Genomic DNA, 144,179 nt, shown 5'->3' on the forward strand with positions numbered 1-144,179 from the left:
TCATTTCCAACAAAAGACCAACCAGAGAAACCCAAATATGTGCCCAACCCAATCTCACAGGTTACCCAGCTTTGAAGGATCCTCCCTGCAGTTTCCCTGTGCCCCCAGTCTCCAATCAGGACATACCCAAAGCCTTCTTTGTTTCCCACTAAAATGCTTTCCCACTCCCGTGCCTGTCTTTGAGTCTCTGTAGAAACACAGCTGATGGCGGAGGATTCTTTTGCAGTCTCAGGTTCAGCAAAAACAACCTTTGCGCTCCTCATTTGGTTGATTTCTGTTTATTTCCACAGATCTTGGAATCAAAGAATCTTAGTTCTAATCCCGGATCTGCCACTCATTTCATATGTGACATTGGTCTCACCACTTAAAAAAAAAAAAAAAAATTAAAGAGGCAGTGTCCCTACCCACAGTTAGTTTATAGGCTACAAACGCTTTAAGAGTGAGATCATTTCATACTGAAACTAGGCGCAAAGGACAGAGGTAGCCCTGAAGAAGGAGTGACAGGTTGTATCTGGGTCATATACCTAGTAATTGCCTGGTATTGATTAATTGATAATCATTGGTATCTTTGGCTACTATCAGTAGTCATTGAGAAAATATCTTTCCCCTAAATTCACAAATTTCTTCCTGTCCAAGCAAACCTGAAAGTCCCTCATTTCAAAATATGGTGCAGTCATTTGTTTGAAAATCCAATTTCACAAATGGCTCATCTGTTAAAGTAGTATTTTAATGGATCTTGATTCAAACCTTACTCAAACCTTCTTTTCTAAGCTTTTCATTAGTGGAGTCAGTTGAGTTTATCCAAAGCACTGTCGGTTTGCTTCATGGGTGCCTAGAAATTTCCACAAATAATACACTTCTGAATATTTTAGATGTTTTTATTCTTTTGCAGAATACTTACTTGGTTTATGGTGTGCAAAACAAAAGACCAATTGTACAGAACTTTCACTAAGATATCACCAAGTGCCTTAGGTGATAATATCATGATTTTATTGTCCATGAGCATTCTATAAATGTCCTTAGATAAGTCCCAAAATAAACTTATAAAGCCACAGTTTCTATTAGTTAAAAAAGCAATATATGACTATTTATTTGGATTTTTTAGCTTTAGCCCAAATGTTATATGACATATAAGCAAAGTTCATCTTGGAAGTTCTGTAATATCCCAGATTCTCCTACTATATGCAAATTGAAAAGTACCCGGGACAGTATGGGGAGTCCTGGCATCCAGTCTGTAATCTACCCCTGACTAAAATCCAGACAATAATGTCACAGCTTTGGATCCCTATTTCCTCTCTTGTAGGCTATCACTGAGGTTCATTTCAAGACTAAAAGCTATCATCAGTGAGCTCCATGAATTTTAAGAAACAGTAGTAGAAAATGACATTTTCCAGATGCTCAACAGAATGACGTCCATCTGGAGGAGGCTTAACTTCATGAAATTTTAACAATGTTCACCTCAAGGAGCACCGGGGTCAAAGTGGAATCTAGGATGACTTCTCTCCAGGTAGTGTTCCCGGACAGAACAATCTTTAGTTAGCATCATCGGCACGATGATTGAAAAGTCCAATGAGGGAAGGCCTTGACTCGGCCACACATGGAGCAAGAGCTGAGCTAAATGCTGGGGATTTGGGAGTAAGACACTGCCCATCCAGATGCCACAGCAGGTGAGGAGAGAAGTGGTTTGCAAATGAATAGAGACCATTCACTTGGCTCTGATTTCACTGTATGACCCATTTGGTAAAGAAATGGATGATTCTTGTTATCTCCAGGTAGTGTGGTAGTTATCAGCAATACGTCTGGAACCAGGCTTCCAGGGTTCAAACCCCATTTTGCTACTGACCAGCTGTCCTCTGCCTCAGGCTTTTCCTCATCTAAAAGGCATACACAATCTGAACATAATGATGTACTATGTCACGTTGGCTAATTGAATTTTTTTTAAAAAGGCATGCATAATAGTCATATCTACCTTGTGGAATTTTCTGAGAATTAATTAGTAAATATATATAAAACACTTTGTATGATACCTAGCAAACTGGAAGCACTCTGCAAACACTGATAACTTCTAGTTCCTGTTTATTGAGCATTGTTGAAATAGTGTACATGCATGATGATGTTTAGTCCTAAGGTAGGTTCTGCTCTTCTCATTTTGTAAAGAAAATGAGGCTAAAACAATTTAGGTGGGACCGTGATTCAAGCTGGTCTGTCTGACTCTAGCACTTTATAATTTGGGGGAGGGGTGGAAAGGATGTCCACCCTCTGCCATAACCTGCTTTAACCTCCATGCAGGTTGCTATTTCATGTTAGAATCCAAAGTACCACACATCTTAAGGCATAGTTATTAGAGAACTGTAGCTTCAAAAATGCAAGTGATGCAAATATTTTTTATTTCCCCCAAGAGCGCCAACAAAACACTGTGAGGTTCATCTGATAATGTACAACAATGTAAATTAATAATGATGAAACAAAACAAGCTGCCATTTATATTTAACAAGTATGAATAGCGCATGTGAAAAACCACAACCAACAGACTGCCCCAATGATACATAATAACTAATTGTCCTTCCAGAATATAGTGGGAATGTCAGCCTGCATGCAGCCATCCATGGGAGCTTTTTTTTTGTTTTAGGACTTTATGTATTCATTTGAGAGAGAGAGATAGCACAAGTGAGGGAAGGGGGCCAGTGCAGAGGGAGGTAGATAAGCAGACTCTGCACTGAGCAGGGAGCCCTACTTGGCACTTGATTCCAGGACCCCGAGATCATGACCTGAGCCAAAAGCAGACACTTAACCAACTGAGCCACCCAGGTGTCCCCATTCATGGGAGCTTTTTGAGGCTGCCTGACTTCTCACTGAGCACCAATTTCAGCCTTCCACAAACTCCAGTAGTACTTAATTTCAGTTGCTAAATATAAAGTTTAATATCCCTTAATGAATCATGTAAAGTGTAGAAGCGTGTGGCATCTGGAAAAGAAATGAAAGAAGAGGAGGGAAGAAGGAAGGAATGCAGGAGGGAGGAAGGGTAAGAAAAGCTCTGGAATCTTGCATCATCTACCAATAAGAACCAGAGAAAAGGATATCCTCATTTGTAAACACTTTTCTTCCCAAAGTCCAGTGCGCAGTCTGGACTGTGTATACATTTTCTTTTCACTGGAGCTCAGAAACTCTATGAGGTCCTGGTCAACCCAAACGGAGAAATCCTGTATGGCTTCGTCTTACAGCCCTGTCACTTCCACTTCACCGACCAATTAACAATTCATAATTAGGTCCAGAGTTGAAATTCCTTAGTCACTGCCCCCTATGAGGGGAAGTTGTCAGTAAAACAAAACAAAAATATGCCACACTTTTCCACTTGCAGACAAATTTTGCTGCAGTTAGCTGGGGAGGTGATGTGAGCCCCCATGACTACAGTATCCTAACTCTGAGCACTTTGTGATCTGGGCAAGAGAGACATCTGGCCACTTCCTTCAGAGACCCACAGGGCTTTTATTACACCTCTAAGGATGGCACTTCTGTGCATCTATATCTGTACCTGCATCCTCTTCTCTGCTGGCTTGTTTCCCCTCTCGTGCCCTGATTTCCCCAAATATCTCTATGAGTTTTATTAATTCAAATTACCCTCCTCACATAATAGGTATATGGCTTCATTTTAGCATGCACCAATACTGAATTCCAGCCCAAGTCTTGGTGACTCTAAATATCACATCTACTGCCTTTTGTCATTAGTTTCTTTTTTTCTCATAATCTGCCCATTTGTATAGAGGTTTGGAGACATAATTCATCTCCCTTAAAACTGTTCTTTCCTGGGGCGCCTGGGTGGCTCAGTGGGTTGGGCCGCTGCCTTCGGCTCAGGTCATGATCTCAGAGTCCTGGGATCGAGTCCCACATCGGGATCTCTGCTCAGCAGGGAGCCTGCTTCCCTCTCTCTCTCTCTCTGCCTACTTGTGATCTCTCTCTCGCTGTCAAATAAATAAATAAAATCTTTAAAAAAAAAAAAAAAACTGTTCTTTCCTCTAAGTCCCCAGACACAGTCTGCATCTCCATTCTTCTTTTGAAATCATATTTATTATCACCCAGAGCAATTATTTCCATGACTATTTCTGCCTTCCTATCTGTATGAGTTTCCTAGAGCTGCCTTATCAAAGTCCCAGAAGCCTGGCAGCTTAAAATGACAGAAATGTATTGTCTTATAGTTCTGGAGGATAGAAGTCTACTGTGTTGGTTCTTTCACACCACCTCTGAGGGACAATCCTCCCTGTGCCCTCTCCTGGCTTCTGGTAGTTGCCAGCAAACCCTGGTGTTCCTTGGCATGTACAAGCATCACTCCAACCTCTGTCTTCACATAGCCTTCTTCTAAAGACACCAATCATTGGAATTAGGGAAACCCTAACTCAGTCTGATTAATTACATTTCCAAAGATCCTATTGCCAAATAAAGCCATTCACAGGGACCAGGGTGGCTCAGTGGGTTAAGCCTCTGCCTTCGGCTCAGGTCATGATCCCAGGGTCCTGGGATCTAGCCCCGCATTGGGCTCTCTGCTCAGCAGGGAGCCTGCTTCCCCCACTCTCTCTCTCTCTCTCTGCCTGTCTCTCTACCTACTTCTGATCTGTCAAATAAATAAATGAATAAAATCTTTAAAAAAAAAAAAGACTTCAACATACCTTTTTGAGGAGACATGATTCGACTGAGAACACCATTCCTGTTCACTTTAGATCCTTGTGCTTCGGTCAAGTGGACTTTAGGACAGATAACCTGTTCTTTAACCTCAGGGATGGAACCAGCTCAAGGGGCCATCTCCATCTCCTCCCAAGCTCAGAATGCCAATTCCATGATGCAACCCATGGACACAGCCAGCCATGCTCCTCACAAAACTGCCACTCCCTTCCAAGATAGAAATATCTATCAGAAAAAAATAATGAAACCCTGCCTATGTTTCCACCATCCTGAAAACTCTCCCTGCTGGTGCTGTTTTTCCACACCTACTTAGGGGTAGCTGATAATAAGGCACAGCAGGCCCTTGGCCACAACCCAAACATACCCATCATGAAGACAACCGGGTTCCATTTTGGTCTGACTGGGTGGTAAAGAATGAAGTCTCTTATCAAATAGACCTGGATGTAGATAAATCCTGGCTTTGCCCTTTACCACCTACGTGACCAGAAACAAGATACCTCACCTATTTTGCCTCAGATTTTATATCTGAAAATGAAGTTATTAATAGTACTAGTCATGGAATTATTATAAACATTACAAACGAGTATGTAAAGTGTTTGGCTTGATGTCTGTGATGGGCTGAATTGCATCCCTCCAAAATTCGTATATTGAAGCCTTAATCCCCAGTACCCCAGAATGTGAGTGTATCTGGAGACAGGGCCTTTAAAGGGATGACTAAGTAAAATGAGGCTGTTAGGGTGGACTCTGATCCAATCTGACTGGTGTTATAAAAAGGAATTCAGAGGCACAGAGAGACACCAAAGATGCCTGAACTCAGAGAAAAGCCCTGTGAGGCCACAGCACAAGACGTGCATCTATAAACCAGAACCAAGCCTGCCCACAACTCGGTCTTGGACCTCCAGCCCCCAGACCAGTGAGATAATATATATTTCTGTTGTTTAAGCCACCCAGTCTGTGGTATTCTTTTTTTTTTTTTTTCATTCCAGCTTTCTTGAGGTAAACTTGACAAATAAAATTGAATGTATTTCAAGTGTACACTGTGGTGTTTTGATGTAAGTATGCATTGAGAAACAATTACCACAATCGAGCTAATTAGTGTAGCCATCACCTCACATAGTTACCATCTTTCTTGTGTGGTGGGAACACTTAAGATCTACTCTCAGCAAATTTCATGTGTTCAAGACAGTATTGTTAACTACAGTCATGATACTGCATCACAGATCTCCAGAACTTATGCATCTTGTATAACTGAAACTTTATACCCTTTGATCAACATCTCCCGTTTCCCTTTCCTCCCAAAGACTGGAAACCACCATTCTATTCTCTGCTGTTATGAGTCCAGCATTTTTTAATTCCACATATGAGTGAGGTCATGGACTATTTGTATCTCTGTGTCTGGCTTATTTTACTTAGCATAACGTCCTCCAGGTTCATCTACATTGATACAAATGACAAGATTTCCTTCTGTTTTTCAGTGAATAATATTGCATTGTAGCTATACACCGCATTTTTCTTCTCCATTCATCCATCAACAAACACTTAGGTTGTTCCTGTATCTTGGCTATTGCAAACAATACTGCACTGAATATGGGGATGCAGACATTGAGATGCTGATTTCGTTTCTTTTATATAGATATGCCTAGAAGTGAGACCACTTCTTAATTTTTTGATGAACCTCCCTACTGTTTTCCATGGTGCTCTACTAATTAACACTTCACCAACAGTGTACACGGGTTCCAATTTCTCCATATGCTCACCAGCATCTATTATCTTCTGTCTTTTTGATAATGACCATTGTAACAGGTAAGGCGCTATGTCATTGTAGTTTTAAATTGCCCTTCCGTGATGACTAGTGATGTTGCACACCTTTTTATATACATGCTGGCCATTTGTAAGTCTTGTCTGGGAGAATGTCTATTGGATCCCTTGTCCATTTTGTAAATCAAGTATATTGCTTTTCTTAAGCTGCTAGGTTGTTTGAGTTTCTTATACATTTTCAATATTAACCTCATGTAGGATACATGGCTTCCTGGGCTTGCCTTCCTCCTCCTTTGTTCAAAATCCAAATGTCTTTCAAACTTTGGCTAAAATGCTGCCTCCTTGATAAAAGCTTCCACTGGGAATCATCTGCCCTTTCTCTGCCACATCCCAGAGGCCGGGAAACAGAGTCTGGATCCACCTCCGCTTGCCTTCCCTGCGTTGCTGAGCACAAGTCCCCACAGATAAATTCTGTTTGAAATAAGGGAAAGTAAACATAAAGATGCAGCCTGGAGTAGAGATGAGGAGTGCCAGGACATTGTCTACTTAGGAAACAGCTTTATGTTAGCAACTTTGGTAAAATTCAAAACAGGAAGCCCTCCCAACTTGAATTCCAAATCCAATGGCATTCATAAGGAAGGAATTCCACCGACCCCTCCAAGAAACATGAATCTGCCAGACACAGTGAGGGACTAGCTATCTTGTCCAACACCTCAGATTCTCAGCGTCTCCTGAGTAAAGACAAAATGAGTTCTCAAGGGAACAACAGAGGTGGCTACTGTCCCAATGGTGTCTGCAAGGCTGAAGGCGTACGTGTCTTTCAAGCATAATTTAAATGAACCTGAAGAAAGTCTAAGTGTTGCCAGTGACAAGTTGCAAAAGGTAAAAACCTCATTGTGCACTGCCCACAACACACACCAAGACAGGCTGGCCAGCAATGGGCATCGGAGACAAGAACTGGACCTCATAGCCACATGGCTATGTTTAATGATAGTGTAACTTTGGACAAACCACTTAACCTTTCTGGGCCTCAGGTTTCACCTATCCAAAAAGAGAGCCATAGAAGTTAATGTTAAGTTCTTACTACACCCTAGACACTCTGCCAATTGCTGTCCATGCCTTATGTAACCAGATTGAATGAGTTCACGTGTTTAAAGCTCCTGGTTCAGAATGCAGCACAGGATAAACATTGAAAACAATAAATGATGGTTCTTGTTACTGTGAAGAAAGATGTTATCCCTACAGCCCAGTCAGATGGACTGACAGATTTTTCGTTTCTCACAGTCCAAGCACTGATTTTGTCCCCCCACCCCCACCCCACCCCTCAACCCTCCACCCCTCCCCCCACTGGATGGGGGCTTGGTTGCACTTCTTTTTCTTATTTTATTTATTTGACAGAGAGAAATCACAACTAGGCAGAGAGGCAGGCAGAGAGAGAGGAGGAAGCAGGCTCCCTGTGGAGCAGAGAGCCCGATGTGGGGCTCGATCCCAGGACCCTGGGATCATGACCTGAGCCTTGGTTGCACTTCTAAAGTTTCTCAGCCTCCCTGTCTGTGATCTTCCAAATGTGCATAACAGTCCCTGCTTCACAAGGTCGTTGGGACCAGACACCCAGGTGGGATGTGGAGCTGAAAGGCCTTGAAACGTAATGTATTCTGTGCATGAATAAGAGTATTCTGATTATTCCCCCCACCACTGTGTTATCTTCTGCTCCTGTTCCCACAGTAAATGACCATGACTGAATGCTTAAGGGAAGAGAAGATGTCTATCAAGCCTCCCCATGGGCAAGTACAGAGGACAAGCTGTAACTCCATGCTATGCCATCCCAGAGGTCTAAGCCTTGTACCCTTCAAATTTAGAGGCCACTAATAAGCCACACCCTGGTAAGGTCAACAGAGCAATAAATGGGTCAATGCGTTTGACCAATCTCTCTGTCCTCCCCACACCTGTCGCAGCACTCTGGCTGCAAGGAGAGCTGGTCTACTTAGAAGGTAGTTGCAATGACAATGAATGGCATGGGTGGGGTGGAAGAGGGGTGATTAGAAAGGAAATCATGGATTTTGGAGAGATACAAGAAATGTTTACTTCTAGCCCCTGCTTAGGTGTGCTTCCCCTGGAATGTTTCTTGACCACGCTGTCTGAAATATCCCACCTTTCCTCATGACTTTCTAATTCTGTGCCTCAGTTCCCCTTTATAATATGAAGATAACAATTATACCTCTTTTAGGATGATGATATGGATTAAACACATTATACAGGTAAATGTTTACAACAGGTATGGTGCATGGGGTTTCATAAATGTTAGCTTTCATCAAGAGTCTTAGTATTACTATTTCCATCTAATCGCTATTTTACTCTAGCAGGTATGATATTCTGAAAGCATTATCTTGGCTTCTGACTTCTTTTATGTGGTTGTTACCTGACTTCCCCTCTAGGTCTCAACCTTTGTAAGAAGGAGCCTAGACTCTCTCTGCACTAAATGCTTAATAAATATCAGTAGGTTGGATAAATGAATGATTTAATGAGTCAATGAATGAATAGGCAACCCCCACACTCATAGGACTCATCTCTCAAATCCCAACAACATATTTGTAGAACACAGTTTCTTTTTTTTTTTTTTAAGATTTTATTTATTTGACACAGAGAAAGGGCTTGAGAGAGAGAGAGAGAGCACAGTAGGGGGAAGGACAGAGGGAGAAGCAGGCTTCCCACTGGTCAAGGAGCCCCTGCAGGGCCCAACCCAGGACCTTGGGATCAAGACCTTAGTGGAAGGCAGATGCCCAACTGATTGAGCCACTCAGGTGCCCCTAGAACATAGTTTCTATATTTCTTATATAAAGTTTAGACATTAAGAAATAGGGACACTGAAAGATGGACTATCCACATAGGAATGTGGGTGAGCAGTAGGCTGGCTCTATGCCAGGCACCATGCAAAGCCCTATTGATTGATTATGGATTGATTTAACCATCCTCGTGGTTGTCTAATCCACAAATATATGTTAAGTTCCTGTCCTGGACCATGCACTGGGCTCCCCAGCCCTATTCACGAGGTAGGCTGTCTTTAATCCTGGACTGCACCATACTGCTGGACTCGCAGTTATACACACAGGAAAGCAAGACTGGGGCAGGCCTCACAGTGAAGTGGGGAGGCCGGGGGCCACAGACCCCACAGCACTCTTCCTGAAACATCTGAAGCACAATTGAGTCTCTTCTTCATGTGACACCTGATTTCCTCATAGATGACTGTCACAGCCAGAGCTACATTGTCCCAAGGACAAGGCCATCTGGGTCTAGTTTCGTGAGCCTGCAAGTGCAGCTTTGTTTGTTCCGGTGAGGGTTGGGGGGAGGATGTTGATAAGCATCACCATGATCCATGACTTACCATTCATTTCCTAATCAGTCATCACATTTTGTTCAAGCTTAATGCTGACCTATCGTATTTAACGCCACATTCCACAGCAAAAAGCTACTGCTGAGATTACTGAGGGAAACCCGCCAGCTCTTGGCCTTGCTGCTGCAGCAAGCAAAAGAAACTTGGATTTTCAGGATATTTTCCCTCTTGTTATCTAGGGGTTTTCACTTTGTTCAAAGACTGTGTCCACCTCCTCTTCCCTTTTTCCCTCTATGGTGCTGAGACAACACGAATTACTTACAGCAGAGCCATGTTTGGCAACTACCTCGACCTTCTCTCCCAGCTCCAACCCCCTCCCAGTAGTTGCACACACACGCATGTGCATACACGCACACATGTTATGAGCCAACACAACTCTGAGACCTTCGGCCAATCACCTCCCTCTCAGCCTACATTTCTTCAACTCTAAAATGGGGAGATTGGACTAGGTCATCCTTTTCTGTTCTGAAATGACACCATTCCAGTTTCGCATGATTCTCAAATGATGGCGTTCGAGTCCTAAATTATCTGAAATGGAAGACAGGTGTCAAAATAATCCAAGATGCCATCCTCCATCTTCCAACCGTTTTTCCACATCTCCATACCAACTATCCTATTATTTACTCAATTATTTTCCTTTAAGTTGACTTTTTTGCTTAAAGGCCTGTATTTTAAAGGGACAACGTATCACTACCATAAACAGAAAATCATAATCTCTTGTCATGAACAGAATCATAACTAAAGGAAAATAAAGCCAACAGAGAAAATTCTTTCTGGGTACTATCACCCACCCAAAGACGCTAGCCGGCTGCTTGCACCTCTGTTTCGAAACGGCAGCATAGCTAGTGTGGAAAGGTGGCTAGAGTCATGCTTCCACAAAAGGAGATTTCTCCTGGCCTACTCAGCATTGACAAGGGCCACAGTTCTCTCCCCAATGCGTGCTGGTGTTATTGATCAGAAAGGCTGGACGCCATGCCACCCAAGTTCACTCTCACATCCTTCTCTTTGTGTAAAACATCTTCACTGTTGTTCTTTGTTCACTATGATACAGTGTTGGAAAGCGTCCCTGTCTGCATTTGTGACCATCTCCTTCACCTCCGGGACAGGGAAGCAGGAATACTCAAACATACCCTTACACACAAGTACAAAATGCCCCCAACAGCTTAAAAAACAAACAAACAAACAAACAAACAAAAACAGCATATGCCTTCCCTGGCTCTTCCCCAAGTCCACAGCTCTGGGACTCTCTGACCTTGGGCAGTTCAATGTTGCTGCCTTTTTGAAAGGAATCACTGCCAGTGTACAACCAAGAACGGCTTCCCCTGAACATCTGAGGAGCCTCTGGGCAGTTTGTCCTTTTCCCTTTCCTCTTTTCAGAGACACCAAGAGGAGAAGGAAGAGCGGGACAGAGACTAGAGGGGTAGAGGCAGGAAAGAGCACAGGGGAGGCGCTGCCTTAGTTTATTTAGCACGGTGTAGGGAAAAAACACTTCGGTGTCTCCTCCTTGGATGCAGTCTGGCACCTACTTCCAATTCTATCATTTTGCAGCAACATAAACTTGGGTGAGTTGCTCATCCTCTCAGAGCTATCATCTCGTCCTCTGCAAAATGGCTCCTGTTGTGAAGATGTCCGAAGTCCCATCAGGTACAAAGCCAGCCAGGCAAGAGAAGAACACTCCCCAGAGATACCTTCTCTACCTCTTTTAGCTTTTCTTAACTTTGGCATCATTCATGGAGGTTCAAAATCTGCCCTCTTCATATTTGTTTATTTGTTTGTTTTGCATCCCAAATCCTGGGTCTCATCTGCAGAGTAAAACAAAGAGAGAGAAAGAGAGAGACAGAGAGAGAGCATGTGCTGTGAATTTTCATAATTTAAGGGTTTCTCCTACGATCTGATTATGGAAAGTGATGTATGGCGTGGAATGACAAGGGAGCAAAGAATAGGGAAAAGACTTTAACCAGCAAGCCCAATAATCAGTCCCTTTTGAATAATCATTAGCAGCCTACTGGAAGCTCCAAGTGCCCCAAAAGGTTTTCGGGATGAGAAAGTAACACCATGAATCTAGAAAATGTGGTACATTTTGTGCATAGATTTTAATTAGAATTCTTGGTTGATTTTGCATCTGAAGTTGGGGAGGTAGGCGAAGGCACAAAGAAAAACAGAGAAACACTTCCCCCTGCTGGCGAGAAGGTAAATAGCAGCATAGATGTAAAAAATTTCCATGAACGTGGATGTAAAAAATTTCCACTCATGCCCTAAATGTTTGCAAAGGATTCACTACGTGCATTTGAATTTAAATTTTATGGAATCCATTTTCCCATCTGAAGCTACCTTCAAAGGTTGTAGAAGTGATCAAAGAACAGGGGCCTGTTTTCCAATGATTCTGTTCTTCACTGGACATTGTTGCTTCTTTTCTTCAACAGGAAATACATTAATATGATTTTAAAATCGAAACAATATACAAATGATATATTGAAAAATGTCACCCCTGTTTCTGCCTTCTTTGCCCATACGTCAGATGCTTTTATTAGATTTTTTATATAAATATAAACAAATATGGCTATATAATCTTTTTCCCTTCTTTCTCATACAATAGGTAGCTACTCAACACTGTTCTGTATATTGTTTTTGTCACCGACCACCCTGTCTCAGAGATGTTTCCATTTCAGGACACTGTAAGCTTCCTCATTCTTTCTTCACCGAGCATTTTAAATACAGAAGGAAAAAAAAAATACACTGCCAGTTGGAAAACCATATACATTGGTTGACTTAATTGCAAAATGTGAATGATTTAAAATTTTTAGCATAGAAATGACCTTCAGCCCACATGACCCACAGACAAGCACCGTCCATGACCCTTTGTAATAAACTTGTCTCCTGCTTAGATTTTTGTTCCGGTCCTCCTGTGAATTAGCATCTCTGCCGTGGTACCCACCGCGTTCCGTGCCAGAACAGAGCTTTGTCACCACTGAACTTTACAAGCTGGCGCTCAGAACTAAAACAGCTTCATGCCACCGAGATTTCTATTTAAAACCCAGGGTGAAGAAAAAAGCCTTTCGCTTCAGCTGAAATGCTCTCGTAAAGGGCAAGACGGAAAATACAAACACCGCTGCCTTTTTACTGGTTGGTTACCACAGCCATCAGCACCTCCCAAGCGTGGCAGTGGGAGCCAGGTTTGGCTTATTTGAAACAGTTAGAAAATGGTGCTTCCAGTGCAGACAGTAAGTCAGTGAGATTGTCAAGGTCAAAGAAAAACCCAATTATCTATAACAAACACTGACCATATAATTAAATTATACCAGTCAGAAAAACGTTTGATCCTCTACAACTGGTTTTTCCAGAAAATTCATCCTCAAAGCAGTCTGCACCATTGGTCAGCATCCAGCTGACCAATTTCCTTTTGTCAGCCAACATCCTGCAACATGCCACTAGTCAATATGTCAGTGCCCACTCACGTTTTTGGGGTCCACCCTAGCAGTCACCTACAGCATCAGTGCGAGCACACAGATATCGTACCATCAAGGAATTGCTTCTCTCTACCCAAGGGCTTTTCTGGCTACAGAAGTACACTCTGGACAGTCCAGGCATGCAAGGCGGGACAGAAGTGCCAGGACATGAAGTTCCCCATGGAGCAATACGGGATGAAACTGGTAGATACATACCATAAATAGTCAGCCTCCTTGCCTCTTGCTGGAGTGATGCTGAAGGGTGTGGTACCCAGACTCTTGGAGGACACAAGTGCAAATGAGCCCCAAATGCTCACAGTAGTGAGCCACTCATTGACACGTTCTATGTTGGCTTTTTTCCTTTTCCACTCTCTTATATTCTTCCTGGGATCACCTCCTATGACAATCTGGGTCCAATCAGGAGGCAGAAAATACACAATAACCCACACAAAGCACGTTGAGTACAAAGTACCATTAACTTGCTAGAGGAACCATAAGATACAAAGAGACTCTGTAAGGCACCCTATGGCTTCAGATGAGTACCCATGGAAGAACCAGCCTTGGGAGGAATCCAGACATCTTTGGAGAAGGTGAGGCTCTGCCCACCAGGGAGCAGAGAAGTCTGCTGCTATGGCCAGACTGGGGCTGGTCCAGAGGTGCTTGTGAGGCCACACTCCAAAGAGCAAGTGAGAAAGCAGACAACTAGAAACTGTCTTAGGGTGTAGAGTCAGGGAGTCCTTCAGAGACTCTGTCTGTGCTGCAGCCTCTGGTTTCCATGTTGAAGGAGCTACACGAAAGTTATGACCACCTTTGCAGAGACTGCAAAGTTGCCAAAGGGCCATGTTTTGGCCTGTGACTGAGGGAGGCCCCACTGGTGCTCTCACACCCTTAGCTGAGCTTCTTCTGGTCCAGAAACGGCAGGAGACCTTCCTCTTTGGCAATATCCCTCCAGCGCCCTGTATCGAGAAGCTTGACATCGTGCTCAGTTTAAAGGAGAAATATTTAAAGGAATTTCTTTATCATGGGCATATATTGAAAGGTGCATCAGAACTGAGAAGCAATAAATTAATAACATAAACTCCTTCCAAATAAACTACTCGCATCGGCATCCTTATCCCGGGGTCTGCTTTTGAAAGAACCCAAATCAGACTTGATTTCAGTCTTGGCTCTGTGACCTCAAGGAAGGAACTTAGCAGCTTTGAGTCCTCACTTTCTGATTTGGAAGATGGAGGTAATAATAAATAATATCCACTGCCCAGGATGTTGAGAGAATGAAGAAAACAGATCACGTACAACTCATCTGGTACAAAACAAGTGCTCAAAAACGTCATCATCAGAATGAGCCCTGGGTGTTACATGCAACTGATGAACCATTAAATTCTACCTCTGAAACTAATGACACACTATATGTTAATTAAACTGAATTTAAATTAAAAACATTTTTTAAACATCATCTTCTGTCTTCCCCCTTTTCAACCTAAGGTTTCTTCTTAGTATCAGGATACACTGAACTACTCAGCCTAAGACATTTTGTCCTTGACTGTGGCTCAGGAAAGCTTTGGTGGGGAAGGGTTTAGAAGGACACTTGGCCCTAGGAAAGGATTGTTTAAAGCATTGGAAACAACAGATAAAGCTAAACTTGTGCTTTTCTGCAGAGAAAAGTTCAAAGGAAGAATTTCCCCAGCAATGTGATGCACCAATTTCTGTGGGCACTTAAATAAATGAAACTTAAAGGGGTATAATAACAGCTACCATGTACTGAGATCTTGCTATGTGCCAGGGATTTGTATTCATGATCTTGCTTAATCCTCCCAGCAAGTCATTAAGGTAAATGTTATTTTTCATCTCAACTTCACAAATGATGAAACAAAAGCTCAGAAAGATTAATCAATTTGCCTAAAATCAGAGCTAGGATTTGAACCCAAGTCTACTTGATTCAATGAGCCAGCTCCAAGTGCAATTATGGACAGAATCTTCATTCAGACCAAGGAGTCAGGAAATTGTGGCTCATGCTTAAATGTATGATTCCAGGGGAAGCGCTCCCTTTCTCAAGATTTCCCCATCCATAGAATGAGTGTGTTGAATTAGAACTGTGGTCCTCATGGAGGAAGTACCAAGGATATTTTGGAAATATGGGGGAATCATTGGCACTGTGATAAGAGGGGACTCACTGGCATTTCATGGTTGAGGACCACGAAGAAAATCCTGATCAATGAAGAATATGTGTCATGCCACATATATCCCACAGAACATTCCAGTAGTTGAAGAAGTTATTTGAACCTAGACCCCAACTCCATTTTATAATAAAGAAAGAAAGCGTCCTTACACAGTTTTTACAATGAATTTTCCAGAACCAATTAAGGGAAGATTATACCTTCTTTTATTAGAAATATTACCAAGAGTTGATTATCACCTGGAAAATCATATCACCAACAACAGTGCAATTTAACACAAAAGCTGCAAGACCTATGAGACCTTTCTCACCTCACTCCGCATTTGGTATGGACCACAGGTAGTGTTGCAGGTATCCGTGTGTCTCATTGTGTCTTCGGATGCAGTCATCACCAGGCATTTGTATATTGGAATCCTCATTACCTTACTATAAATTACTTTCTTTAATTTTTCCTTTGTAGAATAGTTAGAACACTATATTGATTAAAAAGAAAGTAAACAAGGGGCCATGTTTTGGGCTGTGGCTGAGGGAGGCCCCACTGGTGTTCTCACACCCTTAGCTGAGCTTCGTCTGGTCCAGAAATGACAGGAGACCTTCCTCTTTATTATTACTAATAACAATAATAATAATTTTATTATAATAAAAGACAGAGTCTCTGAAGGACTCCCTGACTCTACACCCTAGGATCAGTTTCTAGTTGTCTGCTTTCTCACTTGCTCTTTGGAGTGTGGCCTCACAAGCACCTCTGGACCAGCCCCAGTCTGGCCATAGCAGCAGACTTCTCTGCTCCCTGGTGGGCAGAGCCTCACCTTCTCCAAAGATGTCTGGATTCCTCCCAAGGCTGGTTCTTCCATGGGTACTCATCTGAAGCCATAGGGTGCCTTACAGAGTCTCTTTGTATCTTATGGTTCCTCTAGCAAGTTAATGGTACTTTGTACTCAACGTGCTTTGTGTGGGTTATTGTGTATTTTCTGCCTCCTGATTGGACCCAGATTGTCATAGGAGGTGATCCCAGGTTTACTGTAGACAGGTTGGAACATCTGTGAACTTCATTTCCAGATATTTAAAGAGGCTTTATAAAATATTTTTTTAATAAAAGGGGGAGGGGCTGGTTGGCTCCATTAGTTCAACATCCAACTCTTGATTTGGATTCAGGTCATGATCTCAGGGTCTTGAGAAAGAGCCCTACCTCAGATTCCATGCTCAGCGGGGAGTCTGCTTAAGATTTTCTCTCTCCCCCCTCTCTCTTTCCGTCTCCCCTCCTTGCTCACATTCTCACTCTCTCTCTCTCTCTCAAATAAAATAAATAAATCTTAAAACATTTGTTTTAAAAGGGGTGCTCTGGGCACAGGGAGAGAGATTCTAACCTCTGTTCACTGAAACATGACAGCCCCAATACAAAGCTGAAAACCAAAACTGATAATATGCAAATATTTTCATATACTCACAAACAGCTCATTAGCACTGAGCCTGAGCCAGGAGCTGCTGTGGGTGCTGAGGATGAGCATAGGTGGAGACCTAAGCCCCTGACTCTTTGGAGCTTCCCCTGGAAAAGGAAAACGCTCATATCTACTGAAGTTAAATACTCACCAAACCTGTGGTGTAGTAATTCCACTAGTAGATATAGACTGAAAAGGATAAGAGTACATATTCACCCAAAGATACTACAAGAATGTTGACAGCAGCTTTACTCACAATAAGCAAAAATAGCAAATAATCCAAATGTCCCCCAAGAAGAGATTAGATAAATAAATTGTGATGTATTCATAATAATGGATAAAAAAGACAAAGTACTAGTATGACATGATTAATCTCACAGATATTATGTTGAGCAAAGAAGGAAGACTCAAAAGCAAAATTACTATAAAATGCCATTCTTGTGAAGTTAAAGAACAGTGAAAATTAATCATTGAGGCTAAGTGTCAGAACAGTAGTTATCTCTAGGTGTAGAGGTTACTGACTGAGGGAACCTTCTAGAAAGGTGACAAAGTTCTGTATCTTAATCTCACTGATAGTTATACAGGTGTATTCAAATTACCCAGGTATATTTAAAAAGTCCAGAAGCTGAACACTTAAAATTAGTGCACTTTGACAAACCTTGAAGTTCTTAATTTTACCTCATTTTTTTAAAGGACTTTATTTGAACAGGTTAAAAAATTAGTAACTGCAAATAAAAGGCCTTTGGAATCAGAGTTCTGGGTTCAAGTCTCATTTCCACCACTTCCTACCTTGTGAGAACTTGAGAAATCTACTTAGCCTGTCTGAGCATCAATTTCCTCATTTACAGAATGAGCATAATAACTCAGTTGTCTCCAGTCTGCAGAGAGTATTCTACACATAACACGTGAAAAAGCACCTAATACCTACCAACTATTGTGTTCAATCGCTCTTCATTCCTTCTCCAGGAATTTCACAGTCCCTTAACTTTGACTTCCCCAAAGCAGGGTTTGTGTCTGTGATGGCAAACGTGGGATGGGCTCATCCCCCACTGTCCATTCCCACACCTGAGGATAGGTTAATCAGTGGTGCTCCTCTTCCTTGCTGACCCCTAAAGCCATCTCCACGAGGTGCTCCCTGAAGCTGCACATTCCAGGAGGGCTGGCACATGAAATAAAACCTACGTACCATCCTGACCCAGGTTATATTCATCTTTGCCTTGTCTGTAGCGTCTGGTACAAAGACTTGTCGAGGTTGTGAAAAATGATAAAAGAACTGATATTTATTTAGCATCTAAAGCTCAACAAACTCAGGCCAGGGTTATATATATAGAGATAGTACCTCTTAAATCTTCACAAAAATCTTGTGAAAGAAGCATAATTCTTGTTGAGTAGTCAAAGAAAATGATGTTCAGTCTTACTAAAGTCAGAAGCACCAATTCACAGATCACAGGTGGCTAAGGCAGGTATAAATCCAGGTCAGTCTGTCCCAATACCCAAGGTCTGTCCACCATGACATGCCACACTTCATCAACTATGGAAAACGAATGCATGCCTAACATTAGACAACAGACAATTATGGATGAATCATTCAGAATCGAGAATAAGGAAAATAGACATGCATGATGCCATTAAGAGTGAATTAAAAAGAGAACATAGGAAACAATTTCATGCCAAGAAGTAAATAAAAATAAGTGAGCCCTGATGGTTACAAAGGAGCAACACAGAATCACCAGTCTGCCACAGTAATAATTTATTGGCTGCTAATTCTGCAGATTTGCTTTTTCAAACATGAGCACATGAGGTATTCTGCCAGTGGAGCAGAGAGCGCCTTGGTTAATCCCAGCTGAAGGTCAGCTTCACAATCTCTGCAGAGCCCTGCCTATTTTTCTTGCTTTCAGTTTAGTCTGCTTTCCTGCCATTCCATGTACCTCATCAGAGATCAGATATGGGAAAACAGAGCTGGCCTCTGACAAAACAGAGCTCTTTGTTGGGGAAGACTGAGAAGACCCAGTGTGCACAGGCCCTGTGCCGTTTTGAATCTGGAAATACATATTGTAATGCCTTCTCTCCTGGGGAAGCAGAGGAAACAGGAGAAAAGACAGGGTGGGGTAAGAATGCCAGACTGTTAGAGCCATGAGGACCTGCAGATGCCATTTTGCCCATTTCTCCAAATGCCAGTCATGACTACCATATTCCTATGCCATCTGTACTATTATTTTCTTTTTTTTTTTAAGATTTTTTTTTTTTTTTTTTTTTTTTTGACAGAGAGAGATCACAAGTAGGCAGAGAGGCAGGCAGAGAGCCCGATGTGGGGCTGGATCCCAGGACCCTGAGATCATGACCTGAGCCGAAGGCAGAGGCTTAACCACCGAGCCACCCAGGCGCCCCTGTACTATTATTTTCTTATTCTCTTCCTTTAAATAAGTCCACTTACTTGACTGTATTGACCCTCATCCTAGGATACAGATCAGTGAAATTATACGTTTGATATGCTAGCTGTAGTTTTCCTTACAGATATTAAAATAAATATGATACTTATGAAAGTTAAAAATGTTCATCCAAAATCATGATGAGATATCACCTCACACATGTCAGAATGACTAAATCGAAAACACCAGAAACAACAAGTGTTGGTGAGGATGTGGAGAAAAGGAACCCTTATGCACTGTTGGTGGGAATGTAAATTGGTACAGCCACTGCGGGAAAAGTACGAAGCCTTCCTCAAAAAATTAAAAATAGTAAGAGGACACTTATCATGATAAGCACTAAGTAACATATTGAATTATTGAATAATTATGTTGTACAACTGAAACTCATGTAACACTGTATGTTAAGTATACCTCAATAAAAAAGAAATGAAAAAATTAAATATAGAACTATAATATTATCCAGCAATTCCACTTCCGGGCATTTAGGAATCAAAACCCTATTTCAACAAAATATTTGTCCCCTCACATTCATTACATTATTACTTATAAGAGCCAAGACATGGAAACAACCCAAGTGTCCACTGATGGCTGAAGGAATAGAGAAAATGTGGTCTATATGTAAAATAGAATATTATTCATCATGAAAAAGAACAAAATCCTGCCAATTGTGATAATATGGATGAATCTTCAAGACAGTATGCTAAGTGAAATAAGTAAGACAAAGAATGAATACTTACATGTGGTATCTAAAAACTCTAAACCCATAGATACAGAAATTATATTGGTGGTTACTAGAAGCAGAGTATGAAGGACGGGAGAAAATAGTTATAAAATAAATAAGTCCAGGGGATATAATGTACAGCATAGTGACTATAGTTGATGCTATACTATAGATTTGAAAACTGCTGAGAAAATAGATCTTAAAAAGCTCTCATCATCAGAAAACAAAAATTGAAACTATTGTGGTGATGGATGGTAACTAGATTTATTGTGGTGATCATTTTGTTATATATAAGATATCCAATCATTATGTTGTCACCTGAAATTCATGTCAGGTTATAGGTCAACTGTATTTCAAGAAAAAAAAAAATCATTCAGCCATCTAACATGTAAAATCAACAATGCAACCCCCTAGTGGGACATGTACCATTAACATGTTGACAAAATATTGCTAAAGGTTGTTGGATTCTAGCCTTTCTTTTTTTTCATTACTAGCAGAAATTCAGTGGTACAGGCACCTGGCTGCCTCAGTCAGTAGAGCATTTGACTCTTGAACTCAGAGTCATGAGTTCAAGCCCCACATTGGATATAGAGATTACTAAAAATAAATAAAATAACTTTTTTCCAAAGTGTCCATTTCTAGGGGCACCTGGCTGGCTCAGTTGGTACAGCAGTGACTCTGGATCTCGGGATTGTGAGTTCAAGCCCCACACTGGGCGTAGAACTCACAAAAAATAATTAAAGAAAAATCAGAAGTTTAAAAAAAAAATTTAGTGGTCCTAGGAGATTTTTAAGGAAACCCAGCCTGCCCAGTCCACAGCACAGTGACTCTGATGAAAGAGTAGGGTGGCCAGGAACCCCAACCCTTTAGCATCCACACTGCTGCCACCCCATCCTGAACCTTTGGCTGCCCCTTGTAGATCACATAAAGTGCAAAGAGCAGTACTGGGGACACTTCCTTGAGGAGGAAACTGAGGCACAGAGAAGAGAGCTGATGAGCAAAGACTGAATGTGGAAGTGATTACAGGAAAGATCTTGAGTCTGAGGCCTCTGACATACATCTCGAGATACCTGTATTACCCTGGTGCCTTGCAAAAGCTTCCACACTGGGCCAAGGAGATGGCCCATGGTCTCCCTCCTCCTCTGGCTTCCTCCACACCTCTGGTCTGGAACAACCCTTGAAGCGTGAGAAGAGGCAATCTGAGCCAGGAAGGAAGGTAGAATAGTGGGTTTGGACGACGATGGCTGGAGTGCTACTGTTCCAAACGCTCTTTGCACCAAGAATATACAACCGATGCATGACAGCTTCAGGGAAATAGACACAATTCAAATGCTTCCGGACCATTTGGGCCCCTTGTTCTCCCCTAACAGACACTGAAGCATCTAGAAAAGCACCCACCAGCAAACCCAAATCCTACTCCACAAAGATCCAAGAATAATTGGAGACAACTTCCACATCTCGGTCTCTTTCCTCAACTCCTCCCTTTTCTCCTCACCCTATCCCTCTCCAGCCATGCCTCTCTGGCATCCCTTTCTCAGGATCTTTCTCTCTCAGGGCATCCAGTATCTCTTCACCTGGAGAGCACGCCAGCCTCTGCAGCTCTCCCCACCCACTGTGCTGTTCCACACAACACCAGCAGGGCAGCCCACCCTGCTGGTGAAGGAGTCTTCCTCGTCTGAAGCCTGGAGGTGGGATCATAAACAGCAAAACTCAAACCGTCTTTTTCTGTCCACCAGATTTTAGCTCAATATAAGCAATCATTTTCCAGAGCAAGAAGGAGAGAAATAACACAGGGCCCACAGCCTCCCTTTCAGTGAAGAGCCCCATCACTCTAGCTAATGTGACTCCTCCCAATGGTGATCCTGTATTGGTTAGGGGTCAGGACCACTACACGGACAACTGCATGGGGTGGGGTGTGTGTGTGTGTGTGTAAGAGGAGAGAAGATGACTCAATCGTGGGGTACTCGTTGTCTGGAGTGGCAATTCTGATTAGATGCTGATTAGAATAACTAATTAGTAACAGACATAATAATAAAACATTACAAGTTGCTCATTCCATCTCTTGTTTATTATTCTCAACCACCCTGCGAGGTTGCCATTCATATCAACCCCATTTATGTGGACCAGGTTGCCCAGAAGAGACTGAATTCTAAAATTGGTTGATACTAAGGAAACTACCATCTTGAGTATTTTGTGTGGTTTCTCATGTGAAAAACTTGATCCTACTTTTGGGGCAAGTGGTCCTTTGTCTTGGAAATCACCATTTCAGAAATCCCTCTGGGTTACACATATGCAAAGTAAGTTCATTCCTACCCACAGACTTTGGGAAAGGGGCTGTTTTAGTGGAGAGGGTGCTTGGGAAAAGCTCGTGTTTAGAAGAGAGAGGCTGATTAAGTGGAGTGATAATGGATCTTCTCTCATATATTTTCTTAAAATTTGATTCTTTTTTTTAACATTTTTAAATCTGTATAAATCTACATAGTGGGCCAAGAAGGCTTATGGGAGAAGAGGATTTGGTGTTTACCTACTAATTACATTATTAAGAACACATCCAATGGACAAGGGTGGACACATATGAGGCCAGATAATGGGAAGAAAAAGAAGGATCTCCAAGAGGAAATTCATCAAGAGGGAGGAGTATGGATGACACGTTGTTGGAGCACAGTGCTGGTTCTGAGTCATGAGTGGATGATGCTGTAACTCACAACACTGCTCTCCAGGTACCAGGACATGCCTTAGGAAATAAGATTGCTCTGTGGTGAAGTGGAAGGGCTGGCATCTGATGGGCCATGGACCTGCAATCCAAGCCAGTCAGAGAGTATTCCTAGTCAAAGGTAAGCCAAGAGAAGGACCATCATGCATTGTTCTGAGGGACCATTTCTGCTGACCACAGGGACAGCTCAGCTTCAGCATGGGGACAAGGTTGCCAGGTACTGTTTGATATAGGAAAAGACATTAGAGTTCAAAGCCAACGGCCAAGAAAGAATTCTTGAGACATCTTTGAGGCAAAAAGGTGGTTTTACTAAAGAACAGAGACAGTGTGTAAATCTGGAGACTCACAAACCTGTACCCCTGGGGCTAATAATATATGTTAATAAAAATTAAAAAAACAAAAACAAAAAAAACCAGAGTCAGGACCGGTGGGCAGAAAGAGCTGCACTGGGGTCATGAGGAGTGGCCCATTATATGCTTTCAAGTTGGAAGGGGGTTACGGTAGCCTAAATCTGTAAGAAATTTTGGAAGCAAGGTTTCCAGGACCTTGAGTGGGCTCCTTGTTGTTGGGAAAAGGTCATTTATTACTGTCTAATAAAACCCTAGTCATGAGACCCTTCAAATGCTTGGTCATGCTTGGAGGATGATGACCAACATGCATCTTGAGGGATAAAGGAAATTTCCAAAGCAATTTTTATATGTTAAAGTAGAGTTACAGGATTCTGGGGATTGGGCTAAGATTACCTGTTGCCCTTAGCAAAATATTAGCTGAGTCCCTAGAAGAAGGTCACTCTGCCTGTTTCAAGGACTTGTCAATGAGCTATAGGTGTAGGGAAATTTAGTAATTTTTCTTCTGCCTTTGTTTCCTGCATTACTGTTCTTCTCCCCCAGCAGAACCTCAGTGGGGATTCTTGGGCATCTCATGAAAGGCCCCTGAAGACAAGGGGTGGAACAGGGGAAGAGACAGCACTTCCCGCTAATCTGAGCAGGAGGACTGCAGGTACAAATGGACTGTTAGCAAAGGGAATCATGTTGTATTTCTATGAGCTGTTGAGGTCCAGGGATTTTCAGGTTATGAGCATATGAGCCAACTGAGGCTTAGAGAGGCTTAATAAGAGGATCTCAGCAATTCTTAACCCTCACAACTCACAGAACTACCCAGGGAGCTTCTCAGACAAACTGATGCTGTGTTTGAAACCTAGTCCAACTGAATCAGTCCTCTGGAGTGGAGCCAAGGAATCAACAATTTTTGAAAAGCTCCCTAGGTGAATCTAATGTGTGGCCAGGTTGTGAAGTACAGGACTAATTCAAGATAGAGGAGTAGATGAGAGAAAGTGAGAGAGAGATGCTGCCATTTTATGGATTAGGAAGCTGGGAGCTAGAAATTCAAAGGAGCAGCCCCAGTTCATTCTGTCAATAGCAAAGTCATAGGTCACATCTAGGTCTGTCTGATTGCTGCCCCACATTGATTGTATTCTATCATGTTGCTTTCACAGCTGGAGAATGAGAAAAAGGGAACCAAGACAGACAAAACAACAGAAACACCCTCCAAGACTTCAGCTTCCTACCTGTTAAAAATATCCTTGCAGGAAGTAAAAGGATTTTACGATACTCCTGCATAGCAAGGAAAAGCCACTCAGGCCAGATCAACATATTTCAAGAAAGGCTTCTTTCTCCCCACTTCTTTGTAGCTGGAAATGTCAGGCCAACGCACTGAAGGTATGGAGGACGGAGCTGCATGAAAGGGAGAGAGAACGCAGCTGGTGTGGCTTGGACTCCGAGGGAATCACAGGCACGCCTGCGCTCCCAACCACAAAGAGCTCAGACAGAGACTGCCACCTTGTGGGAGAAATAGTGCAAGACAGGCTGGTCCCAGAGCCTCAGACGTCGCCAGAGATGTGGGACCTCTGGGCACTAGCACTTTCCTCGGAGTGTCTGTGAATACGCAGTGAATTTCAATTAGAGCTTCCCTTAGAATTTCAATCAGAGCTATCATTTATTGAAATCTTACAATGCACCATGTTCTCTAAGCAAGGCCGTTCAAGGGGGCCCTCCAAAAGTCACCCCCACCAACACCAAACACACACAAACCATGGGTTTGGCGGTATTCTCTTCATGACAGCAATGAGGAGACAGACCTAGAGATGTAGATAACTGACTAGCTCAAGTCACAGAGCAAGTAGTGATGAGTCGGGATTCAACCTTGGGCTCAGGATGGGGGGGTGCGGGATGATATGACCCTCATTTGCTATTAGGAATGTGGGGTCCATCTGACTCCAGAACTTTTGGCAGAGTATGTGATGGGGGAAAATGCAGGCAGGAAAATGAATGCCAGCCAAAAACCTGTCCTGGAAACTGTCCCACTCACTGTCTTTTTATGCCCTCTCCTTGGTCTGTAACTGGGCAGAAAACAAGGGTGAACCTGAGGGTCACTTGAGTGATGTACTGGTAAGTATTTTAAAACTGGCTTTGTTGGGGGAACCCTCATTTGTGGCATTTTTCAATGTCTGTGGTATAAATATTCCCACTGTGGCCGATTTCAAGCTACCAACTTGGCATCAACTCCTTCACAAATTTCCTGAAAATTTAACACAAGCTTGTTGTCTGAACTGGCTCCAATATACCTGTGGAATTGATTTGGTCAAAGAAAATAATACTGGGCAGTTAGAAGTAGGGACCACCCCATCCCCCCATCACTCCAAATAACCCAGAGTGTTTTAGCACCCTTCAGTGATCTCATTCAGGTTTCTTCTCACAAGGGCTAATGTGTAATTTACTTCATTTTGGCAGACCCACACAACCGGGTTGTGCGACTGGCATTGTGCACAGAACACTAATGAATGAAAGCTCTGGGTTCCACAGGCTGAAAATCCAAGGGAGTGACATTCCAGACCAGAGGAATAGGTTTCATGAATCAAACTGGAGAAAAGATCCATCCAAGTCAAGACTGGGTTCAATGGATGAAGGAACAAATTAGAACCCCTAAAAATGAAAAAGCAGAGTGAGAGTGGAGATGAACTACATATATATGTGTATATATGCATATACTCTCTCTATATGACTCTCCCACTGGGGGAGAGAAGGTCACAATGAATATTCATCTTTGAAAATCAATATAAACCTAAACAGATAATATTGGGATTTCTATAAAAGAAAAAGGAGTACAGTAAGGGGTACCTGGTGGCTTAGTCAGTTGAGCAAGCAACTCTTGGTTTCAGCTCAGGTCATGATCCTGGGGTCATGAGATCAAGCCCCACATGGGACTCCGCACTCTGTGCATAGTCTGCTTGAGATTCTTTCTCCCTCTTCCTCTGCCCCTCCCCCTGCTCATCCTCGCTCACTCTTTCTCTCTCTCTCTCTCTAAAATAAATAAAAAATAAATAAATAAAAAGGAAGGAAGGAAGGAAGGAGTAAAGAAAGGAAGAAAGGAAGGAAGGGGAGGGAGGAAGGGAGGGAGACAGCAGACCATGGTAACCGGGGATCATGCTTTCCTTTGGATTCAGATTCACTTTGCTGCTTCTTAGAACACTGGGTTAAGTTTGGTCTTCCTGGGAGGAAACAGTGGAGTACCTACCTGCACAGGCTTTGGGGTGACAGCCTGTGGCACTGATCAACTCACGTGACATTTACAAGCCTCAGATTCCTTGTCTGTGGAATGGTGGTATTGATGATACCTTCAAACCCACTTCTCAGGTAAATCGAGTGTGAACATTTATCCACATTTTATTTCAAATTGTCGGCAAGAGAAACTAGTTCAAGAACACTAGTTCAAGAGGTTTTCTTTGAGGAAGAAAGATTTAATAAACACTACTTGACTGGAGGTTTAAAGATGAATGTGTGGTTTACAGATTATTAGAATAGCATCAGGCTTAAAAAAGCATTGTACCTTTGAATATCTGGTTAAAAGTTATTGCATGTATCTAAAGAACAAGAGTTAGCAGAATGGAGTCAATCTAACTTCCCAGAAGGACTCTAAATCACATTAAACTCCATCAGAAAAAAAACACCAGCACTTTATCAGGAAGGCTGGAGCCTTCCCAAAGGGGCTAAAAATCACATCAGCCCACAAAGTTCTGCCCCAGATCAGATTTGGAGTGATTTTCTTTCGTGGTAACCATCACACTGGGCTGCTATGAGGATTAAATGAAGTGCTAACAGCAGTTAACTTCTACTAAATGTGTGTCCTGTGCCAGGACCAGTGGTGAGAACTTGACATCCATTACAAAATAATGTCATTCACTAGTTTAAAATTCTCCAGGGGCTTTTCCTTGCACTTAAGACAAAACACATCTCCTATCCTTGATATCAAAGCCCTACATGGTCTGATTCCATCTGCTACCCCTTTACCCCTTGCCCAATATCCTCCAGCTGCAACGACCTTATTTCTGCTCCTCAAACATGATAAAGCTGAATCCTACCCCAGGACCTTCACACTAGCTGCTCTCCCTGCCAGGGCTGCTTCTCTTCATTTTCTCATAGCTGGCTTCCCTAGGACCTTCAGATTCAGTTCGAGAAAGACCATCCCTAACCTGAAGGCTGCTAGTCCCTCACCCTCGATCATATGGCTCTACTTAATCTTCTGTAGGACACTTATCTCTGTCTGAAATGTTATTTTTGCATTTATTTGATGACCAACTAATTCCACTGGGACAGAAGCACTGTTCTGACAAAGGTTTGTCTGTCTGGCTTACCTGCTTTCCCTCTGACATCTAGAACATTTCCTGAGAGAGCATCTGGGTGGCTCAGTCAGTTAAGCTTCTGCCTTTGGCTCAGGTCATGATCACAGGGTCCTGGGATGGAGTTCCACATTGGGCTCTCTGCTCAGTGGGGAGTCTACTTCGCCCACTCACTCTCCCTTTGTACTTTCTTTCTCTCTCTCTAATAAATAAATAAGATCTTTAAAAAAAAAAAAAAAAGAGCATTTCCTGACATGTAGTAGGAGCCCAAAACATACTTGTGGAATGAATGAATGATATCAATCGTATCTTCTCCTAAACCATGTGGTTGCTCTATTATTCTTTGCATTAAACAAATAAGAAAACAGCACAGAGAGATGTGGAACAATTTGCCCAGTCATACTGCTAGAAACCAGCAAAGCTAAAAATTCAAACCCAGTTGTTGCTCCAAAGCCCTCAGGCTCTACCCCTTCATAGTCATGCCTGTAAAAACAAGCTTCTTCACTCATATAATCTATTTTAGATATTACACATTTAGTCTAGGAAATTGATATAAATCTGCCCGTGCTTTAGACTTTAATCTGTTCTTCTGCATTCATTAGTCAAAGAGCTATGTACTGTTTTATGTTAATCAAAATTAAGAAACATGCTCACTTCAGGAGTGAACATGCCCATATTTGTATGACTATATTTTTCCTATGTCTAACCTTGAAAATAAAGCTTACTAACTTACTTACTCATGCCTTCCACACCCCCTGCCTACCCACTGTCTATCATTTCTTTTAAAACCAGGTTCAAGGCTGTCTTCCTACAGAGTGCTTGCTTCACCTCTGAACTCAGCTTACCCCAGCACCCTTCCACATATGTACACGTTCATTTTTTTCCCATGTTGTCCTCATTTTTTACATGATCTGCACTGCATTTACTTTACTTCAAATATATATTATAATTTAAATTGAAGCTTAAAAAGTAGGTATTGTTTCTACCTGCCAAGCATGTTTTGTCTTTACAGTGAGCACTCTGGCTCCTTGAGAATGGGCCCATGCCCACGGGGCTTCCTGTATTAGGCAAATGTACATGAGACCAACAAGATAGTGGAGAACATCTCTTCAGTTGCCTATTAACAGAAAATGTGAATATATAAATAAAAATGCACCTTCTTCTCTCTTCCTTCCTTGTTGAAATGTCTAGATTTGGGGAACAACACAGATGTTTTCTTTATTGCAAAACTCACTGTTTAACCACGACTGTAACTTGTTCAACATATTTACCACATCAAAGTATGTATTTCAGATCACCTAAAATAGTGGAAATTCAAGTTTACATTCAAGCTAAATGAATCTTGACAGCTAGTCAGGCTTTTTATTTTTTTTTCTTTTTCTTTGAGAAATGTGGTTGGGGAGGCACAGAGGGAGAGGGAGACAATCTTAAGCAGACTGCATGCTCAGCACAGAGCCCAATATAGGGCTGGATCCCATGACCCTGAGATCAAGACCTGAGCTGCAATCAAGTCAGAGACACTCAACCAACTGAGCCACCAAGGTGCCCCAGCTACTCAGGCTTTTATTATCATTTTTTTAAATGGTTACCTGAATCTCACCTGTTAATTATGATCTCACTCTTTTTCACAGAGTATGCAAAACATTTGAATAAGTTCCTAACTTAAATCCAGAGAAGCGCAACCAGTGGTTTAGTATTCATTGCCAAAAATAATGACTGATGACAATTTTATTGTTTTCTTTGAAGAAGTGAGCATTTGTCTTGTCTTTCTCTAACTTTCTCTAACTTTGATATCTCTTGAGGCGTATGGTTCAACTCCATGGAAATCATTCTCTAGGGACACCTGGGTGGCTCAGACAGTTAAGCATCTGCCTTTGGCTCAAGTCATGATCCCAGGGTCCTGGGATCCAGTTCTGCTTCCCCCTCTGCCTGCAACCCTGTATGCATGCTCTCTCACTCTCTCTCTAATAAATAAATTAGAAAGATCATGATCCCAGGGCCCTGGGATCCAGTCTGCTTCTTCCTCTGCCTGCCACTCCCCCCGCTTGTGTGCATCCTCTCCTGCTCTCTCTAACAAATAAATTAATAAAATCTTTAAAAAAAGAAAAAGAAAGAAAGAAAGAAATCCTTCTCAAGTCAAATCTTTGTAGTGAGAAAGTTCCTGCATTTTAAGAGTTGTCCCCACCCAACCCATGGCCTCTCTGAATAACTGAGGCACTAATATGGAAAGAACAATTCATCTGCCTTGAAGAATATCACATCTGCATTGACACTGTGATGCACACCCGCATCGATTAGGAGGAAGTATTGAGGTCAAGGTGGTTTACAAAGGGGTAAACACTGATGAACGTTGGTGTTCATTAGGCTCCTGCACACCTGACACCACTTTTCAGCATCCCTTCCCATCTCTCCCATGACCATAACAAAGCACATTCCATATTAAATCATCAGTTAGGATGATTTTTGCAATTTGTTTCACATAATCAAATGATGACTAGGACAAGTAACTGGGTTGCAGGGATATGGGGAATGCAGGCAGAGCCTTCACTGCCAATCTCTCATCTGTGCTTCACTCGGTGGGTTCACAGATTTTTTCTTTTTTTCTCTCTCACAGACTGACTCAGTCTATGTGGAACAGGACCTAGTAGTTGACTACTCCAGATATGTGTTTACAGCGTGGCCACCAGAGAGGGACACCAGTTACCTTCAAACATCACAAGTTCTAATTTGCACAGCTCAGATCAAGGGCTTAACCCTAGATTGTTAACTGTTGTCTATAAACATCTTTATTTTCCTCATTGTCTACAAAGAACATGAGTCAGTGCCACTTGAATTTAAAGCCAATAAAACTGGCCAATAAAATTGGATGTGACCTGAGATAGCCTAGCTGGCCACCCACACTGCTCCCCATGGCAATGGCTCAATTGGTTCACTATAGTGTGGGCCCACCCTTCAGTCTTGCAAGGCCAGAAGGTGAATATCAGGACATGAAGAATGGATCTGAATCCAGGTAGTTTCACAATTAACCAAGCTCTTTGAGCTTTGTACATTAAAATAACTCCAGGGACTAGAATTAGGCTAAAAAATTAAAATCATTCATGGGGAGAGGTATTTCCACCCAGTGGAGAGATTACTTTGAATCTCTCCAGGTGTTGAACAGCATCTTTTCTTCCTATAATAAACTCCTTTTTTTTTTTTTTAAGATTTTATTTCTTTATTTGACAGAGAGACAGCACAAGAAGGGGGAGCAGCAGGCAGAGGGAAAGGGGGAAGCAGGCTCCCTGCTGAGCAGAGAGCCCAATGTGGGACTCAATCCCAGGACTCTGGAATCATGACTTGATTCCATGATTTGATTCCAAGGCAGACGCTCAACCAACTGAGCCACCCAGGCACCACCCCCCTCCCCTTCTAGTAAAATCCAAATGCAAAGCCAAATATGTCCCAAATGTTACCTAATGATCACAGAGTCACAAGAGGAACAACTAAGATCATCTAATTTAACTTAATAGCTTCCACCTAATAGCTGAAGGGGTTCAGAACAAGTGTTTCCAAAATATGCCACTTTGGCATGAGGATTATTTTGAACTAAAGGTAGTCAAGACCCAGCAGATTCAGGAAAAGCTCTTTACCTCCTCCTCAGCTGCCTAAGCTTACACAGGAAAGGGAGTCTGAAACACAAAGGAAAACTATTACCAGAAGACACTTTTTTTTTGAAAGAATTCAGCTTTTTATTGGACATGTTACAAAAGAGGTTTAGTCAAAAAGACCGAAGTCCCCGTCATCATCAGACTCCTCAGATTCTTCTTTCCTTACTTCCATTTCTTCTCCTCAGATGGGACAGCAGGGTTGAAAGGGGCAGGAGCTCCTACTAGTGCCAGCTGATGGGGCAGGTCTACTAGTGCCTACACTGCAGCTGTGCTGACATCGGCCAAGGTCACTGCAAACAAGCCTGGCCAGAAAGCTTCAACATTTACACCCACTGCTTTACAGCGGGCATTGATCTTATCTTCTGTGACTCTCACCTCATCATCCAGCAGAGTGGATGCAGGTGAGCTCCAAGGGGAGGCCAGATGGGCTGGATGGGCACTGCCAGGCACCATGCTAATCACTGATGAAGGAAGACCTCACTGATGAAGGAGGACCTCACCCCAACATACCCTCACCTTCCTTTGAACAGATGAACACCTTAGTGGCAGCTGAAGAAAGGGGTTAGAGATCCCTTCTTTCCTAAGAAACATACCTGCAGAGCAGGGCAAGCTTTGTTTTCCAAACATCTCTCACCTTTCCACGAATAGCCTTCCTTCCCTTCATATACCCAGACCTCTACCGCTTTCTTCAACTAGGACATTATACAAGCTTCTGTTACCTGGCTGCCCTTCAGGTCTCATATGTTCATAGGGTTCCTGTATGTACAGAATGACATCTGTTTTTCTCCTGTTAAATCTGTCTCATATCCATTTAGTTGTGTGACCAGCCAAATAACCCAGCGGGGAAGAAGGGATAATTCTTCTGACCCTACATACCAAACATATCCTCTCCATAGACAATGCCAATTCTAGACACTTTGGATTCCTTCCTTTCACAGATGCCTGTCAGCCATCTCCCCTCTGAAAATATTCCTTACTCTGAGGTCAAATACTCTTATTACTTAAGTATGCAATTTCTTGCTTATAATCACTATTTTCTCCTCCTCAGAATTTCTACCTAGAATTTCTACCTAGATTCCACCTAGACCTGAGTTGGATTTAAGGTATTCAGATAATATCACATAATTTCTACAGATCTTGCTTTCATTTCTACTTGCCCTAATTTCCTTCCAGGAGGTGTGACTTTTAGTTTTCAGGGCACCACCTATCATCTAGAATATTCAAGAAACATATATATACACTAAAGCTATTTTTAAGATAAAAACAATCGGGTGCCTGGGTAGCTCAGTTGGTTAATCTGCCTTGGGCTCATGTCATGATCCCAGGGGTCCTGAGAGCGAGTCCCACATTAGGCTCCCTGCTCAGCAGGGAATCTGCTTCTCCCTCTGCCCCTCCACCCTGCATCCTCTCTCTCTCTCTCTCACACACACAAAAATAAATAAAATAAAGACAACCATCATGAAGCCTAATTCTTATTACTGAAAAGCTCCTTTCCATCTTTCTAAGCACATAGAGTATCTTTTATTTAAGCCATCTGCTATAATGTCACCTCAATTGTCAAAATAGCCAGCAACTCAGTAACATTAATAGATACTGGCTCCTTAACTTCATAATAAATCTTACTTTTGTTAATCTGATCACTATCATTACCAGTTTAAATCTTAAAAGCTGAGAAATATGAAAAAAGTGATGTCATCTGTGTTAAAGGAGTCTCTTCTTATGAAAAAAAAAAAAAAGTGTTCTCACCAGAAAGCATGGAACAAAAATATGACAAAAAGACTCATTTAAGGGAAAGATAAATGGCCATCAGAGTTTCCCAAACATAGATAAGAAAATTCATATTTTAAAATTCTATCTTGGTATACCCACCATCTCCTTCCCCCAAGACTAAGAGCAATTTTTTCACAAAGTAGCAAATCTGCATGTATCTTAATGGACAGTTTAATGTTAACTGATGGGCTACATCACAGAATATTTCTAACAGAAATGAAATAAACATCCCATAATAAATTAACATCTATTATGCACATAGTATATACCCAGTACCATACTAAAGACCTGGTTTTCTACCTTGATTATATTCTCATTTATGGCACACTCTGACCCTTTTCCTTTATACCCTGACCTCTGCTCAACATGCAGAGCTTCCCCCTTTCTCTCTGTCCAAATTCCACCCGTTCTATTGGGGGGGGGGGTGGTAGCAGGGAGGCAGAGGAGAAAATCTCAGATGCCAGGCTTGATCTCACAACCCTGAGATCATGACCTGAGCTGAAATCAAGAGTCAGAGGCCTAGGGGCTCTTGGGTGGCTCAGTTGGTTGAGTGCCTACCTTCGGCTTAAGTCATGACTCCAGATTCCTGGAATTGAGCCCCAGGTCAGGTTCCCTGCTCAGAGGGGAGCCTGCAGTTCCCCGAGCTTGTGTGTGTTCTCTCTCATGAATAAATATCTTTACAAAAGAGAGATGCTTAACCAACTGAGCCACAGAGGCGTCCCACAACTCCAACCATTCTTAGTGATTTACTTCATCTGGGATGCATATTACAAACCACCAACATTTATATGACTTGGCTACCCTGTGAATTAAACATTATTTCCTCTGTTCAGAGAAGTAACTTGTCATCTAGTGAATGGCACTTCTTCAATACAGACTTCCCAACTGGAAGGTCTCACAACCACACCTTTTGCTATGTCCTTCCAGCCCAGGGATTAGCAAACTTTTCCTATAGATGGCCATATGGTAACTCGTCTCACCTTTGCCAACCAGTCTCCATCTCAACTGTAGCCTTGCAGCCAAGGAAGCCAGACAATTGAAACCAAGCAAACCCAACAGGTGTGGCTATGTTCCAAATTAATCTTTATAAAGACAGGTAAACAGGATTAGGTCTGTGGCTTGTCTAGTCTGATGTTTCTCAGATGGTGATCCCTCAGCATTTGCTGAAAAGTGAATCTTGGGTCCTGACCCACACCTACCAGATTAGACTCTGGGCATGGGGCTGGCACTGTGTGTTGACCAGCCCTCCAGATTTATGAGGCATGCTAAAGTTTGAGAGCCACTGCTAATGTTCCAGATTACCCACACAGGACTCTCCTATCACATAAAGTATGAATAACTAAGGTGACAGATATGTCCCACGTCACCAGAAAGTGTCCATTCCCTGCATCCCACTCCTCCTGACTTCTCTCCTTCTCTGGATTTCCTGCCCCAATATCCCAGGGGCTTATGTAGCCTAGTCCTGGTTCTCTGCAGCCATTCCCACTATCTTGCTGTCCCAGTTCCATCATCCATTCTCCTACCAGCTAGGTCTCAACTGCCTTCTTGAATTCTGCAGCTCTTCCAGGTAACATATGCTCACACAGCCCCCATTTCCAAAGCACCCCTACTCTTGAGCACTCCTAGAATGGCAAGGAATGAGGTTTCCAGTGTCTGCGAAATGTTGCCCAGGAACCACCCATCCCACTTTCTAGCTTATCATCCCCCTGCACTGCCCCACCTCCATGTTCTGACCCCGGAGCATGAAGGCAATTCTTTCAAGCTCCTTCAAGACAAAAAGCAATCCCCCTTTCACATTCACATTTTTTTTTTATTTCTTTTCAGCGTAATAGTATTCATTGCTTTTGCACCACACCCAGTGCTCCATGCAATAGTGCTCTCCCTAACACCCACCACCTTGTTCCCCCAACCTCCCACCCCACCCCCACCCCCGCCCCTTCAAGACCCTCAGGTTGTTTTTCAGAGTCCACAGTCTCTCATGGTTCACCTCCCCTTCCAATTTCCCTCAACTCCCTTATCCTCTCCATCTCCCCATGTCCTCCATTTTATTTGTTATGCTCCACAAATAAGTGAAACCATATGATAACTGACTCTCTCTGCTTAACTTATTTTTCACTCAGCATAATCTCTTCCAGTCCATCCATGTTGATACGAAAGTTGGGTATTCATCCTTTCTGATAGAGACATAGTACTCCATAGTATATATGGATGACATCTTCTTTATCCATTCATCCGTTGAAGGGCATCTTGGTTCTTTCCACAGTTTGGTGACTGTGGCCATTGCTGCTATAAACATTGGGGTACAGATGGCCCTTCTTTTCACTACATCTGTATCTTTGGGGTAAATACCCAGTAGTGCAATTACAGGGTCATAGGGAGGCTCTATTTTTAATTTCTTGAGGAATCTCCACACTGTTCTCTAAAGTGGCTGCACCAACTTGCATTCCCACCAACAGTGTAAGAGGGTTCCCCTTTCTCCACATCTTCTCCAACACATGTTGTTTCCTGTCTTGCTAATTTTGGCCATTCTAACTGGTGTAAGGTGGTATCTCAATGTGGTTTTAATGTGAATCTCCCTGATGGCTAGTGATGATGAGCATTTTTTCATGTGTCTGATAGCCATTTGTATGTCTTCATTGGAGAAGTGTCTGTTCATATCTTCTTCCCATTTTTTGATATGATTATCTGTTTTGTTGAGTTTGAGGAGTTCTTTATAGATCCTGGAAAAATCTGTGATCACCAAGACAGCATGGTACTGGCATAAAAACAGACACATAGACCAGTGGAACAGAGTGGAGAGCCCAGATATGGACCCTCAACTCTATGGTCAAATAATCTTCGACAAAACAGGAAAAAATATTCAATGGAAAAAAGACAGTCTCTTCAATAAATGGTGCTGGGAAAACTGGACAGCTATATGTAGAAGAATGAAACTCGACCATTCTCTTACACCATACACAAAGATAAACTCAAAATGGATAAAAAGACCTCAATGTGAGACAGGAATCCATCAGAATCCTAGAGGAGAACATAGGCAGTAACCTCTTTGATATCAGCCACAGCAACTTCTTTCAAGATATGTCTCCAAAGGCCAAGGAAACAAAAGCGAAAATGAACTTTTGGGACTTCATCAAGATCAAAAGCTTCTGCACAGCAAAGGAAACAGTCAACAAAACAAAAAGGCAACCCACGGAATGGGAGAAGATATTTGCAAATGACAGTACAGACAAAAGGTTGATATCACATTCACATCTGATAACGCTCTGCCCAACTATTATCTCCACCTGTACTGGTGATTTTACACTGCAGCAGAAATAGAGGGATAGCTGTGAGCTTGGAGTTTGCTATGGAAAGGCAAATAATACTTGTCCTCTTCCATACAACCTTAAAAAAACTGTCACAAGAACTTAATGGAAGCTTGAACCCCACCTAAAAACATGTTCTATTGTCATTGAAAACATGAACTTTTGAGGTTTCAACTGGGATCAGTGTTGATGGAGGGTCATTTAGGAAATGATATTGGTCAGTCTTTTGATTATGAAAGGCAAGGCCTAGGGCCTGATTTGGAGTGGGGAAGCCCTGGGGAGGGGAGGGAAAGGAACCAATCCTGCCCAGTAGGCCAATGGGCTTCATTGGGGGTTAGGAGATAGTCATAAACCACTGATCTTCACTGGATTAACCCTCAGAGACAGAGTTTAGAGGATGGGGTAGAGGTGAGTGGTTAGGCAGGCTTGTCTGTAGAAGAGGGGGAAATCACAGGGCCCCCTAAGGGCCTATTTAGCCAGAGCGATTCCACCCGGTTAAACAGTGATTTCGTTGTTTATACAGTAGAACTTAAACTGTCCCTGTCCCCCTCCCCCCCCCCAGGTGACTTACTTAAAAACAAGTCCTAGAAACCAGTCCCAGGTAACAAAGCCCAAATACAAGGGTGGGTCAGGCCAGGTGGAGGTATCCAATCAGTGGGGGCACATACTGTCTCCCTAGCTACCAAGGAGTATGGGCCCCACCCTTTGGGTGCTTTTTGGGCACCAATTCTGACCAAGGTGATAGGCTAGTTCAAATATCTACTACAGGGTAAATTGTAATTCGATTGGTCACTTATGTATGACCTAGCATGACTGTGTAGCTTTCTCTGTGTATTACAATCTCATTGGCCACCTGTGCGTGGCCAGTCCCAACCACATGGCCTTTGCCCTTAAAAGCTAGTCTGTAAGGCAGAGAGAGGTTGCCTCTTTGTAAGAGATGGCCCCGACCAGTTGGTTTGACGGTCTGTTTGATTCTGGATGCTTGGTGTGAAATAAAGCTTTGCTTCACCTTTGCTTTATATCAGTCTTGCTCCTTTGATTACGGACCCAATAGCCCAAACACCTGGCAGGAGTATGGTGTCCAAGGATACAAATGGCTACCAGTAAGTTGCTGCCATAATAAATAATATATATTTAGCAAAATATTATATCATTCCCCTCATTCTCAAAGTACTCACAAAAGTCGTTAACCATCATCTTAGCATCAGATTTAGGAAACAAAATCTCAATCATGTTCTTTGAGAAAAGCATTTGATCCTTATCAGAATGTTCCAAATTCAGACACAATAGGGTAGGGAACAATGGCAATTTTTTTTGAAGACCTCACACTCTCACTATTGTCAAAAATTATATAGGCAATTATATTGTCACAAGAGATATCAAAGCAAAGAGGTCATGGTAAGAAATGATGACTGCTTAAAACAGATTAAAAAAAAAAAGATTTAAATATATGCCATTTCCCCTCCAGGTATTCACAATACTCATCTCTAGGACCTGTCTTCATGAGTAAAGCACCTTTGAACAGCCAAAGCAATGAGGATTAGTGACCCTCGCTCTTTTCAATGTAACTAATAGACAAGGCTGCAAAATTGTTCAAGTTACATTGTATCTAGTATGTGTGTAACCAGTGTAACTTGAACCCATGGATAACAATAATTAATAATTATAATATATGTAATAATAATTATAAATATAAATATAATTATAAAGAAATAACAAACAGTTATTTAAGATTCAATGTGTATTATTAAGTAAAACAGTTAACACACATTTTATAAAATTGATTGTGAATCATCTATTTAGATTATAATCAGTTCTCACCTTATTACATTTTAGAAAATATTGAGGATTTTCTATGTTACTCACAAAACAACAAAAAAAATTAAGATTTTATTTATTTATTTGAGAGAGAGAGAGAAAGCACACACAAGTAGTGTGGAGGGGCAGAGGGAGAGGGAGAAGCCACTACCCACTGAACCAATTTATTTTTGCCAGCAAATGCCTTACTGTTTCATTATATTTTTAAATCCTAGATCATTATGCCTAATTAAATTTATGGAGTTTTGCTGAATGTTTATGGATGATTCTTAGTTATTCCCCAAAAGCTGAATAAATTTGATACATGCACCTATATATACCAAACAAATGCCATGCCTTTTATCATACTATACACTTAGTAAATAACACATATTTAACACCATATTGTATTGCATTGTTGACAATTAAGGGAAACATCATGTTTGCATTTTATTTTCTCTCATTTTAAAAATGGATAAAACAATTATATCTTACACAATTTTAATTTTCATTGCTTCTAGTAATCTTTTAGGATTCATTCCATGACTTTTTCTCTCTGCAGTCTTCATTGTGATCCTCAAAAAGCATGACACTTTATTTGAATTGAAACAATGAAGCCAAACTGTTTCTCACAGAAAGTGAATCCGATTTGGCTACTTTTATGTTGAAAACAGGCTCTGTTAATTAGGGTATATGACACACTTTCCATGCTTGACAAAGTTTCAACCTGAATGAGCTGTATCATTAGCTGCAAAGTTTTGATCAAAACAAAACTGAAGTATAGGATAACAAAACAAAATTTAAAAAAGCATTTTATCTGAAACCATTTATGAAAATGAACAATGTCTAGATTTCCCCAAACTTTGGAATATATCAGGTTAAACAAGGTACATCTCATTGAAAAAAAGTCTCATTTATAGTCATTTGATCGTTGATTAAATAGTCATTTAAAGTCTATTTGGTTTATTTCCCAAAAACTGAAAAAGTGAACAAGGACTAGATAAACAAATCCTTTGGCAAGTCAGGTGGTTTTCAATTCTTTTGCTTTGAAGGAAGGCTGAACTGAACAATGAACTCCTAAGTCATCGAATCTAATTTTTTGATACCAAGAATCGAATGGCATTGCTACAATAAAAGTCCATTCCCGGATATAGTACTTGTTTATACGAATAGGGTTTTTCAGGGCATACAGATGTAAAAATTAGAAATAAGAATAAAAGCTTAAAAAAAGAAAAAACAGAAGTGATGCTTAGCTTTCCAGACACGAGACATATTCAACCACACATATGAATTTGTAAAAGCAAAATATCCACTTCACCAAGAAAAGTATTTTCCAATAAACTTTACATTCCATTAAATAATTAGGAAAAATACTTATTCTACTTTGACTACGTACAACAGTAATTAAAAAACAAAAAAAAAAAAACAAAAAAACACCTCGGTCCAGAATCACCCGATTTGCCTGCTGTCTGTATAACCTTGGGCATTTTACTTAATGTCGCAGTTTTCTGATTTTGCAAACTGAGGACAGTACTTACTAAGACGTAGCTCTGTGTTGTTCTAAAGACTGAACGAATTAATGCATATAGGAAGCGCTTAGCGCCATGCCGGGCACATAGTTCGAGCTTTATAAGCGTTACCTGTTACTACTATTAATCGATAGCAAACCCTCCACACTAAAAGCTTGTGGATTTGTCTTCACCGGCGGGCAGATGCTGGAGGGATGGACCATGGGCACCCTCGAAGAGTAAGAGGGGGATGCCCACGGGAAAACAGGACGGAGAGGGTAAGAGAGACAGGAGGCCCCTGGAGCTCCCTGCTTGGAAGAGAACGGGAGCGGGTCACAGGCTGAGAGCGCAGACGGGTAGAAGAGTTTAGATAAGCAGTTCCACCTGCGGTTCGCATTATGCCTGCGGAACGCGACTGCTCCATGAAACAGGAGCAAGAGCGTCGGGCCTAAATGCCACCGGCACCCGGCCAGGTCCGCACCGGCGCCCCCTCGGCCCCCGGCCCGGGGAGTCGCTTTGCTCACGCGCCGGACAGCCCCCGATTCCGATACTGACCTTTGGCCCAGACCTCGCGGCTGGCTCAGCTTTGTCGCCGCTACTTCCGCCGCAGCCCGGCCTCGCGAGGGCGCCCGCGGGCAGCCGGAACTGACCCCTCGCGGCCCCCGTCGTCGCACCTTCCTTGTTATTGTCACCGCCTTTTCCCCCCCTCTTCCCCTGGTTCCCTTTCACTTCCGGGGTTGCTCTGGATCCGCTGGTCCCGTAACAACATCCCGTTGGCTTCCCTCAGGCGGCGGGACCGGTGCAGCCGCCGCCTCCCAGGAGCGCCCGCCCGCCTGGGCCTGCGCCTTCCCTGGCCCAGGCCTCCATGGCCACCAACCCGCAGCCGCAGCCGCCTCCTCCGGCGCCGCCGCCTCCCCCGCCGCAGCCGCAGCCACCGCCACCGCCGCCGGGCCCCGGGGCTGGCCCGGGTGCGGCGGGCGGCGCGGGGGCCGGTGCAGGTGCCGGAGACCCGCAGCTCGTGGCCATGATCGTGAACCACCTCAAGAGCCAAGGGCTCTTCGACCAGTTCCGCAGGGACTGCCTGGCCGACGTAGACACCAAGGTTCGGGCGCGCGGGGGCTGCGGGGGAAGGGGAGGACCCCAAGGGCCGTCTTCTCCGGCACTCACTCTCATTCGTCCATAGGCAGGCTGCGCTTTGACTTCTTCAGCTGGGGCTCCTCCTGAGCTCTCCCCAGGCTCACTGTGCCGCTGCTTCCTCTTTGAGCGGCTGCCAAGCACCAGGCACTGTGCAAGTCTCGGTGCGTTCATTCATTCGCCGAGCCTTTCGTTCATTTAACCGACTAGTGTTAATAGCCTACTACGTGCAGGCACTGCTTAAGTGCGTGGAATATAGTGGTGAGCAACACTAAGTCATTGTTCTCAGGGAGACTCGTCTGAAACACTAACGCTAATCGGGCTTTCATCTCGGATCCCCCCCACCCCCCCGCGCGCGCGGCTCACTTTGTATCCAAGTTATTTTTGCGTCCTCTTTTAAAGATTTCTGGGCGGTAAGAGTCTTGTCTTTGTCCTTTGGGAAAATATTTAAGTGATACAGAATCAACTTAACTTGCAGTGTGCCTTGCTGTACACTGTGGGGATGCAAAGGTAAGGAGGCAGACGTAGACTGAAACGTGGCTTAGGGAGATCGGGACTCTTGTTTCCACCAATGACTGCCTGATTAAGGTAGGTTAGGTCAGGTGGCAAGGGGTTGGGGATAAGGTGAAGGGTTGGAGGAGAGGTGACAGCAGGTATTGAAGGGGGAAAAGGACAGGGAAGAGGAGTGAGTTCTGGAGAATAATGGGAAGAGGGGGAATGGTCAGCAAAGTGCTTTGTGTATAGAAAGAGTTCGGGGCTAGAAGGGGAAGGATTTTATACCAAATATCAGAGTGAAAGGGGTGGTAGCAGAAATGGGTACACTGAGCTGGTTCTGCAAAAACTGAGCAGAGAACACCAGGAGAGAGCAGTCAGTGAGACAGATGGAAAAGGGAGTCTGGAATTCTGGAAACTCTTGAAAGAAACAAATAGAAAATTGGCGATTTGGTCTTGTATTTGGTTGGGTCCATCAGACTGTAGTTTTGATGGAGTGAGGGTTTTCTCAGCAAATTCAGCTTTTCTGAGGAACCTCATTTCTTTGAGAAAGGGGTGTTTGCAGCTTCCACAGATGCTTCCTTGTGACTCAGAGTTCACCAGGATTTGATGAGAACAGCACACAACTCTGCTGTCTCCCGTGGGAAAACCCTTCGGACAGTCTGGGGATATCTTCTCTTATAAGGGCTCTGGTCCACCTTGTAGACCAGGAATAGAATTCACTTATTTACAGTGTTGGGGTCTTTACATCACAGAGAATTCAGTATACTTGTGGATGTTTTTCTATGTAGGAAGTATATAGTTTTCTCACTTTGTTGTAGGGAATGTGCACAGCCATCATTTTGAAAATAATCCCTATTGCTCCTTTATTTTTCCAATGGGAGATTAGACAAGTTCAGGTAGATGTACCCAAATAAAGCTGGTTATTTGTATCCATCAAGTAGAGATCTCAGTTTGCTGTTCCCAGAAACTTAAAAGATCTGTATGTTATCCTTGTGTACCCACATTGGAAATTTAAATATGCTGAAAGGGGTGCTACATTATCTAAGACTCAATTTTTTTTTTTTTTTTTTAGGATTTTATTTATTTATTTGACACACAGAGAGAGATCAGAAGTAGGCAGAGAGGCGGGCAGAGAGAGAGAGGGAGAAGCAGGCTCCCTGCTGAGCAGAGAGCCCAATGTGGGCCTTGATCCCAGAACCCTGAGTTCATGACCTGAGCTGAAGGCAGAGGCTTTAACGCACTGAGCCACCCAGGCACCCTAAGGCTCAACTTCTTCTTTCCCTCTAAATGTTATTATTTCATGTCAATAATGTCCCTGCCAGATCCTCTCAAAGTGGAGTTTGAAGACCTTTATTGGGGGGAAGGAAGGAAGTACTGTTGTCTTAATGATCTAATGAAGCTAGGACCTTCTCCCAAGAAAAATGCACATACATATTAAAATACAGTTTTTGGAATTTAGAAATGGTCAACTCTAGAAAATTACATGTGGCTCAAACTAATACATAGTTTCAAGGAGTTCAGTGGCCACAGAATAAGGTCTCTTGTTTTAATATTTGAAACTAGGGAAGAGTAGAACCGAAATGATACCCTTCCCTGGCAGAAGAGTTTGCCTGGGTATGGTGGAAATTCTTCAGCCCTCATGTCCTTTCTTTTTATTCCTGATACCTGCCCCCCTCTTCTTCTCTTTGTCTTTCTACCTCTCTGCCTGCTCTTTCTGGTTATCTTGCTTCTCTCCCCCGTGACTGTCTCCCTCTTCCTTTTCCTTAGCTTTACAAACAATTATGTCGATTTTAATTTAATTTAGGGTATTTCTTCTTATTTTATAGCATCTTGTACTCCCTTTTCTTATTAAAAAAAAAAAAAGGTCTTAAGTTGAAAGTCTCAAAAAACATACAGAAGGGGCACCTGGGTGGCTCAGTCGGTTAAAGCCTCTGCCTTGGGCTCAGGTTATGATCTCAGAGTCCTGGGATCAAGCCCCGCATGGCATCGGGCTCTCTGCTCAGCAGGGAGCCTGCTTCCTCCTCTCTCTCTCTCTGCCTGCCTCTCTGTCTACGTGTCATCTCTGTCAAATAAATAAATAAAATCTTAAAAAAAAAAATGCAGACGCCAAAGTTTTCTTTGGTATGAGCTTAACATCTTCCCAGTGTGCTGAGTGGACCAGGGTAGGCCTGAGATGCCTCATGCAGAAGAGCATCACTAATAGAACTGTTGAGTCTCAGCTGTAAGAACACCTTACAATTGAGACCTCTTGTGGTATGGTGCTTTTGGTCACTGAACCTAGAAGACTGACCTGCTTTGTGTCAAACTCTAACCTACAGTATATACTCTATAGGGTTGTAGTAATAACTGAAGTGTCAGTCACATGCATATTTAAGAATCAAGACATTTGATACCTATCAGGTGCTTTCCAAGAGCCGAACTGTCATCCAGCCCAGTGTGTTTAAAGCAAGGCGAGAAGTACCAAAGTCTGCCTCCATTCCAGAAGACCGTAAAACCTTCCAAACTGTCCTGGGGTCCTTAGCCAACCAAGAGAGGGATCTGACCATAGCAGACCAAATCAGCCCTCCTACCCAAAGAATTGGAACCTTGGATATCCTAACTAATGCTAAGGCTCCTGTGCTATAGATTACAAGCTGCCAGATCCCTGGAGCAAACCGAGAGGTTACAAAGCTATTCTGACCTTTTGCTCTGAGGTCACACTGGAGAGTATGAAGAGGGAAGATCAAGAGAGGCCCATCATTCTATCCCAGGCAGGGAGCTCACCAACCAAATAAATGTAGCACCTTTCTCCCCAGGTAATAAAGGTCAATTTTGGATACTTTCTCAGTTACAAGTGTCTCCTACTCACTGTGATTATTGCCTGTCTTTTTCCTTTTAAATTTGAAAGGAGTATCAAAGAGCATATAAATTTATTCACCCAACAAATATTTGTTATGTACCAGCACTGTGTTAGGTGACAGGATACAGCATCCCTGCTGTTACGGAGCTTGCATCCCAGCAGAGAGAAACACAGGAAATAATGTGTAATAGGTTCTGTGGAAGAAATAAAGCAGGGTGAAGGTGGAAAGGGATGCTGATTTGTTTTCAGTAAGTTGTCCGGGGAAGATTTCAGTAAGATGATACTTGAGCCATCACTGAAGGAACTGAAGAAGCCATCTAGCTGTATGGGGCTGAGCATTCTAAGCAGAGACCACAGGAGAGGGGGAAAGTGATAGAAGGTGAGATAGAAGTGGCCCTCCTGTCCTCCCTTCACAGATCTGACAGGCCCTGGAAGCTATCATAAGAGTTGGGCTTTTACTAGAGCAGAGAAGCCACTGGCAAGTTTTGAGCCTAAGGGCATGATCCAACTTCTCTGTTAGTAGATGGATTGGTTTTAGGTAATTATTAGTAGTCCTGATATGGTTTGGATAATGAATTATATGATGACCCTAATTTTAGAAGATTTACCTAACTGCTGTATGAAAAATAGACTTCGTTGATCAGGAGTAGAAAGAAGCCAGGAGATCAGTGACAAATCTAGACAAGAGATGAGTGCCTTGGACGAGAGTGGTAGAAGGGAGTGGGTCTGGCCAGATTCAGACTGTATTTTAATGCTAATGCTGACAATTTGCCAGAGGTGTGAAGCTGGGGAGAGTCAGGGATGACTCCAGGTCTTTTTTTTTTTTTTTTAATTTGTTTATTTACAGCATAACAGTGTTCATTGTTTTGGCATCACACCCAGTGCTCCATGCAGTACATGCCCTCCCTATTACCCACCACCTGGTTCCTCAACCTCCCACCCCCCCACCCCGCCCCTTCAAAACCCTCTGGTTGTTTTTCAGAGTCCATAGTCTCTCATGGTTCATCTCCCCTTCCAGTTTCCCTCAACTCCCTCTCCTCTCCATCTCCCCATGTCCTCCATGTTATTTGTTATGCTCCACAAATAAGTGAGACCATATGATACTTGACTCTCTCTGCTTGACTTATTTTGCTCAGAGCACTGGCAAAGAAAGAAAAGAGAGATCATCTCAGAGGAAGGTTGGAATCCAAGATACTACTGGAGTCACTAGGCTTTTTATTGAAAGGAGAGTGTGGCAACAGGGAGAATTACCTGTGGTCCTTCAAATTGGAACTTGCTATGGAACCACTATAGGGCTAAATACACTGTGATGTTTGAGTCCAGTGGGAAGGATTATGTTTTAGAATCACTGGGCGAAAAGAATTAGTTTTAGTTCACATTGATGTTGGATAAATGGAGGGGGGGGTGTGAGAAATGATCATGAGTGTTTCTTGTAGGATAGAAAATAGGTATCAGCAAAAGTCTGGAACTTGGGGAGGGATAAGCTGAAATCACAAAGGGATGAAACCTTACCATCTGTGCTGAAGATAGTTATCTAGCCATCTCCTCTAACAACTGTGTTTTAATTGCTTATCTGCCAAGCAGTGCTGTAAACTATGTGAAAGCAAAGATTAAGGGAGTGGGAGGAGGAGGCTTCCATTCAGTGGAGAGATGAATGCCGGCCCCAACCACCTACAGTGCAAGAGTTGTTGGAAAGATGGTATATATAGAAGGAACATGGGGGAAGGCTAGGGGAGCCTAGTATGGGTGTCGGGATGACATCACAGAGCTTACCCTTGAGCTCTGAAGGTGAGAAGTTTGCCAGATGGAAAACAGGGAGTGGTAAGTATAGAAGATTAAAAGGCATGAGAATTTATCACAGGAGTATAAGCTTTGAAGGGTAAAGAGAGCAGCAAATGGCAGAAGATGAAGCTGTAGTGTTGCTGAAAGTCGTTCAGAGATGCTCAAACTCATCTACATTAAAAGCCACATGAAAGATAGAACATGAGTTGGGGGGGCAGCCTCTAAGAATGGAGTGTGCAGCCCTTCTGGGGTCGGCAAACATTCCTTCTAGGCAGTGTCCTTTTAAGAAGTGACACAATATGGGGCACCTGCCTGGCTCAGTCTGTTAAGCATCTGTCTTTGGCTTAGGTCATGATCCCAGGGTCCTGGGATCGAGCCCCGCATTTTGCTCCCTGCTCGGCAGGAAGCCCGCTTCTCCTTCTCCTGTTTCCCCTCCTTGTGTTCGATCTCTCTCTCTCTCTTTCTCTGTCAAGTAAATAAATAAAATCTTTAAAAGAAAAAAAGAAGTGACATAATCTGTGTCCTCTCTCCTGATTCCCTTACCTTTGGGGTTCTCAGCCTCAGCACTGTTGACATTTTGGGCTAGATAATTCTTCGTTGTTCTGGGTTCCCTTCTGCACGGGGCACCTGGGTGGCTCAGTGGGTTAAGCCGCTGCCTTCGGCTCGGGTCATGATCTCAGGGTCCTGGGATCGAGTCCCACATCGGGCTCTCTGCTCAGCGGAGAGCCTGCTTCCCTTCCTCTCTCTCTGCCTGCCTCTCTGTGATTTCTCTCTGTCAAATAAAAAAAAAAAAAATCTTTAAAGATATTCAGCAGCATCCCTACCCTCTATCCACAGAATGCCAGTAGCAGCTTCCTAAGCTGTGACAACCAAAAATGTCTCTAGACATCATCCAATGTCCCCTGGGGTGGAAGTGGAGGGCAAAATTGCTCCCAGTTGAGAACCACTACCTTACATCAAATTTAATGCCCAGTTCTAGTGTTGCCCCTTTGTAACTTCTCTTGGTTCCATGCCTTTCAGCCCATTTCTACCACCCCAGTACAGACCTTCATCACTGGAGTTACTGCATCCTTTCCTATGTATATTTTATGTCTCTTTACTCTCTCATTGTTGGAAGATTAATCATCAGAAAACTCAGCTGTCACATATCACTCTGCTCATATGGAGTCAGTTTCAACTCCATAATTCTAGACTTCTTTCTTTTTTTCTTTTAAGATTTTATTTATTCATTTGACAGACAGAGATCACAAGTAGGCAGAGAGAGGAGGAAGCAGGCTCCCCACCGAGCAGAGAGCCCGATTCGGGGCTCGATCCCAGGACCTTGGGATCACAACCCAAGCTGAAGGCAGAGGCTTTAACCCACTGAGCCACCGAGGTGCCCCAATACCAGACTTATTATATGGGTACCCAAAGTGCTCCAGCCCCCAGCCCCAACGTGTTTCCAACCTCCTATCTCTGCCCTTTTATTTTCTCTTATGCAGACAAATTGGATGCCCCCAAATGCTCCTGACCCCACATTTTCTCATTCAGTTGCTCTTTGCTTCTATTGTTGGCTGTTTGTTGAAGGCCCACCTTTCCAATTGCCAGCTGTGTTGGGGAACCTTGAAGGTCCAACTCAGATGCCACATTATCAGCAAAGACTTCTTCTTTTGCTCCTCTCCCTTTCTTTGTTCCAAATCATCTAACATTAATATTTATTTGTGTCTTATTTTCTAGTCCCTTGTCTACAAATAAGACATGTCTTTCTTCTTTGTGTTCTTCCCATCTCCAAACATCTTGTCTTAGGCAAAGTAAGCAGTATTTGAATGTCTGCGTTATCCTAAAGCAGCATAGGCATAAGCTGAGAAACTTAGTTGCCACTAAGTTTGATATGGTAATCTAAAACACATTAACACTGTTAAAAATCCTAAGGCTATAAATACTGATATTGTATAACATTGGAGATTTTAACATTTGTGTTTTTTTTCCCCTCTCTAGCCTGCCTATCAGAACCTGAGGCAGCGAGTTGACAACTTTGTTGCGAACCACTTGGCAACTCATACATGGAGTCCCCACCTCAATAAGAACCAGCTAAGAAACAATATTAGGCAGCAAGTGCTCAAGTAAGTCTCAGAAGGGCCCAGCCCCTGGGCAGGCTTGACAATGTCCGTCTATTCTGTGGAAGGCAGGGATGTTACATGGAAGTCTGATGTTATTTTGTCAAGTTTGATTGGCCATTGCATATGTGATGCTGTGTAATTTTAGAGCGAGCTGTCTTACCACTTCACATTCCCCATAAATTTTAGCAGTCTGGTTTCTTCTGTAGACCTGGGGAACTAACTAAAGGAAGAAGATGACAATGTGACTTAAAAAAAAAAAAAAAAAAACCTAGCATAGAATATTAATAGATGGTAAGTGCCAGAATATTGTTATACCATTCATTCACAACTATTTTCTTGACCCTAAAAGATCAGGCTTTTTTATTCCTCTTTGACAAATAAAAAGATATTCTAGATCATTATAATTAAAATAATTGCCTCTGACTTGAGGTTGTGTCTTGTATCTTCTAATACAGTACCCTCAGCCCACCCCCCTTTTTTTTGCACTTTACTATGACATTTAACTCTGTTTTTAGTGATGATATGCCCAATAAAAGAAGGAAAGTGTGTTTGGACCTGTCAGAGCCACTTTTGGGTAAACATAAGATAAAGAGAATGAAAAGAACTGGAATGTTTAGAGGGACCTAAAAAAAAAAAAGTATTCCCAAAAAAGCAGATTTACAATACTGTCTTGTTCTTGAATATAAATATTTGACAAGACAAGAAGACCTCGACCCTGTATCTTTGTTTCACCACGCCTACAGCCTGCTCAAGGGGTTACTAAGTTATTTAAAGAGTACCATGTCGTCCTCTCTTGACAAATATTTACATTCAAGCTCATCTTTTAGAATGAAATGTGACTTCCAAACCGTTAAATCCATTTTTTACCTGCTACCTTTTCATACCCTCTCGTCCTGTAGAAACCTCCCTAACCTAATAGTGTGCATACTCCATTGATAGTTCTACCTGCAAGAAACCCCACAGAACTTCCCACTCTGACTCAAAGACCTATTTAGGTCCAGGTAATACGAGAAACCAGGAGCCTGGGGCTCTTACTATCTCCTACCACAGAAGAGAGGAGGGAAATAGAACAATCATTTTGTTGTCTACATTTTATAGGAAGTTTAAGGAATCTATAAAAGAGCCTAGGAGAGATCAAAAGATGCCAAGGAGGGCTGTACAGTAAGATCTGATGAGAGAAGCCAAAGGCTTTCCTGAAAATCTGAGGCAGCAGTGGTTTGCTGGGGGCGGGGTGGGGGGGGGTACTTATTTCCAGGCTTTCAAGAAAACAGTAGAGGGAAGGGGGAGAAGCATACTGACTGTTTCTACAGAGTACTCCTGATTACTGAGGGCTCTCACCCTTTTCACAATGATTACATAGCTTTACAAACAGAGTTTTTCATGGGTTGGAAGGGGAGGTGCTTTCTTTTTTTCATATATTGAGAGACTAAAGTGGAAGGCAGATTACCTTATATAGCATTTACTCCTTAGCATACAAAACCTAGAAAGGATGGAAGCTGTCAGTTATTCTTTTCTTGCTCCTGTAAAATCAAGCACTTAAAACTCTTAGGGCACCAATATAAGACATTTTCACAGACTCTTGTTTGGTGAGGGGTTGCTGTACTCCATCAGTAAGGGGTTCTCATGACTACTAATAGTTACTGTTGTAGTGTGACTGGCTTCTAGAGACATTTTAGAACAAGGGAAACAGCTGTGTCTTGGATAGCTTACTCATTGCTCTTCTTGGGACATTTGTTAATTTTCTTCTAACCATGTTATTTATTTTTAAATAAAATATTCTCTTATTTAAATTCCATTAGTAAAGTCATATGTTACTGATTATAACATTTTCAGGCTTTCTTAAAGAGTTGTATCCAACTACTGTTGTAGGGAGAGACTAGTCCCTATAAATAGAATTTTGAAGAGTTTTTCATACAAAGACATTGAGAAATACTCAGTTGACCATTAGTTTGAACCATCTACAGTTGCCATTTTGTAGGACAAAAACCATCTAATTTCAGCAATTTCAAATAGTTGAACTTAATCATTGCTATTCTGACTCAGTAGTATTCTTTTTATGCATTCATTTGAACAACAGACTCTAAAATGCTAGTTAGCTCAAAGTAATGATCTTAACTGAGCATTTTAAAAGGAAGACAATGAAGTGGCTTCAATCCGGAAAAATACCACCTGCTGGCATTTTGGCCTTGCCCTTGGATGGATACAGGGTTGTGGCTTCTCAGGTGAGGCAGATGTGACCACACTGCACTTGAGTGAGCCCACTAAGGGCCCACAATGCTCTTAGTGGGTTTACTTGAGCACAGTGTGGTCACAGGACTGGCCTCCACTTTAAGATCAGAGCTGACCATGGTGGAAGACTAGACTGAAGTAGAAGAGGACCTGGAATATAAGCAGAGAAAGAGGCTGCAGCAGCAATTTTAGGGCGGTGGGTTTTATTTTTTATGTAATGCCTTTGTATTATGCCTTAAAACATTTTTAAGATTGCTTGTCCTTTTCTTTTCCACCTGCTACATTTTGAAGGCACCTCTAAGATGTAACAGTGTTTGCAGGACTTGGCTTTTTTTTTTTTTTTTTTTTTAATCTTAGAACTTTAAAAAGCAGGTTACCTACTTTATATTGTGTTGACTCATTTTTCTCTATGGCCCACATAAGTAGAATTATAGTATCACAAGACTGCAAGGTGCTTCAGGAAATGGAAATCAAATCCATCCTCTACTCCAGACTGAGCTGCACTCAAAAATAGCATTGTAATGTAAAAGAAGAAACACCTCCTCCATTCTGCTGAGAGAGCCTGAGGCCTAGAGGCTGGAGGGACCAACACCCTGATCTTGCAGCACTCTCCAGGGAACTTTGGCTCTTTGGGTGGTTTGTTTTCTTTTGTCTTAAGGAAGTAACACGTTTTAGGTACATTTCTTAAAATCCTTGTCCTCTTCTCTTTCACACGCGCTCTCTCTCTCTCAAAAAAAAAAGTAGGGGGGAGGGAGGAAGAAAATGCTTGTCCTCTTACTTTACTCAGGGTTTTGTGATTTTCTACACATTTCAGACTTCATTGCTCCCTTTGCTCCCGTATCTCTAGTATATATTTCTCTGAGCTCTTTCTTCCTCTTCTGTGGAAATCAAGGCTCAGTGCGAATGTCTTCTCTTTGTGACATATTCCCACCCAAATGTTCTTAAATATATCTAATAATTCTTTATTCCACTCTTTCCTTACAGTAGATGGTGTGTTGTAGTGCCTATCTGGTATTTTGTTTGTTTCTATTTCTCCTGCCAGCTGGGGACCAGGTCTGATTTGTAGTGGACAGTGACTAGCATAGTGACATTCATAACATAATTGTTGAATGAATAAATCACCAGTTTTTATAGAGGAAGATAATAAAAAGAAAGCCAGAAATCTTAAGTTTTGTTTTTGTTTTTCTGAAGTTTTTTCTTTTTTTGTAAGTTTTAATGAAATTACACTTTGTGTGTTCTTCAGTTTTCCTAAAGATCCTAATACTTATAAAAGTCTTACATTTTTCCTGTTAAAAAACAAAAAGTTGTGGAGTACATAGGTTTATTTTATACCCAGAATTCAGCTTTAGTGAACATTTATTACCATATGCCCTGCCAGGGTTGGAGTAAGATAGGCATCACCTGTTAGGTGTGGACTCTAAATAGTCTATTGTGTCTAGTTTTCTTTTCTTTTCTTTTTTTTTTTAAGAGTTTTTTTATTTATTTGACAGAGAGACAGCAAGAGAGGGAACACAAGCAAGAGAGTGGGAGAGGGAGAAGCAGGCCTCCAGCCAAGCAGGGAGCCTGATGCAGGGCTCAATCCCAGGACCCTGGGATCATGACCTGAGCCAAATGCAGATGCTTAAAGACTGAGTCACCCAGGTGCCCCTCCTGTGTCTAGTTTTTAAGGGTTTGTTTTTTGTTTTGTCTGCTTTAGTATTTCCACTAGTGATACCAATGATAAAAGCATACCGACTTTCTTGTAGTGTGGTATATTTCCCACCACCTATTCTTTCCATATATTAAGATGAGTGGATCAGGGCAATTTAAGGTTGTGCATATATGTAATAGATACAGTTTACTTAAAAGTAATTAATGCAAATAATTTGAAATTGTTTTTTACCTTTCTGTAAAAATTTTCTTGTGTTTCAGATCAGGAATGTTGGAGTCTGGTATTGACCGAATTATTTCTCAGGTTGTGGATCCAAAGATCAACCACACATTCAGACCTCAAGTAGAGAAAGCTGTGCATGAGTTTTTGGCCACACTAAATCACAAAGAGGAAGCAAGTGGCAGCACAGCCCCCGACGATGAGAAACCAGACTCTTCCATCATTACACAAGGTGCCTTGCTTTTCCTCTTGGTCAGTTCCATTGCTTTGCTTCTTGAACCGAGTATAAAGTTAGGGATATGCAGTTCCTTAAAACATCTGTCTCCATGGCAATGCTAGTGAAATTATATTTATTTTAAATATCACCTATATTCCTTAACTGACAGGACATTTCTTTTTTAGATTAACACAAAATAATAGACATTTTACTATTGTATTGAGAGAGTGTGTGTGTGTATGTGTGTGTTTATGTGTGTTTCAGTAGAGGGAATAATTAACTAAAGAGAATTAAGACTATTCTCAGTATGGTGGCTTTCCTGTGATTCAGTATTAGAACAGTAGAGAATTTAGAATGTACTAGGTATCCCAAAGTCTAAAGAAATATGAATGGTGTGTATAGCATATGTGTCTTATAAGGATGGCAATGGCTTGTAGTGTTAATTCAGCAGATTTTTAATTCAGAAAAAATAAATTTTTTCTTTCTCTTTTTTTAAAGGATTTATTTATTTTAGAGAGAGTGTGCAGGTGCACAAGCACAGGGAGGGACAGAGGGACAGGGAGAGAATCCTCAAGCAGACTCTGCTGGGTGCAGAGCCCCACACAGGGTTCAATCCCACGACCCTGAGATTGGGACCTGAGCCAAAATCAAGAGTTGGGCATTCAACCAAATGAGCCACCCAGGCACCTCTGCATAATTTTTTTTTTTTAAACACTTGTCTTTTCCTCAAAGGTGTCCCAGTTCCTGGACCCAGCGCTAATGTAGCCAATGATGCCCTGTCAATCTTGGAAACCATAACTTCTCTTAACCAAGAAGCCAGTGCGGCCAGGGCTTCAACAGAAACGTCAAATGCCAAGACCAGTGAGAGAGTATCCAAAAAACTCCCTTCTCAGCCAAGCATTGACACTAGTACTGAAAAGGAGAAAACTTCTGAGGACATAGCTGATAAAGAAAAGCCTACACCTGATTCTGCAGGGGAAGGACAGGAGACAGCTCCCAAGCCTGAAGAATTTACTGATCTCCCTTGTCCAATTGAAGAAATTAAAAATCACACAAAAGAGAGCAATAATTCAGTTCTGCTGAATAAGGATGTTCAACAGGAAAGCAGTGACCAAAAGAACAAATCAACAGACAAAGGTGAAAAGAAGCCAGAGAGCAATGACAAAGGAGAGAGAAAGAAGGAAAAGAAGGAAAAGACTGAAAAGAAATTTGATCACTCCAAAAGGAATGAGGACCTACAAAAAGTAAAAGAGGAAAAACAAATAAAGGAAAAAGAAATAGAATGTCCAAAACTCCCTTTAGAAAAGAACAGTAATAAACCTAAAACCATTGAAGGGACAAAAGAAGGTATATAAAAACTTGCAAAAATCTACAACTGTTTACACATCAGAAAGTGTCCATCAGGGGCAAGGTGTCAAATTTGCCTTCAGATTTTAGTAACTATTTCAACTGTTTCAAAAGCCTAAAAAGTCATATCCCCTTTGCTAAAAAATAAAGAATAAACATTTGTATATTTTCCATGCCAATGTACCAACTCACAAAGTAAATGAAAAGAAAAGGGCTAAATCTTACAATTTAACTTATAATTTATGCACATACATTATTCCAGGCAACTTAATTCATAGTTATATATCCTAATCTTTAAAATATTAGTAAATAATTCACTTTCTTAATATTTGCTTTTGTATATGTCATTTACATCATAAATTAGTAGTTATTTTTACAGAATACTAGTTTGCCTTTGTATTTTCTCAAAACAGCTCTGCCTTGATACTGGTTACAAATGATGAGAGATTTCTATTTCTTTTTATTTTTTTCTTTCTTTTTTTTGAGAGATTTTTATTTCTAAAGTTAAAGATCTTTGACATGTATTTAATGCAGGAATTATAGATGTAATTTAGGAATTGGGTGCTGAATATGTTTTTGTAACAACATGATTTATCTTCATGTTTTGTTTCCTTCTTGAAGATTGCTCTTTGATAGATTCTGATGTGGATGGACTTACAGACATCACAGTTAGCTCTGTCCATACCAGTGACCTCTCTTCTTTTGAAGAAGATACTGAGGAAGAAGTTTTAATGTCTGATAGCATGGAAGAAGGAGAGATTACATCAGATGGTAAAGCATTTTACTTAATAATGCCTCTATGAAGCTTCCCGTGGAGCATTATTTGTATATTCAGATGGCTGTTTCATGAAAGACAGTGTGGTATAGTGGCAAGAGCATGGGACTTTGTAGTTGGAAGATTTGTTTCTGAGTCCCAGCTCCGAGGTTGTCTGTCTGAACAAGCTTGGTAAGTTACTCAACAAGCCTTGGTACTCCATCTTTTAACTCCATTCCTCAGGTTTATTAGAAGGTGTAGCTGAGACAGTGTACATGAAGATGCTGTATGTGTGAGTATATGTGTCTGGGTTTGTACAGGCGATGTTGAGGGAGCATAGTCCACAAGATTTTCCTTACTTCTGACACCAGTTGCAAATTTGGGATCCCCAAGCCCACCCTTAGGTTTGATAATTCTCTTGAAGGACTCACTGAAAGCTTTAAAATTTATGGTTATGGTTTGTTACAGCTGAGGGACACACATTAAAATCAGCCAAGGAACAGGCATATAGGTCAGAATCCAAGAAAGTTCCAAACATTGAGCTTCCTGTTGGCCTTTTCCTGTATAATTATGGAGAGCATTACTTTCCTGCCATTGATGTCAGACAATATGTATGGTTAATCGCTGACTAGGGAAACTCACATAAGCCTTGATGTCCAAAGTTTTTGTTGGGGCTCCATCATGTAGACATAGTGTCTGATCTTAGTCCCCAGCTTCTGAAAGTCAGGCTGATATCTCATGGCCCAAATCTTCCAACCCAGATCATACTGTGATATGATTTAATTTGACCCAAGAGCCCCAAGCAAACAGAAACACCTGTCAGACACGACATTCCAGAGACTCAGAGATCACCTCCCAGAAACTAGACCACAGTCATGCCTTGTCCCAGGACACGACCATACTTCTCTTTACAGTTTGTTTTTCAGCTAACCCTTATTAAGCACTTACTGTATGCTAGTCATTGTGTTAACTTCTCACATTCCTGTGTGTACTAGCTTCTATAATCCTCACAACAGCCCTGGGAAGTAGGTCCAAGTGAGGAAACAAAGTTACCAAGAGAAGGGTTCATGTCCAGGGTCACGCAGCTGTTGAGCTCCAGGGCCAGGTTCACACCTGAGTCTGGGCTTCTAACCAACATTTTGTGCGGCTCTGTATCACATGATTAAGTTCTGCTTATGACCTTTTTAAAAAATCAAATATTTGCAACTATTTGTAAGTAGCATCTTGTAAATTTGCTGTTGGCTTTTGGATAAAACACTGTAAAGAGAAAATCTTAGAGGAGAAAAAGTAGATGCTTTTAATTCCACAGATGTATTTTTCAATCTCTCATTTTGCATTCGTAGTAGCCCTAGTATGACCAGCTCAAAAAGCAACATCAGTATTCAGGCACTTTTCATACCCGTTCATGAGGTCAGTTCTGTAGGCTTTATGTAGGATGATGAATGCTACTCATCCTGTATGCACCCCACTTTCTGAAGCTGACTAAAATTCTCATTTTGGGTGCTTTTGTGGGGGCTCTTCAAGTTTTTTCGTAGACAGGACTCCTGGTTTTCTATGTATGAGATCCAAAAAGTAAGAAGATGTTTATTTTTAAAGTACTAAGTGGTAGGAAATGAAAACCTTGTTTACAAGTGTTCTACTTGACTGTGTCATGGGGCAACATACCCACCTTCCTAGGGTAGAGGTGTTTTATTAATTTTTTTTTAATTTTTGATTTATTGTTTTGTTTATTGATTTGAGAGAAAGAGCATAAACAGGGGGAGGAGCAAAGGGAGAGGGAGAAGCAGACTCCATACTGAGCAGGGAGCCCAACTCCAGGCTTAATCACAGGACCCTGAGATCATGACCTAAAGTCAGATACTTAACCAACTGAGCTACCCAGGCGCCCCAAGGTAGAGGAGTTTTAATGTATACTTTGTGTAGGGCCTCTTGTGTAGGGACTCTTAATCTCAAATTAATCTAATCTCAAATCTAATCCCAAATTAGGGGCGCCTGGGTGGCTCAGTGGTTTAAGACGCTGCCTTCGGCTCGAGTCATGATCTCAGGGTCCTGGGATCAAGTCCCGCATTGGACTCTCTGCTCAGCAGGGAGCCTGCTTCCCTCTCACTCTCCCTGCCTGCCTCTCTGCCCACTTGTGATCTCTCTTTGTCAAATGAATAAATAAAATCTTAAAAAAAAAAAAGTCAAATTAAAAAAAAGAATTTCAAGCCCACTTTAAATTGTGGCTTCAAGTAAATTTATTCAGTTTTACGGTGGTAAAATATTCATACCAGATCCACTGACCTACAAATGAGAATTAGCTATTTGTCAAGGGACCGTAAATAGCAATAAGGTCTGATTTTTCTTTGCTTTCTTTATGTGTGAGAAGTTAATTGTAAGAAATAAATTAAGATTTGGATTACAGCCATTAAAATGTTTATTTCTGATTTTTTGCATACTGATATTTCCTGTTGGACCTCAGATGTGCATGAACTACACGGGTACTGTTTTGCCACTTGATGCTGATCAAGCATAGTGTTAATTTTATTGGTCATTCACAGAAGCATTCCTTTTTCTGTTGGCTTTCTTCCAGATGAAGAGAAGAACAAGCAGAACAAAACAAAAACTCAAACCAGTGATCCCAGTGAAGGAAAGGCAAAAAGTGTACGGCACGCTTATGTTCACAAACCGTATCTTTACTCAAAGTATTACAGTGATTCCGATGATGAGCTTACTGTAGAACAACGGCGCCAGTCTATTGTAAGTTCAGACCTGATCTGTTGCTATTTTAACCTATTTGACGGGTCTGTGGCTGGGCAGCACACCAAACTGACATGTTGGTTCTGCCTTCAGGAACCTGTCATTTAATGAGGCAGTACAGACATAAACATGGAATATGGGTCTTTGTGTCTTTATCAATAGTGAGAACTTGGTAACAGTGCTTCACAGTATGGGTATGTTCGAGTCCAGTGTGGATCGAGCCATACAAAGAGGATGGGTAGCCATCAGTATAATATGAAGAGGGAGTACAGTCTGCATATTTTCTAGTTAAAGATGGGTGCTTGGATTATTAACAGCTTCTTAAAGAAAAAGATTGCCACTTCATCATATGTGTACATCTGTTTTAAGATGACTTAACAGTTTTAGAAACATTAAAATACAGAATTACACATTTTAGAATAAGGAAATATTGCCCAGGAAAATTATTTGAAAGAAGTAGGAATGCTAATAATGGCTTATCTCTTGAGAACTGGCTTCATCAGGATTTATGCCTATACCTAGGATTTTTGGCACTTTGAGACTTTGAGTTCTGAGTGGGAATGGGGTGGTGGGAGTAACCCACAATAACTGGATTCTTGGCTTTTTTAAGTAGAAAAGCAGAAAGTCCCACATTTAAAACCTGGGTTCCAAGAACATAACCAGCCAGTTGTATTTGTTGTAGGACTAGCCTGTCTGTTAAATCTGCACAACTTTCTCCTTTAGAATAATTTAAAAATTATGATATATTTGCCTATGTATACTTGATGTTCATACATAATTTCCAGCTTTTTTTTTTTTGGAGAGAGAGTGAGCAGTGGGGCAGGGGCAGAGGGAGACACAGAGAGAGAATCTTAAGTAGGCTCCATGCCCCAGCATAGAGCCTCACATGGGGCTCAGTCTCACAATCCTGAGATTATGAGCTGAGCTAAAATCCGGAGTTGAATGCTTAACTGACTGAGATACCCAGTGGCCCGTAATAGCCCTCCTTTTAGTTAAACTAACTGGTTTATTAAATCACCATTTCCTAAAATGATACCTTTCCCATTCTTTAAACTAATGGCAATCTGAAAGAGTAATAAAAAATTTTCACATCTGTCTCTTGTTCTTCTGGTGGTATAATGAATAGGCAGCATTGCAAAGCCCCTTATTTTGTAAGAACATGTGAAGGGCAAACATATTTTTTTTTCAGTGTTTTTGCTTGTTCCTCATAGTCAGGATAATTTTGACTATTTTGTGGTTTTAGGCTAAAGAAAAAGAAGAGAGGCTTTTAAGAAGGCAAATTAATAGAGAGAAACTTGAAGAAAAACGAAAGCAGAAAGCTGAAAAGACAAAGTCTTCAAAAGCTAAGAATCAAGGTACAGGAAGTGTTAACTTTAATATTTTAAATGTCTTATATACTTCATTAATTTTAGATATATTACTTATGAGATGATTATAAAATATAATGATCTAAGTTACATCTCAAAAAACTGTGTTAAAAAACTAATCTATTTTCAGATACGGGAGATTTCCTTTATAATCTGATGTGTTGAATAACTTTTTAAATTATATTTCTGTGTCTAAACATTCTGTCGGGTGCCAGCTCATACAACTCACATTTTAGCAATTTACTTTCCTGTGACTGTGGAATGAATTATCTCTGGAAAATGAATTGTTAACCTATGAGTAATCAAGCCTTGATGGTGATATCAGTAGAATTAATCAACGCTTTATGTTATCTAAAGTGTCAGACATTTATCTGGAATATTTTATTGACCCAAACTGAACTTACTCTGGGCAGTGATCCTGTATAATATACAAAAACATATATGTATATATATATATATTTGCAATTAAAAAGGTAAGGCTCCTCCATCTAAAATATTTTTTTTTATCCCAGCACAACTTAAGGATATTAAAGCTATCTAGCATTTTTAAAATAATTAGAAAATCTTAATGAAAAAGAAATACTAATGTTGTTTATAAACTCTGTTCTGAAATACAGTTTATTGATTGTTTCTTTCCTAGGCAAAAATAGTGTGGATTTAGAAGAATCATCAGCAAAGAGTGTGGAACTTAAAACCCCCAGAATTAAAGAAGTCCTTAAAGAACGGAAAGTTTTAGAAAAAAAAGTAGCCTTAAGCAAAAAAAGAAAAAAAGATTCGAGGTACATATTTTATCTGGCAGCATTCCTATGGTAACATTCCCCCAGCATGCTTTCAGAAGAGAGGCATTGACAGGGTTAATAAAAAGCCTTACCTTGAATGTGTGTGTCATTATCACATGTTTATGAAAACCATAGGGTTTTACTTCTTGTCGCTTAATTCATTGTGTTAATATCTATATTTCAAAATAGTGTTTCTTAATCATTTTTAGAGGGTGGATCCCCCAAAAAACGCACATGCATAAACAGTTGTTTCTAGAATTTCAGAGTTCATAGTCCCTCTAGAATCTCAGGAAATATCTCCACTGTGGACATTCAATAACCTCTTATTTACATTGACTGCATGCATTTTCCAGGCTTGCTAGGCATTCTCTTCAGTGGTGTTCATGCATCTCCCCATAATCCAGAGGGCTGAACCAAATTCTTACTTATCATTGTGTTATCATAGTTAATTCTATAAGAATTAGGAAGCTGAAGAGACTCTGAAAGTGACTCTGAAGTCCTTGGAGCCATAAGCTATGACCAGGTTGCAATTATGGACATTTATCACAGACTTCAAGGTAGCAGAATCAATAATCTGCAGAACTCAGAGGAGTCTGCTCTCAGTTTTCTTATTGTACCTCATTACTATTGGTCTGAGTAAATATGACTACCATATTTTCTCAAAAGAAGGTAAGACATTTGAAATCTAATTATAGCCAATAAAGTATTCATTTTCAAGCAACAAATTAGGAATTTTTTTTCAAGTATACTTTCCTTTAGTGCCAAGAGTAAATCACACTGGGGATTATGTTTGCTTCTGTTGACTAAGATACAAATTAAACTGAAATGTAAGGAGGGTTCATTTATGGATCAAGTGTTTATAATAAAGAAAAACGAAGCTTTTTTTTTTTTTTTAACCTTCCTGAGAAACACTTACATTTGATTCAAATCAAGTTAATGTATGACTCTTCCCTCCCACTTAGGAATATTGAAGAGAATTCTAAAAAGAAACAACAGTCTGAAGAAGATTTGAAAGAATCTCTCAAGACAAGTGAGGTGTGTCTTAATTAATAAAACCTATTTCAAATTCTCTTTTGTTAGATATAGGCCATTCAGTCCTTTGGAGTAAAACTTAGAAATTCAATTTGCTCTTTTCCAAGTTAAATAAAAAATCCCTCATCTTTAGCATTCTTGAACGCCCATTCTATTATGGCCTGAATTCCTCATTTTAACTAGTTGATTCATGTAATCTTTTATTTAGTTAACAGCTACTTTTTCCTACTTTCCTTTCCCTCACCCCCTAACGCCCCACCCCTATTTCTTATATTGACAATAACAAAATTACCAGTAATGATAATAAGAAAAAAGGGGGGTGCTGGCGCCTGGGTGACTCCGTAGGTTAAACGTCTACCTTCCACCCAGGTCATGATCTGAGTCCCAATATCAGCCCCACATTGGGAGACATGCTAAGTGGGGAGTCTATTCTCCCTCTACTCCTCCCTCTACTCATGCTCCCTCTCTCTTGCTCACTCTCTCTTTCTCAAATAAATAAGTAAAATCTTTAAAAAAAAAAAAAAAGAAAGAAAGGGGAGGGCTCTAAAATCCCTCCACCATAGCGGACCATCCATTTCATTCTAATACACTCTTCATCCGTAAATATATGTAATTTTGTAGAGTGGATATAATCTTGCAAAATGATTTTAATATTCCTTCTTACTCATCTCATGTTACTTTGTAAGCTTCTAATTATTATATTTAATGATTGCATAGTGTTTTATTGAATAGACATACTATGATTTAAGCATTTCCTTAGAGTTGAGCATTTAGATTACTTACAAGATCTGATCAATTGAAATAGTAAAAATTATGTTCAATGAATGTTTGGATTATTTTCTTGGGGTAAACTTTTACTTTCACTGGATTTAAATCCTTATTTACCCTGCCACATTTATAATTCTGAAGCCAAAATTTTTTCTTTTTTGTGAGTAAGCTCCACACCCAACCTGGGGCTCAGACTCATGACCCTGAAATCAAGAGTTACATGCTCTACCAACTGAGCCAGCCAGGTGCCCCTATACCCTAACTATGTTAGGGAAAACTAATAATTTAAAGATTATTTGTTTGTAGCCAATAAATAATCTTCATTTCTTTATTTAGAAATTATAGGTATATTTATGAGTATATCCTGATGTTTTAATGGCGTATTTTAAAATATTTAGCTTCATTTTGTGATAAATTTCTTTGAAAAAGTATCTCATAAAATTTTATTCATGTTAGTTGGTTGGAACTACTATAAAATTAGGTTGATAAAATCCCTGTTCTTTCTTTGATGAATTTTAAAGTGTTTTTTTAAGATTTCACTATGCCCTACTCCCTGAGTTAGTAAATTTCATTAATTTTTGTGTTAAATGCTGAGACAGTACAGTGATAAACTGACCCAGAGACAGAAATCTTTCTGAGAACTTCACCCCATTATTTGAATACGAATAATTACAGGTAGTAGTGAGACTGTACTAAAGTATATTTCATTCATTAATACTAATAATCTCCTCAGTGCCATACCTTGGGGCTGGGAGGAAGGTCAGATGTGCTCGTCCATCAGTGTCTTCCTTTGGTTACATAAACATACACATGCTTTATATGTGATATGGTTAGTGTTACAGTGAGTTATCATGTACATTTGAAACTTCCTAAGTAAAATGACCTACAAGTAGCCTGGATTCATGAGGTTTCCATAAATAATTCAATCTCCTAAATTAAAATGTTAGGAAACCTTTATTTATTTCAGTATAAAATTTTTAATTATCTTCATTGTCAGCTATGCTTTGGGACTAAAAAGAATATCGGACTGTCATTTGTGCAGCTTATATTTTTTAATGGGTATTAGTGAACTTTAATAATTTGACGTTAAAGGCCTCCCAAATGCATGGACAGATCTTAGGGGAAATAACTAATTGTGCACAGATGTCTGTGATGTAGTGGGAAGAGTCCTCAACTGAGAATGAAATCCTCTCAGCTTGTTGCCTGGGTATCAAGTTATGGAGCCACTCTGACCTTCGGTTTCCTGGTGCATAAAATGAGGTCACCCATACCTACCACAGGCTGGCTGAAATTAAGTGATATGTCACACCTGACAACATTCAGCATATCCAGTGTACCCAAATGTTAAGTCTAAATATAAAAGTCGATTTTAGTATTGCTCATATTTTAACTTTTATTTTCTTACAGCATTGTGAAAAGGAAAAGGTGTCTTCTTCAAAGGATCTGAAGCATGTTCATGCAAAAAGTGAACCAAGTAAACCTGCCCGGAGACTTTCAGAATCTTTGCATTCAGCTGATGAAAACAAAAATGAATCCAAAATAGAAAGAGAACATAAAAGACGCACGTCTACCCCTGTTGTGGTGGAAGGGGCACAGGAAGAACCTGATACAAGAGATGGGAAAAGGCAAGCAGAACGGTCAGAAATTGGCACAGAAGAGCCCCAGAAACAGAAAAGCACACTTAAAAATGAAAAGCATCTAAAAAAAGATGATTCTGAAGCAGCACATGTGAAAAGCCTACCTAAGAAAGAGACAAAATCTTCCAAGGAAAAGCCTGAAAAAGACAAGACTCTGTCAGAAGACAAATTATCTACAAAACATAAATATAAAGGTGACTGTATGCATAAAACAGGTGATGACACTGAGCTTCATTCTTCAGAGAAAGGTTTAAAAATGGATGAAAATATTCAAAAGCAAAATCAACAAACAAAACTTTCTTCAGATGAAAAAACTGAACGAAAAAGTAAACATAAGAATGAAAGGAAGTTATCAATTTTAGGCAAAGATGGAAAGCCAGTTTCTGAATATATTATAAAAACAGATGAGAATGTTCGTAAAGAAAACAACAAAAAAGAGAGGCACATATCAGCTGAGAAGACTAAGGCAGAGCACAAATCAAGAAGATCAAGTGATTCTAAAATTCAGAAAGATCCTCTGAGTTCTAAGCAACATGGAATCGCATTACAGAGAAGAAGTGAAAGTTATTCAGAGGATAAGTGTGATACAGACTCAACTAATTTAGATAGTAATTCAAAACCAGAAGAGGTGGTTCACAAGGAAAAGCGAAGAACAAAGAGCTTACTAGAAGAGAAACTTATGTTAAAGTCTAAACCAAAAAGTCAAGGCAAACAGTTAAAAGGAGTTGAAACGGAATTACAAGAAAGCGTCACAAAACAGGTGGCCACTCCAAAACCAGATAAGGAGAAGAACACAGAGGAAATCGACCCAGATAGACAGCGGAAGTCTAAAGTTGAAGACAAACCTTCTGAGGAAATTGGTGTCGAAGTTGTATTGGACAGTGCCGCTTGCTCAGCACATGGTACACAGAAGGATTCTAGTCACAGAACCAAGTTACCATTAGCAAAGGAGAAATACAAGGCTGATAAGGATTCAGGCTCCTCCAGACCTGAGAGAAAGTTATCAGATGGGCACAAAAGCAGAACCTTAAAGCATGGTAGTAAGGAAATGAAAAGGAAGGAAGAAAACAAATCAGATGACAAGGATGGTAAAGAAGTTGACAGTAACCATGAAAAGGCCAGATGGAATAGTTCAGTTTCGGAAAAGAAATTAAGTAGAAGGTTGTGTGAAAACCGAAGAGGAAGCTTATCCCAAGAAATGACCAAAGGAGAAGAAAAACCAGCAGCAAACTCCTTGAGCACTGTCAATAGTCCCTCTGTTCAGAAACCAAAAAAGTGCAGTGATACCACAGTAGTGTCTGAACAAGAGCCAATGGAAATTGATTCTGAGCCATCTGTTGAAAATGTATTTGAAGTATCTAAAACCCAAGATGGCAGCAGTAATAGTTCTCAGCAAGGCAGTGACTCTGAAAATGTTATGAAACAAAAAACCAATATCGTTTTAAAGGATGAATTAAGAACTTCCACAGTAGATTCAAAAACAGCAGCTCCAGCCTGTAAATCAGGACGTGGAACAGGAGTTGTTGGTAATTCTGAAAAGCACGCTGACCATAAAGGCACACTTACCAAGAAAGTACATATCCAAAGCACTGTGTCCAAACTGAACTCTGGGGAAAAAGAGCCCATTCAACAGGGAACTCATGAAACAAATACAGACTCTGAAACTAGTCATAGACTGTTGTCACGAGCCCCATCAGAAAATGATAGAACACAGAAGAATTTGAAAAACACAACCAGACTCACTGAAGAACATGTTGCTCAAGGAAATGCTGGTCATGAGCATTCCCCAAATTTAGATCCTTCACCGTCCTTAAATTTAGTAACTGTGATCCCTCAGAAAGAATCTTGTGATGCAGATGTAAGTCCTTTGATTGACAAAAGGACTGTTTTAGAAGGTGGCACAGCCAGCACTTCCCTTGTAGAGCACTCTGACATTCCTAACCAAAGTTTGACTCTTAGGGAATCAGAAGTCCCTAGGACAAGTGACAGCAAAGAAAGTGGGGCAGTTTCCACAGTAGATACACTGGCAAAAGCAAGCATGGATAGCAGAAGACACATTCCAGAAGGTTTCCAGCCTGCTGGGCTGCACACTAAACAAGGAAAAGTAATTGTGCCTGTTGGTAGCAAGTTAATAGATGTGAATACAGAAAATGAGAATGCTCACAAAGAAGGCAGCTTTGTGGACATGGCCAGGAAAGAAAGTGACTTCAACACAGAGCCCAGTTCAAAGCAGACAACAAGAGCGGTACTAGAAAATGGTAAAAAGTCTGGCATCACTGTTGACCCTGTAGTAGGCATGAGAACAGAAAAAGATGCTGAGACCATCAAACTTAAGTGTAGTAGTGGCCCAGGTGAAATGGAAAACAAATCAGTTGTGGTTGAAGGAAGGACTGAAAGTAGTGAGGTCGACACCAGTGCTGGAAGTAACGCTGCTTCCTCAGTTTTACAGCAGAGGAATGGAGAAACTGCTGATGGCACAACCGGGTCTGGCAGAGCAGAAAAGACTTCTTTTGCCACTAGCACTGCAAGGAAGGACGAAGGTGTTCCCCTAAATACAGTAAAGGCAGGGGATGCCACGACCACTTCCTCAGAAACAGGAGAGGGTGAGGTGGCTGTGCCCTGCACAAGCATTGAGGCAGATGAAGGCTTCATAACAGGTGCATGCTCTAAAAACAATCCTCTTCACACTGGGGTAGAAGCCAGTGAATGCACAGTTTTTGCTGCCGCGGAAGAAAGCGGAGGCATTGTCACAGAAGGATTTGCCGAAAGTGAAACCTTCCTCACAAGCACCAAGGAGGGAGAAAGTGGAGAGTGTGCTATGGCTGAATCTGAAGAGAGGGCAGTGGGCCCTGTGACTGCTCATGAAGTCACGGTTGAAGATGATGTCAACAGTGGTGTGACAGAAGAGAAGGATGATGCTGTCACCAGTGCTGGCTCAGAAGAAAAATGTGATGGTTCTTCACATACAGACTTGGAAATGGCTGAAGGAACTGTTAGCTTTATTAGTGAGGTTGAAAGTGATGGCGCGGTGACAAGTGCTGGGACAGAAATAAGGGAGGGCTCCTTAAGCAGTGAAGAGGTGGATGGATTCCAGAGAAATCTCACAAGAATGGGCCCCAAAAAAGAAACTGAAGGAACTGTGACATGCACCAGAGCAGAAAGGAGAAGTGCTACCTCTATTATGTGCCCAGTAACAGGCGCCAAACGACAGGAAGAGCATGTGGTTACAGGCGCAGCTGTGACCCTCGTCAGTAATGACACACCACCAGGAACCAGTGCCCCCCAAGAAGGGAATGCTTCTGCGAATGACGGGGCAGAAGGTGAAAGTGCCGTCACCAGCACAGGGATAACAGAAGAAGATGGAGAGGGGCTGGGGAGCTGCACAGGTTCAGAAGAAGGCAGTGAGGGCTTTCCTCTAAGTTCTGAATCAGAAGATAACGGAGAGAGTGCAATGGACAGCACAGTAGCTAAAGAAGCCACTAACGTACCATCCGTCGCTGCTGGGCCATGTGATGATGAAGGAATTGTAACCAGCACTGGTGCAAAAGAGGAGGATGAGGAAGGTGAAGGGGTGGTGACCAGTACTGGAAGGGGAAATGAAATTGGGCATGCATCCACTTGCACTGGGACAGAGGAGGAGAGTGAAGGGGCATCAATTTGTGGAAGTGCCGAAGAAGGTGACAGTCAGATTGGTACCGCAGCAGGGCGTGTAGGAGCAGAGGCTGGAGCCACCATCACCAATGCCAACGAGAGCAATGTTGACAGCATGAGTGGTGCAGAGAAAGGTGTGAAACATAGGGAGATCTGCTTCAGTGCAAAAGGGATTGTAGAAAGCAGTGTAACCAGCGTGGCTTCAGGGAAGGGTGAAGTGGCACCAGTTCCCGAGGGTGGTGAGGATCCCATGACTAGTGCAGCTTCAGGTCAGAATGACAATTTGCTCACCAGAAAAGAAAAAATTGATGATACCACAATTTCCACCGGCCTGGTGGGGGGCAGCTACAAGGTACTTGCATCCAGGGCAGTCCCAGAATGTGAAGCTGGTCACACATCACCCAGTGGAAAAGAAGACGAAGGTACCATCACCTCGGTGGACAATGAAGAATGTGATGGCCTTATGGCTAGTACAGCCAGTGACAGTGTTCCCAACCAAACTTGCTTAGCTGGGGGTAAAAGTCCAGGCAAAGGCTTGATGATTTCTACCAGCACCACGCATGACTACAGCACTCAGTTAAGCACAGTTACAGGCGTGGAAGAAGGTCATTCAAGTGCTCTGAGAACCGGAGAAAATAAGGAAGGCACCAGAATAAACATGGAGGAATTTGAGGCCCCCATGCCCAGTGCAGTGTCAGGAGATGAAAGCCAGCTCCCTGCTATGAGAAATGAAGAGAAAGATGAGTGTGCCATGATTTCCACGAGCATAGGGGAGGAGTTCGAAGTGCCCATTTCCAGTGCCACAACCATCACGTGTGCAGAAAGTCAGCAGCCAGTGGCCACCATGGAAGAAAGCGCTCAGGACCCCCGCCTAGTGAGCACCGATGACTTTGAGGGGCCCATGCCCAGTGCGGCCACAGCGGTTGAGAGCCCTCTTGCCTCAACCAGCAAGGAGGAGAAAGACGAGTGCGCGCTCATCTCCACCAGCATAGCAGAGGAATGCGAGGCTTCTATTTCTGGTGACCTCGCCGAAAGCGAAAAGGTGCGACCCACCACTGTGGGTCTGGAAGAGAAAGACGGGAGCGCCATCATCTCCACCAGCTCCGGAGAAGACTGCGAGGGCCCCGTGTCTAGCGCCGCCCCTCAGGAGGATGTCCAGCCCTCTGTCACCCGAGCAGAGGAGATCAGCGACACCACCATGATTTCCACAAGCACCTCCGAAGGCCGAGAAGCAGTCATGATGGGCGCTCTCCCGCAGGACGACGAGCCACCTGGCGCGGCAAGGATGGAGGATTTGAGTGACGCCGCCATCATCTCCACCAGCACGGCTGAGGTGCCCGCCGGCCTTGACAGGCTGGATGAGAACCCGCGGACTTCGAGTAGCGTGGATGGGAAAGCGCCACCGTCAGCTCACAGGATGAGCAAGGGCGAGGCCCCGAGGCCCAGCCTGATGTGCACAAACAGCTGTCCGCACCCTGGGCCGCCGGCAGGGGGCAGAGCCGTGGACACTGAGGAGGGGCGCCGCAGCGTGGCAGTCCATGAGCCCTCTGCTGCGGGCGGCCCGCCAGGGCCTACACAAGCATCGGAGGAGGGGTACAGGTGGGATAGTTCCTGCGAGGTGCCACTAGTGGGGAAGGAACAGAGTGAGAGCAATTTGGGCCTCATAAATGCGGCAGAGGGGAGTGTGTGGCTGAGCTCTGTTCAGAGAAGACGGGGGAGCCAGGAGGCGGCTACCGCAGGCCATACCACCTGTTGGGCAGGAAGGGATCTGCAGAGGCGAGTGGACTCACCTGAGGATCTGCCGGGACCAGAGCAAAGGGCAGGGCCAACGGCTGAGGACCCCTCCCTCGGGATCCGCTGCTTGCCAGCAGTAAGTCCTGTTGCTAAAAACACCGATTATGTGCTACCTGCCAGAGGCACTGCAGTGGAGCCGTCCTCCCCTGAGCAGTCCTGGCCCACGGCCCCCGGGAACACTACCACTGAATGTATTAATGGCCAAGAATCAGAAATTGGCCCTTCCCACATGCTAGTCCTTCCAGCTGCATACAGTGTAGCTCTGTCTGCTCCAAACTATGAGCACGACTTGACTGTAAAGGGTGATCACAATGGCAAACAGCTGGTTCAAGAGTCCAATGAGAAAACAGGAGATGGTAATGGCATGAGGAAATCATCCCAGGAGGAGGCAGACCTCAAGGTTCATCCTGAAGAAAATTTGCATGACATAGGTGAGAATCGCTGTAATTGTACATTTTAACATCTTACAAAGATGATTGCATGTAGAGTACATTTTAAACCAAAAGAGGATTTTGGTTCCAGAATGTCACAGAATAACTTAACAAATGGGAAAATTGAGCTTAGAAACGGGTTTAAAAACTGAAAACCTTAGACCCATTTCTCCTGTGGAGAGCAGAGGCAGGAAGCTGGGGGAGGGAAAGTCAGCCAGCCATGTGCAAGTTGCTAAACCTTTGACCCTCGGGTTTCTTATGAGTCAAAATGAACACTACCTTATAACAGCCCTGCGAAATGAGTATTTTTTTTATCACCCTCATTTTACAAATGAGGAAATGGATTCTGGTTGTTTAAATAACTTGCATAGTCCTTGGGGCCTGTTAGAAAAAAATTACCTCTAAGCCTCAGTTTTCTGTTGTGTTAAGATGGGGACAATAGTCAGTAACAAACACCATTCCAGCCTTCATGTGATGTCCTATTGTCTTGTGGTATGTGTCAGTTCAGTTTGGCTGGCTACTTAAAATCAGGGAAGCACTTTTTTTTTTTAACTGAGTTTTATGTTCCAGTAAAATGAGTTTCTGATTTGAAATTTGAAAGAAAAGAAAAATGTTTCCTCCTGACAGGCTTCAGAGAGTGTCAGTCTTGCTAGACATACTTGATAACTTTCCCAAAAATGTAAGCTTTCGGGCTCATTCACTATGCCATACAACTTGGGACACTCTGTGCCAGCTACTACTGTGCTAGGCTCTGGGAATGCAAAGGTAACTCTTCAAAATGGGGAACACCTGTGAATCCAGCCTTGTATTTTAAGTAGGCAGTGACACTCTGGTGGCAGGTGCTTAGAATTTTTGAGAACTCAGAGGGACATCATGGTCTAGACTTGAAGGGTCAGGGATGTTGACTTTTCTACTCTGGCTGTATAAATTTTGGTATCCTGGACTTTTAAACTGGAACAGACCTTGAATGCCATCAAATACAGCCTCAGGAAGCTGAGGCCAGTATATTGAATCCTGTTCATTATAGGGACTTGAGAAAGGAGCCGTGAAGAAGTGTTCCAAGGGTTGAAATAGCTTGAAATTTTCCCATTGAATTTAGCCTGGGTAAATTGAATGCTTTGCAGGTTTTTATGACTTAACCATTGCTACAGTCTGTTACTCCTTCCCCTTCCCACCTTTGTTTCCCTGAAGGAGCAAAAAACCAAAGAGGTTTTACCAAGGAAAAGCCTGCAGCCTCTTAGAGAAAGGAAGGATTTTCTCTGGAGGCTTCTGTGTGGGTGGGTGAAAGAACTGGAAACCACAGTCACAGGGGGACAAGGGAGAGAGAAAGAAAGGACTACAACAGGGATAGGATTGAGTCTCCACCAGAGAAAATGCCATTTTCCTTTTGTCTGCCTCATGGCTTCCTAATTCGATTTTTAGCTTTGCTGTGTCAGAGTGAAGCAACAAAGTGAGTCTGTTCATAAACATTTTCTTCGTTGAGAATATATATCAGTGGCCCAGAATATTTTCTTTTAGGCCCAAACTTGATACAGAACACTGTAGAAAAATATTTGGAAATGTGATGTCTCCAGAAATAATCTTTTGTTATTCTTTCTGGGCAGCCGTCTTAACAGCCAGAAACAGTTTCACTCCCCAAAATGGGTAAATGACCCCTGCCTTTCATCCAAGATTTTTCATCCATATTCCTTTTATTGTTTTCTACTGATGGCAAAATAAAACAGCAGAGGAAGGGGTCATGGCATGCTAGATAATAGCATCCTGTTACCTTTTGATTCAGCGTGTATTTTTTAAGCAAATTCTTTAATTGGTTTAATGGTCTGAATTTCATTAGGCAATGAAGAGTCTCCACCGAATGTTCTGGGAGGACGGGCACTGAAAGGCACCTTGAAAACTGAGGTATGGCTGATAGTCCAATTATGCTGAGCCATAGGTGATATGAGTGCCATTTGACTGCACACAGATGTATGTGTCCTTAAGCATCATGTGGCTCCTGTTGCCAGTGTACTTAAGACACTTACACATTGTTTCTGTCATATCCTGAGGCGGGAAAGCTAAGAACCTCAACAATCTCAATAAATAGTGCCATCATAGTTCCATTTCCTCAAACCGGACAGCAGGAGTCACCTTCAGTCTCTTCTTTTCACCCCATATTTAACCCATTGCCAGTTTTTGCCCAATCTATTTCCAAAATATAACTTGAATCTCCACACCCCCTTTGCAGCCTGACCTCATGGCACCCTCTTGAGTATATGAGAGACAAGATAGCAGTAAACCCTGGGACTATGTACATGCAGAGGAGACTCCACTTACTAGCAGGAGCCATGGGTACACAGACAGGAGGGTTTTCAAGGAAGATATTGGAGTGGAGTTTTACAAGTAGAGCAGAAGTTTACCAGAGGAGAAAGAAACAAAAAGAGCCTTGTAGGCAAAGATGCATGTTCTAGACACAGAGCAGGAAGACCAGTTGTGAGCCACGGGCACTACAGTGATAACAGGGCATTCTGTGGACAAATTTAGACCTGACGAAGGAAGGGACATGATCAATGAGGGTCATGTGTGTCATTACTGATTTGGAGTTTAACTTTTAAAGCAATGGGAGAACCATTGATGGATGAAATGTGAGATTAGATTGATTTTGGTTTTTGTTTTCGGAAGTTGGCACGTATTCCATTTTCAATTTTGCACAGTATTGAAAGTAGTCTCTTATGTTGTTAAAATATTCTAGATGTTTTAATTATGTTTAGGTTAGTCATGACTTCTTGTTCTAAAAACCCTCAGTTAACTTAGTTTTTTTGGTGCTTTGGACTTTTTAGACATTTGTACAGTCGGAAGAAGAGAAAAACCATGAAATTCTAACAGCACCAGCAAGTCCATGTGGGAGAAAGCCAAGTGGAGTAGGTAAGCTCCTTTCCACGGTGACTCACATTATTTTCCTGGCCTATGGTTTTATCTTTCGTTACAGCTTAAAATCAGTAGCTGAGAGGTGCCTGGGTAGCACAGTCAGTGAAGCATCTGCCTGTGGCTCAGGTCATGTTCTCAGGGTCCTGAGATCAAATCCTCCATCAGACTCCCTGCTCAGTGGGGAGTCTGCTTCTCCTTCTCCCTGTGCCCCTCTTCTCCACTCATGTTCTCTCTCACTCACTCTGTTCTCTCTCAAATAAATGAATCTTAAAAAAAAAATTAAATCAAAATAATAGCTGATTCATAATAAAATACTGACAGGCTATGTGAATTTGTCTCTCACTTTTTAAAATAGGTTGGAGAGGATTCTTTACTATTTCTTTTTAGCATATACTTTTTCTCATCAGTTATCAGTCAATTTTATGTAAGGTAATGTGTAAATCTCTTATTTCCAAATAAGTACAGCAGAAGGCAAGTTACTTTGAAGCAGACTCTTGCTCTTTCCCCAAAATGTGTCTCCATGCGCCTTCCTGCCCTTCCAGGTGCTGTCACAACTCCTTTCCAAAAGCTAGCTTATAGCCCATGCACCCACTCACACCTCTAGAGGCCTGTTGGCCCTTGGACTCTAGCTGGGCCCCAGTGACCACTAATGCTGCTGCCAGTTTGTATAGGCTCTTCCCAGTCTCTGTGCACTGTCTTCAGGTTCTACTTCATGTTTTGTAGGAGAGAGCCTCTTAAGGCAGCAGCTCCCAAACTCAGGACCACTTTATACTCCTAAAAATTATTGAGGATCCTAGAGAACTTTCGTTATATGGAATATACCTGTTGACATTTACCAAATAACAAACTAAAACTGAGAAGGTTATAATATACATATCCATCCAATATAATTAACTTACTGTAGGTTAACATAAATAACACTGTTTTTCGTGAAAAATAACAGATTTTCCCAAGTGACAAAATGGAGTAAGTAAAGCGACATGGTTTTGCATTTTCGCATATCTCTTTAAATCTAGCATAATAGAAAGCAGCTGGTTACTCGTGCTGTTTCTATATTCAATATGTTGCTGTTGTTGTCTTGGTTGAAGTATATGAAGGAAATTCAGCATCACACTTAACATGGTTGATTTTAATAGCCTTTTCAGATAATTCTGGGAACATCACATGGCCTCTGGAAAATTGCATTGTGTACTCATGAATTTAAAAGGTGAATAACATCTTAGTATTTTGACAGTAGTGTGGACCTCTTGGAGTCCTTGAACGACAATTTCAGGAGCCCCAGGGGTCTTTGGACTGCACTTTGAGAACCACTGGGTTAGGGAAATAGAAATGAGAATTGTGACAATGGACAATTATTTCTGGTTTGTATTCTAGTCATTACCGTATTGTCTCTTCTGATCTGCATATTAACTAGGGGGGAAAGTAAAAGCAACTTTAGAGCCTGTCACCAAATTTATGCTATTTCTTTTTTTTTTTTTTTCCATGTTAAAATGTCCATGCATGCTGCATAGAGCAGTCAGGGTGATTTTAGTTGCAAGTCACAAAAAAACCTACAGATGTTTATAGGAAATGTATTAGCTCACCATCTTAGGCAGTTTAGGCTGTTAGAACAGAATTCCATAGACTGAGTGCTTAAGCACCAAATACTTATTTCCCTGGGTTCTGGAGGCTGGAGGTCCAAGTTCAGAGTGCCAGCATGGTCAGATTCTTGGTAAGGAATCTCTTTTTGGTTATATTTTCGCATGTATGCATGCAGAGAAAGAGTTCTCTCTCTTCTTATTTCCATAAAGACACTAAACCCAGCACAGTATTCCATCTTCATGATACTTAAATCATCCCAAAGGCTCCACCTCCAAGTACTATCACACTAGGAACCTAGGGTTTCAATATATGAATTTTGGGGGGACTCAAACATCCAGTTCATAATAGTATTCACAAAATTGCAAAGTTCAGGCAGAGCATGATCCAAGAGCATGGTGATGTCCCCAAAGACCCATCTTGCAAAGACCCAATTTCTTCCCTTTCCCTTAGCCCCCAGTAGAGGTAATTGCTTTCTCATTTGTAAGTCTCTAGAGAAATATCTTTGTCCTCTCATTCCTGGCCAAAATCCCAAGACTTACTCTGATTCAGCTTAGGTACCTTTATCCATCCCAAACTAATTACTTTGTCCAGATGAACATACTTGCTGGTTGATTAAAATTAATCAAGTGCTCTGTTCCTGGGGTGAGAGTAGAGCTGGTATTCTTGGAAACACATTGTGCCCCAGACCACAATCCAAGCTCTTGGGGAAGGTGCTAGGAGAGCAACTATATGTTTACAATGTGATGACCTTGGCTCTTTAAATTATTCCCCCAACAAACATTGGTAAGCAAGGTAAGGGAAATTGAGGTAGAGAATGAAGTCCTTGTCTGCGCTCAGGGAAATAACATACTAGGAGAAAGGTGCTCTCTGTAATAAAGATATATTCGTGTCTGGTGGGGTCAGCTTTGCTGGGGAGGGCTTTGGGGAGGGCAAGGGTCTAAACTGAACCAATCTCTCTCTCCTCTTTAATTATAGAAAGTAAGACACATAGAAGCGCATAATCGTTTTCCCACTTCTCATGATACCCTCCTTAAATACAATCCTATATTTAAACAAAAATGTAATCATAGTATTTGTAGTGTTTTCTAATTTCTTTTTTTTTTTTTTACTTAGTGTATACAGATTGACTTCATTTGTTTTAACAGCTGAAAGTAGTCTGTAACCTTTTCCCACTTGTTAGATCTTCAGTGGTCTCCAGTTTTATAGTATTTACTATTATAAATAAAGCTGCAGTGAACTTTCATATATGTGTAGTTACGTGTTTCCCTAAGTATTTCCATAAAAAAGGATTGAAGGCTCAAAGAATATGTAAGTTTTGAATTTTCATAACACCCGTCACTCCCCCTAAGTTGGAGCCAGATATGGAGGCATGAATAGGTTTGCATTAGGTGGACACAGCAAAGGGAAGGGCACTGTGTAAGGAGTAGTATGTATAAATCCTCACCCAGGACTATCTGGGGTGATCAGAGCAGGGACCTTCTAAGGCAAAACCATTTGAAGGGGTGACCTTCCAAGTATGTATCTCAAAAGCCTTATAAACAGAAGTATCAGGCAGTCCTGAAAGACTACCCCAAGGCCCGAGAAACCATTCATGCTGATGCGTTAAAACCGTAATGATGACAGATTTATTCAAAACCTAGATGTAACTATATACAAGTTAAAACTTGTATATATGTGTTAAAGTACAAATAATTGAGCACCTAGGTGGCTCAGTTGAGCATCTGCCTTCGGCTCAGGTCACGATGCCAGGGTCCTGCGATGGAGCCCCACATCCAGCTTCTTACTCAGCAGGGAGTCTGCTTCTCCCTCTGTCCCCCCCCCATGCTCTCAAATAAATAAATAAAATCTTTATTTAAAAAGGTACAAATAATTAATAATCCCATTTGTTAATTGTCAAGAAGGTAACGTTTTTGGATTCTGAAGTCCTTTGTTCCCACAGTTTATTCCAGATGACTTCACTGTGTTTAGGTACGATTCAATAAGGGATCTACTTACGTAAAAGGAAGTTGTTTAAAAGAAAAATGTGTGTTCTGTCATTGTTGAGTAGAAACAGTAGACCTCGTACTTCAAGTTTCCAGAGAGTATAAATAGACTATTGCTGTTTGAAGGAATAGTCTAACTTTTCACTTGATGGCATTATTTTTAAATGAACCAGTGTCACTTGGCTATTGAACAGTTACAGCAAAGGTCTACCTTTCTCCTAAGCTTCAGATGACCAACATAGTTAAATAGGTGCAGGTATTTAATGGACCACTGCCATCATTATAAAAATGCAGGCAACATTAATTTCTCTTGTTTTTCTGGAACAATGGCAGGCACAGTTTGTAGAAAATAATAGGTCAGAATTTAATAGTTCACAAGGCAGATAGGCAATAGTGACATAGTCCTGCTTTACCTTAAAAAATTCTAAGTTTATTCTCTGTGGTTCAGAAACAATATTCAGTTTCCTTATTTCTCATTTTTGTTTTTCAGCAGCCGAACTACAGAGGGAAACTTTCTTGGTGAATGAATCACTTAATAATGTAAGTCACCATAATGGTTTGGGTTTTGTTATGGGGCTTGGTGTTTTGAGAGCAAATATAAAAGGGACATCTAGCAAGGGGGTAGTCTGTGCATTCTTTAGGAGACAGGAGGCTATTTGTGGTGTACTCTCCACTCACGTGCAACATACCAGCTGAGATACTCATGCTAGTGTACGATTGTATTCACTGATGTTAGGAATTTTAGTTGTTTTTCCCAGGAAAAAAGATCTCTCTGAATTCAGCAGCACTGCATTCTAGTGGCTTCTTAGGCCAGTATCTTGAAACATTTAAGGAAGCAGAAGAATGCCCAGATACCTCAGACTAGGAAACTCACCTCAGAATTATTAATGAAGTCCTTCAAAGAACCATGAACTTTCTATTTTTTATTATTGTAACAAGTTTGATAATTGGATTACAGCATCTGAAATTACCCTGGTGCTATAAACAAAACATTTTATTTTGAGAACTAAAGTTCTTTTTGCATTTCTGGAAAGCCTTTATGAAGATACTACTCTCTAATTGCCACGCATACATATTCTTTCCCAGCTGTGGCTGTCATAAAGTCTTTGGTGCTTGAAAGAAATTTTATGTCTTTCTTAATGCACAGGGGACCTGATACAAGGAGAGAACATTCTGTAAAATGCCTGAAAATTGCAAAGAGACACATTATTTCCAGTATCCCAAGAGAACTCCGGGGAGCTCTGTGCACTGCCAGACACCAGAGGGCTATCTTCACCCCTTGAAACATCCTGCTTTATGGCTAGAAACTCATATACAGTCAGCTGAGTAAGAGGAAAGAGAAAAGCCCACTTGGTTTGGTTCAGATTTACTCTCCAACAGGATTCCAAATGTGGAGCCAGTGCTCCTCCTCACCTCATTTCCCTGAGGACCCCGGCAGCTGCCTTTCCCCAATCTGAGAATATCACTGGCCTTCCCAACTATGCATGAAATTCTGCAATTTAGAATGTTGTAGGAAATTCTAAGACTTCCCCTCAGTTAAAAAAATAAAAGTACAGTTGATGAGATTTGCCAGAGAGATGATGACAAAATGACAGAATCCTTTAGCATTTTTAAATAAAGATAAAAGTCATGAGGATATGGGATGGGAAGAAAATTCATAGAATTCAGAATTTATTTATTTATTTTTTTTAATTTCTTACACTTTTGTTATAACTGTTTTAAAGACAAGGAGAATAAAACATAGTAGGATGATAATTTGTTAAATTGGAACTTCTTCAAAAGGAAGATGCTCTGTGCTCTGCCTCTTGTGGATGAAATTTAAAAGAGCATATATTCCAGCCCATTTCCACATTTCCCACAACCAGGTTATGTCAGTTCTCTTACTTGTTTTTTCTGCCTTTAAGACTTTGGTGATATTATCCGTAAGTAACCTTTTCTGTCGTATGTTTAGGCCAAAAATATAGGCTCAAGAGCAAATGAAGAACTTCGTAGCAAATCTCCTAACAAAGAAGGTAAGTTAATGAATTTTGTAATATTAATGTTGGTTTTAATTGTAGTTCCCATTTGTTGAATGCTTTCTATATGCCAAGTCCTGTGCTAATTACTTCACAAATTTTCTCTTACTTAATTCATATCATTTGGTAGGTATTAACAGCATTACTTCTGTAGCTGGGGAACCAAGGGTGTGAGGGGTCCACTGCCTTGTTCAAGGTCCTGCAGCTGTTAAGTGGTGCCTTGACATAAATAGCTACTAGAACTTTCTCAGTAACTTCACTGTGGACTTAATCCAATGTGAATATAAAATGTGTAGCTGCCTGAGGTTTGTACTGTAGAAGTTCTGTGTTTACTTCTGACAGGTAGTCTCTGTTTGGTAGATCAAGGGTATCGCATTTATGTCAGTCTTCTCCTAGGAGTCAGGCCTCATTTCATGAAACCTGTGGAGGCTACCAACTCCAGAGGAATACTTCTCCTCTCAAAAAGAACATAGAATGTTGTTAATACCTTATTCCAAGAGTGGGGAAAGAAGTATTTTTATAATAATATACCATATTTCAAACCAAAGTAAAGCAGTAATAAGTATAAACAGTCATATCCTTATCACCTAGTTTTGTCATATCTTTAAAAATGTAGTATATTTACTTCAGATGCTTTTTAAAAAAATATTACAGATATAGTTGAAATCACATATGCCTCACTGATCCCAATCTCTCTTATCTCGCTCAAAAGGGAGCCACTGTTCTGCAATTGCTATATATATTTCCATAAAACATATGTAGCCTGATGTTGCATAGTTTAGGAAGAGGGGATCACATTAGAGAAACTGTCTCCACCTTGTTTTTTCATTTGGCATTATGCTCCGAAATTGTGTCATGTTGATATGTATAACTCTAATTACTTTATTTCAGTTGCTCTTTGGTATTCCATTGTGTGAATATACCACTGTAATTCTCTTTTGCTTTTGTTGGTGGACATTTGGGTCTTTTGCAACTTTTCCCAATTGCAGAGTGCTACTGCGCATGATCTTGTACCTGTCTCCCAATGCATAGGTCATGTACCTGGAACTTAAGTGTGGAATTGCTGAGTTGGTGGGCACCTCTTCAGCTTTACTGGATGTGCCAAATTGTCCCCGGGTGGTGTACCAATTATAACTCCACACCTTGTCCTTTTTTGGTTTCACCAGACTGGTGAATGTTTGCTAATCTGATAGCTATGAAATAATACCTAGTTGTTTTCCTTGAATACATCTTCACGTTGTGTTGCTCCATGAGCTGGAGGAAACTGGCTGTGAAGTCACTATGCAGAGTCCAGTGACCTCATCCCTCCATAAACCCATTTATTTACGTTCTGCTAATGGGAATCACAGAGCTTACGTGGTTGCCATGAGGACCCCGTCACAATGACTTATAAAGTGTCCTTCCCGCTGCCATGCACACCCTAAAATAAGTATTGGAATGAATAAATACTTAACTTTTTTTTCTCTTTTTTGTTTTTATTAATCAGAGATATCCAGCAGCAGAAAAGACAGTACAGAAGCCTTAAGAGATCACGGTGTTGAAGCAAATCCTAAAGAGGTGGGTTTGCATAAGAAACTCAAGTATTCATGTTTTGTATGTAGTGCTTTTGTACAAAGGCCTTAGTTCTTTGTATGTATTAAAAATTAAGTGGATCTCCATATCACTTTTATCTGTTTATACTCTTGTGTAGGTAGTTATTGGTAACTATGTCCACATTGTCATCAGAAAGGCTAAATGTTATTTCTTACACTGTCTTTCCTCAGTTCTTTGCTAGGCCGCTGAAAGAGGAGAACACTACCAATTAATTTAAGACATGCCACTGATTGTAAGACATATCTTGATTTCAGAGATGGGAAAAGAAGAAGCGTGTTTTGTTTTGTTTTTAAATATATTTTAGAATGGTTGGAATACAGTGACTAACCAGAAATAGGTTCTAATGTTTTATATGGATTTACATTCAAATACAATACAAAAAAAAAAAAAAAAAAGACTCAACCTTACAAAATAAATGTCATCCAAATCTAGATGCCGAAAGTGTTATTCTAGATTTTTAAAAAACTTATTTCAAAGACTAAAGCTAAAAAATGTACTGTCATTTCAGTAGATTTGGTTCCAAATTCTGTTGACTTTAATATATAGTCATTCTTGATTCCAGGTTGAAGAGGAAGAAAGGCAGATACCTAAAAGAAAAAGAAAGAAGCATTATCCCTCTTCAGAAGATGAACTGGGTAACATATTTAGACCATATATATTCCTTTTTCAGACATCTTGGAAGATCATATTATTTTTACATCCAAAATATTGGGCCAATATCAAAAATTTTTGAGAGGAGTAATTGCTTACTTTTACAGCTCTGGAGTCAGTTTGTATCCAGACTGGCTTGGCATCTCCAGGGCTTTTTCTGAAGTTGATTTAGAAACTACATTTTTATCTGCAGAAGACCCAAACCCTGGAACTCAAACAGACCCACACTCCTTCTGTAACCTGTGCCTGGGACCCAGCCAGGTGCCATCTGACTCCTTATTTTATATCATCAACAGATGCCCCACAGAGCTAGTGAAGTACGTTAATAAAAGTTCATGTAATAGCCCTTGTGTGCTTCATACTGTTGATTTTCCCACGGTCTATAACAGTGCTATCCCACAGAACTTGCCACAATGATGGAAATGTTCTTTTGTCTAGTACAGTAGCCACTAGCCACATGTGACTATTGAGCAATTAAATGTGGTTGGTGTGAATGAAAGACTGGATTTATAATTGCATTCAATTTTAATTACTCAAATTTCAACAGCCACATATAGCTAATGGCTACCATATCAGATAGTACAGAGACTTATACATTGATACCTGGCATGAGGTACAAATGTAACAAATATTTATTAAGTAATATGTGAGAAAGAAAGGGTAAATACTTTCCCTTTTTGGTTAGGAGCATATAATTATTTTTTAATTCTTGAGTTCATATTTTAGGTACTATTCATGTTATTTTATACACATTCATAAAAACTGTGAATTAGGCATTATTACCATTTTATAAATAAAGAAATTAAGATTTGGCAAGATTGTGACTTTATTCCCACCAAGTAAATCTGATTCCTAAACCCATGGTCTCAATCACTATGCTGTACCTCCAAATGTGGTAACACATTTGGGAAGTTAAACATATCTCTGGGAACTTTGTATGCCCTAAGCCCTTACCATAGAGTCTTCTAGCATATTGGTATCAGCTAAGCATTTGTGGATTTTTTATTTTATTTTTTATATTTTACTTTTTTGGTTTTGCAGCGGCCACAGTCAGTGTTCAGTGCTTAAATCACATGACATAAATACATTTATGATAACTTTTTTCTTCACTGTATCACAAGACTAAAAAAGAAGTCTTAAACTGTCTTAAAATAGAACTGTGCATTTCATTTTTCATTTAGCTTTTATTCCTTTGTGATTCTATCCAAACTGATTTACAGATGATAATCCAGATGTCCTAGATTCCAAAATAGAAACAGCACAGAGGCAGTGTTCTGAAACTGAACCGCAAGATATAAAGGTATTCTTTCCACGTATTAATTTTAAGTTTTGGGGTAACCTAATTTCATCACTGTGAACACTTATTAAAATATTCTTTTCCATTCTAGTATTCTTTTTACTTTACATATCTCTAATATTCATTATATTATAAAATGTATATTTTTTAGGGTCCTGCAGGAAAAAAAAACACTACACTTTATTATTTTATACTGTAAGAGTGTATTCATTTCACAGTTTGTATATAACCGTTGCTTAGGTTTCTGTTCAGTGATGTCATTGACTTCAGGCTTCTAAGGTGCTTCCTTCCAAAGTGTCAGATGCTTTACCACAGATGTGCTTGTACCAAAACAGTGAAATACAGTGATACATATTATGTTAAAGTTTTAATAACCTGCCTTCTCTCTACTTTACTTCCTGCCTCTAAAATATAAGTAGTCCAAGGATTGGCCTCACTCATTGCCTTTTTTTCATATGGTCTTATTTTCATCTGATGACTCAGGGAAGTGGCTCACAAATTTTATTTCTGTTCCTGCTCTCTAGGCCCAGATTTCTCCATTTCCTGCTAGATAGCTCTTCTTAGGCATGCTTCCATTTTTGAGACTCGGTGCTGCTCATTGTCTATTCCAAACTAGTTCCATCTCCTTTCTCTGTCTTTCCCTAATTTATTTTTTTCCACCATGTTCCAAAAGTGTTTAAGTCAGCTTATAGAAATATATGCAGTTGAATTCTAGCTTACTAAAATCAGTTCAGAGTCTCTGGCTTCTGCCAGTGACTGATGAACTAATTAAAAAGTAGTGAAAGAATTTTAACAACCAAGCAGAAAGTCATGTGTCGTCATGAATTTCAATTGGTTATGGTGAAGGAAAGAAACAGGATTTTAACCCCATCCTTCCGCCTGCCCTATCTAGAACAAGAATCCTGAGACAGTACTCCTTAATTTGGAGAGAGGCAGGAATATTGAAGGGGTCTTTTTTTATTTTCCCTTCAATATCATGAAAGTTTTTTAATGTAGAATTTAACTAAAATATAACAACCATTTCACTAAGAAATCACATCTAGATAATGTTTTCAATGTTTATAAGACAAACGTTTATAAGACAATTCTAATTTTATATTTTAATTTGTGTGGGTTGGGTTTGTTTTGTTTTATACATACTATAGCAGTATTACAGTACAACATTTTGGTATTTCATGCTGAAAACTGTTGTGCAACTAAGAGTGAATGATTCAACTGTTGAGAGACCATTGCTCTAAATCAGCCTACCCTGATACTCTGAAATTCTCATAGGAGCTTTCCCTCTTTATCCCTTCCCCCTAGTCCCCTCCTCCAACACCCAATAAAGAAAAGAAATCTGTTGCAAATTCCTATCAGTTCCTTCTTTGAGTTTCTCTCAGAAAGATAAAATACAGGATGAGGGAGGAAAATAGTGCCCTTGTTGCTTTATGGTTGACTTTTATCTCATTCTGTTCTGCCTTCAGAATTTGTATCTCTTTGTATAGTCTCACTGGCTGCAAGAAAGAGTTACTTTTTAAAATTCTGCGACAAACTTATTAAAAAACACCTAGAAATTTGCTTTTGAGATAAAAAGGAAAACCTTGGGGAGGACAAGTGAGGCAGGGTTAAGAAGCTTCTTGTATTGTTTAACTTCTCCACAGGAGGAGAACACTGGAGATTTGGAAGAATTATCTAAAACAAGTTCTAAGACAAACAGCACTGCTTCAAGGGCCATGGATGAAAAAGGTGAGTATACTATACAGACTTGGATGAATTGTTTTGAGATGAGACTCATCTCTCACCAGGCTTCACAGCCTAAACCGTGCCGACTTGTTTGCCTTCCCTTGAGAATGCACTTTATACTCACAGGGCTTGGGAGTCATTTTGATTTTGTGTCTTAACCCAAAGTGTTCTTCTTATCAGTTAGCCAGACTCCTGTTTGTTAACTTCAGTGGCATAGGCCCACGATGACATACATGTGCATGTGTGACTGGGGCCGTGCAGGACACCTGGGCAGGTGTGGTGGCCATATGGCTGACTGTGGTCCCCAGCCCTGAACAGAGCTCTGCTGTCTCTGCAGACGAATACAACAGCGGCGAAGCTGCTGGCGAAAAGACAGAGCAGAATGATGATGACAACGTGAAATCTCAGGAGGTAGGGGATGTCTTTTTTGTATCTTCCTGTTCAGATATTTAAGTACTAATGGCAAATAAATTGCATTAAGTGCTATTACCTAAAGTTTTTGTCAAGTGCTTTTGAAGTAGTTCATTTTTTTTAGTGCAGTGGGACACCCTTTCATACTGTGCATTTTATCAGTGTCAGTTTGATTAATTTTGGTCTCTTCATTTTCATTTCATCCAAACATTTGTTTGAGACCTATTTCTGTCAAGACTGCATAGGATCAGCCCAGAGCTGCACCTCAGTTGTTAAGTCACTGATGTTCCTGTCCTGGCAGTGGGGCATGGCCGAGTCAGGCAAGTGTTTAGGTCAGAGAATCGGGCTGCTGAGCCCTGGAGTCTGGATAGGACAAAATGGGGGCAGCACAGTGGGGTGTGCAGAAGGTCTACAGCTGATGCCCAGTGGAACCCAGTTTTGTGAGGCCAGGTGGGGGATTCCTGGGAGGCAGCAGGAGCAGGCCAACCTCCAGCCCTGCCCCTCCCTGCCTCAGGGGATTTGCAGGGAGCCCAGTGCAGGAAGGAATCCACTGGTCTGAGACAGGCCCTAAATCAAGGGAGACAACCTATACACCAGCCACATCTAGATAACCATTACCAAGTTTGTCTGACACCCTTTTTTTTATTTTATTTTTAAATTCAAGTTAGTTAACATGTATTACTAGTTTCAGAGGTAGAATTTAGTGATTCGTCAGTTGCATGCAACAGCAGCACTCATTCCATCAAGTGCCCTCCTTAATACCCATCCCCCAGTTACCTCATCCCCTCACCCACCTCCCCTCCCACCACCCTCAGTTTGTTCCCTAGAGTTAAGAATCTCCTCTGGTTTGCCTCCCTCTCTTGTTTTTATCTTGTTTTATTTTTCCTTCCCTTCTCCTGTGTTCATTAGTTTTGTTTCTTACATTCTACCCAGTACAACTTCTTAATAGTTCTTATTGTTTTCTCACACTTCTATATGAGAAGTTCAGTGGCCTCCTTTATTTTTCATAAGGGATAATGTTTGGTCACAAGTGACTAGGACTAAATCCAAATTTAAATGTGCATGCATACTGATTGCTGAAGTCAAAGTGGACACAAAGTGCTCACTTTGATTACCTCATCTCATTCCTCACGACCGCATAGATTCCCAGTACAGTTCTCAGTGTTTGTCAGGTGATGGAATGCACAGAGAGAAATGAAGCACAGGGGTCATGTATTTTTTTTAAGTGACAGCTAGGATCGGAGACCTCTGAGGAGGGAACTCTAAATTTTTATTGCTTTTTTTCCCCTCCCTTTCCCCCTTAGGAAGATCAGCCAGTAATTATTAAAAGGAAAAGAGGAAGACCTCGTAAACACCCCTTAGAAACAGCGTTAAAAACAAGTAAGTATTTGTTGTGTTTTTGGTTCACATGAAAGACATTTTCAGGGGGTGCCTGGCTGGTAGAGTGTGCAGTTCTTCATCTCAGAGTCGTGAGTGCGAGCTCCATGTTGGGTATGGGGCCTACTTTAAAAAAAAAGAAAAAGACATTTTCAAATTGATTTTCTAAGTGAGATTTTTATTTTTTGTTTTTTAGAAGAAGACTGCAAAACAGATACTGGCATTGTCACTGTAAGTAATTGTAACAGACGAGAACTCTGGGAGTTCTTGACCTGGATAGTGTATACTGCAATATTTGTATTTTCTACTACTTTATTTTTTTCAAATATTAGAAAAGTATTAAAAGAATCCCTTAAATAAAACACTGAATAACCATTTAGATAATATTTCAGTTACTAATGTCTTTACATAAACAGTCTTCAGTCTGATCCCATCCTCACTTGTGAGATTGCTTATATAAAAATTATCTAGGGACTTAGCTTCTTGTAATCCTTGATTAAAATACAGAAAATTGTTGTTTTATACAGTTTTTAGATAATTGCTTCTTTATGGAAATCTCCAGTGTGTCTCACCTCTTACTACTCTCTGTAGAGTTCCTCTCATAACAAAACATACACTGATTTCAATGCAGGAAAATCCTCAGTGACACTTTATCTTTTTAAGCTTTATCTTTGACTCTGAAGTGTATATTTAGCAAAAATCATTGTATCAAGACTTCATTGCATGACAGCATTATTAGAAGGACAAATATATGTACAGTGTCCTAAAAGCAAATGAGGTTCCAGCCTCAGCTTTGCCACTTACTCCCAGAACTGTGATGCCGAGCTGATCATGGGACCCTCTTAAAGCTCCTATTGGACATAAAGTAGCATAACAATACCTATAGTGCTCATCTCAATACAATTATTACAAGACAGCAAAACCAAAGCGCCATAGACAAACACATTTGTCAGCACATAAGACAGCATGGGGAATACGTCACCTCCTGTGCCCCTCTCCCGGGGTTGCAGTGGAGTGGCTGGGGAAGAGGCTCGTGGGAGCCCTGGTTGTCTTGTGGAAGGACCATGTGTTCAGAAGCATGGCATCTATATTTGCTTGGTATTCTTAATCAGCTGCAAAAGATAGGTTCCAAGTACCCTGCCTCCATAATAGAGGTCCTAAACCTGCCTTGCATAACGATGACTTTCTTTGTGATGATGACTAACTGCTGACTTCAGTTTTTTGTTGGTTTAAATTTAGGTAGAACAGTCTCCACCTGGCGGCAAACCAAAATTAACACAGACAGGTGTGTACCTAGAGCATTGCTCTGCATTGGATCCAAAGAAGGGGTGGGGGTAGCTGGCTATTGGGGAAGGTTTTAGAGTTTCATTGTTTCTCCATGAAGTGGATTAGAAGGTTGTCCTTGTAGCCCTGAGAGACTACAGCTATGGCTTTTCTTGGGATCTGAGCTCTTCTTGGTTTTGGAAGTCTCTAGGAAGCCTCCAGAGAGGAGGGTAAAGGCAACAAGAAGTAAAATGGGGATGACATTGCTGTGTCCAAATCATAATTTACTGGATATGTTTAAGGGAGAAATAGATCAGCCTGGGAACTAGGCACTCTTACCAGGAAGTCGGGAATTTACTCAAGAGCCTATTGTTCTCAGAAAAAGAAGAATTTTGAAAGCAGCCTGTGTAGTTTCTAAAGCCAGAGTGCAAGAGATAAAACTGTTTCAGTTATTTTTTGTCCTCATTCCAAGGAGAAAAATACTTCAAAAATGTTGACAATGATTGGCTCTGGGTGGTTAGATAATGGGAACGTTCCATGTTGTTAACATTGCCTGAATTTTCTGGAATTTTTACAATGTGTATATATTAATGTCTTGGTTAAATTTTTTTTTTTTTTTTTACATAAAAACAGCAAGACTGGGGCACCTGTAGCTAGGTTGGTTAAACATCCGACACTTGATTTTGACTTAGGACATGATCTCAGGATCGTGAGATCAAGCCCCATGTCAGGTTCCGCGCTCAACAGGGAATCTGCTTGAGATTCTTTCTCCCTCTCCCCCTGCCCCTGCCCTCAGCACACATGCTCTCACTCTCTCTCATAAAATCTTTTTTCTTTTTTAAAAGGCAATAAGGCCTTTTGGTGAGTTTTAAAGTGTTGGCATAGCCAAAAAAGATGAATGTGACAACTGTCTTGGATGAAATAAATAGCTGGTTAGATCAGGAAAGTACGTACATAATCTCACCAAGGTAAAGCAAATATGTAATTTAGAAAGCTTTCCACGTAGCTAACTGTGTGTGATCTTGTGATCATATTTCAGTTTTTCTTGTCTCTTGGAAAATTAAGGTTGATTTATTATTTTTTTTACAAGGGGAGATTCTGCTTTGGTTTTTAACCAGTTTAGTTTTTAATCAGTTTTTATTCATAATTTTATAATATTTTGAATTGATACAACAAGAAAGAATTAAAAAGAAACCTTTATAATTTGAATGCCCTTTAAGGACTGTAATTTGAGCTGTGTGATTATGTTTTGGGGTTTGGCAGCAATTTTCCGAGTCTGGGTAATGATGACCAGTTATGACAGGCTTCTTCGCTGTAAGCCTTCTTGGTCTAACTCTTCTATCTACATCAGTGTACTGAACTTGCAAAAAGAGTGATACATGGACTTCGTCACCAGTGAGAAGTACCTTTGGGTTGTCGAGTGTCTAGGGAGCATCCCTGAACTTTAATTTCAAACAATGCATTAAGCTAAACTTCATTTTTCTCCAAGATACATTGTCAGAAAATTGTAACTTCTACAGAAAGCAAATATATAAAGAATAGGCATACACAACCTAAAATAACTTAAATATAAGAAAAATACTTTTCTAATTGCTCTGATGTAACTGTTTATAGTCAAGAGAACTCTAGCTATTGCACTACTTATTAGTCCTGTAACCGAACAAATTACTTACATCAAGTTACTTGAGTCTCGTTTTTCCTAACTACCAAAGGGGTATCGTAATGGAGAGGGAGCTACATAAGATATCAGTGAGATCTGTAATCCTGACCTGTGGGTCCTGGTGTGGTTTGATGGCAGATGTCCCTTTCCTCCTCTCTTTCTGGGTGCCGAGCATTTGATCTGAAAGGGACCATACAGGTGGTCTGACCCTTTTATCTTATGGATAAAAACTGAGGCTTGAGGAATTTATTAAGTAATTTTCTCAGATTGCATAGGTTATTTGTGAAAAGTCTGAAGTGCAAATCTGGAGGTCCTGACTTGTATTCGAATGTACTTTCTGCTAGGTATTCTGCCTCAAACTCTGCTTGCCTGATACAAAATAATGATAAATTGTTAAACAGTACATTAATCAGCACTGGTACATTCAGAGACAATAAGCCAGACTGTTGAAAAGTTAATTTTATACTAAGAGAGTGTTAATGCAGACATTTTCCTTTTCTTAAAGATGAGTCCAATAAAGAAACCACTACCCTACAAGAAAGAAGTATAAGCAACGTAAGTGTCAGTTTTCTTATCAAGGTATGTCCTTTAGGTACTGAACAAGGTATGTTCAATTAACCATCCTTTCAACTTTAATTTTATTCCTTCCAGGACGATGGTGAAGAAAAAACTGTAGCAAGTGTGCGTCGGAGAGGAAGAAAGCCCAAGCGTTCACTCACTCTGTCAGATGATGCTGGTATGTTTCTGGCACATTTCTTAATTGCAGGATCTTATCATTTCAAAATCCCCTTTTTTAAGAGTTTTTCTCTGGATGAGGAAAAAAATCCAGTGGGGCACAGTCAGTATTAATATTACATAAATGTGTGTGAAATGACTCTAATCTCATGTCAGAAATGGTACATCCCAGATGCTTTTCTGAGTACATGTGAATTTTTCATGAATGCTGGCTGTGAACTGCCTAAGTAAACTATCCCAAATGTGTTTGAGATTAAGTTAAACAGTTGTGAATTGCAAGTGCTGAAACAAAAGGAAATGGAAAACCACTTCTTCGGCCTCCAAGTCCCTAATATCCTACATTCTAAACTCCATGACTCTCCTTTGGAAATGTCTTGGGGAATTGTACAATCCAGGTGTTACCCTTCTATTTGAACAGAATCTTCAGAGCCAGAAAGAAAACGCCAGAAATCAGTTTCTGAAGCCACTGAGGACAAGAAAGACCAGGAGTCTGAGGAGGAAGAGGAGGAGGAAGAAGAGGATGAGCCCTCAGGAGCCACTACAAGGTCCACCACCAGATCAGAGGCTCAGAGGTAACGGGGGCAACAGAGTTTCCAAAGGCCTTCACCACCTTCTCCATCAGACAGCAGCTTTCACTTTCATGTGATTCTCTTTTCATTGACTCACTCGTACCACAGTGTAAGCCATTTCCTTTCGTTTTATCTTAAGCAGAGAGCACATGCTCTTAGCCCTTGGACAATGCAGTTCTTCTTGGGGAAACCCGCCTTGCATCTTAAACCATTGTTGAGGATCACACCAGGCTTTGCCAGGTTCAAAGTGCCAGTTCGGTGAAACCCATTCAGTTCCTGTACAGATATTTATTGAGCCTCAGTAGCTATCTCAGATACTATGCTGGGCCCATGGGTGAAAGCAGGTCCTGTGTATACACAACAGTCCCTACATGTAGCATGCCAAGGTCAAGTGCAAGAGAGAAGGCAGGCATACCCATCACCATCATAAGATGCTTGGAATTCTGCAGTGCTGTGGAATAGGTTGACATGTGAAATTGCCCATATGCAATCATGTTTTACTAACATAAATTAATTTCACGTTTCCCAAAGTTTATTCTGCCAAACCCCAGTATGGCCAGAAGCCCCTGGAAAAAAGTGCCATGGTCAAATGAGTTTCAGGAATGCTGGTAAATTCCTTCTCCTCCTTAAGTCACAGCACACATTAAAATATTAAGAACTTGGCATAGTCCTAAAAGAAAGAAACCTGTTAAACTTTGAACAAATATTATTTGCCAATTATACGCCAATTGGTACCCATTAATATCAGTGTTTTCCCCACTGGACATTTTGAGACATGTTGCATCCGTTTACCGTTTATCAACCTACTAAAGCAAAAATATTTTCCATTTCCAAGGTGATTCAGAAGTTGTTGATTTGGTATCATCTTTTGTCATTTCATTAGCCATCATTAATCAAAAAGTTCAGGGACATTTATTTCAAGAGTATCACTTACTATACCTGTCACCGAAGTGTGACAGTAATAATATGTTTATAAAAAGACTTAAAATCAGCCTATTTCTGTTCACTTCATACTTGCATATTATTAGCCATTCATGCCATGGTTTTATTTCTCAAAAAGAGTCAGATTTTAGAGCCACAAGACTTTAAGAGCTCCCACAGCTGAAGGCAAGGTGGGGTCCCATATTTGATTTTAGATGGAACAACTCAAATAAATGGAAGAGACAGAAGCAAGTTTCCTGCTGATGGGAGAGGCTGGGGGTGCTGGAGCACACCACCCTAGCACCACCACTCCTTAAACACCCACACAGAGGTCACCCAGGACAGCAGGGCCCCACTTCAGATAGTTTCGTAGGCCAAAAGTAGCGGTGAGGTTGCCCTTTTAAAATTCATTCTTTGAAAACAAATCTTATTTGACCTGTGATTCTGTAAACACCTAGACTGTCAGTATTCCTCCTTAGCAGACCTTGAGAACTTTTGATTTACAAATGGATCCTTTTCTCTTTGTTTAGATTCGTCAGCATCAGTCTCGGTTCCTGGGCTCTGGCATCTTCCTCATTGCAGATTCTTAGGGTTGGCTGGGGTCTTCATGGGTTACTGCCTCACTGTCTGCACCAGCAGCTCCTCTGCAAAGGTCTTTCTGCTTGCAGGTTCCTTGGGGACAGGGAAGCCTCCTCCTCAGCATTCTCTTCTTGTGTCCAGTAGAAGCTGGCCTCCCTGAGGCATCTGCTCTTGTTCTAGTTCTGCTCTTGGGGCTTCTCTGCAGCATTTCCCTGAGCATTGGAGGGCACCTTCCAGGTCTTCTGTTTCGATCACCCTCCTCATCCCTGTTTGTTCCAGAATTTATCTGCTGTCCTCTATAAGGAAGCACAGGTTCTGTACAGAGCATGGGCTGATGAACTCAGAAGAGGGTTGCCCCACCTTATCCTGGGGTACCTGCTTCCACATGCACCCAGTCTCTGTTCCCTCCGCTGGACCTGCACACTGGCTCAGCGAGTCCTTTCTCTTACAGTTTCATTGGCAAGCCTGCTCTTCCATCCCCTAGTCCTTGTGCAGTTGCCTGCCTGGACCAGTTGCAGGGTCTGACCAGCTGGCCTTGTGAATTGTACTGTTTTGTACTATCCTGGCCCCTTATTCTACTCTGGTGAGCACTCAAGGAATTGTCATCTTGTCCACCAGTGTATTGTCTATTATCACAGAGTCATCTTTCTCTAAAATCATGACAAAATACCCTGCACAGTAAAAGCAAAGACACCGTCATGCAGGCAGTTAGTTGTGGATGACATCAGACCTACTTTTTACCAGCAGTCCAGAAAACCAACCATTTTCTGCTTTTTTGTCCCCATTCTCTGACTCACCCATGAGGAGCGTCGTCCTTTCTGAAGTGGCCCGGGGCCTGGCGTGTTCAGTATACCGCTGCCCGGTGTTTCTGTCATCTGTTTCAGAAGGCATCATAGCAAGCCATCAGCACGTGCAGCATCCACGTTTGGCAGCCCAGAAACCATTTCTGCTAGAAATCGCCAAATATTAGCAAAAGAGAAGTTATCTGCCCGCGAAAAAGTTAGTAAATCTCCCCCATTAGGAAGGTAAGTCCCTGCTTATACTTGAAGTCTTTAATCCCCAGAGACTATTTTTGGTACGGTAATGTTTCCTTCCCAAATTCCTTTAAGATTTTTCTCTTGCCACATAACTATCTTGGGATCATTGGTTTTCCAAATGGAAACCCACTCCAGAAGGCTTTGGGGCCGCAGAAGGAATCTCAGGCCTCGTTTCACACCCTCCTCCACAGACTTGCCCTTGAGCTTTGTGAGCCTTACACATGGACTCCTGTCCACCAGGACCAGAGGTGAGGCGTGTTTCTTCCCAGGTGGTCCCAGATCCGAGTACTTGGCTAAACCAGCACAGCATGACCAGTTGCATCACAGCCCAGAATTGTTTCTGTTTTAGCCAGCATGTTAGAGAAGCAGTGGGGTAACAGAGTAAAACAGCCACTTCCAGCCCAGCCCCTGGCTGGATCCCACCATCTGCAGCCTGGTTCATCCTACCACTTCTCACAGGTCGCGCCCAGCCCTCCTTTGTGGCCTTGGCTTGTGCTGGTTCTTGAGTGCCCTTGCCCCAGCTGCCAGCAGGCCAGGCAGTGCCATCCTTCCCACTCCCTCCTTAGGAGGCCCTCACTGCTTTAGTTCCTCTCTGTCCTTCCCGCAGCACTACCAGCCTGCTGTGCATAAGATGGTGGTGTATGCCCTCTCTGAACTCTAAGCTTCTTCCTTGAGATGTGAGTCTTGTCTTACTTTCTGTACATTATAGCATCAACAGAGCTAAAAGACTCTTCACAGTGTACAAAAACTGTCATGATCTTCCTAGCATACGGGTAAAGTAGTATTGTGTTATCAGCCCCATGTTCTAGAAAGGGAAGCACAGTAAAGTGCCAGGCATCTTTCATATGCATTCTCCCACTTAATCCTCATTAAGTGAAATGTCATATTTATCCTTATTTTATAAGTGAGGGAAGGAATCTTAGGAAGGTATGGTCCATATTTCTCAAAACGGAATTGCAGACCAGTCGGGGAAACTCAGTGCTAAGATTCTGATTCTGTAGGTCTGGGTAGGGCCTGAGAGTCTGCATTTCTAGTAGCTCCTGGGTGATGCTGGTGCCGCTGGTCATAGACCTCGCGTAGGGTGCAGGGAAGGGCTTGGGTGACCCCCCTGACATCAAACAGCCCAGAGGACGCACCCTGACCCCAAGCTGTTGTCCCCTGCTATATGGAATCTTGCACAGCACTGGCGTGCCCGCTGCTCTCCATCCCTTCTCGGTACATGCATGTATGTTGAAACTGTATCCTATGCAGCACCGAGCGACTCGGTTCGAGTTTACTCACTTGTGCTGTCCAAAGAACAACAAGAAGACCTGTCTTATCAGTGCAGCCCCATCAGTCCATCTCCTGCAGTCTTGGTTTTCCAGGCCTTTTCCTTCATGGATAGAACTATGGCTGCTTGCTGGTATGTGCCTTTGTGCAACATACTGGGGAGAGGAAAAGGAGTAATACCCAGCAGCGACCCTGAAAAAGGATCCTAGCAGGGACATTTGTCCATGACTTGCAAGCTTTTTTGGCACCACCCACACTAAAACTCTGTTTTGCAGTACATTTGCAGAATCTCACATTCTGCCGCTACCACTGGAACAAAACTTGAATATTGTTCAAAATAATGACTATAGCCTACAGCTGGCAAAAGCCAGCAGATAACTGACAGTGGTAAGCACTCTCTTGAAGACACACAGTCCTGTGGGATATCCAGAGAGCATCTTACTCTCTGGTCAGGAAGACTTGGAGGGCTTCCTTTTGAACTGGAGCTTAAAGACAAGGATGTCTGCTAGATGGGAGGTATGGGGTGGTCTCTAAAAACTCACATGCCGGGCGCCTGGGTGGCTCAGTGGGTTGAGCCGCTGCCTTCGGCTCAGGTCATGATCTCAGGGTCCTGGGATCGAGTCCCGCATCAGGCTCTCTGCTCGGCAGGGAGCCTGCTTCCCCCCCCCCCCGCCCACCGCCTGCCTCTCTACCAACTTGTGATCTCCCTCTGCCAAATAAATAAATAAAAAATCTTTAAAAACTCACATGCCAAAGCATGAAAATGTGAAAGAATGTCCTGTGTTTGGGAACGGCCATATTTTGGCAGGACTGTAGCCCAGGGTGGTGCAGAAGCCAGGGCAAATTAAAAGGACTTTGTGACTTCTCAGGATGACTGATCCAGAGGGCATCAGATAATCAAGAGGAATATACGTATAAAAGATAAATTTAAAAAGTGATTTGATTCATTGGGGTTTCCGACAGATAATTCTGGCAGATGGGAGAGCAGGGATAGGCTGGTGGCAGGGAGATTGGCCAGAATGCTGCTCTGAAATTCCTGTGCCTTTTCTAACATTGCGGGCTCTCCCCCGTAACACTGTTCCATGAGACATGATCAGGCACCACTCAGACGTAGTCCACAGTCCTCTATTCCCACTGGTCGCCTCAACTTGGGACAGCATGTGGAGGACTGACTGGCTGTTGATTGTTTTGTAGAGAAAAGAACTAGGACCCAGAGAAGAAGGTAGATTTGACACAGGCCGGCACCGGGAGTGTGACCAAGCTGGAACTGGAGCACAGGCCTCCAAGCTCCTCTCGGGCCGTTGGGGTGTGAGCTGGTCAGCAGATGACCAGTTAGCACTGTTCTTCTAGAGTCTCCTCTTCTATATAAATGTGACCCAGGTTTTCTCTTCCTGGTTCTCAAGTCAAAAACTCTCCCTGTTTTAAAGAATTCCCAAATTATTGAAGGCACTCCTTTCAGCTCTTATCACTACCTTGATTTTTGTTTACTACAGATCAAAGGCCCAGCTGTCCCCTTCTAGCAAGCGCAAGAGGGAAGCCAGCCCCCCCGGAGCCCGAACCAGAGGCCAGCAGAGGGTGGAAGAAGCCCCCTCGAAGAAGGCCAAGCGGTAATCCTGGCCTCCGCTGCCCCTGGCTTGTTGGGGACATAGCCAAGAGAATCAAGCCTCGGGGCCATAGCTTTTTTTTTTTTTTTTTTAACCAGGGAAAGGACATGCATGTGCTCTAAGTTCCTAGGTGCAAGCTTTTTCTCGTTCTGTTTTAAACAGCTTTATAAACTATTGTTCATAGATGATATTATGTACATTTATTTCAGATAAAGAAAAATAAGTTTACTTTGTATCTGAACTCAAAACAAAGTAGTTGTATATTTTAACATTTGAAATTGGGATTTCCCGATGTGACACATCACTAATGCAAACCCTTCCAGCCCATCAGACACCAGGCTGCCTACTGGTAATCTGTGTACAGTATATAAACATGTAAAAATAGGTTGTATTTTACTCTATGTATGATGCTAATCAATGAACACTTTATTTATTTTACAGAGAAAACTTATCTGTGAACTTTACTATATATCTGTTTATTTTATTTTATTATTTTTTTTTTAATAAAAAAAGGGGGGTTTTAAATGCTATGCAGTCATTAGTAGAAATGTTTTAGGATGCTGCCTGCCTTGTAACTCTCTGAATTTGATCTGGCAGGAAATACAGAATCTTCTCGCATGTATCCAAGTGAAGTAGTTTAGCTCAAGAAAGGGTCTGCATTGCTTCTCTGTTCACAGTTGTGACTGTTTTTAAGAATGTAACTTGTTTTTAGATTATGCTCGCATCTGTGACTTTACTTCCAGCCCCACTGGTGTGAGAGGTTCTGGTTCAGGTAAAGTTACATCCTGTCACCTGCAGCAAACATGCCTCTGTCGTTGTTCATTCTTCCCCTCTGCTTCTCTGAGGCTTCTGCCCATTCTCTTTCCATATTGTCCTTTTCAGTGAAGGGAAATGCATCGAGATTAGGTCATTCCTGTCAATCGAGCTTCAGGATTTTATGTTGTTTTATATGCGATTATTTCAGGATAGAAACTGGCTTTATTGCCAGATTCTTTTTTAAATATGTTTTAACTCCCATATGAACAAACTGTCCAACTTAAGTTTTTCATAAAATTAAATTTTTCTTAAGATCAAATTTGTCTCTAGCAATGATGTGATGAGTTGCCAAATAATTGAGATTATTTTAAAATGTTTTGTTCATATTGTTTTATAATTAAAATTTACATTCAGTGTGTGTGAATTTTTTTTTACTCTTAATGTAAGGTGGATATTTCTGTCATTTTACATGGTTTCTTACAAAATTTTATATATAAATTATAAAATGTTTCCAAAACTTGAGTTGTAAGAATTTTTTTTCTATATTTTAAATTTTCTCCCTGTGGAAACCATTTCTTCTCTCCAAATACTTGTTCTTGGGTATGATGTTCCATTTTCACCTTCAAATATGAGTCCATGATGGCATCCTGGTAGAACTGAATGTTGGATCTGGAAGGGACCTTGGAGACAAGGAACAAGATGAATTTAACCAAAGCTCAAAAAGCTAAAGTGATTTTTCTTAAAGTTGGTCAGGAGAAGCCAGAGTAGGTTCCCAGTAGGTTCCTAGGCTCCAAAGTCCTTGACCGACAATCTCTGCCCTGTGAGTGTGAGGTTGGTTACACACCTGAAGATGTGTTTCAGTGTGTTCAGTTTAGTCACGCCTGCTCTGAGCATACAGGGACCAAACAGTTGGGTTGTGAAGCTATGTTACCTCTTAAAGTTGGAACTAAATATTGACACTGGAATAATGAATTTTCTGGTGGGAACTCAACTAGACCCAGGTAGGAAAGAGATACCATCCTAGGGGGCACTAGAACTGCTGCAGTTCCTGGTCATCATGATAACTCGGTCCTGCTAGTATTTAGTAGAAGGAAGGTCGGGAAGGCTACACCTTCTACAGTGCACAAGACGGTCTTTGCCTCCACAGAAACATCTATGCCAAATGCCCGTAGCTTCCCCCTGCAGACACACTGAGAAACACTCCAGACCATTGTCATACTTGCCACTGCCTGGTCCCGGCTCACTGCTCTTCCATAAACAACCCTAACAACAGCACATCTGCTTCTCCCCTTGCGTTCAGGTTGTTTATGGAGGAGCAGTGAGCCGAGACCAGGCAGTGGCAAGTATGGCAATGGTCTGGAGTGTTTCTCAGTGTGTCTGCAGGGGGAAGCTACGGGCATTTGGCATAGATGTTTCTGTGGAGGCAAAGACCATCTTGTGCACTGTAAAAGGTGTAGCCTTCCCGACCTTCCTTCTGAGAAAAAAACAAGGTTTTGCCGGGGGGGGGGGGGGGGGGCTGTTAGGTGAGCCTGGTGGTGCGTATTAAAGAGGACATATACTGAATGGAGCACTGGGTGTGGTGCATAAACAATGAATCTTGGAACACTGGAAAAATAAAGTTAAAAAAAAAAAGTGATGGGACTAATTCCTCTTCAGCTGAAGCTGGTAGCCCAAGCCACAATCCTTCCCTCCCTACCTCAGGCCTCAGCATTACAAAACTTGGCCACCACTGCCACCACACCACGGAGACTTGCTAACTATGGCTTGTCCTAAGCACTCCAATTAGAAATGGCCATCATGTTTCTTTATATGGAAAACCCCAAAGACTCCACCCCCAAACTACTAGAACTCATACAGCAATTCAGTAACGTGGCAGGATACAAAGTCAATGTACAGAAATCAGTGGCTTTCTTATACACCAACAATGAAAATACAGAAAGGGAAATTAGAGAATTGATTCCATTTACTATAGCACCAAGAACCATAAGATACCTGGGCATAAACCTAACCAAAGAAGTAAAGGACCTGTACTCGAGGAACTACAGAACACTCCTGAAAGAAATTGAAGAAGACACAAAAAGATGGAAGACTGTTCCATGCTCTTGGATTGGAAGAATAAACATTGTTAAAATGTCTATACTGCCTAGAGCAATCTATACTTTTAATGCCATTCCGATCAAAATTCCACCGATATTTTTCAAAGAGCTGGAGCAAATAATCCTAAAATTTGTATGGAGCCAGAAGAGACCCCGAATTGCTAAGGAAATGTTGAAAAACAAAAACAAAACTGGCGGCATCACGTTGATTTCAAGCTTTACTACAAAGCTGTGATCACCAAGACAGCGTGGTACTGGCATAAAAACAGACACATAGACCAGTGGAACAGAGTGGAGAGCCCAGATATGGACCCTCAACTCTATGGTCAAATAATCTTCGACAAAACAGGAAAAAATATTCAATGGAAAAAAGACAGTCTCTTCAATAAATGGTGCTGGGAAAACTGGACAGCGATATGTAGAAGAATGAAACTCGACCATTCTCTTACAGCGTACACAAAGATAAACTCGAAATGGATAAAAGACCTCAACGTGAGACAGGAATCTATCAGAATCCTAGAGGAGAACATAGGCAGTAACCTCTTCGATATCAGCCACAGCAACTTTTTTCAAGATATGTCTCCAAAGGCCAAGGAAACAAAAGCAAAAATGAACTTTTGGGACTTCATCAAGATCAAAAGCTTCTGCACAGCAAAGGAAACAGTCAACAAAACAAAGAGGCAACCCACGGAATGGGAGAAGATATTTGCAAATGACAGTACAGACAAAAGGTTGATATCCAGGATCTATAAAGAACTTCTCAAACTCAACACACACAAAACAGATAATCATATCAAAAAATGGGCAGAAGATATGAACAGACACTTCTCCAACGAAGACATACAAATGGCTATCAGACACATGAAAAAATGTTCATCATCACTAGCCATCAGGGAGATTCAAATTAAAACCACATTGAGATACCACCTGACACCAGTTAGAATGGCCAAAATTAGCAAGACAGGAAACAACGTGTGTTGGAGAGGATGTGGAGAAAGGGGAACCCTCTTCCACTGTTGGTGGGAATGCAAGTTAGTGCAGCCACTTTGGAGAACAGTGTGGAGATTCCTGAAGAAATTAAAAATAGAGCTTCCCTATGACCCTGCAATTGCACTGCTGGGTATTTACCCCAAAGATACAGATGTAGTGAAAAGAAGGGCCATTTGTACCCCAATGTTTATTGCAGCAATGGCTATGGTCGCCAAACTGTGGAAAGAACCAAGATGCCCTTCAACGGATGAATGGATAAGGAAGATGTGGTCCATATACACAATGGAGTTTTATGCCTCCATCAGAAAGGACGAATACCCAACTTTTGTAGCAACATGGACGGGACTGGAAGAAATTATGCTGAGCGAAATAAGTCAAGCAGAGAGAGTCAAGTATCATATGGTCTCACTTATTTGTGGAGCATAACAAATAACATGGAGGACATGGGGAGATGGAGAGGAGAGGGAGTTGAGGGAAACTGGAAGGGGAGATGACCCATAAGAGACTATGGACTCTGAAAAACAACCAGAGGGTTATGAAGGGGCAGCAGGGTGGTGGGGGGGGGGGTGGGAGGTTGAGGAACCAGGTGGTGGGTAATAGGGAGGGCACGTACTGCATGGAGCACTGGGTGTGATGCCAAAACAATGAACACTGTTATGCTGTAAGTAAACAAATAAAAATAAATATAAAAAAAAATAAAGAAATACACAAGAGGAAAAAAAAAAAAAAAAGAAATGGCCATCATGTGACATTCCTCCACCTGACAAGATCTCACACTCAGAACAGTTGGTGGCAAAGTTGAGACTAAACTCTTCTAATGCTCAGGTCAGTGTTCTTTGTGTGAGACCCCATGAGAGGGGGCACTGATGCACTTAAGCAGCAGGCCCACCAACTTAAAGACCGACATCTAATGGAGGTTTACCCCAGACATGCTTTGCAACTGATAAACCTAACCAATTTGAGATTGGGGGTTGATAAGTCGAATTCGGAATTACTGAATAGGTTTGCTTTCTGTAATTTTATTTTTATGTCTTTTATTCGCCCTATGTGCAAGAACACTTCACCACATTTCCCAAAATTACTACTTATCTATCATTCTATGATTGAGTCAAGAACAAAGCAGTTTTCATTATCCACGGACAGACGCTTCTCTCGGGGAAAGAAATGGTTCTAGAGCCTCCGTCTTCTGACTGATGAGCTCCTGTGTCATACCCAGCACAGGGATGCAAGTCTCGAGGGGTGACAGCCCCATGAAGCAGACAGCTGTGCTGCACTGGGCTTGGTGTCCAGTCACGGGGCATGCTGGGGGAAGAAAATCTTCCTGAGGGAAGCCAGATGAAGGACTAACTCCTGACAGATGAGGAAGACTGGGTTTTTGGTTTGGTTTGGTTTTAAAGTATAAAATAGGGTTTTAAGCAAGGTTAGAACCTAGAGACAAGGACATTTTGGAAATAGGATCAGGGAGAACTAGAGGTAATGACATGGGTTACTTTTACCACCAAGTCAACCTTCCAGAAACTTCCGGAGAAAATCCATACAGATAATCATTATATAGCTCTACATCACACAAAATACTAGTCCCAAGAGCTACTCCTAACACTGCAGCCCTTCTGAGATATTCATGGGACACATTAGTAGTACACATAAATTTCCAAGAAATCAGGTTAACTTTTTCCATCCTTACTAAACCTAAAACCTCTGTTTCCTCACCCCATTTGTGCACACACAAACTTAACATCCATGGACATTGGTGATACACAAAACTTTGAAAACTACACTCGGTTGTGAACAGTCCTGTAAAGGTGTATCAGACCCCCTACTTTACAGTTGGGGGACGTGAAGCCCAGAGGTTCTAGAACTCACTGTTGAGAACACACACATTACACACTGCTAGGACTGGAACCGAGATGCCATGAGTCTCTTCAGAGCTCTTTCCACAGAGCAGCTTTGCCAGTGCCTGCCACAGCAGGATCCGTGTGACCTGTGGGTACACGTCAGCTACCATTTTGTCACGTTCTCTTAGTTGTATGCTTGACTTTTTTTTTAACAAATTATATGAGATCTGAACGTTGATCAATAATAGTATTTTTGTTCTCAACGTAATGTCCTGGTCGTAGAAAAAAAAAAAAAAACATAGGCAACGATGAAAAAAAATCACTTATAAACTCATAAGTCAAATATATTATTTCTTTGATAGCCAGTTCCTCTAGACTTTTGTATTTAGTTAAGTCCAGAACTCATATACTGTATTTCATCTTATCTAAGATGCTGTTGACAGTATACTTTATATACTCCTAAGGGGAAAAAACTAAAAGTGTGACACAAAAATTAATCACAGTCTCACCAGATGCATGAATCCATCATATCCACTAGCTGTTGCTTTGAAATGTCTTTCCTCTATTCCAGGGGATTTGATGATTCCTCTCACCATTAGCTGTGTGACTGGGAATGCACTGGATAATACCTTTGCACATATATCAAGAACAAAATGCAGCAGCCTCACTACCCTGGAATATGTTCCTTTCTTAGGTCTCAGGAGATCCTTGGTTATTACTTTGCAAGAAAAGATGAGATCACAAGTATTTCTTCAACACTGAAGTATTAGCCTCCCTGATATAGAATGTATTTCTTGTTGCCAGGTTCCTGCGTACCCAGTATCCCTGGTTTGTTGCCAAATTATAATGAAATCTATTTAAAGACATTTTAAGTGGTATTTAAAATCAAAGCGCATAGAATCAATGATGCACATAATTAAGTGACAGTAATATCAATAGTTAGAAACAAGAACACATGACAATGGTGATTATAGCCTAAGTGCTGCTTGTTCAGTAGCAATTTTAAGATACTTTCTAATTTCATGGGTGTTAAACTGTGGAAAGAAAAAGTCTGCCTTCGAAGTAATGAAATATGTAGCTACTTCTTTTATACAAAAGAAAATGGGATTTTTACCTATCTACCTTTTTATACCCTTTTAAAAATATTATACAACTTCATGGAATTTTTTTAATGATTTTAACTTTAAATTTTTAAAATTTTGATTTTAAAAATAATTTTAAAATAGTATACAACTATATGGAATATTTCTTATAATCAAAAGGATAGAGAGCTTTTATATATATACATATACATATGTATATATACAAGTAGATAATAAGAATATTGTATATCTAATATGTATATATAAGCATAGATATAGCATGTGTATATGCACATGATTTAAGATTATATATATAATGTATATATGTATATATAATATATGTATGACATATTATATAAACGACTGTTTTTTTGTTTTTTGTTTTTTGTTTTTTAAAGGTTTTATTTATTTATTTGACAGAGAGAGAGAGAGATCACAAGTAGGCAGAGAGGCAGGCAGAGAGAGGTGGGGGTCGGGGAAGCAGGCTCCCCGCTGAGCCTGATGTGGGGCTCGATCCCAGGACCCTGAGATCACGACCTGAACCGAAGGCAGAGGCTTAACCCACTGAGCCACCCAGGTGCCCCACGACTGGTTTTTTTAAATCCCATTTACCCACCCTTCAGCTTGAGACAGAATAATAGCAACATCTTGGAAGCTTCCACATGTCCCCAAGGTTACCAACACTCTAAATACAAGTTTATCATTTTAACTACATATGTATACAACCCTACCCATTTTAAGTTGTGAATGTTTATACACATTACATAAATAGAATCATATTTTAAGGATCATTAGAGACCTGCTTTTTCCTTTTATACTGTGTTTTGGAATTCATCTCTGGTAATGGGTGTAGCTCAGTTTAGTTCATGTTCACTACTGTCTAGTATTCCACTGAAAGCCAGTGTTGCAACATACTAAAGCCATTTCATTGCCTGGTCCTGGTCTTTGGGCTGTTCCCGGGTAAACAGTGGTGATGTTAGTATTCTATAAATATGTTGTGGGCAGATCTTAATATCATTGTACATACAGAAAATTCTATCTGTAGGCACACTGAAATAAGCAGAAGACAAGGCTGGTTGCTGCCCGAGGAGACCATCAGCCTGTGAACCAGAGGACCAGGTCAGCCATCCACTCTGAAGGCTAGAAGATCAATATGTCCCTCTTTTCCACACCAAGACATACCCAGCTTTCTGTTTCAAGGGTACAACTGCTGATGTCCAGGGTAAGCATGTTTTCAGCTTTGCAAGGTAATGTCAAAGGGTTTCCCAAACGTTTTTACCACCTTGTACTCCCACCAGCTACGTACTTCTCTCCCTTGACATTTGGTAAATTTAGGACTTCTTGATTTTTGTCTATTTGGATTTTTTATTTGCACAGTTTTCAAGAAGATCGAATATCTTTTCATTTATTTATTTTCCATCTTATTTCCTCTTCTGTGAAATGCCTGTTCCTGGCTTTTGTTCATTTTCCCATTTGGCTCTTTATGTTTTTCTTATTGATTTGTGAGAGTTCTTTATATATTCTTATAAAAAGATATAAATATAGGGGTGCCCAGGAGGTGCAGTTAGTTAAGCATCTGACTCTTGGTTTTGGCTGGGGTCTGATCTCAGGATTGTGAGATCAAGCCCCATGCCAGGCTCAGCGCTCAGCCTCTGTGGGTTTCCCTTTCCCTCTTGCTCTGCCCCTCTCCCTTCTGAATAAATAAATAAATCTTTACAAAAAGACATAAATATATATCTCTAGTATTCAGGGCAATAACCTTTGTGTATACGTGTCATAAATACCATGCCCTCAAACACGCACACACAACACACACATGCACACCCACACACACACCACACACCGCACACATGAACACCACACACACTACGCACATGCACACACCCCATACACCTCATACACACACATACATGCACACACCACACATACACACTGCACACATGCACGCCACATATGCACGCAGCACACACACATACGTGCACCACACACATACACACACTGCATACCACACACATACACACACACACACCACACATACACACCACACACATGCACACACATACCACACATGCACACCACATACACACCCCCCACACATGCACACAATACACATATTGTGTAGTTTATCTTTCACTTTCTTTGTCGTACTTTTGGTGAATAGTTTTTAATTTTAATGTAACTGAATATAAATTTCATTTTGTAGTTAGCTTTTGCATCTTAAGATCAAGATCAAATGAGATATTCTACAAGTTTTGATGTTTTGCCTCTCACGTTTAGGGTATGGAGAGGAAAGCAAGGGCTGTATTAGCATGAGACCTGGGCAAGGCAAGTATATGAAGAAATTGAGCCAAGTTCTCCCAGCCCAAAGCCAGAAGGCCTCTTGCTGAAAACAGCTCTCCACCTACTGTCTCTTGGGTCACGCTCCTCCAGAGCCAACTGGCCTCCCCCTCATCCGGGGTCCTCTACCCACTGCCCCAAGGATGCCCTTCGCTCATCTCTTGGATCCCCTAGGCCCATATCATATACCTTCAGCTGTTGTTTCCTCCCCTATGTTGATGAAGCAAGAGTAGCATTCTGAGAAATGGCCTCTGTAATAACATGGAGGACCAACTGTCAAATCAGACTCATCTGTATCAGAGCTCTTTCCCAGCATAACGTGTTACTAATTAGGTCAAGGACATGTGTAGTTGCTGGGCACAAAGAAAGCACGGAGGTCTGGACCATGTCCTACCCCCTCAGTCCCTTCTCATCAGGACACCCATGTACCCTTATGAGTGCAGGTCTCTGAAAACCACCTGCAGCTCTATTATTTACACGGAAGGAAGACGTTTCAATCATGCAACAGCCCTCCTCAGATGGTTACATGGCTTGTGTGACCTTTTCCAGGGAGCTATGCCCATAAATCACAGATTCCAAGCAGGGATTGTTTGTTTGTTCTGTTGTTGCTATAAGCAATCCTGGAAGGACCAGGTACATCCTGCCAAAAGCATTCCATAAGTATCAAGTCTCCCACAGCAAGCACCATCACTAGTTTGCCTGGTGGCCCCTTTTTAGCAGGTTTATAAGAATTTCCAGCTCTATCCCTATGACCCTGCAATTGCACTGCTGGGTATTTACCCCAAAGATACAGATGTAGTGAAAAGAAGAGCCATCTGTACCCCAGTGTTTATAGCAGCAATGGCCACAGTCACCAAACTGTGGAAAGAACCAAGATGCCCTTCAACGGACGAATGGATAAGGAAGATGTGGTACATATACACAAAGGAGTATTATGCCTCCATCAGAAAGGATGAATACCCAACTTTTGTAGCAACATGGATGGGACTGGAAGAGATTATGCTGAGCGAAATAAGTCAAGAAGAGAGAGTCAAGTATCATATGGTCTCACTTATTTGTGGAGCATAACAAAGAACATGGAGGACATGGGGAGATGGAGAGGAGAGGGAGTTGAGGGAAACTGGAAGGGGAGATGACCCATGAGAGACTATGGACTCTGAAAAACAACCAGAGGGTTTTGAAGGGGTCGGGGGTGGGAGGTTGAGGAACCAGGTGGTGAGTAATAGGGAGGGCACGTACTGCATGGAGCACTGGGTGTGGTGCAAAAACAATGAATACTGTTACGCTGAAAATAAAAAAAATAAAAATTAAAAAAAAAAAAAAGAATTTCCAGCTCCAGGTCACCGTATTTCTTTCTCAGGGTATTTCTCAGTATCGGATAAAGACCTGATGTTATTCATGTTCTTCCTATGACATTATAGCAAATCATTTGAGGCCTCTTTCATCCTGGTTCAGTCAGCTATGAGAAAACACATCAGTTATTGTAATGAATAACTCAATCTAGGGAACTGGCTTTGATTGACAAGCACCAGGGTGACAGAGACGGAAAGCAGAGTAACTTCAGAAGCCACCATCACCACTGTGTGGCTTGGGAAGCACAAAGGCAAGGTCGTGACTGGCAGGAGACAGAAAGAGAAGAGTTCAGGGGCTCGGACTCAGAGGGGTGCTGCCCGTGGGGCACTGCCCCGCCCCGACACAGGACAGGGAGACCCATTCCAAGCAAGTGGGGCAAACTGGAAACTGAAGCCAATTGTGACCCATCAGCTGCCACCACTGGGGTGAAGAAATGTTGCAGGAGTGACACTAACAAAAGAGTCAGCCAACAGGAAGCAGCAAGCCCCTTCCCCAGCTTCAGGCTTTGTCTCTTTTTAGTGCCTCCAATGACAGACTACGGAGAGTCAGCGGGATAGGGAGGAAGCCCGGCTGCAGAGAGCTGGCCCCGGACCACCAAGCAGATGCTAGAGACATGGCTCAGGAGCTAGGAATTCATAGCTTAAGCATTATCAACAATAGCCAGGTATGCCTGGCTGGCTCAGTTGGTTAAGCATATACCTTCAACTCAGGTCATGATCTCAGGCTCCTGGGATAGGGCCCCACCTTGGGCTCCCTGCTCAGCAGGGGTCTGCTTCTCCCTCTGCCCCTCTCTCCCACTCATGCTCTCTCTCTCTCTCTCTCTCTTTCTCTCTCTCTCTCTCAAACAGATAAATAAAATCTTAAAAAAAAAAAAATAGCCGAACTATGAAAAAGGTCAAATGGCCATAGACAGATGAATGAATAAAGATGTGGCACCTGTACACAATGGAATATTACTCAGCCATCAAAATGAAAGAAATCTTACCATATGCAATGACATGAACGGAACTACAGTGTATTATGCTAAAGGAAATAAGCCAATCAGAGAAAGACAAATAATACATGATCTCACTCGTATGTGGAATTTAAGAAAGAAAACAGAAGAACATATGAGGGGGCAGGAAGGAAAGATGGAAACAAACCATAAGAGATTCTTAACAATAGAGAACAAACTGTTGGGTTAATGGACGTAGATGCCTGGGGGATGGGCTAGATGGGGGATGGGCATTAAGAGGGGCTCTTGTTATGATGAGCACTGGCTGCTACATGTAAGTGATGAATCACTGAATTCTCCTCCAGAAATCAATATTGCACTCTATATTAACTAAGTAAAATTTAAATAAATAAATAATTTTTAAAAGCACAATAGCTTAATAATTGGCACATGCCACACTTCTGACTACTCACCCCCCACACCATGCTATACATCCTGAAATTTTGGTACAGGAATGATACGTGGCTTGTGCATTTCCCTCATTCTCTAGCAAGCTCAGCAATGCATTTAAGTCTGCAATCCAAGTGTGTGCTTCACCTAGCATCTGGGTGTTTTGCTGCAGTAGGGCCTTGGTAAATTCCTACTGTGGCATGCTTTCTAAAGTGGGGACTCCAAATACACGTTTCAAATCCTCTGCAGAAATCGTTGGTGTCCTCATTCACTCACTTTATATCTCCTGAAGGATCAGCCTTTCTGTGAGCTTCTAATAAATGTGTTCCTTATGACCACTAACAGAATCTATGCAATGTTTTTTTTTTAATATCATCTTTTCAAAATGAGTTTATCATCAAAACATGGACTTGTTTTTATTTGTGGAAACCAACCTATTGGTCTTCACCAAGCCTTACTTGAAATAGTCAACATTTATTTTCAACTGAAAGGAAGTATTCCACAAGAGCTTGCCTTTTCCTATTTTGGCTCATGTGTCCCTGTTTACCCTCAAACATTGTTGTTCACTTCATCTCTGTCAGTTTCAAGTCCTCTGGTCCTTTTCCCAGTAAACACTATTGGAGTTTAAAAGGATATAGTTTGGCAGCGGAGGGCGCCTGGATGGCTCAGTTGGTTGAGCATGTGACTCTTGATTTTTGGCTCAAGTCATGATCTCAGGGTCGTGGGATCGAGCCCCGCTTTGGACTCAAAGCTCAATAGGCAATCTGCCCGAGATCCTCTCTCTCCCTCTCCTGCCCCTCCTCTCTCTTTCTCTAAAATAAACCTTTAAAAAAATAAAATTAAAGGTTATAGCCGGTCATTTTGAGTTCTTAAAATTAAAAAAGTAAATCCAGCCTTTATGTGAAATACATGTCTCAATGAATGTGTCCACCCTCCCACCCCCGGAACACCACTTCCTTGAATCTGGACTGATTATAGAGCCACGGTTTGGACAGGAGGTGCCTTTGCTTTTCTTTTTGTGTATTTCACTAAGAATCCTTTCTGAGCCTACAAGAGACACTTGTCTCCAGCCCAGTTCACCTGCATTTGTGCAGGGATTTCTCCAAAGCCGCCTCAAGCGTCTTCCTTTGACAGTTCCCAGGACAGCTCGGTCCCATCTGTTCATCTGACTTTCCATTAAGTCCGCATGCTACCACGATCTCCTGTGTTCCCCTTCCTGTTTCTAGCCACACTTACTCAGACAGAATGACAGCTTGCTGTAATTCCTTGACATAAATCTCCCCAGGGAGCTTTCTCCCCTGCCCTACACCCCTTTCTCTGAAAGCACAGCCTTCTGGCCCTTTCCCTTTCAAAGCCCGGTCCAAAATATCTCATAATGGAAATAAACATCTCTAAGTTAGGCCTCAAAGATGATTTAACAACAACAGAAGAAACTGAAAAATGTTATTTGTGCTAAAAACCTAGGGGAACGGCTCTGTAACCGAAGATGATGGAGCACTCACACGTTTTACAGGGCAGGCCCCCTAATGCAGTGGCCGTGTTCTGCATGACCTTGAATAAGACCACTTGGCCCTCGGAGTCTCAGTTTCCACATCTGTAACTAAAAACTCTGATACCCACCCCACCAGTCTCTAGCACTGTGTGAGGATAAAATGAGACCATCCAGGCAATCGATATTTGCTAAGGGCCTATGAGGTGCCTGGCCCCTCCTGCGTATTGGAGATGCAACCATGAGTCATTTAAAACACCGTGTTTATGAGATCCCTCCATGCGGCTGCATGTGGGATTAGACTACTGATTCTCATTGCTACATAGGATCTTATTCTGACTGCATCAGACCAGATTTATACATTTCTTCTTCTTCGTCGTCGTCTTCTTCTTCTTCTTCTTCTTCTTCTTCTTCTTCTTCTTCTTCTTTTCTTCTTCTTCTTTTCTTCTTCTTCTTCTTTTTTTAGATTTTACTCTTTTATTTATTTGAGAGAAAGAATGAACATGAACCAAGGGAGGAGCAGGGGGGAGGGAGAAGGAGGGGGTAAGAATCCCTAGCAGACTCTGCACTGAGCATGGAGCCCAACGCAGGGCTCGATCTCATGACCCTGAGCTCATGCCCTGAGCCCAAACCAAGACTGGGATGCTTAATCGACTGAGGCACCCAGGCACCCCATCCTTTTTACTCATAATGAGCATTTAAGTGATTTCCAGGTTTTTGGAAACTAGAAAACAGGGCTATGGACATACTGATATATGTCTTTGGCAAACTTACGTACACATTTCTGTTGGGTTGGTTTCCTTTCAGTCTTTTTTGTTAGGTCAGAAAGTCTCCGGCTGGAGCTAGCATGTGGCAACATCTCTCCACCACATGACAAGTGTCCCTATAACAGGGAGCCAAACTCTGGCCCCCATCTTCAGCATCCCGTTACATCTAGCTATTTTACTAACACTGTTTTATCGGCATCCAATATTTTTCAGATTGTATTTGGCAAGAGGTTCCTGGTGCTTCACTTATTTATATAATATATATATATATATATATATATATATATATATATATATGTTATTTATACAAAGGTTCTTTGAAAATAAACCTCTTTCAAGTTTAAAAAAGTACATCACTTAAATAAAGATGTTAAGTAACTAATGATTATAGGGGGCTACAGATGGCAAAAAATGTAAAAATGGTGGGGCGCCTGGGTGACTCGGTTGTTAAGCATCTGCCTTTGGCTTAGGTCATGACCCAGGGTCCTGAGATTGAGCCCCACATAGGGCTCCTTGCTCTGTGGGGAGCCTGCTTCTCCCTCTCCTTCTGCCTCTGGTTGTGCTCCCTCTCTGTCTCTCCCTCTGTTGAATAAATAACTAAAATCTTTTTTTTTTTAAGGTGAAAACATATCAAACGATGGTAATTTTGGAAAAGCTATTCTAAAAATAACCCACACTTTCTAATTAAACATCTTTGTTTATCATCATTGGGTGGCAACTTGTCCAGGCGAGTCAGTTTAATTAAAGACAAAGTGTGGGGCACCTGGGTGGCTCAGTGGGTTAAGCCACTGCCTTTGGCTTGGGTCATGATCTCAGGGTCCTGGGATCGAGCCCCACATTGGGCTCTCTGCTCATGCAGGGAGCCTGCTTCTCTCTGCCTACTTGTGATCTCTCTCTCTGTCAAATAAATAAATAAAATTAAAAAAAAAAAAAAAGACAAAGTGTTCAGGTCAGGTGCCTCAGCAAATCCTAAACCACTGGGTTTCCTCATTTCCGGGAGGAAAAAGTCACAACAGGTACAGGGGGGAGGGTCCCATCAGAACTCAGAACGAAAGCAATATATGAGCTGAGCTCGGCAGGTGGAGAACAGTATCTTTAAAAAAAGAAATGCACATTTCCCTTCTTCTGTGTTCTTTTTCGGACTTTGTGGGTCAGTGGGATCTCCACAATAAGTAACAGGGCAGAAGGAGGGAGGTGGGAGAAATAGGAGCCAAGGTTGAAGGGGTTTCTTAGGAACATCACAGCATCACATGGCTGTGTTAGGAATTAGGGAAATAAGGCAGGAGAGCATCCCTAGTCATCAATGCTTCCACCCACCCTTGACCTCAGCATCACCAACAACCTGAGCACCTCTGAAATCTTGACTATGTCCTTAGATCTATGGCCATGACTCTTTCCAACTCATATCCCTGATACTTGGGCTCCAGCAAGTATCTTACTCTTCCAAGACTTCTAAGCCTAAATCTATCCTAAATCTATCCATCACCTTGTTCTCGTCGTTATTTTTGCCCTGATCCAGCTTAGACTCCTTGGTTTCCTGATTATAAACCCTCCCCTACAGATAGCCTGAAGCCCTGCCTGCTCTTGTTCTTTTTTTTTTTAGATTTTACTCTTTTATTTATTTGAGAGAAACAGTGAACATGAACCAAGGGAGGAGCAGGGGGGAGGGAGAAGAGGCCCCATTATGCCCTAACCTCGGCAAGTCCAACTGTCTACCCAGTCTACGCTGGGGTTTTTTGTTTTGTTTTGTTTGGGGGTTGTGGGGGGTGATTTTTTTGTTGTTGTTGGTTTTTTGTTTGTTTGGTGTTTGGCTTTTGGGTTTGTTTTGTTTTACCCAGAGCAGGGAAAACTTGCTGGACGGAAGCACACTACCGTGCTAACTGGTCACACTTCAACTTCATGCATGTGGGTGCCTGCGTGGCTCAGTGGGTTAAGTCTCTGCCTTCCCCTCAGGTCATGATCTCAGGGCCTGGGATCGAGCCCCACACTGGGCTCTCTGCTCAGCGGGGAAATTCTTTCTCCCTCTGTCTCTCTGCCTGCCTCTCTGCCTACTTGTGATCTCTGTCAAATAAATAAATAAATAAAATCTTAAAAATCTTAAAAAAAAAAATAAATAAGTTCATGCATGTCAATCTCAAACAAGCCGTCAGTCCTGCTCGGCTCTTCTACCTAACCTGGTATCTTTCTACCCCATCGCCCAAAGTGACTATTTCTCACTTCCTCACTGCCCCCACCCAGTCCTCCCTGCCCCACTGTCCACACTCATCTTGCCCATTCTGGTTAAGAGAATGAAATCAAGTAATAAGCATTAAGCACTTGGGGCACCTGAGTGGCCCAGTCAGTTAAGCATCCACCTTTGGCTCCGGTCATGATCTCGGGGTCCAGGGATCGAGCCCCACATTGAGCTCCTTGCTCAGTGGGGAGTCCACTTCTCCCTCTCCTTCTGCAGCTCCACCTGCTTATGCTCTCTCTCACGCTTTCTGTCAAATATACAAATAAAATCTTTACTAAAAAAACAAACAAACATAAATAACCTGAACAGTGCCTGGCTCATGTGCTCAGTAAATGCCAGCCACCGTTGTTATCACTTCACAACCTTGATAACACCTTCCAGCATTCTATTTACCAGCGATCAGCCCCTCTTACATTCTCAAGGGCTTCACTTCTGCAATTTTCTCTTTTCTCCTGAACTACTAAGTGTCCCTCTTTATTAGATTCTTTACACAAATACATAAACATATTCTAGCATCATCGATGTAAAACTGACACTCTAGATGAACGAACCCTCCATTCCCATCTCATTCCTCTGTTATCCCTCATGATCAAACGTCTTTAAAAAGTTGTCTACATGTACTATTTTCACATCCTCCCCTCCTGAGCTCATTCCAATCTAGTCCTCTTTCAACTCATTCCCAACACGCTGCAAGACAGTGCCTGTCAAGTTGGCCAATGACTTCCATTTGCCAAACCCAATGGCCGTATCTCTGTCTCATGCTACTTGAATGCAGCATACTACACAGTTAATCTCCTTCACCGTGCCAACACAGTGTTCTCTTGGCCTCCTCAAATACTGAACTCTCCTGGATATTTCTACTGCACTGGTGATTGTTTCTCGGTCTCTTTAGGTCGGTCTCCCTTCACTGCTGAACCTGTTGGAGAACCCAGGTTGGACTCTCTCTCATTCCTAGGTGACCTCACCCAGTTCTATCCATGCTACCTACTGTCTGAAAAATACTCAAATTTCTGCTTCTGGCCTGACCTCTTCTTGAAATGTTATATTCACTGGCTGCCTTCACGCCTCCATATGGATATCTACGAAGCACCTCAGACATAATATGTCCCAATGGAACTTCCCTCTTGCCCTCACCCCCAACAAGTCTCTCAAGTCTGTCCCGCTTAAGGTGAGCAGCAGCCCTACTCACCTGAGCCCAAGTCCAGGAGGTAGCTTGGGTCAATCCTTTTCTCTCGCCTCTCCATCCAATTGACTTCATGCTTCATAAATACTGCCAGACAGTCCACAGAATGGTAGAAATATTTGCAAATTATATATCTGATCGGAGATCAATATCCAAAATACACAGAGGACTAAAACTCACCCACCACTACCACAAAAACAACCAATCTGATAACATGAACAAAACTGTCTACAAAGATATTAAGATGGCTAATAAGCCCATGAAAACAAGCTCAACATCACTAACCCCTGGGGAAACAAGAATTAAAATCACAGTGATATATCACTTCATACCCATTAGCATGGCTACTATCAAAAACACAACACAACAGGGGCGCCTGGGTGGCTCAGTGGTTTAAGCCGCTGCCTTCGGCTCAGGTCATGATCTCAGGGTCCTGGGATCGAGTCCCGCATCGGGCTCTCTGCTCGGCGGGGAGCCTGCTTCCCTCTCTCTCTCTCTGCCTGCCTCTCTGCCTACTTGTGATCTCTCTCTGTCAAATAAATAAATAAAATCTTTAAAAAAAAAAAGAAGAAAAGAAAAAACACAACACAACAAAAAATAGTAAATGTTGGCAAGGCTGTGGAGAAATTGGAACCCTTGCTCACTGTAGGTGGGACTGTAAAATGGTGCAGCCATTATGGAAAATAATATTGGGATTCCTCAAAAAACTAAATGTAAATTACCATGTGATCCAGGAATTTCATTTCTGAGTATACACCCAAAATAACTGAAACCAGGGTCTTGAAGAGTTGTTTGTACACCTATGTTTATATCAGCAGTATTCACAATAGTGAAAATGCATATAAGCAACCCAAGTATCCACTGATGGACGAATGAGTTGTTTAATATGTAGTATATACAAACACAATGGGATATTATTCAGTCTTAACACAGAAAGGAAATTCTGACATATGCGACAACATGGATGAAACATGAGGACATGATGCTAAGTGAAATAAGCCAGTTGCCAAAGGAAAAATACCGAACAATTCCATTTATATGCAGGACTTAGAGTAGTCAGATTCATAGAGACAGAAACTAGAATGGAGGCTGCCAAGGAAGGGGGTTGTTTCATGAATACTGTTCTAGGAGTTTCAGTTCTGCAAGAAGAAAAGTCTGGCAATGGATGGGGGGGATCGTTGCACAACAATGTGAGTGCACTTAATGCCAATGAGTTGCATACTTAAAATGGGTAATGTGGTAAATTTTATGTTATGCACATTTTACCATGATTATTTTAAAGAAATTATTTAAAAAAAAAAAAAACCACTCCCGGGACACCTGGCTGGCTCAGTCTGTGGAGCATGCAACTCTTGATCTCCATGTTCTAAGTTTGAGCCCCATGTTGGGGGTAGAGGTTACTTAAAAATAAAATCTTTAATGGGTGCTTAGTTGGCTCAGTCAGTTAAAGACCTTGGTTTCTGCTCAGGTCATGATCTCAGGGTTGGGAGATCAACCCCCACCTCGGACTCTGAGTTCAGTGAGGAGTCTGTTTGAAATTCTCTCTCCCTCTCCCTCTGCATCTTCTCCCACTCACTCTCTCTCTCTCTTTAAAATAAATAAATCTTAGGGGCACCTGGGTGGCTCAGTGGGTTAAGCTTCTGCCTTCAGCTAAAGTCATGATCTCAGGGTCCTGGGATTGAGCCCCGCATTGGGCTCTCTGCTCAGTGGGGAACCTGCTTCCCCCTCTCTCTCTACCTGCCTCTCTGCCTACTTGTGATCTATGTCTGTGTCAAATAAATAAACAAAATATTTAAAAAAAAAAAAAAGAACACTACCAACATAGATGCTAAATCTATTTCCTCCATCTCCAGCACCACCTAACCCAGGCCACCATCTCTGCATAGGACTCACTAGTTTCTAGCGAGTCTCCCTGATTCCGCATTTGCCACAGCTGGAATCTTTTTGCTGCAGAACAACCAGATGAAACTCATATTCCATTAGCTCTGTGCCTACAATCTTCCTGTGGCTTCCTATCACACTTAGAATAAAGTTCACGCCCTTGACTGTGCTTTATAAAGCCCCTGCCAACTCGTTCCTGACCACTCTGCCCCTCCCACTTCACTCTGGCCACAGGAATGTCCTGCCCCCGTCCCAGAGCACACAGACTCTCCCCACTGTACGCCCCGTGTAGTACTTTCTCCCTCGAAATGTCCTCCATATCTCTTTCTGCCTCGAATCTCACTCCATCTAAAGCAACCCCAAATCAGCTTCAGTCACATCACTCTGCTTCCTTCTCTTCCCAGCACTAACACCATCTGATGTCGCTCCGCTGCTTTCATCAGACACTTGTTTCTGGATGGTATTCCTCCACTAGAATGTTAACCTGTGGGGAGCAGTGCCTTACAGCGCTTTCCACCCCAGGTCTTAGAAACTCTCCTGAGACACTGTAAGCGCTCAGGGAATATTTGGTGAATAGGAAATGAATGAGGGGAAGAAACTAGAGAAAGGTAAATAAGTTGGAAGGTAAATAAGTTTGCAAGGAGAAATTGGCATAAGGGTTTGAGACCCCCAGGATAGTTCCTTAGAGACAGGAAGAGGATAAAATCCAAAGACTCCACTTGTATTTTATAATACAATTATAAAATAATTGCACTTGCATTGCACTCCACTTGTATCTCAAATTCGACACAAGCAATGCCATATAACATCTTCCTCTTTATCTACTCAAACTTGCTCCTCAGACTTACCTGCCCTCCCCTCTATTAGCACTATCATCTGCCCACTGTCCAATAGACAACCCAAATGAGAAAATAAAACCCGAGGGACAAGATGGGTTTGTTTGTAATGCCTGAACTTTCTGATGTTTGAGGTGAAATACCCTTATTAATCTCATAAAGAAACTAGCTCCTGAAGAAACAGGAAAACCTTCATACGGCCCCAGTAAACACAGTGCATGTCCTAAATCGCCATCCATCGGGAGCCTGGTGGAGCACGCAGCCTACCGAGCCAGTATCCAGGAATGGAGGTGCTGTTAGGTCAGGAGGTCCCTGGGATCTCCCCACTGCAACCATTTCGATTCTGTAACTGGTCTCTTGGCACGCCCTGGGGGAATCCCATCTTACCCTGGCCTTGAGCGCGGGGAGTCTCCAGCGGGGTTCCGGACGGGGTCTGCATGAGTTTTTAAAATGGAACACCTCAGCTATTACATCACTGACAATGCGAGACTGGGGAAACATAAAACTAAAAGTAAAAACATGCCGTTTTGCGAAGCCAACATGTTCTTTCTTTCTATGCTGCAGATCACTGTTCTTCTCTAGAGGAGAACGCCATACATCCCTCAGAGGTGCCCGCTAGGTGGCGCTCGTCCTCCACTGTACCCAGGCGGGTCCGGAGCCCGTCACAATTCTTTTTAAACCTGAGAGGCTTTTTACAGGTAAGAAAACGAAGCTCCGAAGTGTCTTCCGTGAGGCCGTATCACTGCATCTTGGAGCCTCGAGCAAACTCAGGTCCCCATATTTCCCAGGTCCCCAGCTAACTTCCATCACCTGGCTGTCTCCCTCTACACACGGTTTAGTTTATTGATTAAAATAAAAACGGCGTTTCTTTCTTTGTATGTAACAAGGTTTGGGTTCAGATCTGCAGGCCTTAAAGTCCTTTATTTTCAAACGCTCGGAACAGAAAAATCGTCATATTTGCCCGCCCGGGTCCCTTCTTTGATTTTCTTGAGTTCCGAGCTCCGTTTCTGATGAATGAGTAGCACAGAAATGGGTAAGGAAGACTATGGGAAAGGTTTAACGAGAATAAATGTGAAGGTTTAAGGGGGGGGGCACTATTAGAGTAAAAAACCCAGCTAGATTGGAGTAGACCGATGTAAATCCTGAGTTAGCCACTTTCTGATGTCAAGTCATTTAAACTCCCTGAGGCTCGGTTTGCTCATCTATAAAATGGGGACAATCATGTTTTCTCCCAACCACACCCCCAGGGTTGTGTAGATTAAGTAAAACAATAGGCTGTGGCTCCTGGCATATTGTTGGTAAACGACGTTTGTTTAAATACAGAACCTCCTTGGCCCATAATAATCCTCTCTTCAGTCTAATATACCTGAACCATCTTCATGAAAAACCCTAGTGAAGTAAGGAAAAGGATGATTTAGGAACCCAGGAGTCGGTGTCTGCTGGCGGGAAAGTGGCGTGTAGCTTGAAGTTTGGGGTGCTGCGGCTGCTTCGAGTGCCTTCAGGAGCCTGCGGGTGGGGACAGACGGTCAGTCCCGGGCGCGACCTCTGCCTAGACCTGGCCCTGACGAGCCTGCACCGCCTTCTCTTCTCGCCCGCACGCCAGTGCGCGCGGTTCGGAGCGCCTTGGAAGACGCCACACACAAGCCCTCGTTTAAAGGACTGGGAATCCTGGCCTAGGGAAAGCAGGTGACTTCAATCAAGGTCCTCGGCGTCTGAGGGCCAAGTCCCGCGTGGCCTTCCACTGCACAGCAACTGCGGGAGTGGCCTCACTCCCTGGGGCCTCTTCCCGCACAGAAGACTGTCTCTCCTCCCCTCCACGCAGACCGAGGACGGGCAAGGACGCAGGTGGAAGGCGGCAGGGGCGCAGACGCGTGCTCAGCAACTTTCGGCGCGCGCCGGAGGGCCGGGGTTTCCCCTCTCTTGGCCCCCTCGCCTCTCCCACCGCCCTCCCATCCTGCGCCCGCGGCCGCCCGAGGCTTCGCTGCCCCGCAGCGCTTCCGGCCGGGGCCGTTCCTGGGGCGGGAGGGCGCGGCACTCCAGGGGCGCGCCGGAACCAAACAGCCGAGGAGAAAGAAGGCGAGAAGAAAGGGAGGAGAGGGAAAAGACTAGGAAAGAGCGGAACGTGGGGCCAGGGAGGAGGGGTCGGAAGCGGAGCTCCCCGGCCTCCTCCTTGAAGGCTGGCCGGCTGCCGGGGCTCCCCGGCTCCGCCGATTCCCGCGGCGGGCCCAAGGCCGTAGCGCGGCGCCGACGGAAGGTCAGGCGCGGTCAAGCAGCCGCGGGGTTCCAGGAGCTCGCGGCCACTCCAGGGGCAGATGGCCTTAGTGGACTGGGAACGGGGCCCCGCTGCGCCCGCGCGGACGCGCCCCTTTCCCGCGGACCCCCTGCCCTCTGGCACCCGCTGACGGGCCGAGCCCTCGACAGACACCCCAACTCACCGGCCTTGACTCTGCGCGTGTCCGGGACAATCTCTGCCTATGACCACTTCTGCTCACCGTCCCCGAAAGCCTTTTCATCCCCACCCAGCCCCTTACTAGCAGCTTTTAGTTGTAGTTCCAGACCAGGGTACTTACACACCTCCTGGCCCTGCCTGCAGCCACTCACCAGACTTAGAGGTCGACAGCCGAGGCAGTTGCCCAGAGATGACACGGGTCTCTCTCACTTTGTGCCTGCTGAAGTCTCGGGATGCAGCCACTGTCTTGCAGTCTGGGGACGCACAGAAAACGGACAACTCAAAACCTCCTCGGAACTGCATCTTTAATGCTTTGACAACCTCTGCTGAAGACTGTGGCAAAGGGCATATCCTACTGTGGATTGGGTTTCTTTTTAAAAATATATTGCGGGGGGAGGGACAACTAAATACTAGTTGCTATTTACAAGTAAGTCTTTGTATAGCCCCCAAACTTACTTATACTAGGTCATTCAGCACCCAGAACATCTCCGTTGCCTGTGTGTGCAGAACTCACCCTATTATTTGTTCACACCAAGCCCTCACCACACAAAGGCACACAGTTCACACCTGTCCATCTCTCACCTTCTGGGGGACCTGTGTCAGTCTCCTCCTAGACCCGATCACCAGAGAGTAACAGGATGGTGGGGGAGGGAGGTAATTTAAAGAGTAAATAAAGGTCAGCGGGAGGAAGGAAAGGACACGCTTTCTTTTGAAAACTCTGAAGCATTCTCTTCTGTTTCCCTCCCGGCCTGAAGAGCATCCCGTTTCTTACATTTGTGTTATACTGACACCAAATTTAAGCACCTTTCCCTCAAAAGTGATTTAACCCTAAAGAGCTAGAAAGGGCAATGATCTTTCCAAGTGAGAATTTGTAACCCAAATACATTACAGGATCTGCACTGCAGTGTATTGGGGATGCAAAAAAAGCATCATGTAGCTAAAATTCTGGAAAGTACAGATGCTGCAAAGCCCTCTTCCCCTCCAACACACTGAGCTGAAAACCATGAAGAGTGTGTGTATTTCGTACTGCAGTGCACAAGAACCACCAAAAAGAAAGCAACAGGGAGAAATGCTATTTATTTTAGTGACACCAAGAGCACCAATTTACTAAACTAAAATCGCAGTTCTTCAAGCTTATTTAATGGTTCAAATTGTGTCTTTAGTGTTAAGCCTTTGTAAAATTTATGGAAGGCAGTAAAGTATGATACTTGAGCAAATTTTTTATTTAAAATAATTAATGTAAGTAAGTAACAAATGTTTTCATACTACAATATTTGTGTTTCATAGCTCGGTTCCTTCTATTACATAAAACAATTCATTACTTATTTTTTAAGAAAATTAATTTAATGTCGTCAGTTCAGGATCATGAGTACGATAATTCCCACATAGTCCTTTAAACAAACACATATCTTTTCTAATCTTACTCCACTCACAAGTAACAGAATATTTAAATAACAAATTAAAATATTTTTTCCCTCCTTCCTGGTGTAAAATTTGACAAACTCCAATTAAATTCAGTATTAGCCGTCCAGGGAAAATGCACAATTTCCAGAAACTCTCCCAAAGATGACTTCTCATTTCTCGCCTCTAACTGTATTCATCTTTTTCTTTTTAATTCCTCCATAGAAATCGAATCAAGTAAAATAAGATGAAGGAAAAAAGTATTTCTAGTGATTTTAATTGTTTATTTCCGTGAAAAGAATTAGCAGTCAGGAAGCCCTGAAACTATAAAGGTTAAAAAAATTTTTTTTTTTCTTATCTTTCACCCTTCCTAGAAAACAGAAAACTGAGCGCGCGATTTACCGAACTGCGTTATCTTGGATTTCCCCCCTCCCCACACTCCCACGCCTAGATTTCGACTCGACTATCAAATATCGTGTTCCACAAAAGTGCAGGAATGGGTGGATACATCTGCGGAGATAAGAAACGTGGTTTCTCAAACACCGTGTGTGGGCGGGTAAGCCTCCCGGTTGCTGGAGGATGCTTCGAGGACCAGGCTTGGGAGGAAAGGGGTTAAGCCAGACCCTGACTTTCTCCGCGCGACGTGCCCAGTTTTGTCTGTTAAAGTCAACGTCGCCCAGCTGGAGCCAGCCAATAGGCGGCCTGGAGGGCCCGGGACAACCCAGTGAAGGGGCGTGGCCTGAAGCTGTCACTCAGCGGTGAGGAATGACACCCGCGCGGGAGGGGGGATACGGTGGAACGCCAGGGAAGGAAAGAGAGAAGAAACAGATAAAACCAGAGCAGGGGGTAAAAAGGTGCCCCGCGCCTCTCGGAATCCAGAGGCCGCCGTCGTCGCCGCCGCCGCTGGAGGTGGGCTCCGGAAGAGCCGGACCAACTAGGAAAGGACGAACCAGGAGCGAAATCCTGCAGCCAGTGAAGAGACTGAGGCGCAAAGAAAAAGTGACTCCGGCCGTGCGCCCCGGAGGCGCTCAGGAGGGGACTGCAGCCGCGGTGGGGGCCCCGCCGATCCGCCCCCAACATCCTCCGAGGGGGCAGACCCCGGCCCGCCCCTAAGGGCGCGAGGCGATGAGATAATCCAGCTGAGCTGCGAAAGTCGAGCGTCTGGCTCTGGATTGGGGGGGAGGGGGTCTTCGGGAGGGGTGGGCCTCGGAAGTGGGGGTGAGGGTCGGCGCTGATCCCGGGCCAGAGGGAGGCGGGGGCTGCTGGGCCGCGCAGGAGTGGGCTGCTGGGGCCTCGCGAGCCCGGCTCACTCGCGCTGCGGCGGCCCGCGCGCTGAGTCCAGCTCGGAGCTGCCCCGCGCCCCAGCCGACCGGCCGGCCGGCCGCCCTGGCTCACGGCGCAGATGGCTGTGCGCGGCGCCAACACCTTGACGCCCTTCTCCATCCAGGCAATCCTCAACAAGAAAGAGGAGCGTGGAGGTCTGCCCGCGCCAGAGGGGCGCCCGGTACCCGGGGGCACCGCAGTGGCAGTGGCTGAGGCGCCCGCTGTCTGCTGCTGGCGATTGTTCGGGGAGACAGACGCGGGCGCTCTGGGGGGCGCGGAGGACTCTCTGCTGGCGTCGCCTGCCGGGACCAGAACGGCTGCAGCGCGGACCGCGGAGAGCCTGGTTGGTTGGGACTCGGACTCGGCGCTGAGCGAGGAGAACGAGGGCGGGCGGCGCTGTGTGGTCGCGCCGGGGGCCAGCGGGGCCGGCTGTGCAGGGGGGACCCTGGGCCTCGGCCAGCCTGTCTGCGAGCTGCCCACCGCCAAGGACCTGGAGGAGGAAGCCGCAGGCAGGAGCGACAGCGAGATGTCGGCCAGCGTCTCAGGTCTGCCGAGGCTTGGCGGGGAAGGGGGCCGGGCAGAGGGGCTGGCAAGGAGGGAAAACATGCCGAATGGGGTGGGCCTGCTGTAAGTACCCTATGCCCTGGGGCCCTGGGGCTGGATAGGACCCGAAGCTCTTTGCGCTGGCGCAGGCTGCTCTAATTCTCTGGGAACCGAGCCCGAGAAAGAACCGAGAAACTCCTCAGAGCCTGCGTCCTGGGGCGAGGCCTGAGACGTCCTGGGGCAATTGTGCCCTAGAACACCACTGCACCACAGCTTTAAGTCCATCGCCAGTGCTTCCGCCCTGTGTCCAAATCCCCCAAATCAGCGACAGAGAAGATCCAGGGGCCCAGAGACCTCGAGTAGTAAGTGCCATGGTCCCTGGTCCATAGAGCAGAAATGCTCCCAACTCCAGGTGCCAAGGCTCCGAGGTCCTCTGCTTAAGGATAGGTGGTGAGGGATACCTCTAAGTGGTACTGAACATGCATGTGCCAAGCCTGGGCTTTGGGGGGAGGGCTTATTTAGCTTTCCCAGACCCCAAGTTCAGGGGAGCTGGGATGGGCTGAGGACCCAAGACCTGGCAGCACACGCTGCAGACAGCTGAAGGCAGGGGGCCTTAATGTGGGTCATTCCACAAGTAGCACGGAGAGGAACATCCCTGCCAGAGCTGGCAGGTCATTGGGTCAGAAAGACACCCCACGCACACTCCGCTGTGGGCTGCTGTAGGCCTCACCCTGGCTCCAAGTAAATAGTACTTGCCAGAGGCCAGAGCTCTGAACCTCTCTGCTAGGGTTCTGTGGGGAGATCCAGGAAGAGGCTGAGGAGCTGGCGTCAGATTAAGGTTCAAAGACATGAAGCAGGGGCACCCCTCTCTCTTCCCCTCAATCTTCTCATTTCCTTGCAGAGAGAGACAGACAGAAACCCACCAAGGCTGCTATATTGCCACAGATCTCACACAATTCTGGGAGGTTGAGGGGTTGGGGGTAAGACTCAGAATACATCTGTCCGAGGATTTTCGGGTCCCCATCTTCCCCTTACGTGCAGTTGACACATGTGTGCTGCACCGATGAGTGTGTATAAGCGTGAGTGTGCCGGTGGCGGGTAAACCCAGGGAGAGAGCAACCAAGAATTCTGCCCCCACCCCACCCCAGAGCTCAGCGCTGAATACTGAGAAGGCTTGTGAGGATGCTTAGGCCTGGTGCCGCCACATTACTGAGGGAAGCCTGGGGCCCAGGGAGGGCAGGGAGCTGGATCTTGGCCACACAGCCCTGATACAGCGGCGGAGTCCCCTTCCCGAACGGGACAGGCCTAGATGTAAGAAGCTAGTGGAACAGGGTTCTGAGACGGGTCTAACGGACCCGCGGCTTACAGACCCTCGCCAAGCGCTCTGCTGGGATCAAAGCGTATTTTCGTCCCCCACCCCCACCCCCCCGCAGTTGGGGCCAGACCTCCTTTGTTTGCGGCGCTGACAGTCTGTTGTTTCTGTTCCCACTGGGATTCGCAGGCGACCGCAGCCCTACGGCCGAAGACGACGCTGTTGGCCCCGGAAGTGCCCGCGTACCCGCGCTGTGCAGCCGAAGCGGCGGCGGGGGCGGCCCGGCGGGCGGCGCGGAGGAGGAAGAGGAGCCCGCCGCGCCCAAGCCTCGCAAGAAACGCTCGCGGGCCGCCTTCTCCCACGCGCAGGTCTTCGAGCTGGAGCGGCGCTTCAACCACCAGCGCTACCTGTCCGGGCCGGAACGCGCCGACCTGGCCGCGTCGCTGAAGCTCACCGAGACGCAAGTGAAGATCTGGTTCCAGAACCGTCGCTACAAGACCAAACGCCGGCAGATGGCTGCCGACCTGCTGGCATCAGCGCCCGCCGCCAAGAAGGTGGCGGTGAAAGTGCTGGTGCGCGACGACCAGAGACAGTACTTGCCTGGCGAGGTGCTGCGGCCACCGTCGCTGCTGCCACTGCAGCCCTCCTACTATTACCCTTACTATTGCCTCCCCGGCTGGGCACTCTCCACGTGTGCAGCCGCCGCGGGCACCCAGTGAGCCGGCCTGGGTCGAGGCAGCAAACGATCCCCGGATCCGAGCTCTGGACGGCCGCTGACGGCTGTGCAGGTTGTGCTCTGTACGAGGGCGCCTCGGCGAGGGGGCAAGTGGAGGATGCAGTCCAGCCCAGGCTCAAAATCCAGGAGTGCGCCTGGCAGCGGGACTGAGTCTGCCCAGAGGGGGCGCCTTTTTCTAATTTGAAGGCACCCTATGGCCTAGGGTCCTTGCTCCCCCGTTGCCTGCGTGGAAGCTCTTGGACATTATTTATTATCACAACAAAGTTGGATTTCGATTGTATCTGCCAGGACACGGCGTTTACCTGGAGCGGAGAGAACTCCTGGATCCACATAGCCTGAATCCCCAGAATTTCAGGCTGGCTGGGAGCTTCGTGCAGTAGGCCACAATAGTTCATGGTATCCATGCTACCAATCTATGTTTATCTACATATCTTTTTTTTTTTTTTTTTTTTTTGGAAATTGCATTTGTAAGGAACGGGTGCAGAACCTTGACAGCCCCAAGGAGCCCCGAGCCATAGGGGGTTGATTTGAACCGTCAAAGTTTTGCTTTTTGGGCCCTCTGCCCCACCCCTCCCCATGTCAGAGCTGGGGTTGGGATGCCCTTTTGGGTGCTGAATGTAAAGATGGGAGCCTCTGAGCATAGGGCTGGGCAGAGGCCCCCCAAAATCTTTCCTCTCCGAAGTTCACCACCAACTCTGGAGCTTCCGGGACCTTTCTCGGTATCGGGAAAGGGCAAACCCAACAGCCCTTGGCAGAAACTTTCTTTTATTTCTTTTTATTTTTTTGAAGGAGGTTAAAACTTGTAGCACTTTTCGGTTGTTTGTATTCAAATAACGGTTATTTTTGTATTCAATGTGAATATCCCTGACCGGCCTTTCCCCAGCATACCCCGCAGTTCAGATGCCCGGCCCTCTGTCTCTAACATTCTTCACGATTCCTGCATTCTGACCCAAGATTCTCCCATTCCAGCCCCGTCCCTAAGACAGATGATCCTGTCAACCTTGTTGCTTTTTGCCTCCTTAAGGGCACGTGCACTCAACTAGAATATTAACTTTAAAAAGATTTGTGAAGTTTGGAAGCTCTGTTCGCTTTATCTTTCTTTTTCCTTTAATTTATAAACTTTTAGTTTCACATGCCCTCCTGGACAACGTGTTGTCTCTAAGCCTCTCTCTGTCCCGCTGTATGGTAAAAATGTCTGGGGCTCCTTTCCAACCACTTTTCAGTCCTGGACCAAGGATGCCTCCTCCCTCTAGGGAGCAGTCTGGCTGCCCACCGGGAAGAAAGTGTTTAAATCCACTCAGCTCAGGGAATTGCAAAGTAGGGGACTTTGCAAAAGTCACAACTGAATTCCACTGAATAAGAAGCAAATGTCTAGGATTCTCTCTCTCTCTCTTGCTCACGGGATTGGTCTCAGAGTCTGGAAAACATCCATAGCTGAACCCACAACCAGTTTCAACCCCTACCTAACCTGCTGTCTCCTTCACCTGCCCACGTCCTCTCTGCTTTTGATTTTCCTAGCATTTCTGTAAGTGACCCTGTCTTCATTTCGTTTGGAGAATAGGCTAGCAAAAACTCGCTTAAATTCTGAAGGCTATAATAACCAACCCTATAATAAGAGGTCTCTTGGGGAGGGTCAACTGAGCTTTGACCCCGGCAGGGTGCACATGGCCCTCTACATTGTTCCAGAGTGATGCCACTCACTCCGTCTGCGACATGGTCTCATGTGATCCACACAGAAGCCTAAGGTGGAAATAGAGGAGGACTAGGGCCAGGGTTATATATTATTTACATTTTACAGACGAACACCCGCCCCCATTGCACAACTCCCCAGGCTGTCACGGATTCGTCAGAGCAAAATGCTTAGGCTTCACTCCCCTCCTCTGGGTCCTGGTCGAGCAAGGAAGAGTTAATGCCACATTGCAGGCTCTGAGGCCTCCAGCGGCCAGCGGCTGGCGGGAGCTGGGAGTTGCCAACACAGGCCCCAGCTACTTTCAATTTTACCCCAACCAGAAAGGCCTACCTCCCCTTTCCCGGGTCGGCAAACTTTTCCAGCCTCAGGATTCCCAGGCCATTGTATCCCAAAGTTCAAGGCCAGGGGTCTGCGGGGGTGCGGGGGGGGGGGGGGGGGGGGGAGTGCGCAATGACAAGTGCTTTTGGAGAACGATTCCTGCTTGTGGAAACAACAAAGTGAGAAGGGGAAGGCATATGCTCTCGGGATATGCACGCCCTTACGCCCTTACCCCCAAGTCCAACCACCTTCTAAATGGTTCCCGCAATCGTTTTCTTTTTGGCATGTTTTAAAAATTCCATGTAAGCTTCATAATTAATCACGAATGCATTTTCCTTGTAGAAAGTTAGAACATTTCCAATAATGCTAGAATTCCCTCCCTTCCTTTCTGCAGAGATCGCCACTACTGAGGGGTTTTGGGGGAGGAGGCTTGTTGTTGTCGTTTTTTTCCCCCTCCTGAAATGGCATTTGGTTGTGACTGCGCCCTAAGAGGTGAGTTTGTCCTCCATCCTTGCGGGTTTGGAGTTGAGGGAACTAGGGATTTTCTCTCAAGTAGGCCGGGCGGCGCCCCTTGCCTTTCCCATCCCTTCTGCACTCCCCGTCTGGACCAGCTATGCCCGGCTGGCTCCAGACGCCTGGGGAAAAATGACTCAAACGAATTCAGTTTGCCCCAGATTGTTGCGGTTTCGCTCTGAGCTGCCCCGCACCCGGCTCTGGCAGCAGCACCTTTAGATCTGATTCGTGGAGTCGGAATCAGCCTGCGGGGCCAGCCGGGCTTCCGAAGATCTCCCCTCGCATTTGGAGATCTGAAACGGGTGCCTTTACCTGGGGCCCCCTGCCATAGACAAGGCTCCGGTTGGAAATCGGCGCTATTGCTTTCTGAATTTCCTCTTCTTTCTCCACTCCCAGCTCCGCCGCCTGCCCCACCGCCACCGCTGCCGCTGCTTCTTTTTCTTCTTCTTCTTTAAAGATGAGAAAGAGTCAGTCGAGCTCTTTGGCCTCCTTGCTTTCTGATGGAGGCTCTTCCTCCACCACTCTCTGTGCCCCTGGGGCGCAGTGCTCCATGTCGGCTTGCTTGGGGCCTGCTTTCCCCCAGGCCAGCGGAGCCTTTGGACCTATTCACCTATTTCTCCGTCCTTCTGGGTCCTTAGCGAATCTCAGAGCTGACCTTGGAGATAGTTGGGTATGACCCGCACACTTAAATGGGTAAACCAAGTCTGGAGGAAGAGCTGGGAAGAGGACACACTGTGACCAGCCCTGAAATCCATCCCAAGGAGTCAGGCTTAGCCCATGAATCTTGCTCTGGCCAGCAATTTGAGATCTATCTACTACCAAATATCGCTTGTGTGTGTGTGTGTGTGTGTGTGTGTGTGCACGCGTGTTTGTAACTCAAATCCCTGGCCTGTTGGTTTCGACTCTCCCAAGCTGCGTCTAACTCTAAGCCACTAGGTTGGAAGGGCCCTCGGACCCACAGGAGAATCTCAGAAGAGCTGGGCCAGGCAGCGGGAATTTGGGAATGGGTTCCATTTCAGGAAATAGATGGCTTCCCCGCCACTGAGAATCCAAGTGCTCTCGCCACTCCCCCGCCCTAGCCCAAGGTAGGAGGTTGATAGAGAATCTGATTTTATAGGAGAAGGTCCGAGGAAGGCTCAAACGAGGTATCACCTGCCCGGGATCCCCATCCCCTGGAGGCTGGGCCCCTACAGGGGCGGTGTCTGAGGGCTTCCGGGAAATGGGGAGCTTTTGCAGACCGGGAAACTGGCAAAACCTGGAAACACCATACCAAGCATCTCACAGAAGCAAGACGTCCTCCAAGGCCTGCAGACATCTCTTGGGCCGCGGATGCTGTGACTTTAACTTCCCAGCCGGCCGCTGGAGCTCTGTCCTGGCCAGGCGGTCACTCCTTTCATGTTTCATCGGTCTTTGCCAGGAGAGGCTAGAATACAGCTTCTAGCGCGTCCACAGAATTCAACTAGGCAGACGGAAGAGACTTCTGCGTCACGGGAAAGCTGCCGCCACGGACAGACCCTGAGTCGCGGAGAAATTTAGACATCTCCCCGAAACCTGAACACTGGCAGAGGAGGTTCTGGTCCGCCAAGGAGGAGTAGGGAAGCGACGCCGACCCGCTGCCCCGGCGCTGCAGGGCTTGACTGGCTGGCCAACCGCCTCACTCCGCTAACAGTCTTAATTGGGAACCACATGGAGCTGCGCGGGGACTGCAAGACACAGCAAATGTTTGAACGCACTCCGTAAGTCAGAAAGCGCTGAGGGCGGGTAGTTACACACGCTACAGGCGCGTGACTACTGCACAGGCCCTGGCCTCGAGGGAAGGCCGCGCCCAGAACCTCGAATGTAGCAGAAGCTGAGGCTCTTAACTGGAGGGAGACCTGGAGAGCAGCCAAACAACACAAAACAACAACATTTATCTATAACTACATTTGGTTGTTCGGTTGTCTCGGACGCTATACGTGAAAAAGTGCTTCCGCATTCTGCTCTGCACTGTTTTCCTGAGGCCGCCTGAGCAGCGTGGACATGACCTCCATTTTACAGTTGGGTAAACGGTGTCCGAAGTCACAGGCCATAAGGAGGCCTTTCAGGGTCTTTCAAAGTTCAGAAGCGTATTTTAGTATTTGAGGCCGGCAGTGTGGATAGATAGTCCCTTAGAACTAGCATCTCCTGGTTTGGCTTTGGGGTGGTTGGATTACTAAAGGTGAGTGTGTTTTGAAAACGCTTAAGCACTGTAAAGCTGGTATGGACTTATTACTAACGTTGCCGTTATTATTATTATTATTATTATTATTATAAACTTCTTTACTAAGCAATGCTTAGTAAGCTGGTCTGAAACAATTCTTCCTTAAACTCCTGCACTCTTCAGAAGTTTCCAAGTGACCTGCGGTGTGCTCAGCAGAGGGTCCCTTAGAGGGGTAGAGACTCCTGGCTTCTGCCAATTTTCAAGTCTCCTGATAAATATGTTTTTTAAAATGAAGAAATGCCAATACAGGTTGCAAAAAAAATGTGTTATATTGTAAATGGTTACATCACGTAATAAATTAATTTTTTTCTGTAGTTACACATAGAAGTTATTCAACATAAACTAGGTTGCTCAAATCATTAACACATTTATAAAAGGAGATTGATTCCCAGGGCCTTTCAAGCAGGGGTGGTCCGGTATGGAGTCCAGGTTAAGTTGAACGATGAACTTCTTTCAAACCTGTTGGGTGTGTATAAGGCTATGCCACCTATGAAGGAAACGTCCAGCGACCAAATTTGGGTCAACTGCGGACATGAGAACTGGCAAACGGCCCTGCCGCCCTGCACCCCTCCCGGAGCGCTGCTGTTACTGTTACTTTTTGCTTTGAGGCGGGCATGGAAAGATGGGCGGGTGCCTGGCTTTTGGCGGATCCGGAGCTGACCCGGAATCTGCCGCACAAGCGAATAGCTCTTATGAGTTCCTGTTGGAAGGTCAAGTTTAAAGGGAATACACAGTGGCTGCGGGAGCGGAGCCATCACTTTGCCTGGAGCCTCTGGCAGGGTGAGCTCGCTCCTGGGCTCATCCTTTCCCCCATGCTGCTGGGACTGTGCGTGACAAGCTGCCTCCTTTCCTACTCCTCCCCCCGCCCCACGCCCCTTCACCCCCGTCGCCCAGAGCCCACTCACTTCACTCTGCCTCCCATTAGCAACCCGTTTTGTCCCTGGGTGCCCCGCCCACAGGTCGGGTGAGGTCCCCGCAGCCCAGGGGTTAGTGCGCCTGCGGAGCCCAGAGGGCGTGGTCTCTGCTTAGGCGTCAGGGTCTTCAACGAGTACCTACATCACTCCTTGCTGTTTCCGCAATTGCAACAAGAGCTTCTGGCCTGAGGGGAACTTCTGGGGGCTTCTGGGGGCTTCTCAGTGAGTCCTTCTCCTCCCCAGCCTGGCCTGCTTCTGATTGTCACAATCGGAGAGAAAGTACTAGTGGCATGAGCCACCTGGCTGAGCAGGGCTCCTACGACTTGGGCGTGCGCCCTATCCCTTAGGAGGGTGCGGTTCTAGAGGTCTGGGAGACCAACACATCTGGGGGCGGGAAGTGGTCAAGTCGGGCTCAATGGCCTCCAAGATCCATTAAGTGATTCTACCCGGGTCCTGTGTCTACAGGCCTCGGCCACTGACTTGATGAATCCTAGGCAATTAAATTCTCTTATCCGCATCTATATTAAAGGGGGGGAGGGGAGTGCGAGATGCTCCTTAAGTCTGAGTAATGTTTGGAGTCCACACTGACCTCTGGCTTGGAATGGAGGTAAAAGATGAAGTCTTTCTATTTTGAATAATGAGCTATGCCCTTCGTGCGCAGATTTTGGAAGGAGGGTTGTTTTGCTTCATTTTAAAAAAAGAGCTGGGTCCCCCAATTCCAGGACCATAGGTCTCTCCAAAGTTGTTATCTCTGCGCCTCCTTTGCACTTTCCGAGCCTGGGTGGGCAGCTGTGGCCCTCGGTTTAGACTTCTCTCCACCCACCGCCCTCGGGAGCTGGGAGGCCTGAGGCTATTCCGCCTCGGTGGCCGCATTGAGCCCGGGAGAGTCCCCTGCTGGACGGAAAATACGTTAAGGAAAAAAAAAATAATGCCACTAGTACTTTCTCTCCCATAGTCCACCAAGGGTGGGCAGCATACTGTAAAACAAGAGCCAGTAAACCGATAATTTTAATAAGCTTATTAACATTTTTGAATGGCTCTCCTTGTCTGCGCCAAGGCCTCCCTCGGTGGAGCTGCGGAGTTCTGCGGCGGGGTTTTCGGAGGTTTTTACGCAAGGACACGCAAGTTACTGAGCCGGCGCTGCTGCCCTCTGTGCAGGGGGCCCTGGCCGAACTGGGGCTGCCAGGCTGTGCCCGCAATGTTTTCTCAGGACCTCGGTGTCCCCCGCTGGTCCATGCTTTGATGCGTGCAGCCCAAAAGGGCTACACAGGGTCAGAAGTTTCCAAAGAGCTCAAGTGACCCAATGCCGCACGGCAGTGTCCCCATAGCTTCAAGCAACCCGCGGGGCTGGGGTTTTGTCCCGCCCTACTACATTTTTGCTCGTGTTTTTGCGATAGTTGTCAGTGAAACTGACACTCTTCCCTGAAGATCGAAAACTAATAGTAAAATCTCTCCTGGACAGGTGTCTCGGGTATTCCTGCGGACAGGGGCGGCTTGGGTTTGGTCCACATGCGTCCTAGACCTGAAGCAGGAGTGTCACTAGGGTGATGACTTCTGGGAATCCCTCTCTGATGAGGCCTGGGACACTGCCCCTCTGGGGGAACTTGAGCGACTGGGCTTTGTACCCACCCCCAACTGTGGGAAAGGAAGCTACAGACACATATAAGGTGGTGACAACCAGGAGAAAGACCTTCGAGGACACAGAGCAGGTGAGAGAAAAACCAGGCTAATGGGAAGACCTAGCCTACCCAAGTTCCCATGTCCCTTCAAGTCTCAACTTACAGGTCTCAGGCCTTCTTGAGTCAACCCTCCCCGGAAGTTTCAGTTAAATGTCACTCCTGAAGCCGTCCCACCTACTTGCTGCAGTGATAAGTGGGTTCAGTGCCGAGCTCTAGCGTGGTCTGACCTGGCCTTGCAAACTCTGGGAAGACAGGTCCGGAGGGCCTGCTCCCACAGGGGCCCTAAGCACCTAGCATGGAGCCTGTTGCTCTTCGATGTTGAGTACATATTTGAAGCACTCATGAATGAGGATCAGAATCCTTCAGCTTTGTCCTTGTCAGCCCCCACCACATCCCTCCCTCCTGGCTCCAAGTGCGTACCCACAGGTCTTGTTGAGAAGGCAGCCAAGGGCAGGAGGGCCAGTGGAGCTTTCCCAAACCTCATCAAGGTCTTCTTCTGGCCTGCTGGGTGCCAGTCCTGGGGGTCTGAGCAGGAGAGCCCCTCACGTCTTGGGGTCAAGCTCTCAGGTCTGGGGCTCAAATTCTTCCTGGTACCACCTTAGCTTTGAGCAAACTTGACAAATCATCTCATCATCTCAGACTTGATCCTATTAAAAGGTATACCATACCTGACCAGCTGAGGGCTGAAAAACACCATGGTGTTGAATGAACATTGTACTGCTGATTTATATGGGGGTGGGAGCTGGGAATGGATGGGAGAATGCTCGAGTTTGGAAATTGGAGAGCATTAGCTGCCCTGCAGAGCTCAGAGCCAGGCCTGGTGGATGGGGATACCCTTGGAGAGGTATTTGTGGTGGTTATGGTGGTGGGACAGGCCTAAGGGGGAGGGGGCTGGGCCTCAGTGGCCCTGGGCAGAACTGCTTCACTTATAGGCCCTGAGGTGAACTTGGGATCCTACCTGCCCTCCTCCTGGTGTGAACTTATGATAACACCTAAACGCAGTGCTGCTAGTTGGGATAGCTGCTTTGGACAAAGGGCTCAAGGTCTCTGGATTCCCAACTCAGGGTCTGTCACTCACATGTTTTCATTTTTAAATTTTTTTTTAACGATTTTATTTATTTATTTGACAGACAGAGATCACAAGTAGGCAGAGAGGCAGGCAGAGAGAGAGGGGGGGAAGCAGGCTCCCCACTGAGCAGAGAACCTGACTTGGGGCTAGATCCCAGGACCTGAGATCATGACCTGAGCTGAAGGCAAAGGCTTAACCCACCGAGCCACCCAGGCTCCCCCAGGTGAGTCAGTTTAATTAAAGACAAAGTGTTCAGGTCAGGTGCCTCAGCAAATCATCCTAAACCACTGGGTTTCCTCATTTCCGGGAGGAAAAAGTCACAACAGGTACAGGTGGAGGGTCCCATTAAGACTCAGAAATATTCTTTTTTTTAAGATTTTATTTATTTATTTGACAGACAGAGATTACAAGTAGGCAGAGAGGCGGGTAGAGAGAGAGGAGGAAGCAGGCTCCCCGCTGAGCAGGGAGCCCGATGTGGGGCTTGATCCCAGGACCCTGGGATCATGACCTGAGCCTAAAGCAGAGGCTTTAACCCACTGAGCCACCCAGGCGCCCCTAGTTGGGTTTTTTTAAGATTTTTTATTTATTCATTTGGGAAAGACTGACACAGAGAGTGCATAAGCAGGGAGAGAGGCAGAGGGAGAAGCAGAATCCCTGCTGAGCTGGCAGCCCCATGTGGGGCTCAATCCCAGGACCTGGAGATCATGACCTGAAAGTTAGGCAGTCACTTAACCATCTGAGCTACCCAGGCACCCCTTCACATGGTTTTGTTTTATTTATTTTTTGAAGATTAAATTAGAGATATTTGGGGTTTTTTAAAAGATTTTATTTATTTATTTGACACAGAGAGAGAGATCACACACAGGCAGAGAGGCAGGCAGAGAGAGAGGGTGAAGCAGGCTCCCCACTAAGGAGAGAGCCTGACGCGGGCTCAATCCCAGCACCCTGAGATCATATCCTGAGCCACCCAGGTGCCCCTTCACATGGTTTTAGATGAAAAATTCCTACTGTATAGTGTCTTATATTTCATGAATGTATTCTCCAGCCCATTTCCATTGAATCTCACTAGCAAGGAGTTTTGGTTCCATGAATAACCCCCAAAGAAGAAGAAGGTGCTGTTGCCCGAGTGCTTAGCTGGAGAAGCTGAACCCAGGCAGTACGAGGTCTTTTTGATTCTCAGGAGGGAAGGCATTAAAATCTACCTTCAGAAAAAACCCCATGGGGACAGAGCATGGATTTGGAACCAGATGGTTGATGAAGACCCAAAAGGAGTTGCTCTGCTGAAAATATGGAAAATTACCCCCACCCCCACAAAGATAAGGGAGTACTCCCTGAGCAGTAGGCACCATGAAATACTCACAGCCTAATAGATGATATTATTTGCCAAGTTAAACAAAAACATTTACCGTTTAAAGAAACTTATCTGTGGAGATGGGAAGGAATAGACAAGCAGTGTTGAGTGATTATAAAAACAGTCAAAACAGTAAGAACAGTTAGCCCTCATTGGAAACCTTGGCTGCAACATGTTCTGTACATTTTTTGCAACTGCAGTTGTGCTTTTAAGATAAATTCAGTATATAGACTTCTAAGGCTTAAAAATGTACAGCAACTGCTTTCCAGTTGATTCCTTCTTTTTAAAAAAAACTTTTATTTTTTAAAAATATTTTATTTATTTGAGAGAGACAGTGCAAGAAAGCACCGTGGGAGGGGGATGGTCCTCACTGAGCAGGAATCCTGGCCATAGGGCTGGGGCTTGATCCCAGAACTCCTGGATCATGACCTGAGCCAAGGCAGACACTTCACTGACTGAGCCACCGAGGTGTCCCAAGATTTTATTTTTTCAAGTGATCTCTGCACCCAATGTGGGGCTTTTTTTTTTTTTTTACGAGTTTATTAATTTGACTGAGAGAGACAGCAAGGGAGGGAACACAAGCAGGGAGCCTGATGGGGCTTGATCCCATGACCTAAGCAGAAGCCCAACAACTGATCTACCCAGGTATCCCCAATGTGGAGCTTGAACGTACAACCTCGAGATCAAGAGTCTCTTGCTCTAGGACGGAGCCAGCCAGGTCCCCTCCAGTTGATATTTTTCTGTCCACAATAACTTGCAGAAAAGTTTCTTAAAATAATTATTTTATAAGACGTGTATTATTTATTTGATTTACACTAATTGTTCTCTGCAGTGTTTCCTAAAGGAAGGTTCTCCTGTCGTGCTGGTCCTTCTGTTTGTGAGAGGCTAGTGTCCTACTTTATGATTCAGTCTAGAGAAGGAGCTGCAGAACTCACTCAGAAAGATAGCCACAGGACACACAGGGAGAAGAACTGGGGTCTTACCTTTCATGGGTGCAGGACCAAGGGGAGGGCTCAAAAGAGCTGGCAAGGGAATTAACAACAGGGAGGTTTTTTTAAAGAGAAAAATATTTGCATGGAACTGTCTGACGTTCTCTTTTGTCTTTTATTCATTCATCCAAATATTCAGCCATATTTGTTCAGCAGCTACTCTGCCTGAGGGGTACAGAGGAGAAAGGCCCCACACTAGTGGAGTTTATCATCTAGTGGGAGACAGAGATAGGAGTGCCAAAAGGAAAACGAAGCAAGTGTAGGTTATCTCAGGGCAAGCACTGGGTATCATTTGAGAGATCAGTCAAGGAAGGTCACTGGAATGTTAATATTTTCTAGGAGGGTGAGGCAGTGGGAGAGGGAGCGAGAGACCCCTACCAAAGTAAGCTCCACACACACGCAGTGGGGAGCCCAGGATGGAGCTCTGGGGCTTGATCTCATCAATCTGAGATCTTGACCTAAGCGGCAATCAAGAGTCTGCTGCTTAACCGACTGAGATACCCAGGAGCCCCTTGGATATTAAATGTTTGTAAGAGCGCTTTTGGTATGTGCTAATCGCTAGGGACAAGTCTTTGCTGGACTCTGTCAGAAGGTCTCTCTATTCAGGCTAAGTCTTTGTCCTGCTATGTACCCTCATTTAATTCCCTCTCTGAGTCTACCCAATTCTGAATGTGCACCCAGCGGAGAATAGGCCGGGAGCTCCAGGGGCCAGTGTTCCAGCCCATCCTCCCTTTTCTTTTCTTTTCTTTTTTTTTTTTTTTTAAGATTTTATTTATTTGACAGACAAAGATCACAAGTAGGCAGAGAGGTCAGACAAAGAGAGAGAGGAGGAAGCAGGCTCCCCACTGAGCAGAGAGCCCGCTGCGGGGCGCTATCTCAAGACTCTGGGATCATGACCTGAGCCAAAGGCAGAGGCTTTAACCCATTGAGCCACCCAGGCACCCCATCCCTTTTGAACAACACCTCCATCTCCAGGGGGCCTGTGGGAGGGTCCAGGAGGCGCAGCCCTAGGACCAAGGAGCCCTGCGGAATTGATGCCCCCATTCCCATCCCTAGTTCTAGGAGCTGCTGAAACACTGAGAAGTTTCTGGAGGGGGCTGGGGTCAGCTTCTCCTCCGCCCAGCTGCAGCCCTCCAAGCCTGGGCAGGCCAATCACTGCTCTGGTAATCAGTGCTTTATTTAGCTCTTAATCTGTTTCCCTAAGTGCTTTCCTTGAATTACTTCATTCATTCCTCCCGGCAGCTCCATTACTATTATCCCGCTTTGGGTATGGACCATACACTGCGGCTATTGCTGGCGGAGATGGGGTTCGAACTAGACTGTCTGGCTCCAAAGTACTCAGCGCTGGCCATATTTCCGTTCCGTTCACCACCGCAGAGCCGCGGCTGCAAGGATCCCATTTACAGAGGAGAAGAATGAGGTCCGGAAATGTCAGGGCCCAAACTAAATGTTTTACTGCCTTAGCTCATTTCATTTTCACCAACCAGGAGCCAGGAGGACAGAGAACCAGGTAAGGGAGGGGTGGATGACCATGGCGTTGTAGGTGGAAATGGCAGTGTGGTGTTATGGCTTTGGAGGCAGAGCAGGCTTGACTCCCACTTCTCCCAGCTTCCAGCCCCTGGGTGACTTCCCTAACCTCTGACCGTCAGTTTCCCCACAGGAAGGAAGTATGGAGATAGAGGTTTGGTGGGAGATAAAGGGGGACAGTGTGGAGTGGGTGCCTGGCCCAGGGCAAGCTCTCAGAGGTGATGTGGGTCCAGAGCAGAGCAGGAACCAGCCTTCCCAGGCTCGCACTTGAGCAGGGGGAACCCATCTGCAAAAAGGGGAGAATCCTTCCCAAACTCCATACAGGGCATATCAGGGGATAATAAAGTGCCTTTTCATCTTAGGAGGACTAGACAGCTGCCTGAAAAGGAAAGTTTCTTACTCTTGGCTCCTTTACCATTTACCTCTTCCCGCTAACAGGAATCCAAGGATTCCAGAAGGGATCCTTCTGGGCTGCTGGCGGGGGCAGGCCCAGGGAGGCAGGGGGGAGGATTTAGTGACCCTTTTCTTTGGTAGTGTTAGAAGGAAGGGAGTACACGGTCTACCCAAGGCACAGGGGTTGCTCTGAGATTACCCCTCTCGGATTTGCAGATTCCGACTTCCTTTCTCACGGACTGATTGGCAAGAGATCATTAGCTCCCGCCATCAACAGCTCCCGCCACCAACCCTTTCCAGCGCACCCAGCAGCGCATTTCGCCGGGACCCAAAGCGGAGTGTTCCAGGGAGGGAAAAGGCATCTCCCGGGCCTGAGGATGTCTGGTGCGTTCCAGTGACGATATTTGCTCGCATATAAGCCTCAGGAGAACCGCATGAAATGGGTGGGATTATCTCTCCTTTACAGAGGAGGGAGCGAAGTTCAGGAGGGTCAAGTGACTAGGGCAGGGTCACAACCTGCAAGTGGCGAGCACGGTGCTTACCCAGGGGGCCTGTGGGACTTCAAAGCTTTCAGTTACTGCCTGCGACACCTCCGACACCTCCGCGCCCCACTCCCTCTCTTGAGGTGGGGTCTGGGCGGTGTGGAGAAGCGGAGGAATCCCGTGGGGGGCGACAAAGCGGGTATTAATTCTCTGGGCAGTTTCCTATTAAGAAAACACCCGGCTCTGGCCCGCCTCCTCCCCAGGGCTGCCGCTCGGCTGCCTGAAGGCGAGGCCTGTATATTTGTAGTTTGATTCCGCCCGTCAAGCCTAATTTCTCCCTACAACTTAATGGACTCGGCTTGACATGCGTAATGATTCCTAATCACGAACATTATTTTCGCTAGCGCGGAGACATGTTCCAGTTGTTGTGACAGATCGCGTTTCAGCCATAATGACGGAAAATTACCATTTCTAATTCTCCGGTTTTTGACACCTAAATCCACAGACCATATGTGGCAGCGGGAACTCTGGGCCCCACGGTTCTCCCTCCCCGCTGGGGCAAAGAGATCTTGTGGCTGGTGCTTCCACCCACCCGCTCAGCCGCGCCCAAAGGGGTGGAGCTCGAGGGGCCCTAGGGATGGGTCCGTCTTTGCTGGCTCCTCAGTCTTCCCGGCCCCTCTCTCCAACGAGAACCCCCGCCACGCCAAGTACCAAGGACAAAAACCGGAACTTGGCAGGGGCCTCAGAGACTAATGCATTTTAGGGACCCACTTTACAAATGGGGACACAGAAGAGCAGAGAGGGGAGTACCTCTTGTCCAAGATGTCAGGGCTGGTAATTGGAGGGTATGTTTTTCTCAAAACCATCTCTGGAATTCTGAGCAGAGAGGTTTTTGTGTCCTTAGCCTGAGAAAGGAAGACCTGGCTTTTTCTTTTATTTGCAAACCTCAAAACCAGTGAGGCAAATCTTTCTAGGGAACATTGAGGTAAGCTTAATGCAGAGGGAGAGGTTGAGGCGCAGAGAGGTTAAGTCATTTGTCCAGGAAGACAGGGCTCGTAGAGATGGAGTTGCACCCAGAACTTGTGCTGTTGACTCCTTTCCAGGCTGAGTCAATTCACCTTGACCACTCATATTCATCGCTCATACCAGCTGGGTACAGATTATTATTCCCACTTCTTGTTGTGAAGAAATTAAGGCCAGGAGGTAGAAAGCTAAAACCAAGATTTTCCTGTCCATGTCTCAGGTGTTGCTCACTTTAGAGGTTTGGTGGACCTAGCGTACTCCACTATCAGCCCAAATTCTCCAGTTTGCTTCAAGAGTAGCTTTCCTTGCACTTCTCCCATCTCCCCTGTTTCAAGTGTTGGTCTGAGGGAGACCCTGAGGATAGAGAAGTGAAGAGATACAGCCCTTCCACCAGAGGTTCCACAATAAAAATGGCTCATCACGTAGGCCCAAGGGGCTTGATGTTGACCAACACCCTTGGTTCTACAGAGGGGTGAAGGTCCAAGGGATGAGTTGCATCTGCTCAGAATTTAATAACTGGGCCTTGTGCGTATGTTACAGAACCTCAGATCCATTCTCTGTAAGACGGGGTTGAAAATATTCACCTACAAAAATGATTGGGAGATTGGTAGAGGCCTCTTGTCCAGGCACTGGGGAGGCGCCAACCTTGGCTGGGGCTCTGTTCCAGCAATCCCGAGCTGCCGCTGTGCCATGTCCTGGTGGTGGGAAGGGATGCTGCTATTGCTAAGAAAGGGGGAATGCTACTGTTGCTAAGGAATGCAACCCAATCATATAAGGAAACCCAGAGCTTCCCTAGGGTGTGCAGGTGAATCCCAGAGGTTATCTGTTGTCCCCACGGAGCACTGAGCCAAGGGTGGCTGGCCCAAGGGCCCAGAAGTAGACAAGCCCCTGCTGCACTCTGCGAAGTTTCCTCTGGGAGGAACCACCAGAGTTTGCAGACACTGCTCTAGTGTAAGCGTGCAGCAGCTGCGTAGACCCAGCAGGGTCAACCAGATTATGCACCCACTCCAGAAACAACTGGAGAAGAGAAAAAAAAAAAACAAAACCCAAAACACAACACAACAAGGTCTGAAAGCAGGTGCGGTTCTCTGCCTCCACCTTACCCCATCCCAACCACTTGTGCTCCCCCCGCCCCCACTTAGCTCCCTGCTGCATCTACCGCCTGGCATCTGTCCCATGGATCCCGTGGGCCTCATCATGCTGGACACCTTCTCCCCCACCCCACCCAAGGTCTGCTGTGGACCACACTCCGTCACTGCTGCAATCTCAACTGTTTCTGATCCAAGGACTTTGGGGATGCCCAGGGAAGGAGTGGGAAGAGGATGCAGCCCAGGTGTGCCAACCAGTGTAAATGCTAAATCAGCTGGCTTCTCTGTCACATCTGCCTCCACGTGATCCCCAAAGTTGGCCTTTTTTGATTAAAAAGAAATGTGTTAAGAAGACATTTTTTAGACATGAATAAGTTTGAGGGTTCCCTGGAGGAAGGCTGAAGATAATTAGCTATCATGACAACTGGGAGCCTGAAGCCAAAGTGGGTGTTATCCACTGTGATTTCTGGGTTTTGGTTTCTTATTAAAAGTTAAAGAGTAACAGATCTCCCTTCACCTTTCTGAATGGAAGCACAAATAGAAGGGTGGGTTTGAAAGTGCTTGGTAACCCCCAGAGTATGCAAAGAGCCCTGGGATGTAGCTGACGCACACTTACCTATGAAGACGTGCCCAGAGGCTGTAGAGAGCCCCTCTGGACAGGATATCCAACCTGTTATTCAGGTTCCAGGCACAACTTTCAAGCCTACAAACCTACAAGACCTACATCAACTGCTCATTTTACTAATTTAGAGACTGAGGCCAAGTTTGGGGGTGGTGGCTCTCCTCTTTCCTTTGGGCTGGTTGTGCTTTAGCTCTGTAGAGAAACTCCATCAGAGAAGACATCCTCTAATTAAAAAGAGAGAGAGAGAGAGAGATGATACATAATGGTGCAGTAGCTTCTAAGCAGAGGAATCTTGCATTTTCACATCCAGTATAGAATCATGTATAGTCAAAGTACTGGGAGTCAAACCCAACTCTGCCTTTTACTGGTCGGATGACAGTGGACCTCAGTTTGCTCATCTGTAAATTGGGGATAGGAATAGAACCTACCTCATAGGGGTTTGCTTAGCATTAAATGAGTTAAAACTTAGAATAGTGCCTGGTATATAATAAGTGCCCAGTTCCTGGTGCCCTGGGTATGATAAGCAATCAATACATCTTAGCTGTTTTCAAAGATGCCATGGCTCACATGTGAAGGAATCCCAGGTCTTTGCTTGGATTTAAACAAATATAGAGGCTACCATTCACTGAGAGCTTAAGGAGCCCTGCAAAGAGATGGTGTAAGTGTTACCCAGAGCCTGGCTGTTTGTGGAGGGTAGGCTGGATGTCAATTTCAGTTCTGCCATTTCCTAGCAAGGTGACCTTAAGCTAATAGATACTTAATCTGTTTGTGCCTTGGTTTCTTATTGTGTAAAATGATTTTTAAAAGGTAGAGGTAAAGCATTTATCTCACTGTGAAACACTCAGTAAGAGTTCAATATTGTTAGCTCTTATGAACTGCCCTTATAGACACTTAAACTCCTAGTATAGAGGGCGGTGACATTAATTGTTTAATGCTCTGGTAACTAACTGGGTGTGATTGCTCAGAGACAAGGACTTTAGAGAAGACCTGAACTCAAGGCTGACATGACCACTCACAGTTATGTGGCCTTTGTACACATTACAGCCTCTTTGACCCAGCCTGCCACATCTCCAAGAAGGATAATGACTTCCATTAGCAGCAGAAACTCCTGAATTTCCCAGTAGGAAGGGCTGTGGAGGCTTGGGTCAGTTGTAATTGTGTCTTAAAGGTGTTCTATCAGAACAAGCAGATTGACTGAAATTGGATGCTGTGATCCACTGGAAGAGACACTTCAAGACCATGGCGCTTGCTGCTGCTGGCTGTTCAGTCTACTCTTAAAGAGGAAGATGCTATGTTAATATTCCTATTGTAGTCCGTCAGGTCTGTGGGTGGGGCAGGCAGGCTGAAGTCTGATAGAGAGGGGTTCTTGCTAGCTGGTCCTCCACAAAACGCCAGTGGAAGGGCAGAATTGATCTGGGATTCATGGACTCCTTTTCTGCAGGGCAATGATCACAAATTCTGATTACTTACTAGATCTTAGGAACCACATTCAATATGCCTGCAGGGTTTAGAAGGTTCACAAAGCTTCAGGACCTATTTTGTAGATTTAGAATTAGCCCAAGTAAAAATATTTAGCAATGTGCCTAGCACTCAGTCCTGGAAAAATGGGGGCCCCTATTATTAAGTCAGATCATAACCTGAAGTGAAACGGCCTTTGGGGACTTGTTCAAAGGAAGGCTCATGGTGCATTTTTAAACCTTTCCAGCTGAGCTTTTAAGAGGCTTGTGGTGCAACTTCTGTCCATCTCACTGAAGGACATCCTGAGACTGAGAGAATTTTCCACTGGAATTCCCTAAGATATGAGTCTATCTAGTAACTCATTTCCGAATAAGCGAAGCTGGGGCCTAGCACCGCTTGCTCCAACTCTCTGGCTCGGATCCCTCGTGCCCAGCGCTGTTGCTTCCTGAGTTTGTGGTGAATTGTGTGGGCGGCGGCACCTGCAACTCCTCTGCTCTGCTCCACTGACGTCTGCCCCCACGGTTAGTTCTGGGGTTCCTGGACCGCGCTGCGCGCCGGGCTCACTGCTGGATCGCCTCACACGACCCAGGACCCTGGGGTTTGGGAGAGCGAGCAGGATCTCTGTCCTTTTGGCTTTCCGGTCCTGTTGGCAGGGGCCAACCGTTGGCATCCACCTGACGAGCGCCCAGCGTGCGGGCTCCTCCTTGAGTTCTTCACCTCTGCATCCCTTGCTTCTGATCCTTATGGAAACGTCGTTGTCAAGACTGATCGGTATCACGCTGCGCTCTGAAGCGGGAGCATGGTAGTGACAGCTCACGATTTGTTGAGCTTTCCAGAGGGGCCAGTCACCCTGGCAAATTATCTATCCCCATTCGATGATTTGTCACATCCATTCCTTGAAGGAGCTATTGCTATTCTCCCCATCTTACAGCTATGAGGACTGAAGTACAAAGAGCTGAATTTTTCTCTCGTCCTATAGTTAACCAAGCAATAGAACCTGGATTTGAACCTTGATAGCTCGCGTCTTTAACCACGCCTCTACGCTGCTTTCTGCTTGTGTGCCTCCAGCCTAGAACGTTGCCTGACATCTGATAGTCTTCTCTGAATATTTGTGGAGAGAGGAAGGCATTGTAATCCATCGGTTATGGATGATGAGCAGGCGGGCAGACTTGATGAGCTAACCCCCGGCTGGACGGGGTCTGAGACCACGCTGGCATGTGTCTTCTCCTCTGCGTTCCCCGTGGACTCCAGGATCTGGAACAGGGCCGCTATACACCCTGCCTTCAATACCTGGTCCTTCAGTCCCAAGCAGAGCACAAACTTCTATGAATTAGGGCTATTGGCCTTGCTCGCAGAGGACGCTGATTAAATTTTATTTCTGAGATCTCCAGTCGGAAGGCCACCCTATTACCACCAACTAACCGTTTCCCCGGTTCCCCAAACACTGCGCCCTTCCAGGATGCTGGAAGCCGAGGCTCGAGACCAGGGAGTGTAAAACGAGTTGGGCCCGGAATCCAGTCCCAGGTGGCTGTCTGGAGCAGCCGCGTGGGTGGGGTAGGATGGTGACTGGCATAAGCCCCGCGTGAGTGGAGTGAAACCCGGCGGGGGACGGAGGCCCCGCGCGGGTGGAATGAAATGGGGTAGACGCCGCAGCGCAGTTTTAGCTGGGTGGGATCGGGTTGAGGGACGCAGCCCGGGCTCTCACGGAGGTCACCTGGCCCCTATGCAAAGACGCCCGCCAGCGGGTCCTTCCCCCATTCCCCAGGACAAGTTGAGTGAACTAGCCTCTGCCCTGAAGCTGGGCGTTCCTTTCCGGCCCCTGGAACGCCCCCCCCCAACACCAGCAATCGAGGTTGGGGGAAAGGTGGAGGGGAGTCGGTACGCGGGAGCAGAAGCGGGCGAGGGGACTCTCTCCAAATCCTAGCAGCCCAGTGCTCGGTCGGACAGCGCTAGAGCGGCGCACAGCCCTAGCCGCGCGGGCTGCTGCCCACATGGGGCTTTGGGCATCCACACCCCTCTTTGCGCTTCAGGTCCTTCTTCTGTAAGATCGGGCTGATAGTATCTCTCTCGTTCCGAGGCTACCAGCGTTTCCAAAACGAAAAAGCTGCTGTCGGTCAGGGCCCAGCAAGTCTCCAATTTCAGCGCGAGTAAAACTTTAGCGGGGAGTGTGCTTGGTTTCAGTGGGTGAGGGTGAGGCCCAGAATCCCCACTTTTAGCCCACGGGTGGTCTTGGTGCACGTGGTTTCATGGACCTCACAGGGAGATGCCGCATGTTGCGGGGACCGGTAGGCGTGTGCAGTGCCATTAGGCCTGAGCTTGATCAGCCTGTCCCGGGGGTCAGGGTGCTAGATAGCTAGAGATCCGCCCTCGGGGAGGTGACAGTTCAGCAGTTGAGAGTCGGACCTGGGACCTGGGACCAGGACTGTGCATTTAGGCCACTTCGTCCAGCGAGGCCTCCCCGCCGCGAAGTCTGCAGCGTCAGTGAGCCGCCACCAGCCGCAGTCTCGCCGGGCGCTTTCGGCCTCCGAGTAGCTGTTGCACGGTTGAGTCTTGTGGCGCACGCAGTGCGGGGCCGGGGCAGCACGCGGGTTCCCAGGTCCCGTCAGGGGAGGGAGCGGTAACGCGCTGCAGCTTTGCTGGAGCCGCGAGCGCTTTGGCGAGCGTCCTGGCCGACAGTCAATCCGGAGGCGAGGCCTTTGCCAACTTTGGGGATGAGGGGGTGGGAGGCAGTCGCCAGCTGGTGAGTATGAGGTCGAGGTTTTCCTAACTCGGGTCTTGCTGCGGTTTGTCCCGAAGCACATCAGCAGACTGGGCCCCACTGCCACCCACTCGCGAAGGCCCATTCTCCTTGTAGAGAACAGGAACATCGCTTCCTGCCAGCCTGGGCGGGGGTCACGTCAGGCTTTCTAAGCTAGCGGTTTTGCGCCTGGCCTTGCTGCCAAGGAGAGCCACCTGCGGAGGCCGCTGGCGAGTGCCGAGCTGAACCCACACCTGGAACGTGCTCCTCCCCAATTCCCTTCTCAAAGCCCTTTCCTGGCGGGTCTGAAATGAAGCGAACGGCTCTGCCTCCTCCCTCGGGTACAGGGCAATGAAGTTGTCAGGGATTCACAAGCAAACAGTGTTTGCTCGCCTTTACCTAACCAGGTGAATTATTTGCGGTGACTTCTAATTTCCTTCCCCCAAAGAAAACCATGTCCTCCCATCTTTCCACTTTTTTTCCCCCTTTAGCTTAAATGCTTATGAAAAAATTGGTGGAAAAACATCTTCAGTGGCCTTTGGGCTCTCCTAGAAAAACAACCCAAACCCAGACCTCACTAGCAATAGTGAAAACCTTAAAATTCAGCTCTTTATCCCATGCTTCCCCAGTTTTCAACTGACAACTCAAGCATGTTTGGACTTCAAACGTCAGACTTGATATCCGGCTGTTTTACAAAGATAGCTTGGCTGAGAAATGACAGAAAACATGAAATGTTAATTCTGACAGATAGGGGATTCTCCTTTTTCTTTTCCTAAGCTGGCCATGGCCTTGCTGAGTGATCATGCTAGTCACTGAAAATATTGTGTCAATATATTGGCAGTTAATAGGAGAAAAAAATAAGGTAGAATATTGAGCTAATGAAATTCAGTAAGAATACCATTAGAATTTTCCCTTATTCGTCATTCCCCCTTGGTTTCTTTTACATGGAATTCCATATAAAACACAAACTATTTATATGAAAGTTTGCAGAGTGTTACATTAACCAAAAATACAGGGAATGAAACAATTAGGGAGCACATAGAGGCATATTAATTACCCCACCTTGCCCATGCAGCTATGTGTTCTACATGGCAATTTTCATTACTACATGAGCTGTTAAATGTATAAAGTAGGTACATTTGTGGGCACATTAACACACTATGAGAACTTGAACTTGTTCATTTCCTGGCTTTTATGGGCCTGGTTGGGCTGTATGGGCTTGCTTTACACAGGCTCACATGCCCTGAACTCCCATTGACTTCTCGCATCCCCACCTCCATGGACAGAGGGAGGCAAGTAGAAAATGGCCTGGTTAGGTATAAGCTGGTGAAATCTGTGTTGTCTTGGATGCCTAAAAGCTGGCCCCCACAGTGGCCTAGGCCCCAGTACAGGAGGAAGCTCTTGATTCCTCCAGAAACTGGGCCTGGGCACCTTTCTTCAGTCTATCTTCTCTTCAGAGATCACATGGCAAGTGCATCATTATATTGGAGGTGGTGTTTGGGATTTTGTTTTGTGTTATTTTGCCATTGCTTTGTTTTGGCTATCCTCCCAACTTTACCTCACAGACAGGAAGCCTAAATTGAAGCTGTCCTACCCTCTGAACAGGGTATCCAGTTCCCTTCTTTAAAGCAAATGAGCTTGAAATAATTGTCACACTCCATGCAGATAATAATCCACCTCAGTTTTTTATCATGGGTTTCTCTATTCCTTTATTTGTAACCATAAAACAAAATAATGTTCATAAGATAATTAGAGATCTAGAAATGAGTTGCTCAGTAAAGAATAGGTAGATTGGCATAAAGATGAAGAATCTTTATGAAGAAGATGAAGAATCTTTATGAAGAAGATGAAGATCTTTATGATGAAGATGAAGAAGGTATTGCAATGTAAGAGAGTTTATATTACTTGTATTGAAAAAGAATAGTTTGTGTATGCAAGAGAATGGGGGAAAAAACCACTATATAACCTTACTTTCCAAATACACACACACACACACACACACACACAGACACACAGAGTTTTGTTTTGTTTTGTTTTTATTCAGGACTCTCCCCCCAAACAGTAGCTTGTTTGAATAGAGAGCTAGAATAAAGAACAAGGCTTGAGAATTCTACTTGATGGTGGACAATGGGAAGAAATTTCAAAGTCAGCTTCAAGATAAATCTTGAAATAAGTACTTAAAATACAATTTGGTTTACATGCAAATGACATAAGAAGGAAGACACCACAATTATTTTTAAGATGGCAAAAGGTTTTGAAGAAAAGTGAAAAATGTTATTTGTCACTTTAAGCCCTGTTTACAGAAACATATAACCAGATATTTTGGAGGGAAACACTTGACATTTGTGTGTGTCTGGAGAGGGGAGGAGTATTCTATAAATGATCCAGGTTTTCACATTTTATTTGGTGGATATAAGCAGTCTGCATTGGATCAATTGAAATTTGAGCTGAGTATTGATAAAGTTTTACAAGATGTAACTGACCATTTTGGTCTAAAACTGGTCTCTTTAATTTTTAAAAA

The 144,179-nt window shown here is 43.8% G+C and overlaps 2 protein-coding genes and 1 long non-coding RNA gene across 8 annotated transcripts; 2 read left to right on the forward strand and 1 right to left on the reverse strand.

Annotated features, from left to right (window-relative positions):
• Positions 1 to 11,267: 11,267 nt before the first annotated feature.
• LOC123936739 lies at positions 11,268 to 40,077 on the reverse strand. The gene is made up of 2 exons (XR_006817383.1): positions 40,002 to 40,077; positions 11,268 to 11,625 (listed from the first exon to the last, which is right to left on the reverse strand). It is a non-coding gene; the product is annotated as an uncharacterized LOC123936739 (long non-coding RNA).
• A 110-nt stretch (positions 40,078 to 40,187) lies between these two features.
• Positions 40,188 to 94,847, forward strand: BOD1L1 (biorientation of chromosomes in cell division 1 like 1). 6 transcript variants are annotated; one of them, XR_006816450.1, is made up of 27 exons: positions 40,188 to 40,548; positions 47,674 to 47,798; positions 51,936 to 52,126; positions 52,844 to 53,458; positions 54,080 to 54,229; positions 56,785 to 56,951; positions 58,195 to 58,306; positions 58,959 to 59,097; positions 60,060 to 60,132; positions 62,305 to 68,410; positions 70,245 to 70,309; positions 71,227 to 71,311; positions 75,368 to 75,417; positions 76,829 to 76,889; positions 78,379 to 78,449; positions 79,048 to 79,120; positions 80,357 to 80,436; positions 82,074 to 82,158; positions 82,493 to 82,566; positions 83,871 to 83,946; positions 84,140 to 84,174; positions 85,183 to 85,228; positions 87,372 to 87,421; positions 87,518 to 87,602; positions 88,020 to 88,173; positions 90,475 to 90,695; positions 93,470 to 94,847. XR_006816450.1 is itself a non-coding variant. In XM_045990922.1 (27 exons), exons 1-27 carry the CDS (start codon positions 40,312 to 40,314, stop codon positions 93,585 to 93,587), a joined length of 9,264 nt encoding a protein of 3,087 aa, XP_045846878.1. In that variant the 5' UTR covers positions 40,188 to 40,311; the 3' UTR covers positions 93,588 to 94,847. The 6 variants fall into 6 exon arrangements, 5 of the variants coding, with proteins under 5 accessions (XP_045846878.1, XP_045846896.1, XP_045846888.1 ...); XM_045990922.1 differs by having other exon boundaries at positions 90,555 to 90,695; XM_045990940.1 differs by having other exon boundaries at positions 90,558 to 90,695.
• A 24,197-nt stretch (positions 94,848 to 119,044) lies between these two features.
• Positions 119,045 to 121,694, forward strand: NKX3-2 (NK3 homeobox 2). The gene is made up of 2 exons (XM_045986992.1): positions 119,045 to 119,520; positions 121,020 to 121,694. Exons 1-2 carry the CDS (start codon positions 119,055 to 119,057, stop codon positions 121,547 to 121,549), a joined length of 996 nt encoding a protein of 331 aa, XP_045842948.1. The 5' UTR covers positions 119,045 to 119,054; the 3' UTR covers positions 121,550 to 121,694.
• The last annotated feature ends 22,485 nt before the right edge of the window (positions 121,695 to 144,179 follow it).

This window comes from Meles meles, chromosome 2, assembly GCF_922984935.1.
Source record: "Meles meles chromosome 2, mMelMel3.1 paternal haplotype, whole genome shotgun sequence".
Classification (NCBI taxonomy): Eukaryota; Metazoa; Chordata; class Mammalia; order Carnivora; family Mustelidae; genus Meles; species Meles meles.

Bases quoted from the DNA above. Each gene is read 5' to 3' on its own strand.
- NKX3-2 (XM_045986992.1), top strand. From the start codon at position 119,055: ATGGCTGTGCGCGGCGCCAACACCTTGACGCCCTTCTCCATCCAGGCA. The intron at 119,521-121,019 runs GTCTGCCGAGGC...TGGGATTCGCAG, and splicing joins GATGTCGGCCAGCGTCTCAG to GCGACCGCAGCCCTACGGCC.
- BOD1L1 (XM_045990922.1), top strand. From the start codon at position 40,312: ATGGCCACCAACCCGCAGCCGCAGCCGCCTCCTCCGGCGCCGCCGCCT. The intron at 54,230-56,784 runs GTAAAGCATTTT...GCTTTCTTCCAG, and splicing joins AGGAGAGATTACATCAGATG to ATGAAGAGAAGAACAAGCAG. The intron at 83,947-84,139 runs GTAAGTATTTGT...TTTGTTTTTTAG, and splicing joins AGAAACAGCGTTAAAAACAA to AAGAAGACTGCAAAACAGAT.